General features: G+C 33.1%; 1 protein-coding gene across 1 annotated transcript; it reads left to right on the forward strand.

The window, feature by feature from the left end:
* Positions 1–3,607: 3,607 nt before the first annotated feature.
* On the forward strand, positions 3,608–89,114 carry LOC130450598 (uncharacterized). The gene is made up of 5 exons (XM_056789067.1): positions 3,608–3,743; positions 4,527–4,741; positions 25,166–25,301; positions 60,034–60,167; positions 88,884–89,114. The coding sequence occupies exons 1-5, from the start codon at positions 3,608–3,610 to the stop codon at positions 89,112–89,114; spliced, it is 852 nt and encodes a 283-aa protein (XP_056645045.1).
* Positions 89,115–144,179: the final 55,065 nt, after the last annotated feature.

Genomic DNA, 144,179 nt, shown 5'->3' on the forward strand with positions numbered 1-144,179 from the left:
TAAACTGAAAAGGTAAAGAAATAGGATGAGATATCTTTAGGAATAACGCTCGTTAAGTCAAAGTACAATGATTTATATTTGAAATTATAAGAAAAACCAAGGTTAAAAAAATTACCCGCGAAACTCAATTATTTCACATTTTCGAAATTTTTGGACACATGCAGCACTCCACTAAAAATAATATATTTCGAAATTTAAATGAGACAGGTCTAATATTTTTGGGATTTGGACAAATAACACTTACAGCTTTCAAAATCTCTGAAAATCTTGACAAAAATTTATATAGGGTGTTCAGAAAATGGTGCCGAATTTCGCTATCTAAAAACTTCGAAAACTTAATGTTTTCAAATGGGAACCACCATTTTCATGTTTTTTAATTGTCACCTGCCGATGGCTAACAACGAATAACAAAAGTTAACGTATCAACAAACAAACAAAAAATGAAAACAGCTTGACGTTGAAGCGTTGCAAAAGTGTTCATCATGTCCTTTTTAGGATTTATTAATGAAGATTATTTCAATTTGCTGGTAATATACGGGGAATGTGATACGATTATTAAACGAGCCTGCGATACTTTTCGTTTGTGATATCCGTATAGACCACGACCCACCCCTGATAGAATCCAATGATAGAGAGAAAAACGGGGGTTACCATTTGAACAAATTGAATTTTCGAAGTTTTTAGAAGCGAAATTCGGCACCATTTTCTGAACACCCTATATGAATTTTTGTCAAGGTTTTCACAGATTTTGAAAGCTGTAAGTGTTATTTGTCCAAATCACAAAAATATTAGACCCGACTCACTTAAACTTATAAATATAATTTTTTTAGTGAAGGGCTGGGCTGCATGTGTCCAAAAGTTTCGAAAATATGAAATAATTAAAAAAATGGTGGACTTTAGGCATACTATGCCTTATATTGAAATTTCATGTAGATTCCAAAAGTTTGGGTCCACTTCCGGTATAAACGGAAGTTTCAGAAAACTGAAATTATTTTAGCTGAAACGCGCATTTCCGAAAACCTATGCAAGCAAATTTTCATAACACTAGTCCCATATGCACATCGATTAAGCTCGTCGTGAAGGATCCTGTACCTCAAACTTAACGACACCTTCAACTTCGATGATACAATTCCGTACTTACAAATTTAATATAAAAAATATTTTGATTGTTATTCACTAACAGTCACGAGAATATTTGAAGGAGCAAAAATTAACAAAATTTTTGACAGTCAGATATTGATCCAATTAATAAACACTACTATAAAAAATACGGTCGGGATAGACTGCCCACAATTTAAAAAAAATTATTCATATTGATCCACCCCGTGTGATGGTAGTTATTTCATGCGTAGATTATAGTAAAACAATACATGTGATACATAACAATCTGGTCTAATAATTTTATGACAGATACTTTATTATCTTAATGTCTTTCCGTGATCACTTCCATCTTCTAACGACAGACCGGAAGGTGGAATTATGCGTGCTACCGACATGAAGATAAAACAAAAAAAGTAATTAAGTGCCGAAACAAACAGATCAATGAAAATTTTAATCGTCAGATGTCCTCAATATGTGAAAGAAAAATTAACTTTCAAAAGGGAAAGTTTAACTGCCATCTTTAAGATCGATATGGATAATAAGATTATTAGTGAGACTACGATCTTGTCTGCTTGTAATGTAGGTATCATTAGGTTTAAAGGGAAAGATTAAATTTGCCTCTGGGTTGTTTGCAAAAGAACCCATTGATTTTATTAGGGTTGCATTAGTAAGTCATTTGAATTACTATATTCAATTTATGATAATGAGATACAGTTAGTTGTAATGAGTTGTTCGTTATAAGAGTTTTGATATAATTCTGTACTCAATTTGGAGATACCATAAGACAAAATGAATTAATTGAGAATTCTACGAAATCATTGTAAATTTATTGAGAAGTTATTGATAATTCCAAATTGGTCTGTATTCTGTACTATTTGGAATTTTTCAAAAGGGACGAAATTCTTTTCGTATTGCTTTTTTCACGATTATTTGTAATCGTAATGTAATGTAATTTCAGAAAAGTTTGGTAATTTTAATAGTTATAAGAAGTAAACGAACTATCATAGAGCCTATTGGGATTGAAGAGAGCCCAACACAGACGGCTCCAAATAGACTCCAAATAGACTAAATCGGTTCCAAGAAACTGTCATTCTGTAACACCTGAAGAATTGTGGAAAGAAGACTTTTGAATGTTACAGATGTTTCTGTATTGAAACAACAAGGAGATGTGTCTAAAGTACGTACTTTACGTACTTTAGACACACATACTACGTACGTAGTAGAAAAAATATTTTACGATTCGTTTCCGCCATTTAACAGTTAAAACTATATTCCTTTCCAAGAAATACCTTCAAATATTTTTGTTCTCGAATTTAATCAATATCCTCAGCTTCTGAATGTTTATAATTAATAAAATTGAATATTTAACACCAATTTCAACTGATTATTGTTTTTATAATAGCTATTGATACATTTTAAAAGCAATAATTCAATTTAAAATAATAGAAAAACCACTAATGTTATGTATAAATAATAGAAATAGTTTATTCGAGTCGAATATATTGAATATAGTTGTAATATCACAATTTAACGCATTATCTATTGATAGAATGATATTTTACCAGACCATAGACTATAAATCATAAGTTATTCACATAAAATATACACTGAGAAATAGATTTCTCTAAGAATTATTGGAATTGGTCCAGACCAACGTACGATTTCTTATGAAGATAGAGCTGTCAGATAGAAATAAAACCTACAAAATAAAAAAATAATACTGACAAAAAATGTATAAATTTGGAGTAGCGCTACGACTAGTAGTGACCTACGATGATACAATAACTTTTGGAATAGAAAACAACAATTTGGGGATATACAAAAGATAAGCTATGAGGAAAATTTACAGACTAGTAGGAGCAGGAGAGGTGAAATAAGAAAATTGTCGAATTATAAAAAATTGTAAAAAAAACATTAAAGAAGACATTCATGTGAAACCCAAAGGTTTGTTGACGGATCAATGGGTAAATGCGGATCTAGGATCTAATAATCATGAATACAACAGAAGTAGAGAAAAAAGTGAAAAATAGACAGTTTTGTAAAGAAAAGGGAAAAAAACTGAAAGGCTGCAGTAAACTGATATTATATAATAGATGAATCAACATGACTCCCTTGGCGTGTGACTATAATTCCTATGGATATACGAGGATGGATCCAGAAGTACCTGGCATGACCTAGAGATAGCGGTAGTTGCTCGAAAGGTTCCCCAATCTATACAGCATATCTTTCGAGTTTAAAGACGCCACGTTGTTTAGTATTTGTTTGGCAACCATCAATAGTGAACTTTTTCAGTGAAGTTGTAGACATGTAAAAAATTGGTCTTTGTTAATTGATGCAATACTTTCATTTGAAAGGCATTATCACTACCAATATAAAAGCTAAACTAGATTCTACTCTGGGTGAGATGACTTCTTCGTTATCAACAGTAAAATATTGGATAGCAGGGTTTGAATAAGACCACACGACCTGCGAAGACCAGAATCACAGTGGTCGACCAATTGAGGTGATGTCTCCAGAAATGTTGAAGAAAATCCACAAAGCGGTACTGGGTGATCGTCGACTAAAAGTGCGTGAGCTAGCAGATGTAGTAGACATTTCAAAACGAGCCGTTTATCACATATTAACTGGAAAATTGGACATGAGTGAGCTGTGCGCAAGATGGGTGTGGCGCAAAAACTATTCCATCTACAAAGAACGTCATGGCGTCGGTTTTTTAGGATGCGCGTGAAATAATTGTCATTGACTCTCTTGTGAAAGGAAAAACTATGAATAGAGTATTATGCGAGCTTATTGCAACTTTGTAAGTGAATAAATCAAGCAAAAACGGACGGAATTATCTAAGAAGTGAGTGTTGTTTCATCAAGACAATGCACCAACTCACACATCGATTGCAATGGCCAAAATTAATGAATTAGAGTTTGAATTGTTATCCTATGCAACCTATTCGCCAGATTTAGCTCCCTCGAATTATTTTCTGGAAAAATGGCTCGGTGGTCAAAGGTTTTCCAGCAATAAAGAGGAGATCCTTCCAATAGAAGGAGAAAAATAGTTCAACGTCACGTCATCCTGACCGTAGTTTATAGTCAAAGTAGCTATAATTCAAGTGAACCACGAACCTCCGAAACGGAAATGGTACATAGAAACGAAGAATGTTCCTCCTGGTTATATGAGTTAACTTCCTAGCTCGCAATTTTTGCAACATTATTCAGAATTTGGTGCGGCTGTTGAAGTGGAAAATATGTGTTTCTACAAAATAGAAAATTAATAATATAGGTGGTATTTCTCCTTTTCAAACTAACAAAACAGATGGGGGAATTATAAAGAAATTGATTCAAATTATTTTGGTATTGATTCATATACTGTCACTAACTCTTTTTTATTCTTATATATGGAAATTATTCATCTTATTTTCCCATTTTTTTCAGGGATACACAGTAGCAATAGCTTAAAAGGGATGCGGCTGAACGTTCCCCGTGCTGTACGAGTGGGTCATTCAGTAACTCTTGGTTGTGAATACGACTTGGAAGGCTCTCCACTTTATTCAGTGAAGTGGTATAGAAACAATGGAGAGTTTTATAGATACGTACCAAAAGAAGAACCACCAACCAGGGTATTTCCTTTACCAGGACTACATGTGGACGTGAGTAATGCTTTTTTCTAATTGGAATAATATTTTTAAAATAGTGAGAAAAACGTGAGGATGGAAATATTTCAGAATAGTCTCATTATCATCAATAATACCGCTAAATTAACTATATGCATAGAAAATAGAAAATTGAAATATTATATCACGTACTTTTCTTCATTATTAAGTTGGAGAGCTGAACATTTTTACACTTTTTCTATACTCTTGCCACCTTTCCGGAAGCTTCCCGATGCCTTTTCCATCAAAATTCCTTGGCTTGCCACGTAACTATTCGCGCATTGTACCCCCGCTTTGCTTTCAAATCGTAGTTCGCCAAGTGTCTTTTCCAATGAAGCATTTCCCATTTCCCAGCCCAATTTATTCAACGTTACTATCGTAAGACCAGTTGTATGCGGTCTGGTGTTTTCTTCCAGCAATATCGCACTAGGATTGGGAAAAAGCGTCGTTTTGATATGTAGACAGTTTTTACCGTGCTTACAGTTAGTTTTTTAGTGAGAACAAGCTTTTTTTCGGTAAAGTTGTCAAAACGCTTTGTGGAACTGTTGCTACGTAGATTAAACCATAATCTAGTAAGATCATATTTGAAATAAATTTTAATAAGTTAAATTCCATTGAAAAATGCTTACAATACCATAAAATTACTATTTCATTGGAAATAGTTGTACATAACAATCTATTGTGTGTGTGTTATTTTTTAGAGCTTTGAAGTCACCTTAAGAATTTGATTGATTATTTTAATTGTATACACCAAATGTCAAATGATGACATTTTTAGGTTAGAACATAACATTATAGCCATATATTATTTAAACAATTTCGCCTCTAAAAATATGACAGATAAAATCAATTTCGAATTTACGAAATGTTCAACGATGCGATTAGTCGATGTAAAAAACCATTTTTAGGTTAGAATATGAAATTACAGATGAAATTATCGGTACTCTCTTAAAAATTTTATAGATAAAATCATTCCTTTTACAATTCATCCATTAATTTACAATTTTACAAGTATTATTCTACTTTCTTTGATTATCAGAAGTGACCAATATCTATATTATCTTCTTGTTAATAAATTAGTTAGGCTGGCTGAATACTATCAAGATTCAGACTAAAAGAAAAGGTATATTTGTGACAATTAACAGCTAATGTACCTGTCAAATTTAATAATATATTCCTTATTTGTGTTCACTTCGGCCAATATTTATCAAGATGTTACTTTTATTTGAGTTTTGTAAGATTTATTGGAAATCTCTGGTAACATTTATTTGGCCTTTGATGATACTTCCAATTATAGTGTTGAACAATTCTCCTGCCTTCAGATGTATCTATGTGGTGCTGATTATGTGTGTATATTGGATCACTGAATGTATTCCACCACCTCTAACATCATTATTGCCCATGGTGCTATTTCCATTGATGGGGATATTGAGTTCCGATAGAGTCGCCGCTAACTACATGAATGATACCAATATGATGTTGATAGGAAGTATAGTTATTGCCATCGCTATGGAAGAAACCAGGCTACACGTGAGAATCGCGTTGAATATCATTAACGTAGTGGGATGCAGTATAAAGAGACTTCATATCGGATTGTGTTTAGTGACAATGTTTATTTCCATGTGGATTGCAAATACAGCTGCGACTGCTCTGATGTTACCAGTAGTAGAAGGTACATTGCAAGCTTTACAACTACAAGGTTTGATATCAATGTGGGAAATTGACGAACAGCTTCCATCTCCCAGTCCCAAGCCAGCAGGTACAGCAACAGCTCCAACAGAACTATCGGAAGACCGAAGACCATCAAATATAACGATGTGTTATTATATTTCAATAGCCTACGCTTCACTAATAGGAGGAACTGGTTGTATTATTGGATCAGGTGCGAATTTAGCTTATAAAGGACTGTACGAGACAAGATTTCCACATAGCCCTGGAGTAGAATTTGCTAAATGGATGATGCTTAACCTTCCTCTAATGTTGATAACCATTTCATTCTCCATATTATGGATACAAATTTGGTATTTGGGATTATTCAGACCTTATTCGAAAGCAGCTAAAGATATTAATTTGGGTGCAGACTCTGAATCCGCAGCAAAAGAAATAATATCCACGCAACTGAATCAATTAGGACCCGTCAGATTTGAGGAAATTGTTGTTGCTTTTTGCTTCGTTTTAGCTGTAGTTCTATGGTTTTTCAGAAGACCTGGTTTCATTCCCGGGTGGCCACATTTGTTCACTGAGCTGAAAGTTGGAGATGCTGTTGTAGCTATCTTTGTATTATTTTTATTCATTCTAATGCCCAATTTCCCAGACTTCATATACCTTAGAAGCTCAGACGAAGCTAAAAGGCCTACATCAAATTCACCAAGTATCGTTTCCTGGAAAGTTATTGAACGCAAGATGCATTGGGGATTACTTTTTGTCCTTGGAGGAGGTTTTGCTATGGCAGAAGGAGCTAAAACGAGCGGAATGACCAAACTGATAGCTGAATCTCTGAAATCTTTTCTGGAAAATGACAAAATAGTTGTTATGATAGTTTGTTGTGGAATGGCGGTCATAATCACACAGTTTCTTTCAAGTAACGTAGCTTGCGTTACTATCGTGACACCAGTAGTGCTGGACATGTCGGTAGTCGCTGGATTACATCCTATGTACTTAGGTATGAGTGTCGCCCTTGCTAGCTGTTACTCCTTTCTGTTGCCAGTATCTACTCCACCGAATGCTCTGATCGCGGGACCTTCCAGGATAAAAGGAATCGAAATGGCTAAGGTGGGATTAGGGCAAATGATCCTAACTCTTGCAGTTCTTCTGATCGTTTACCCCTTCTATGCACCCTTAGTTTGGGATATGGATATTCTACCTGACTGGGTAGAAACGGATAAAGAAGAAAAGCCATAATTTGTAATATTGGTCAATTATATGGAATATCTAAATTTTCTGTTGTTGATGATACCTTATCGAATTTTTGTAATGAAATAAATATTAATTATATAAAATTTATTGTATATAGAAAATGTTTATTGTCATATTTAGATATAATAAACATTTATGCATCGTGAGTTTTATTTCTTTCCTAACCTCAATCATCGTAAATTCTTATGCCTATTTCCCATTGAGAAAGACGAATGGAAAAGTAGATATTGGTTTTGAAGAAAATTTCTACAGGGTGAATTAGTAATCAGTTTCTTGTGGTAATAATTGGAGCACATATATATATATATATATATATATATATATATATATATATATATATATATATATATATATATATATATATATATATACCTAACAATGAAATTAATTGTATATCAAAGGATAAAATAAAAGTTCAATGCTTTCATCTGGAATTTGAGTTATTGGTCGAAAAAAATATGTTTATATAGTTCCTATTCATCTTGGCAATTTCTTAGTCCCTGAAGAACGTTAGAAGGTAAAAGTGAAAATTTCATTAGTCGCTTACCCAAAATAATAGCAAACAAATTATTAGGTGGCGTAAACAAGCTCTGCTGACTTGAATGAAACAACACTGGCAACATTTTCATGAAATTTCCAATTTCCAGAAAGCCGTAATTGAAATTGTTTGTCGACCTAAAGGACTCAAAAATTATTTTCAATTAGTATTGATCATATTACCAATTTTAGTTTGCGTCAAGTTTATTGAATGTACACTCAGTGACTGGAAATAGAAGCAATAATTTATCGACATCAAGAATGAAATTCCAAGGAATATACATGTGCACATCGATAAATTGTTTTTGTTACCTTATTCCAAGCAATTTCGACTCCATGGATTCACTACCCAGAGTCTAAGGAGACTGGTGAAAATTGGACAATATCCTTCACATTATACGAGGTGTGATTATAAAATAATGACATTGTTGTGTAACTATTCATTGTCCTCTTCAATATACAGGGTGTCGCACGACGAGTTAAAAGTATCTCTATATGTGGCAAAATACTTATAGTAGAATAATGAAAATTCCTACGTTCGGGTTTTCGGATACGATTTTTTCAACTAAAATATTTTAAAAGATGACCGATTTCCGGTTCTATCTCAGTTGAAAAGATCGTATCCGAAAACCCAAGCCTAGAAATTTTCCATTTACAGATAGTTTCAACTCGTCGTGGGACACCCTGTATATACCTCTTCTATCCCTACATCGCTCCATGTCAATCTTCAATTGTTCAAAATAGTATAAGAAAGCTTTTCCGGTCAGTTTCTTCAGGATGAGCGCCGCCTTTTCTTGCTCAGCTTCAATAGTCTAAAATCTTGTTTCTTATTTTAACACAGATTTGATTCGTATGACGTTATTACATTTTCTAACAAGTTTGAGTCATTTTTTAATCGCATTTAAAGTGTCAATACAAATATTTCTGTGAGTTTCTTGTTATTCGAATGTGACGATTTGCTGTCAAGATTGAGATTAATTAGAGCATTGGTTTATATATGATGACACACCAGCTCATTTTATTGTCAATTTAAGAGATTTTCAAACCGCCAATAGTCGAATGAGTTGATCAGACGAGGAAATAATCCCTTACCGGACCTCAAAAAATGATTACTTTCTTTGGGGGTATTAAAAGAGTCTGTTTATTTTTCTTCAGTTGATTTCCGAGAAGAATTATCACAGACAAATGAAATTTAATGAAAAATTATCATTAACTACTGGCCAGAGTCGACTTCAATTTACGGCGAAGAATCATTTTGTGCCTAAGAGAAAATGATGATAATTTTCAGCATTTTCTTCAAATTATAAATATTAATGTTTTTTTTACTCTGTTCTACTCTGAGGACTTTTAACTCCTCAGGGATTCAATTTGGTATATAGGTGAATTGCCACAAATCGTCATATTTCAGGCTCCTCTATACACATCTGCTCTGTATTGGTTCTTATGCGGGACACCCCTGTAGAAAGTTCCAGTCGTATGCGTGATTTATGTGTAATTATTACACATAATGCTTGGGAGTTTTTTGAGAAATATTTTATATTTATTATAAGAAATAAATCAAGTGACTTGAGTTATACTTACACGGCTGTTTATTAAAAAAAACTATTAGACAAGTTGTGAGTTAAGCTCACAAGTTGTAAAAAAGAAAACTTATAAGTAACATAAATTGACAGTTTTGTTTCAAACCGAAATGAATCATTAAATCTTATTCTCCCCTTTACAGTCGTAAAGGTGTCCTCGGAACAGAAACAAAAGAAAATTAAAGCAAAAGGACGACGCGGATTCAGCTCCTTTGGAGAATTCATTATTAATCACTATTCTCTCCGCTACCGTTACTTTTTCTCATAATTAAAATTTAATTTTCTTCATTCGTTCGACCACGCAGTTTTATCTCGGAAAAGTTAATAATTTGAGTATTATTGAAATTGTAGAGACCTACATTAAATCTCAATAGATTACAATAATTTTTATTTATTCATAAAAAATTACATAGAAAGTTTTATAATATTAATTTCCCCGGCTGGAGACTCTTCCTCAGGAAGTGGTATTCGGCCTCAGTTATAGTACATATATAGGGTAAACAATACATAGAGGAGAGTGCCCAAAACCCGACCAAAATCTGTTTGTTAAAAAAATATAGAAAATAGTAACAAATTATATTTTAAAATCATCTAATATTTACTTTGGAATGTTAAGCATTATTCAACTTCCACTTTAAAAAAATCCAATTCAAAATTACTACAAAAAAAATTATTTTATGAAACCTTAGACTTTCTCAATTTGTGATATGGTTGCCGAAACCGGACCCCTTGTCAATTAAATTGAACGATGTTAACATTTAATAAAAAAAGGCTGAAAAGCTGGAAACACCTTATGAATTGAATAAAACTTGAACAATCTAAGACTATTCCTGGATACGATTATCCAAATTAATATTTATTGCTAAAAAATCTATGAGAGAAAATGCAGTTGGTTTTTCAACAATAAATCAATTTCGAAGATAGAAATTTTTTCAAAAAAGCTTTTTGTGGGGGTCATCAAGTACTTCAACGTAATATTAATTAAAACTTCTTCCAACAAAGGGTACAGCTCAAAGAGGTTGCATACATTTTTTCGAAAAAGAAAAAAGAAGAAGTCTTATTGTTGTTATAAATCAGTCGACTCTTATGCAAAAGTCTTTCGACAGTGCTCATTTTAAAGGTTCTTCTATGTGCCTTGAAAAAGATCACTGAAGTTTTCTTCAAAAATTTCAAGTTATTTGAGGTTATCAGTTTTCAATTTTGTAGTTCTCCTATACTTCAACGAGCAATCACTCTGTTATAATTGAATTTACAAAGGTCCTCAATAGACGATTCTGCTTTTTTTGTATTAGCTACACTTTCTAGCTTGATAATTTTGCTGATAAAAGAAAACTTTTTAAGTTATTCATGAAAAACTATGAAAAAATATGAGTTTTTTCAATGAAAAATGAGCAGTTTCAATCGTTAATAACTCTAAAACTACCAACTTCATCAAACTTGCTTAGAATTAGTCAATTTATCCATCTACGAGATTATTTTGAGGAAATAAGTTCATTATTATTATTATTATTATTATTATTATTATTATTATTATTATTATTATTATTATTATTATTATTATTATTATTATTATTATTATTATTATTATTATTATTATTATTATTATTAATTATTATTATTATTATTATTATTATTATTATTATTATTATTATTATTATTATCATTATTATCATTATTATTATTATCATTAATTATTATTATTATTATTTTATTGATATTATGAATCTAACATTCATATCAATTTTCAAAAAAATCACCCCTGATTATCAAAATTCCATGGGAAATTGGTACCTATCCTAAAAAGATAAAATGATCCCATGGTGCGGATCTAATAGAAGTGAATTACAAGTAGTATTAAAAAAAGCTGGTACGTGGTTATCAGCTTGAGTTTAAAAATCAACGAACAACAATGCAACATGGAAAATAGTGTATCGTAGCTAATTTTTGTTCCAGTACTACACGGCCCTTAGAGTATATTAACATAATTCATAGAGTATGCTGAAAACCCACTCATATGAAACTGGATTTTTTGACATTCATAGTAGTTTTATGGTAACGGTTTCTCTGAAAAAAATTTTAAAATAAATTTTTTTCACTCTTAGACTTTCCAGAATCATCATATCCAATCAATTTTCAATCAACAACTATGACCTTAACTTTTTTCAGTACCTTATTCTGTCAAAATATTCTATAAAACCAGAGAATGGATTATTTTTTGCAGTTAATTTTCGTCGGTTGTTCTTTATCGGACTAATGTTATTTTCGAAGAAATCCGCTCTGTCATTCGGCTTTGTGTTGTTTTTGCGGTATTGGTTATTAGTGCATTGTGAACTCGGAAGTTATAGAGAGGGATGGCAAATTGAAGCTCCAGCTGGAGAGTGCCAACACACCAGTTAGTTAAGAAAACAATGGTGCCCCGATTCCTTTCAAAAAATAATAATTAATATTCACGAATCGATTAAATGTTTAGTCACGAATTTGATTTAAAATAAAATAGAGCCCGGCTCAATTAATAAAGGTAACAAGAATTATATTTGATGTACATACTTCATAATAGCTGCTCGTTCCACGTAATTCCAAATTGTCTCCATTATTTCCTTTCCTAACTGAGAAGCTGATGAATTGTAGTCTTTGTTTTTAGCTCTAATACCTTCAGAACATCTTCCCATATTTTTTATAATGTTTTGTCTTCCATTCTATTGTTTATTGTTCCAAAATAGTTTTGTCTTCTCAAGTAATATACCAGCTGAGATACTGTGAATACATGCTTACTTTGCATCAATTTCAACTAGTATGTCTCATATGGCTTGTCAGTCTGCTACTATAGCCGTATAGACATTAAGTTTTGTTTGTAGTTGAAAATAAAAATAAAAATTGATGACTATCTAAATGTGATTTGAGAGTTTCTAAACTAGAATTGAGTCAGTAATGGATAATGAACAGTCAGGATATTCTTCTTGTTCATCCAAATAGGGGATTGATTATTAGAAATACTTCCTTTTCCTTATGATATAGCACTGTAATGACGGTCTTACATGCAGGTCTTGAAACCAAGCCCAATTTATATATACAAGGGCAGCACTGACATGTCAAATACGACAGTACTATCATGAAGTTTTATATTTTTGATGGTGACTCAGATCGTGTTGTCCATGTGTACCATGTTTACAAATTTACGGAAAACGTGTCCACCATTGTTGGCTGCGAAATAAGTACTAAATAACAAATTTGAAACATATGCTGAATACAGTGAAATGTTTCAAGCAATTACCGACATCTCTAGGTCAAGCCAGGTACTTTTGAGATTATCCTTGTAAATATATGAACAATTTATCCAATTCCGTACAAAGTAAAAGTATTCATAAATAAGATATTGGAGAAATGGAGATTTGCTTCAAAAATGGCAATTGAATCTCAAAATAAAAAAGCAAAACCATTTTTTTATTTTACTTCAAAGCAACTGATATGTTTTAGTTTATATGTTTGCTCATATTTCAATTCGCTTCAGACATTTCTTTTGCATCCTCTAATTCATCTCTTCTATACAAAGAAAGCGAATTGTGATAAATATGTAACAAAAATTGTTATAATAAAAGTCTAGATAATCTGAGGTGAATTCGAACGTGTCAAAGAAAGACAAGGAGTAGTTTTAGGCGTAGACACGTTCTGTGGCAACGAAGTTGATCGTATTCAAGCGGAGACAGTAGAAAATTTCAGGTCCTGAATAATAATGATTATTAATTAGAAAGCTTACGCTGTTTAATCACTCCCAAAAAGCCATGCTAAAAAGAAATTAATTTTCTTTATCCGCCCAGTTGGTTGTTTTCACCTTTTAATTGACGAATTATTTTTTGGATGCTCTTGCGGCTATGCAATGGCGGAGCAATATACGATAACTTTGTAATAAAATATCGTCATCATTATTTACAGAGGGAATATTTTGATATAAACTGTGATATATTCAATTTAATTGTCTGTTTTGATTATTGTTCATGTTTGTCTTGATTGCGTTTCAACTCTAGATCATATTTTTTCCCGATGTTTATTTTTTAGATTTATTATTTAGATTATTTAGATTTTGCCCATTTTCTGAAATTTCCTCTTCATGAAATCTTATTTTGTTTAAACAATTATTGGGCCAAATGATTAGAATGTAGCAAATGCTTGTAATATACGGTACATTATTCTAAACTTGAGTAAATTCAATTCAATTAAATTCAAGTTTTTGAGTAATAGTTACCGTTGTAAGCTCATATGAGGAAAGTTTTCAAGAAAGTTTTACAAGCACAAACAAAAGTTAACTAGGAAGAAACACAAACAAGCTAAGAAAACATAACTAAAGCTAGAACTGGCTAATCGGCAGAAGATCGCAGTTAACAATGGAAAATAAGATACTCATGTATAAAATCATCCTAAAACCACCAAGATACTGCAAAGTTTTCAATCTAAAATACGTCGCATAATAGCTAATGCTCCATGGTTAATAAGCAACCACACATTACACATAGACTTCGGTATTCCAACCATGAATGAAGACATCAGTGATGAGAAACAAAAACCACAACGAAAACCATCAAAATCCACTAATATCCAAGTTTAAAACTGATCCAATGGAACAGAGAAGATTGAAAGAAGAAGACGAAAAGACCTCATAGAGTGATCTACGGAAAAACATAAGTGGATACCCTCTACCTCAAGTCATTTAGCCAGAAACCATATCGTTTAATTATTACTCTGTATTTTTTTGAGTAGATTGTAAATATGCAATAAAATTTAAAAAAAATATTTACCATCAAATGTCCTTTACTATAGAGTATGATAAAATGGATTATGATAAATATGAAAAACCTAAAGTAATTGGAGCATAGGTCACACTAGCAGATTTCATGTTAAATGCCCTATGTCATAATTTTCATTTCAACTCTACCCAGGTAAATGCCTAGATAGGAAAACAGCTCCATGGTCATTCCAAACACTTGAAATCCTAATGAAATGACAACTTGTTGTCCTCCCAGCTTACGCAACTCCCAAGGATTTAAGAAGGAAGAGGGTGGTTTAGTGGGTGAGAGTCCCACACAAATTCACAGCATTGCACCTGCCCATTGTGAGATGGCATTAGCTTCCACCCCACCTCAAGACAAAAAAAAACACTTGAAATCCGGACAAGAAAATCGACGAGGGTTGTTACTTCAGTTTTGAGATAAAAAAGAAAAAACTCAATCTATAATTGAATATGGCTTTAGTGTTCTTCAAAATATTGTCTATCAATATCAACAATGTGACAACTTCAGAAATGTTAAAGAGAATCTACAAAGTAGTACTGGATGATCATCGACTGAAAGTGTGCGAGCTAGCAGACATAGAAGGCATTTCAAGAAGTGCGGGTACATTGCAAATAAGCTGTGTTTGTTCAAAACGGAAGAAAAACGGGTCATTTCACAGAAATAGAGCCGAATTTCTGCGCGTTTTATCGTATCGGCTCCCACCGGCGCGTTTGAGCGAAAAAATTAAATAGAACGGCCGCATTTGGCTAAGAAAAAAGTTCTGTTTCCTCAAGATTTAATCCCCTCGAATTGTTTCCTGTTCTCAGGCTTAAAAAAATGGTTCGGTGATGAAAGATTTACCAAAGATGAAGAGGTGATGTATGCAGGTATATATATATATATATATATATATATATATATATATATATATATTGAGGAGCTTGACGATTCTTATTATAAAAAGGGTATCGAACTTATTGAATATCGCTGGGGAAAAAGTATGGAGCTAAAAGAAGATTATAAATTAAAAAAATTACATAATACTCGTGAAATCATCATTTTAGTGATGACCAGTTGAGCTGATCTTTTCCACGAAGTTTGGTACGCGATGATATGATAATCAATTTATCAAGAACCTGTACCTAATTTCCAATTCATGGATGTACATTGTTTTTCAACCGAAGTATTGATTTTGATTTGATTCTTATTTTCTAATGAAGTTTCTTCGTCACGATTTCTTACTAATAGTAGCCGAGGAACTATACCTGAACTAAAAAATAATATACGAGACCTGCAATTAGTCACTTTTTTGGAATTCGTTTGGACGAGTCGATTTGGCAAAAGTTAAGTTATGATGTGAGAGACTAGAATTATTTGGTATAATGTAGATAATAACAAAATAAAAAAAATGATAAACTGCTTATACACAGAGAGCATACCGGTCAGTTATAGAAAAAGCTATGAAGCCTAGAAAGGTTTTGTCTTGGTAGGACGTAAATTTTCTTATTTCCATTTCTAGATCTTCTTCATACGTATTGCGTGCTATTTCAATGTAATTTTCATAGGTGATGATGCTGGGGATAACTTCGATTACGATAAGATCATCTGAATAGAGGGAAATAATAATTTTGAGAAAAAAATGTATACCAATTTTATGGATATTTGCAAGGAGAAGTATAAAATACAATTTCTTATATATGCATTGTATACGTCTATATCTGTAGTTCTAATATATGTCACATAAATTTTTTGATGATGTTGATGACAGGAAAATTCTCCACACATCCAACATACGATCGTATGTCGGTGTCAGCAGCTCCTTTATATCAGGAATATTTAATTTTCCACAAGGGCATGATATATTATTTTTTCTTTTTTCCGTCGGAAATGCCTCAGGTTTTGAAATGAAAAATGGAACTCTAACGTCGTTTCTGAAGTAAATAACAATCGATAAATCAAGCTACCGATGAAATGTATTGGCATGCACAAATCGCAAACGGTCATGAAACACTTGACATCTCTATTTATTGAATCCTATGGAAAACGCTTCATTTCGTTTGTCGTTCAATTTGATAGAATATCATGATATGTTTTCAAGCAAAAAGGAACCAGAACTTCCTTTCCAAGTCTTCTATATCTTCTCTGTATATTTGTTCAAGACTCTTCACAAGTTTATAAAGGAGTGTGTGTTTGTTTAATAGCTGAGCATTTTTCCACAACAAATATCTCTCTACGCCGAAATGGTTACCCTGTAGAACACTTGCATTATTTGTTGTCGTGTCTACTGTTTGTCAAGAACTTCATAGACTAATCACTAGAAAGCTGCGGACGCTGGAATACAAAATAACGTACAAAATGTTATTTATATGATTTTATGTTATTTTGTTCATTTTTATTTTTAGATATGACTAGAATTGGACTGCAGATACCTCTTCAGTAACTCAAACCTAATACAGATAAAAAATTGGGTTTTGAACAGGTCGAAATGATAATCATAATAATAATGGCTAACACTCCTAATGGGATTGCGCCGCAAACATGTTCTCTAGATCCTATAGTTGAATGCTACTAGCTAGTCGTTTCTTAGATTACTCTTGACAGAATATTATATGCAACGTTTAATAGAGTGATCCTTCTATAGTTACTGCACTGGTGTGAATATAATTATAATTTGTCTTACTTCCCATTCTTTTGGTACCCTTTCCTTGAACCTTATTTTCCTAATTAGTTGGTATATTTTTTCTTGAAGTTTGCTTCCTCCATGCTATCAACTCTATGCTTAGTTCATCTTTACCTATTGCCCATGTCTTTATGATTTCCTCAACTTCTTCTATATTGTTATTTCTTTTGATAAGGTTACTTGAACATTTTTCTCCTGATTGATTATACGAGAATGTATTGAAAAATTCTTAGCCTACTATAGAACCAAACAAAATTTCAATGGATACATCTATTACAGCGAACCTGCAACGTCTCTAGACCTTTCAAAAAAAATGTTTCTTCTTGCTCTGAAAACCAGACCTCCACAGCTTTTATTACCTCCTTGTTGGAAGAAACTTTACAACCTTTTAAACTTTTTATCAGTTTAGGAAAGAGATGATAGTTGGAGGGAGCCAAATCTGGTGAATAAGGTTGTTCTAGTAAATCAAACCCTAAATCACGAATTTTTTGCATGGTGATACTTGATGTACCTGTATTTAAAACTAAATAACTTCTAATGAGTTATTGTTCATTGCTATGGTAGCGCAATATTTTGTTTATGCAGTTTATGCATGGAACTGGTCTAGGCTAACTAGATATAAATACATCCTAGCACCCTAGTATCCTAGTACAAGCAACATTGTACACATTAGACCTGTAGCTACACGCATGTGCAGAAATGAATAAGATCCTTTCTTTCGTATTTCTTTCGTCTTTTATGGCAAATGATATGGTGAATCTATACTTATGTCAAAATTGCAATAAAATCTGAATGTATCTACCGTCGAAGATCCCCAGATGCTATTAAGGTTTGAGCTCTTATCTTATGTTAACTGCAACAATTTAGGATAAACATTTGCCAGCAAACGAGTTATTTGATACTACTTCAAATTGGCCTACGCAATTCGATTTAAGAAATGATAAATTGTGACCTTTGAGATTGTAGCAAGAGAAGCTGCATATTGTCGTAACGTAAAAATATATTTGTGCCATATGACCATCAGCAAAACGTGAAAGGAAAGTTTAGTTGCTACAAAAACACTTTTTCATGGATTCTCTGTGTAGATGTGGAAGTTTTTTTTGCGAAATATTTTGCTCTACTTCATAACAGTTGAGCACACATAGAAACAAATGTTCAATTACAGTGAAAAATATGGTTTCAGCGAAAAGATCAGTACAAAGACTGATTATGTAATAAATGTGATTGCATAAAATAAAAATGTTTTATTTTGTTAATTAATGATTCTATCAGAAAAATAATAAAATTAGTGTTCCAGGGTTACATTTTATGCAATCAAAATAACTTTTCTTAACATTAATTTCCAATAAAACTTAAATTCATAAACTAGTGTGGTCGGAAATAAATCCAATACAGCAACCTCGTCGTCATACATTCCACGTATTATCACGCTCTAATTAATCTCATCTAAAGAGGAAGCTAACCAATGACCATTTCGACAATGATTAAATCAAACGAGCTTGTCGGATCAAATTGCAAATATGTTCTCGGTTAATTTATGTTTTAGTACACTATTGGTACATCACGGCATAATGAAATAACAGCAAATCAAATGAATTTCGTTCAAGTTAAAATGATGGAAGTTACTTGACAAAATGTTTTAGTTGCACGTAATAAGAAATGAAGAGTTCAAAACATGATGATAACACTAATTCATACCACCATCTGAGAGTTCCTATGAGGATGGTCCCAAAACAAACAAAAATATATTTATTTCTCAACGTATCTCCTGCTGTATTTAATTAAGCCAAAACGTTCAAAGATGGCCGCGAAACTATCGAGTCGCATGATCGTCGACTGCGATCCAGTATCACACCAAACAACATAAGCTGCGTAAAAACTCATTTTGGAGAACCGTACAGTTTATTATCCACGAACACCTTCAATATCGCGAAATAACAGTTCGAAAGTTTTCCAAACTGCAAAAATTCATAATTAAGTTTGTCGCCGCTTGCTGGAGCAATACGGGGCGGAGAAGAGGTTGTTTTTTACCGCGAATCTTACCCAGATGATCATGGAAACAATATAACAATCCCGAAAGCAAGGTGTCGTCTAAAGAATAGAGGAAGGGACGGCAGTTTCATAGATGCTGCATACTACTCTAACCGTCTGAAATCGCACGTGAAATTAGGTTAACGCTCGAAACGGAGGTACAGCGTGAAGTACGATTCACTAGAATTTATAGAATCATTATTATTATCATCTTTATCCAAATTATGATTATTAAACGCTTGCAGATTGCCCAAGTCTGTACGACTATCGTTAACCTCACTCACAAAGCTGATGTTCATACTTAAATTATTTAAGCTTTGCGCATTCACAATTGAGTTATTTTTTTTTTATCTATTCAATGCCTTTTGACTCGAAAATATGCATCACACATGGCTACTAAATAATAAGAAATGTGATAAAATACACACACACTTAATAAACTAGAGATCGGATTAATCAGACCCATAATAAAAAAAAGTATGGTTGCCTAAGGGGTTTTGGGCGAAATACTCGAACCACGCCGTTTTCCCCGTGCAATATTTTGATATATTGTTTACAAATACCTTCTCTTATTTTAGTGCCTTCAAAAAGATTATCATATATCCCAGTTTAATAGGGAAGTAGAGAAATTTTTTTTAACCATGCATTTGATGAATCCACCTTGTAAATCCAATAACAAATCGAGGACTATGAGGTCGCTGAACACTTTCCATTGATGCTGTTCATGCGATATTAATTCCATCACCATAGACATTATTAATTCATGGTTCTCTTAACAATTTATCAATTATGGGTATAGATGAATTCTTATTCTTGTTATGCCATAAAATAGATTAAAAATCATTTTTCGACGACTCAACGGTTAAGCCTCATTTTGGTTTTGTTATAGAGTCGATTAATTGCTTCAGAAAATTTTGGAATATCAGGAGAAAAGTACAAAACACTCTTAAACTGAACACAGTGTTTACACTACCACTACACCAACAAACACGATTACAGTGTCTGACGCGCGTTTCTATAACCAAGTTCTTCAGAGACTGAAGGTAAACTGTTTACCAGTATGAATATCGCCAACGGTTCCAGAAATTCTAACTCAAAACACTCTGGAGTTTAAACTAAGCTGGTTGACATATTTGTTCCGAAATATATAAAAAAAATTTCAATTATTGTAATCTATGTGGCTGAATATTTAACCTGGCAGCAATATGGCACAATAGAAAAAGGCGGAATCGAATAACTATTCATAATAAGGCTCAGAATAAGTTGATAAAACAAAAAACACGACGGTTGATATACTCACGACAGAGGTAGATTCGACAAAAAATTATAAGATGGGATACAAAATTGGATGTCTGTCGATTTAATTATACTTTCTTCTCCACTCGTTGGTTTTCTTCTCCACTACTCTTTGTAATCCTTTGAGAACAGTTATATTATATAAATCTCCGGCACTGATTAATTAGACGATCGATATCTATATCTGTGAGTTTTAAAACAATCTAATGAGAAGCTATTTTTCACAAGGGTTCAGCAAGTTCTTTGTGAGATTCTCTGAGGAAATTCTAGATATACACTGTCAGACATTATAAGAGAAATGACCAGCTTATCCACATTATTTTTTCAATAAATGAGTGAACGTTGTTCGCAAACAAAACATTACTTTATACTCCAACCTTTTAGTAGTCCTCTCGATTATAAAGCCTCTTTGAGTTTCTAATCAGTTAAGTTTTGTTTATGAAAACAAGCAAAGGATTTATTTTCTAACTTCAACACCATACCTAAGCCCTAGCTAATGGACTGTGTGCTTCCGTGAATCTCATACCATTTCCTATTTATACTAGAAAATTCGTTTATAAAGATTGATAATATGAATACTGCATGAAAAATATTTATATGGTAAACAATATGTTTTATATCGTTTTTTACGATTATATCGATAAAAAAACTTATGGTATTCTATTTAGTGAAAAAACTAATTCTCATTTCACTAATATCAATCAATAATTCAATGCATATCTATCAGCATTTGTAATTTTGATTTTTCCAATACGAAGCAGCCTTCCAATTTCAATTTTTAATGGTTACTCAGTGTTAAATAATTATTAGAGACATAACTTTAGTAGGAACTTTTGATTGTCGAATAAATAATTATCGTTTATTCACCCTAGTCGGTTTGAATCAGATATTAACAAATAGTCTACTGTTGGTAACATAATGAAAGATGCCTGTATAACAATCATCCATGTATTGAATAAGGACAGAAATAAACGAAAAAACGTTGTTCTATTGAAGGTTTTCTATGATCTGTGTTTGAGATGTTTGCTCAATTCTATTTGCACGTGTTTTGATTAAGAAAAAGAAGAAGACGTGTTTTGGTAAGGTTAATGTTGAAGTAGTCGCTAGTTGAAGAGAGTTGTGTTGATCTAGAAATTATTGTTTACATTGAAGATCTAAGAATTTCTGAAATTAACATTCTCATAGAAATTGTAGTGGACTTTATCAATATATTGGAAATGAAACTACAATTCTCACACTTGGGAGAAGAACTTACTATTGCAATAAAGGAAACGTTTAATTTAGAAGAGAAGCAGAGGGCAGAAAACTAACATAAAAACAAGATGCTTTTATATGAAAAACAAATAGAACTTAGAAGTGAAGTGAAGTTAGAATTAAATTAAAAAGAAACAATACAAAAGATTACACAAACAATATTTTTAGACGACGCCATCTGAAAGTTGTTCGTTCTGTATTCATTTACATACCGAAAGTTGCGTTTTTTGAGTGTTCCATGTAGTGAAAGTGACAGTTCCCTACTGCAAACCACTTTCGGGACGCTCTAGAGTAGACAACTATAACTTTCTTAAATGTGACTCTAGCCACTTCAATGTTGACAGTTGACAGTTTTACTTCGATGACACAAATACATCTATAAATTGTATCGAAATCACAAACACATCTACAGAGATTCCATTAACATCTAGTAGAGATATACATATTCCATCTGCATCCAATCCAATAAATATTAATAATTGTCCTGGAGATACAATCAACATTACTTTTTGCAAATAATTAATAAATTAATATTGGCATTGCAATTATCATTAAGTACATTATATTGTTCAATAATTAAAATGTTTATAATTCTCTATTATTTATTTTTTTCGAATATTTCGAAAAATGAACTAATCAAATAAAGTTATAATAAATAAACAAACCACTTATGATGTTTGATATTTCAACTTAAGTTTATACTAAACTCTTGACAATAGTGACTGCCCAATAACTTATTTGAGCAATAACTCGATTTATTCGAAGAGTTAATTTATAAAAAGTGAAGAAACCGAGCCTAAGAATAGAATATTTAATAAATTAAATTTGATGGATTCTTCAAGTCGTTTCACGTAAAATTTTACTGAAAAACATTATTTGGGTCGATTGAATGTAGTTCTACTGAAATTTTTCTATAGAAAATTCCTTCTGGTTAATTAGTCTTTATTTGGATTTCCTTTTTATTCCTTTAAATAGAACAAAGTGTCAGTTACAGCAAATAATACTGTATAGCATTAATTCTATGTTTCCATTTCCAAATTGAATTCCTGCTAGATGTCAATTAAAGCTATTCCCTCTTGCTGCTTTCAACTGATGTTTCCGACTTGTTATCTAAGAGAAAATGCTGCAGAAGAAATAAATCGCTACGAGACCATTTTATGACAAATATCACAATTATTTTTGAATATGAGTAAGTGATTGTTAATATATTATGAAGGATCTTGAATTGCTTGCTTCATATTTTGAGGTACTAAGTATGAAGATTAAGCTCAAAATATTTTTCAAAATCTATCTAGGTTTTGAAATAATTTATTAAATTATCAAAAAATAGAAAATGTACACTTCTCTGCATTGAAAAAGCATATTTTGCGTGTACTCAATGCCTCCTCGGCTAACTGAAATTCAGAAAGCTGCCATTATGGCAGATGGCTTGTCTATCAGAAAACTGGTAATTCATCTAGATCTTGATGCGAGTACCGTAGCCAAAGTGATGAAGCGACGGGACCAAGACAGGACCTTGCATCGAAAGGTTGGGCCCAAAGACAATTTCGAATGACGCACAAGGTTTTGATTGGATTAATTTTTAAGAGAACATTCCTTTAAATCTGCTGGATATGCAACAGAATACCGTTCTATAGCATGTGGACGAATTTAAGCGTAGGATTCGAGAAACTGTGCAAGTACTAGGAAAGCATTGCTTTCAAATGAATGCGAGTAACCCAGAGTTGTGTATGCACTTCGCTATCTGTATCGTGATCTGGACTTGTATCTGGATCTGGACGTATTCGCGTTCACGGACCACCAAATCCAAGATTTGGAGCAATATGTTCGACAAATTTTCAAACTGCTAAATAGAGCTTACTTAGACTAAAGAGTGGAACTCTTTGCCGGGACTTCGTTAGAAGATACAAAATATTGACTCTTTGTTCCTTATTTATATTTGAATCCGGCACGTTCAGAGATAGTTGAAGGTTCAATAGTTTACAATTAGAAAAAAATGCACAATCATTTGCTAGTCGAAACCAAATCTATAACATTTTTCTCTTGCATTCTGCAAGGTATTTACTGGAAAGTGTAAATTTGTATTCTAATGCTGAAAATTTTTCACATTGTTTCAAGATTTATATTTTTAAATATTGTATTATATTTTCCGTGTGTATACTCTATATTTGGATTTGATTTTATTTGTGTATGTATTTATGTGTTTGTTTTATAGTTATTTACAAGCACTTCTCTACAAATTGTGAACAACTTTTTGACAATGAAGCATTCTCCTTCGAAAGAAATCCACAAATTTTCTATCAACTTTCGGAACATCCTATATATCTCTATCTTGTTATCTTCACATTATCATGGGAATTTTTGTTCTTTCGAATATTAAAGAGCCGGAAGCTATTATTTGCATTGATTATTTGGATGATTATAAATTGGTATTATGCTTGTGCAGCAAAATCTCGTTGAAATTCATCACGACAAACAAACACAGACTTTCGTAGCTCTATAGTATTTTCAGTGTCTAAGAGGAATTCTACAAATATTTGGTTATACAACTCAGATGTAATTCTATGTGGTAAACGTTGTCAAAAGTTAATTTCACAATTGAGACAAGATTTGTATTGTTCAAAGGCAAACCTATCAGAGTTTTGCTAACGGAATTTTGTCAGTATTTGCTCTCCTTAATAATTTCAAAGAAATTATATAATAGTTTCGGCTCTCACGATACTTTACGTAATTACTATGAAGTTAACCCTTATTTACACGGGTGAGACCTCTCAGTCCATATCAAAATGAAACTACGATGTAGAATCCATTTTTTTTTTATTAACAAAGCTCGTATGTTTCATATTCATGGCAAAGTAGTTTTCTGCAAAATTTGTGACAATTAAAGACGCCCTCTATATCGAACTGTCCTGTTCGGTTATCCGATTGTGTTTTTTTTTTTTTCATTTATATTCAGTTTGTAATAAGACGTAATAAGGGATGTTCAATATTTATATATTTTCAAATACCCCGTAGAGCACATCACAACCCTACATTATTGTAAAGAGGAATTAAGCTGATTCCAAATATGCAATAAAATACAGGGTGTTTAATTTTAAAAAAGGTTACTATATTATATTTACATTGATATATCTGGAAGGACAAGGGAAGCGCTGAACATTATCACACTAATAAATCACCCTATATATTAACTAAAGATATTCTAATAAAAAATGTTTCAATAAAATTTGAATAAATTTGTTGGTGATCAATTATTCAGGGTAAGAAACATGTTAATTAAGACCTATAGCGCTACGACAAAAAACCTTTCCAATTAGCAAATACGTTGTTAACTCGAAGTCAATTAGGATATTTCATTGTTCCAGGTGAGTGTGTCTAACGCACATAACGTGACTCTGATGTCGGTAGGACGAAACATCTCGGGTCTATTTCAGTGCGAAGTGTCCGCTGACGCGCCGCTTTTCCACACCCAAATGATGTCAGCTATGATGACAGTCGCTGGTAAGTTTATAGCATCTTTTCAAATTATTCTTCATGGGCTTAAATCAGGTTAGGTTAGGTTAAGTTAGGTTAGGTTAAGTTAGGTTAGGTTAAGTTAAGTTAGATTAGGTTAAGTTAGGTTAGGTTAAGTTAGGTTAGGTTAGGTTAGGATACGTTAAGTTAGGTTAGGTTAGGTTAGAATATGTTAAGTTAGATTAGGTTAGGTTGAGTCAATCGTTGAAAGCTTATCGTGAAGCATGTATGTATTTCTTTCATTTAATATTATAGGTATATATATATATATATATATATATATATATATATATATATATATATATATATATATATATATATAATCATACTTTTAATTCCGATATAATTGGATAATTATTGACATTCAATATGCATAAGATAATGAGTGTTATGATGGAAAATATGTGTCTCCCCCATCCTTAAAATACTTTCGAAGCACTAAAAAACAACCCTATATGCACGAATGAATTTTTGCAGTATGTTTGGGGTGGAGCCCCAATTCTAAATAATTACCGTTTTCCGTAAATCCGCCGTAAAAACTAAGATTTAAAAAAAATCCATCGAAATCCGATGATTTTTCGATTTTCTATAGCCAAAAAACGAGGGTACAGCGAAATATAAAATTACTGTTGAAGCGAGTTGATCGGCATACTGCTGTTGGTTTAATCCACGTCGAAAATCATAAAATGTTCGCGATTCAATTCCACTTTTTGACTAAAATGAACGTTTCCTGTAATTGTAAACAACTCAAATAGCATTCGTATGACAACGCGTTTTGAGTACGTTCATGATGACAATGTCAGATTTGACATAATCACATGAGGGTTGCCGTCATATTCCAAAGCTTAAGTAGCAACCCTTGTATGTGAAGTTAGTCATATGACTATATTCACACACGGCTGTGAAGTTATTTCATCAGTGAGTTCGAACAAATTACCGTAATGATGAATGGTTTACTTTTGTGATGAATGCTTGAAGTGAAGTGCTCTTAGTATAATATTCGCCACTCATACACACTCAAAAGTAGATATATCTCACTTCAAGTGATATGTATAATTACTTTTTCATAGTAGCCTGAAATCAATTGTATTTAAAGGGGCACAACGTAGAGAGAAACTATATAGAATTGACGAATTTGTATCTACAATATGGACATAAGAATGAAATTACTTAAAACAAGAGATTTGAGAATAAATATAAAATGAAGCAAAATAATCTGAAAAAAAAACGAAGAATAGGGATAATAAGAAGAAATGATCACATTTCACGTCAAAGTCACTGTCAATAATTTTTGTAGTTTGACACATGACTTGTGATGGAACTCGTGAAGTAATGAAAGAAATACGTGGTTGTAAAGTACGGGGTGGTGCAATATAACGTGCAAATCTTTTATGCAGGGTAGAAATTGCGCGAACAGGAGGAGCTTCATATCGTTAGTTAAATACGCTCGTGAAGTTTTAGTCACAATGAGTCAATTCACCGGAAATTACTGTCGTTCTTTCATTGTTACTAGGCGAGTATTCTCCTCTGAATATGGACTATGTCGAATTAGTGAAGCTCTGAGTGCTATATGAATGAAGCGTTAGACAATATTGGGAGTATTATGCAGTCTGTACATAATTGTCTACTTGTAAGAGATCGTCTGCTTTATAGTTATTGCGAAAGAATTTTTTTCTTTGAGCTCTAACTGCATCCGTACAAGCTTCATTTAACGCAAAATTGAAAAAATATGACTATAAAGCACCAGAAACCACTTTATAGGTTCGAAAATTATGGGCAGAAATCTTTGGCAGGGGAATAATTGATCCTTTTTACTTTGAGCGCGGGGTAGAACGTTACTGTTAATATCGAACCTTTTGTAGCGAGGTTGGAAGGATTTTTGGCTCCAGAACTTGAAGCATCTAGATTAGTGAGTTCTAAGACTTAGTTTTAATAGTCAAATGTCAAATAACTTCATGTTGGCTGTCAAACAGATTTTGAAAAGAGGAGATATTCTATAGCCCCCGAGTAGTGCAGATTTAACGACTGTTGACTTTTTTTGTGATGATACCTCAAATACAAAGTCTGCACTAATAACTGTAGCGGTTAGAAGAGTAATGTCGTAGAGACGATAATAATTTGGATGGTGTTATTTTCATGTCCGAAACGTCCAAAGGCACAACAGTCATCTTGGAAGGTTATGACTTCAGTATTTTGGGATGCGCATCGAATATTGTTCATCGAATATCTCCAAATAATCGATAGAGTTGTGGGATGGTTTGGATGCGAAAATTGAGGAAAAACGGCCTCATATGTTGAGGAAAAAGTCACTGTTTCACAAAGATAATGCTCCGATTCACAAGTCGATGGCAACGATGTTTAAATTGAACGAATTACATTTCGAATTGATTCCTCGTCTACCGTATAGTCAAGATCTGGCTCCCTGTGAGTACTGATTTCCAAAAAAGGCTCGCCGGTAAGAAATTCAGCTCAGAATGAGAAGCAATTGTTGAACCTGAAGCTTATTTTGAGGCAAAAGACAAATCCTTCTACAAGCATAGCATCGATAAGTTAGAGAAGCGTTGAAATGATTATATTGCTCTTGTACGACATTACATTGATGAATAAAATCTCAGATACGTCAGGTGGTCATGGCAATAGTTGATGATGGGAGTAGAATAATACTTTATGATATAATTTAAAAAATATTTTTGGAATGAATTGTTAGGTGGATACGAGGATATATTGAAAAATATAAATAGCCTACTATAGAACCAAACAAAATTTCCATGTCAAAATATATTATTACTCAACATATTCTCCTCTTAATTGGATACATTTATTACAGCGAACCTGCAACGTCTCTAGACCTTTCAAAAAAAATGTTTCTTCTTGCTCTGCAAACCAGACCTCCACAGCTTTTATTACCTTCTCGTTGGAAAAAACTTTACGACGTTTCAAACTTTTTTCAGTTGAGAAAAGAGATGATAGTCGGACGGAGCCAAATCTGATGAATAAGGGGGGTGTTTCAGTAATTTTTTGCATGTCAAAATGAGATTTGTGTGCAGGGGTATTGTTCTGCAAAAACAGAACACCTTTAAATAGTTTCCCGCATCTTTTTAATTTTTTCCCGTACAGTGGTCAGTAATCTCCAGTTATTGTTCTACCATTATCCAAAAAATCAATCATGATTACTCCATGGTAATCAGAAAAAACTGAATCAAGAACTTTTCCAGCAGATTTTTGGACACGAAACTTCTTAGGTCTTGGAGAACCAGAGTGTCGCCATTCCATCGATTGTTGTTTCGTTTCTGGATCGTAGAAATGTACCCAAGTCTCATCCATAGTAACAATTCGGCTTAATAATTCTACATCGTTTTCAAATAGAGCACAGATTGAACGCGATGCTTCTACCCTTACACGCGTTTGGTCATCATTCAAACATTTGAGGATCCATTTTGCAGCAATTTTTCTCATGTCCAAATTGACGTGAAGTATATGATGAACGCGTTCTTATGAGATATTCAGTGCTTCAAATATCCGTTTTAACCCAATTCGACGTTCTGATAAAATCATGAACTGCATCGATATTTTCGGGGACTGACACAGATACTGGCCTTCCCAATCGGTCATCATCTTCAATGGAAAATTTACCTCTTTTGAAGCTTGCACTCCAATTTTTCACGGTCGCATACGAAGGACATTGATCACCAAGGGTATTGAAAATATCTTCGTAATTCTGCTCACCTCTTAACCCTTTTAAATACAGGTACTTGATGATGGCTCGATACTACAATTTTCCGATTTTCACAATTTCGGTGGACATCTTTTTTCTGACATTTCTAATAAGTTATCGTTCGTTGCTATGGTAACGCAATATTTTGTTTATGCATGAAACTGGTTTAGGCTAACTAGATATCAATACATCCTCGTAAGGCGCGGAAAAATCATTGAAGAATATGTCATTTTCTATCGTCGATGTTATTTAATCCGATATTAGTATATGGTACGTCTATCCAAATATATATTCTTCCGACCAATGAATACCATATTAATTGTTTGAAATAGCAAGTGCAGGACTTAGTAATAGCATCATCTATTAACCGCATCCTACATTCTTTCATACTTGGCATTTCTAAACGACTCACGTCCTTTGAATTATGTGTGTCGCCTTTTGTTATACTTTTCGTACCCGACCGGAAGAACAATAGGAAACGAGACCACCTAATTATAGTATGCTGCTTGCAGTTTATTCAATTCTCACTTTTAATTCAATTTTTTCCAATTCGAAAAGGATTTTTATTTATCCTACTAAACCAATATGATCGGCGAGATTTTACACGTCTTTTGTGTTTTGGATTTATGTTTTCGATGGAACTGGCGTTCAAGGGTTCTAGTATATCACTAACAACAACAAAAATTCTTATAGGACACTATTCGTCAATATTTTCAAAGGAACTTCATACGACTTGATGTAATGATAGTATTCTAAAACTGTTGAGTGTAATAGTAGAAAATTGAATTAGGAAAAATCACAACCAAAACTTATTAAAATTACTGAATAAATTTGCATTGCATACACGTGTTTATAAGTGATTCAGTAGCTTTACAGATTACGTTCTGAATGATTTCAGTTCGGGTCGCCGTTCCAAATCAAATTTCTATTCAATTTTACTATGCAGTGTTAGTTCATCCGCCACACTCACCAGAACTTGCAACGTGAATCTTAACGTGAGATACACATCAGAAAAAAAAATTCATTCTCTTAAAGCGACACTCTTATCGGCTTGAAGAAGCTGATAAAATAATATTTCTAGTACTAATTCAACAATGAAATTTTCGCTTTGAGCTTTTAAAGACTAGAGGAGAGGTTTTTACTACAATTTCCTTTGAATTTTTTACTTTCAAAAGCTTTTCTGCGGAATCTTTGTATCAATTTCAATTTCTTCAATTCTCTTCATTATTACTAATTTTGTTTTTTAAGTTCTATACGTGAATAAGTAGGTTTTTGATACTTCTCTTTGCTTCTTTAAATTTTATGGATGTGTCTTTTCGCTTTCTACTGCCATTACTATCGTGATTCCATCAGACATAAACTGAATATCTATTAATGGAAAAATAAAATACTTTTTATTTATTTTATGAAAAAAATGTAAGAAATAATTCACTATCCTCATTAATGACAGCGTAGCCTATTTTTTTGTCTTTCAAGATGGTTCGAGGTCTGGCTATTAAATAACGAGACTGTACGCCTAGAAGGCGCCCTAGACGCGTTTCTGTCACTATTATACTATTTGTGCAGTAGCGGTTTGAAACGAACGGATGTTTTTCTCTCCATGTGTGATGAAAACTAAGAGTAACGTATCAATCTCAAATTTCTCGTTAAATTGAAAAAAACTCCGACTGAATGCTATAAATTGTTGCAAGAAGCCTATGGGGACAGTTCCCTATCTCGCGCGCGTGTTTTTGAGTTGTGGAAGCGCTTTAGTGAGTGCCGAGAGAGCACTGAAGATGATCAGCGCCTAGGTCGCCCGGAAACAGTGACCAAAATCAACCAAATTGTGAGTGCACATCGTCGAATGAGTATCCGGATGATTGCCGAGGCTGCAAACGCGGATAAAGAAACGGTTAGAAAATTTTGGTAATTATTTAGTATAGGTTGCATACGCCCGATTGTCTTGAAATTTTAGTATGTTGTGGAGAAAATTATGCTGATTAATTTAATGTATATATAGGGCGCGGAAATTATTCCTACACATACTTTTTCGAGGTTGAAAATTTAAATAGGTCAGGTTAGGTTAGATTAGGTTAGATTAGGTTATGTTTAGGTTAGGTTATGTTAGGTTAGGTTAGGTTAGGTAAAAACGTATGGAAAGTTGTGTGGCGAGGGGAGGGGGAGTATATTGAAGGGGAGCATTCGAATGTAGAATAATTTTTATAATGAAACCCTTTCTCTTAACCACTCTCGTTATTCAATAGTCAAACCTCGTATATTATTGAAATTCGAAAATGTACATTAATTTTAAAATGCTACAGACGATACGGTTACCTAATTTGATTTCCAGCCTGAAAATAAATATGTTCCAGAATATCATTTACTTTTCAATCTGTTTATCCTGTATTTAAAATTCAAATATCACAACGCTCCTTAACATGGACTATTTATTTCTCGTCGAAACACCTTTGAAAAAATTTTACAAAACAAAAATGTGTTTGTGAATAGACGATCATGGTTAATATGTACACTCGTGGGCAGATAAATCCACCCATCAGCGCCAACCGATATACATCTTCTTATAAACTATCTATCTGAAAATGGACACAACAAATGATAAAGCTGCTCAAGCGGTCACCCCATTGCGACAACCTCAGAGTGAACTAGAAGTTTCCAGAGTTTACCGTTCTTACCAAGAAACTGGTAACTGGTAACATCAAAGACGTAGTTCTAGCAAAAAAAGGTCCACATCCGAAAGAGATAACCTATTCATTGCCAGCACATCGCTGAGAAATCGGGCATTAGTGGTGTTTAAGTCCAACAAGAGCTCAGAAAAACGCAAGGAGCTTTTGCGAGTGGCTAGACAGTCGGAAGAAGGCTGAAGGTAGCTAAGTTTGATCCCAAAAAGCAAGTTACTGGCCTGAAATAAACCCAGTCATCCGAACCGTCTACAATTTCCCAGATAATTCATTAACAGGTCTGTCGAATAATGGGGCTCCGTTCTCTTCTCAAATGAAAGCAGAGTGTGCCTATATGGTAGCGATAGAGGACAAGTCTATGGAAGACCTGGTGCAAGACTCGCGTTGGTTTTTGATGAAACTGGCAGTGGAACAAGGGGATTAACGGCGAATCCATACATACAAAAAAATTAAGACGATCCCATCGAACCCTTTTCCAGTTTTATCGGCGAAAATCGTAGTGCAAGACAATGCTCGTCCACATACTGCAGTTTCCGCACGGTAGTATTTACAGTATGTCTAAACCGCGACTATAGATTAGCCAGCACGTAGTACGGACTCAAATCCTATCGATCATTCGTAGAATGAACTTAAGAATAAAGGTCGGGCTAGAAATCCAGCACCAGCCACGAAATCGGACCTCAAAACGGCGCTCACTGAAGAATGGAATAGCGTCGAACAAGATCGAGTAAAGAAAATTATTCGATCAATGAAAAAGTTCTTCTCCAGGCTGACAGTCAAATTATAGGTGACAAGGAAGCCTCCTTTCACATCTAAACAGAATTTTTGCAGGTTTTTTCCTGATGGACTCATTTATAGCAGATCGATAAGCCATTACCAATAAGGAGAGATACTGAATCTCTCTGATGGCTGGAAACTATTTTGTACAGATATCTGCCATTAGCCCTGTTCAATCTCGCAACCATTCAATCTGATTGTGGATGTAATGTGATCATCCTGGTCCTCTTCATTCCTAGCTTGTCATAAATTTCCTGGAACTCATGACTCTTCAAAGTTCTTCCTTGATCGTTGTGAATTTACAAGGGAACACCATATCGTCTGATATTCTTTTGCCAATACTTGTGTAGTGGGGGCCTCGTGATGCGGCATAACATGAATTTTCATCTAATTTATAAAATAGTCCATCACCACTTTCTGTCATTGGAAATGGTCCGGCAATATGTATAGACCTTTAGAAAGGTCTTCCAACATTATGTATTTTTAAATCTGAATGCACATAGCGTGGTCACCACAAAACGAAGGTTAGAAATTTTTGGCTCCAAGGAGAGAGTTAGTCATGTCAGCGACATTCACATATGATGTTACTCTAAGCAAAATTATCGATAGTGGAGCAAAGTTTGTTGAATTTCTGAATAAACTACCCCTAAATGAAAAATATATGGTACCAACGGAAATGAGCACTATGACTGGAGTATCCTCTTCGCGTTTTTAACAGTAGAATGATCAGAAAAATTCCTTTGTCATTATTTAGAAAATGATGTCAATATTGAATAAATAATTAGGAAATTTTATTTTCATACAATTTCAATGAAGAATAATGTCCTGTTAACAGATAAATATTTCAGCTTTTGTTTTATTTTTCACATAAAATTGATTAGATGCATGTTGTTATTATTCTTCATGGAATAATCTGCATGAGGAACAAAATCTATAAAAAATTCAAAAATTGAATGACTCTAAAATATTTATGAAATGATGGGAAATGTGATTCAGCAATATTTTATAAAAATCCAGCAAATCACTGCTCTTATTCTAGATGGAATTTCATTCAATTTGACTTTTTATCTACAATCTTCATTGTCCGGCTTTTCTGATCGGACAAAGCTGTTATTAGGTCGTAATAGACTCCATGTCTGGCCTTTTGTGATGTAAAATTTGCGTTTTAGATCTGGAACAGCTAAAGTCGATGTGTCTCTTGAAAAAAATTACGATTAATAATGTGGGAAAAAGAATTAAGTCATAATCTATTATAGAAAAAGAGATCTTTGAAAGTAGCTGTATCTCTTACTCTAGATATTCAAAATTTTGTTGCTGTCTTATACACTGCCGAGCAAAAAATAGGGTCACTCCGTAATTTTAAGTTATTTGAAAAATTTTAATTTCTTACTGTTATTGCGACAAAACCTGCAGTAGCTTTAGAGGTTGGCCGCGGTCAGCAACGGCAAGTAACGTTAGTTTAAGTTGCTTAAACGGTCACGGCAGTTTCCCTTCAAAATCATCTGCAAGAAGTGAGAAATGTAAACATAAGTTAGTAGACAGATTGGAAGCGACAGCTAGATTAGCTTCTCGAAGAACTATTGTACCGCTGTTTTCCGGAAACTCATTGCTTGGACAATAACGGCTTGGAATCGCGTATTACTTAAGGAGTCAAATAGACGTGTGATCGACGAGGCGAGGGATATGCTCAAGTGTGTATTACCGAGGGATTGCCATTTAGTGGATAATCAGTTATGATATGGGGAGGCACATCTTTTGGGCTAGTAGGTACGTTGATTGCGCACAAGTACCGTGAAATGGCCTTCTCTTAGTCCAAACTTCTAATCCCATTGAACACATTTGGGATGAGATGAGGAGATGTTTACAGAGACATGTGTCGGTCCTCAGAAATTCTAGAGAACTTAGCGATATATTGGTGCAAGAATGGGACAGTCTTCCGCAAAATATGATCCAAAATCTGATCCAAAGCATGCCTCATGTTACAATCGAAAAAAATCGGAGAAACATAAAAATTTGGTATAAACAAACATAACTATTTTATGAAAAATCACACACGCTAACGAATAATTTCACCAAAAAATAATTTCCAAAACGTCGTCGGATCAATGATTCACCCCCTGACACGGATTTTGCATTAAAGTTCAACACTTTTAAGCTATTTTTATGCTGAAAAGTTTGAAAACCGCAAATTTCAGAAACCTATCAATTACTCTGCTCATGTGAATTAATCGTGGACAGGCATTAAGGGGAATGAATATGAAAAAACCCGTTAGCTGATCGCATTCATTCCACTGCTCCTCTATCTTATGACTACGATCCAATTAACTCGATCAGTTTCCGAACAACAACGAACGTGATCCAGGTTAGTTTCCTCACAGTCATATCTTGATTGGGTTAACCCGATCATAGTTTTCGAAAAGTCATCCATTTTGAGAATGTTGATCTAGACCAAAGTCGATAATTTCTGGAGACAAAAAAAAAATAAAGGTGAAAAATTGAACCAAGTTTCTACTTTTTCCTACTTCTACATTTTTTATCACGAAATTTGATGAAAACCTTACTTTCTATGTCCCAAATATACTGTGATTTGGAATATTTATTTTTAACCTTATTTTGACTTAGTATCGAAGAAGCACTATCATTTTCAATCAAAAATTCTCCTGACAAAATATCAGTATTTTTTAAAAATCGGTGAGATTTTTGTTGTTTTGAAATCTCTACATTCTGATGAAGTTAAAAAATATTATCATCACCATGGTAAATTTTCTCACAAAAAGCAAAAGAAAACGAAAGTCGTATCCAAATTTTTTTCAATCCTTTGTACAATTTTCATGTAAACATAAGTAATTAGGATCTAAAATTTCGATAAATATCTAAAAATTGTACATAATAATTGAAATAATTTTCGGATGCGAGTTTTTTCACATTTTTTGCAGTGTTAAAGCAATATTTTTCACACCATCAGAAAATAAAGATTTCAACGAATAAAAAACTTGAATTGAATGAATTGGGATGATTTTTTTATACTAAGTCAGAATGAAGTCAAAAAATAAATATTTCAAATCAAATAAATTACAGTGTAGGGATATAAAAAAGTAAGTTTTCACTAAAGAAGATAAAAATAAGAAGCTAAAAATTTGGTAATTCGAATTTTTCACATAAACTTTGAGGTTATGTGGTAAAATTAATATAAAACTTATAGATCCTTGCATCACCTACAACTTTGATATTTATCTTGTTAATTTTTTTCCATAGGACTAGTAGTTTTGCTGGAAATCGAGATAACACTTTAAAAACTCACCTCCATTCCCTTCCCAACCTCAAATCCCCCAAATTATTTACAGTTTCATTTCCATTATATTTTCCCTCTTTTCCAATAGGATTTATCCTTTTTCTATTTTTTTTTTCACTTTATATGATTTTCTAAGAATTCTACCCTGGTCTACTCCATTTGCACTGCAAAATACTCTATTAGAAACATAAACTTGAAATAAGCTTGAGTCCGTGTGAATACTAGCGCCCTGTATGAGAGTCGGGCATAAAAATAAATTTATTGGATGTATCAGCTTCCTAAACAAATTATATTTTTCAGTTTTCCATCTATCCTAGAGACGGGATCATCTTTCTTTGAAACACTTTGTGTAGCTGTGTCAACACAACGATTTTCTTTAAACATTTTCAATAAGTAACCACCGACCATCTTATTTGTCATTAGCTGCAATAATAATAAGAAACGATCAAACACCCTCGACAAGATGTTGTTTACTACATAGCAGAGCCAGTGACCGGTTAGCGGTTATTAAGATGGACATCACAGCAGATGGAAGAGATAAACAGAATAAAATTTATCACTTTGCTTGGATGTCACGATCTGTCGAGTATTATAGGGAGATAACGAACATATACTTCTGCAAAGAAACCAATTTTTTCCTAGTAGGCAGACCGCAGACCCTCGTCTCATAAATTTTGACGATGAAGAAAGATGACAGAAAAAGGAGTTTGCTATTATTTATTCATAGATTTATGTTCGGATTCTAAGGCGTGTGTATCATCACTAATGTTACTGTTGTGTATGAATTCAATCATATATCAGCCGAATTTAAAAAATCTTATTTTATTATACAGGGTGTTTCAAAAAAAGATGATACTGTCTTTTCCGTAACTCTCATAGATGGTGTAAGTTACACGGTTCGTACCAAGTAATATTGAACATAACTTTTTTAATATTAGATTTATTAAGTAAAATTTCGAGTGTACTTAAACATCATTAAATTTTATATCAAAAAGGTTTTCTTGATAAAACTTGGGACTGAGGGCTTTCGTTTCTTATCATGTTTCACAAAAATTCAGTCTAATCAGTACAGGATCTTGTATTCTGAAGTTAAATAAGTATGGGTACTGAACTATTGGAGGCTTTAATATGGAACAAACGACAATTTTTTGATCATGTATTGCGGTTCTGGGACTAAAACTGTTGCTTTCTGAGGCTTCTAATAGCTGAGTAGCCATAATTATTTAATTTACACGGCAATAACATTTTCTTTGATTTTGCTATCGAAAAATGTCATTCATTGATAGTTATGACGTTGAATCAATAATATTTACATTTATGAAACCCTGTTATTTGTTCAATTAGATATTGTTAATCAAATTATACTCAAATTTTGAATACCCTTACATGTTATTAACCTAAGACGAGTGTTTAGGAAACTCTTGTGCAGCTGTTACACATTATGCAGAAAAGTTTCCTCGAAGAAACTTATCAAGTAAAAATACATTTAGAGAAACTGGAAAAATGAGACATAAAAAAATAAATTCTGGTAGGCCATCAACATTAATGAAGAAAATATGATTTTAAATTTAGTTGATTCAACAGTTAGCGTAAGAAATTTGGCAAGACAAACAAATACGTCTTCTTCAAATACTTGGAGGATGCTTAAAGAGCAACAGCTACATCATTCTACTGGTTAGAGCTAATTTTTGTGAAACATTACAAAACAAGGACAGCTAAACCCAATTTTTTAAAACGTACTCCCATAATGCGACTACTGGTGTGATGGGAATCCTGAAGTCAACCAACACTCATATTTGGACAGCAAAAAATTAATAGGTTATCACATTCTACCTGAAAATTTAAATAGTGATATGTACCTGTATGTATGTATGTATTCCTAGAGTCTGGATCACTTTGTATATATGTTCCTTCTAAACTAAAATTGATGGGGAATTACCAAATATTTCAGGAAATTTATATTATCACAGGACCTTGTATACAAAAGTCCATTATTCTTGAGACACAAAACTTTGCAGTTCATTCAGGATAACCGCTCTTTATTAAGTATATGTATACGTGAAACACAGTTCAGTGTTATGCGATATATAGAATGCAGGGGCACAATCCAGGTTATGATATATCGTTTATCACAGCGGAAGCTGGATAATAATGTAAGGAACGCTGCAACAGTCTTCGCTAATGGTCTATTTTGGAGTTAAGAACGTACCCCAGTTATTTGATTTATTTATGACTGTTGAATATTTTCTCTTAGCACAGAGTGGTCCTATTTAGTCAGCGATTTTTTTAATATAAAATACAGGATGTTTGATTTTACAATGACACACATTGAGAAATAATGAGTTGGCAATTCTAGAAACTACAGTATAATCAAACTGGAAAATGGCAAACAAATACGTTGTCAAATCATTTTTTTTAACAAATTTTGATTGAATTGATAATACAAGTAAAAACATATAGATAAAACTAAAAAAATTTCTCATAATAGTAATAAAAACAACAAGAAAAAGCATTTGTACCTACATTTGTAACGGGTAGCGCAAAAAGAGCGCATGAATTTGAGGTGAGTGGTGGGTGTCGGAGGATCGGAGCGGAGGGGTGGGGGCTAGTTGTTTTGTAGATTAGGGCGTTCAGTTTTAGTAGGAATGGCGCAGTGGACTATGGCGCATCACGTGTTCACTTCAAAAGTAATGAATCTGTTATTACTGATCAACGACCTGTCCGGACAGAGTTCAATGTTCCACTAAATGGCTCGATACTTCATCGCAACACATTACTTCGTTGGGTTGCCTCTATTCGCACAACCGGATCAGTTATGAAGCAGAAGTCGTCTCCACAAAATTTCTACAGAGCTAGGACGTCGATTCTCCAAAGTCTTGGCCACTCCACTGGACGACGCGCTTCAACTCTGAGCTGAAGCTGAAGCGCATCCTGAACGATGATTTAAAATTTCACCCTTACAAAATTATGATCGGACAGAATATTTATGAACGTGATTACGAACAACAGAAATTGTTTTGTGGGAGAATACTTGATGGTTTTGCCACTGATGATGTTGTTCACTACAAACAGTGCATATCGATTTTCCAATGAGTTTGGAAGTGTGTTTACTTGTCCCGATTTTGATATTAACCTATGACTGAGGTTCATGAAGTGCTACGTTTGGTCGGTGCTTCTCTACGATATGGAAGGCTGGACATTGAAGACGACTGCGATTAACAAGTTGGAGGTTTTCGAGATGTGGCTGCACCGCAGAATACTTAAGGTGCCTAAGACGGCTAGATTGAAAAACGAAGAAATTCTGAGACGCATCGGCAAACAACGTGAATTATTTGAATTCATTAACAAAAGATAATCGACGTACCTAGGGCACATTATGCGAAACAAAAAATATCAATTTTTGCACCTACTGATCGAAGGTAAAATTGGAGGAAAGAAAGGGATCGGAAGGAAAAAAATATCTTGACTACAAAACATCATGCAGTGGACAGGACCGCAAGAAAAAGATAAGCGATGGAAAATGTTATCGCGAACATCCATTAGTGGATATTCATTGAAAGAAAGAAGAAAAACTGAACCAAGTCATAAATTGAATAATCTAAAAATTTTATTTTTGTGAATCCATTTTGTATGTAATCAAAATAAAGCAAATTATACTGATTTGAAATTCATGCGTTCTTTTTGCGCCACCATGTATGAAGAACGACGAAAAGTTTTAATATTTGTATATATGGTGGAAGTATAAAGATTTAGTGTACTTCGAAATATTTCCAAATGGTCGAGCTCTCAATACCAAGAAGTTGAAAATGGAATGTGTCAATTTCTTGTATCTTGAACCAATGAATGGTATTACTACGGTCTGAAAGAGCTTGCTGAACATTGGATTGAGACCATAGAGAACGATGCGTTATACTTCGAATATTACATGATAATTTATTAAGCAAAGTAAACATTGGAAATCGACATTATTTATGAGGCACCCTCTATAGTTTTATCCAGAAACTATATTAATTCTAATGAATGGATTATGGGGTGGGTAAAATTCGTACATTTCGTTTAATGTCGAAGAAAATCAAACGTTGAAATCTTCGTCTTCTAATTGGTCAGTATTTGGATATTCTTTGTTGTTTGTCGTAACATTTTGATTTCTACAAAGCTCAACATTCCAAACATGCTCTATAAAAGATATATTTGTTGATACCTGTAAAAATATTAGTGGAAGTTATCCTGAACATCGATTTTCACGATCTGTGGTGCATTGTTATTGACAGATCTCCGCTGTATAATTTCAACAAATGAAGAACAACAGTTTCCGTTTTTCTGTTCAAAGCTCGACGAGTCGCTCAAATAACTAAAAATATTCTAAAAAAGTATATTATATCAAAATATGACAATTTTACTGAAAAATAGCTCCTTTTATTACTCTCTTATTAATTAAAAAAATAAAAATTAACAAAAGTCGTCACTAAGGTAATATTGTAAACTAAAGCAAACACATTAAATTTTGGGAAATACAACAAAAATATTCTAAAAAAGTATATAACTCATATTTTGAAATAGTTATTCACGTTATAAGTGATTTAGTATGGTACGAGATAGATGTTTATGGACGAGGCGACGAAAGAGCCGAGTCAATAATATCTAATCGAGTATCCCAATAATAACTTCACGGACGTATATCGTAATATGTTTTCGGTTTTTAATGAAGAGCAAAATTATATCAAAATATGACAATTTTACTGAAAAATAGCTCCTTCTATCACTCCCTTATTATTCAAAAAAATAAAAATTAACAAAAGTCGTCACTAAGGTAATATTGTAAACTAAAGCAAACATATTGAATTTTGGGAAATACAACAAAAAATTTCCGAAAAAATGACTCATAATTCAAATAACAGTAGTTGCACCATTACAATTAACATTCAAAAATAAAGAATAAAAGTTTAGTTATTGATGTAAATTGATTTTTTATTTGTAATTATTTCAAACGGGATTGGGAGATTTTAAGAGTACTGTAAGAACCGTAAAGTGCCGTTTTCCGAATTCAAATTAGGATTGTAAAGTAGTAGTTTACGTAATAAGTCTCGAAAGTGGTCTTTTGTTGGACGAGTGGGTAAGCCTGCGAGTCTAGTAAAAGACCACTTTCGGGACGTACTACGTACAATATTTTTTTAAAACGGGCATTGTTGTACCATAAACTTCATATTATTCAGTTTACATTTTTATAGCAAAAAATCTTTATTAACTAATTTTAACAACTTTTTTAACAATCGTTAATTTTTGGTTTATAAATATAGGGGAAGGGTGTACAAAATGACATACATTTTATAAAACTAGAAAAATTTAATCAAAAAATTGCAAACATATAATAACCCTTTCGCAACATCTTAGACGAGTCTTTACCTCGATAAAATAAAACACAAATTTTTAGTAAAAAAAATCAAAATGAACAAGAAAAATTCATTTTACCCCACCTGGAGGGCAAAATGACACATCAATATTTTTTAATATATTTTTAGTTTGTACAAAGTTCACAAACAAAACTTTTTGTTTTCTTGTCTACCCCGGCACAGTCGGCATGTGCCCACTTTTGACAGGACCAGCAACGTAGCCACAGTTCACCTTGTTCGGAAAATTTATACACTTCTGTGCAATAAATGCAAGCACAATCGTCTTCATCTTCGTCGGCAGGAAAACCCTCTTTTTCTGTGTCTGACTCGTCAGGCTCTGCAAGGACTTTTCTTGATACCACCTTTTTTCTTTTTTCTCGAATTATCAGTTTTGATTTGCTTTTTTCTTTGGCCTCTTCCAAATTTGGGGTAGAGTTTAAGACAGAAGTTCCCTGACGTTTCCTTGGCTTTCGCTTTCCCTGGCCTGAAACAAATGATCCGATCGGAACTGAAATTCAATCAGCCGGTGTAACCAAAATTGAAACCCCACGTGTTGAATTTTGCAAGTTTTTCTGAGTGGCTGTAGGAATGATGAGGGGAGGTTTTATGGCGGAAGTATTTTTTGAACTAGGTCCAGGTTGACCATTATCATCAGTCAGAACATTAGCAGCTTTTTAGACGGGAGGATCTATGGCGGAAGCATTTTCTGAACTAGGTCCAGGTTGAGCATTATTATCGGTAAGGCCATTTGTAGCCTGTTGGACAGAACCATCGACTACAATATTTGTAGTTTCAGATGCTTGAAACATATAGTCAGGGAACACATCAGGGTTTATTGGGTAGATGCCTGTTTTAGCAAATCCATAAGTGGCATTCTTGACTGTAGCCGCTTTTCCATACGCTTCATTTAGCAGACCACCAATTTGAAACTGTGTCACAACTCGTCTAGGATGAGCTTTGAGCCATCTGGTTATTGCTTGGTCATAATGTCTTGAGTGGCCCAAAAAATGCCACATCGAGAGGTTGCATTCGATGTGTGCAATGAGGTGGCAGACACAAAAGCACAATGCCATTTTCTTTGGCGTACACAAGGGCATCGAGATATTTATGACTTGCATGTCCATCCACGATTAACAAAACCTTTTCAGTGGGAGATGCCTTGACATATTTTTGGAAATGTTGCAGCCACTGTAAAAACACTGGGCCAGTCATCCAGCCGGACTCCTGGGCAATGCATAAAGTTCCTGCAGGTGCATGGTCAGCCAATTCTTTTTTCATATTTTTCCGGGGAAAAATTAGGGCAGGCGGAATAAAGTTTCCAGCGGTGTACATGCAGCAAACAACTGTTACATGAGAACCTCTTTCAGCGCTGGTGATTGCTCCTACTTGCTTCCGACCGGCTGTAGCAAATATTTTCTGCGGGCGCTGCACTGCAGATAGAGCAGATTCATCTGCATTGTATATCCTCATGGGGTCGATATTTTCTTTTTGCATGATCTGGTCGAAGACCTTTAAAAACTGAGCCACTTGAGGCTTATTAAATGCCTGCGCTCTTGCTGCGGATGTAGCTTCGGGTTTACGCAGTATTATATCTCGATTTCTTTTCCGAAATCCTCTTAACCAGTCTTTTCCTGCAGCCTTTTTCTGAATATTAAACTGGTGCTCAAACCCATTTTTTACTGCTAAATTGTAGGCTAACTCCAGTACGTCTTGTCTTGTGAGTCCAAAGAACCTTGATTCTAGTTCGTCTGAAGATTCTATTAAAAACTTATCGATATCCTCTTTATTAATTACTGTAGACTTCTTCGTTTTATACCCTACGGATGTTTTCTTCAAAAACGTTGTTAATTTAAAATATTTGCTTATGTCGATATTTCTTCTGGTACGTAGCATGGCCTTCAGCTTCGAATATAAACTCCACAACGAAGAAGATTTCAGCGTTTCTGATTTTTCTGACAAATATGCCAATAACACATACTCACATATGCTTATTACCTTCTTTTCCAGGCACCATTTTTCAAAAATTTAGTATGTTTGTTCATATCGTGTCCAGGACTTCGATCGTTGCTTGGGTGGTCGCCTTAACAACTTCATCTGGTATAATTTCATCTTCCATTAATTCACAATCAAATGCATCATTTTGAATATCCATTTTATAATAAATGTCAAATGTCAAGTTTTCAACTAAACTTCAAAATATGTTATAGTTATTTTATAGTTTTAACTAATACAAAACTCGGTTACTATAGAAACCAATTTACCACTATCTTAGATTAACTATTTTATTGTTTTTTTCATTAAAGATAAGCCGGAAAGTAAATAAAAATGAGTCCGGAAAAAGCTTTTACCCTGAGTCAAAAAAAAATTTGTTATATTATAATAAATAACCATGAAAGTTCTTATTGAATTCAACAACTACGTTTATGTTACATCCAGTATAATGTAGGCATGACCCAACAATGGGACTAAATGCTTACACACGCTACGTAACAAATTACGTCAAATCGCAGCTTGGCATGGCACAAATCGACCGCAATACGTACTATAAATCACTTCTCGGACACGAAGAAACAACTTAAGTGCGAATATGATTGATATAGTTGTATGGGGCTCAGTATTCCATGTTGTCTTGTGGTCCCGTCTTCTCTGTGGTCAAGCATTCCGTTTGATGTTATTCATTTTTCATGGGAGTCGCACTATACTACCCTGTCCATTCGTGCTCTCGTTTCATGGAGTACCTACGATTTATCAACTTCTTGACCCTTACGTCAGATGATCGCTCTCGCGGGATTAAGATAACCTTTTTTGTAACTAGAAGTATTTTTTAAGATGTCGGTGTTCCGGTTCAATGTGAAAGGGCATTGAAATATTCAATTAAATTCGAAATGTATAATTTTTATGCAGATTTATCACGAGGGAGAGGATAAAAAGCAAGTAAATAAATATTTATTAACGATAAACAGCATAAAATCTATTTAGGTATTTGATAAAATAGAAAACAAATTTGTTCAACTTCTAGTTGTTATCGGATTTTTATACCACTTTCTGAATTGAACTGTATGCTGAATAAGGGCTCTTCCAACCTAAGGGTGTCAAATCTAGGTAAAAAGATGTGATAAGACGATGAAAAACTTAGGAAATTGAGGATAATAAAAATGATATAAGAAGAATTACCAGAAATTTGTGAAAACCATAGTGCCATAATGCTACAACTATAAAGAAACTTTTGTACGTCTATTTAAATTGAAATTTATTTCTTCACCTACAAAAAAATCATTGATAGAGGCGATTCTATAATTCTTTAATTAGTATAAACCTTAAGGGGTCAAATCTGGACTGTTCCTCATCTTTCGCAACAATTTATGTATTGATTTGTCTGTATGGAGTTTGATACGAGGGTTGTAGCTTAAGTGTTGATATACAGGGTGTCCTACGACGAGTTAAAACTATTTGTATATGACAAAATACTTGAAATAATGAAAATTTCTACGTTTGGGTTTTCGGATACGATCTTTTTAACTAAAATATTTTCAAAGATGGCCGGTTCTTCCGAGTTATGTAAATTTGCTTTCAATACATGTGCTTTCTTTGCTGCAATATATCCAGATAGACCACGATAGAAATCGCACATTGTTTGAGAATACTTAACAATTTGAAGATATTCGATTCATTTTAAGCAAAAATTAATCGAATTGAACCATTTGTGACAATAATAAGATATGCTACAACATTTTATGGATTGATGGAATTTCGAATTTTTAGCTCACAATCTTCTCTAGGTGTTAATACTTCTGAGTAAACCTCTTGTTTCATGTGACCCCATTTAAAAAAATTTGTTAACCACCTGTCATCAAATTGCTCTTCTAAAAATGTATGTATTTATGACGATTGAATTGTAAGCAGGAGCACCGTCATGAATAAAAAAGTTTGTTTAATTCGTCTGGTGGCAAGCGGTCTAAATAATTTTGTTTTAAATTTCTTAACATATCATCTTTCACCTAAAAATTAAAAAATATTAAAGCAGTGTTTTTTACATCATTAATTGATTGTGTTTTCTAACTATTCAAATTCCCATAGTAAAAATGAAGTGTATATTATTTGATTATTTCTAATAGTAAAAAAGACATTGAACTATCTAAAAAGCACTTTTTTGGTTAAATGAAGATTATTTTGACTCCAATAATGGGAATTGTGTCTATTGAATAGTCCATTTTTCGTGAATTCCGATTCGTCACACCAAATTATGTTTTTTAAAAAATTTTCGTCTTTCTGACAAATTGTAAGAATAGGGATGCATTTTATGTTTTTGTAAAATACGGTTAATCGACGATTTTCTTACTGCAAGATCTCTTACAGCAACACCCCTGAACGCATTAAAATAGAAAAAACCGGGTGATTCTATTTGAAAAAATTGAGAAATTTGATATTTATGAAGTTAAACTTTGAGCACTTTTTATACAAACCCTGTATGAAATGAAAAATGTTTCATCATGATTCAAATACGTCTGACTTTGCTTGAAGTAACCGAACAGAAACCAGAAATTTCATATTTATAAAGGTATCTCGTAAAGAAATAATTAATAAGAGTCTGCAACGGTCAAAGTTTTTACAAAAAATTAATAACTCAAAAAGTATGCATTTTTCGAAAAAAGTTTTACTTAGAGTTTTCGTAGACTTTAAAATATATCAATATTCAGGGTGTTCTATTTAAAATAACATAGTTACAGTCGACTTCCGGTAGAACCGGAAGTTGACCGTTTTTGAAAATATTTTAGTTAAAAAGATCGTACTCAAAAACCAAACGCAAAAATTTTTATGATTTTATTATGAGTATTTTGCCATATTCAGATAGTCGTAACTCGTCGTGGGACACCCCGTATAGCAACACTATGTCAAATCTGACATCTGAATTTTTAATGGTGAACGTACTCAGAACGTGTTATCATACAAGTGCTATTTGAGCTGAGATACTTGGTCAGAAAATGGAATTAAATCGCAAACATTTTCATATGATGATTTTCTATTATTTTCGAGGTGAATCAAAGCAACATCAGTATGCCGATCAACTCGCTTCGCCTTTTGGTGATGAAGCACCAACTTGAGCCACAGTGTTTCGCTGGTTTTCCAAATGCAATCGCGGTCGCACAAACATCGATTTTGACAAAAAAATGTTCATTTCGATTGGTGCAAAGAAATGCTGAAAGAAGACGCCTATAATATATTATTTGACCAATTATGAATCAATGAAATCGAAACTGAATCGACTGTATAGTTTTTTCAAGATGAGCCAAATCCAATAAAAGTTGTTCGCGAACGAAGCAGTCCGAAGCTAATGAATGCCTGTTTTTTCGGAATAACTGGACATGTTTCTCCATCGTAAACTTCCACGATTCAACTATGAATCAAATCACAGCTCACACTTCTTTATTTTTCTTCGCTTGCCACTATTATTACTATTATCGATCGTTGGCACTCACATTGACTAATTTAATACAGCACGGTAAAGCTGAGTAGTTAACTTTCCGAACCATTGGAGAGGAATTTTCAATCACAATGTTGTGCTCTGACTTTCTGCTTCTACATTATATTGCTTTGCATCACCAAGTGAAGAATATCGTATTTTACAGTGTTGCGCATCATATCACCAAAGTATTCTAACTAACACCTGGAATATTCCTGAAGTTTTGTTCATGTGCTCAAGATTCTCGTTATTCACCATTCTATTGACACAGCTTAAACCAATATCTCAAACGCTTCCAAACGTCTGAGCAGACTTTTTTTGAGCGTCTATACCTCCAAGCCGTAAAGTACAGAAAATTCATAACATCTTACCATCCTCATACGCAGATCATGGTTGCAAAGATTTTTTTTTTATTTTTATGAATCTCGCTTTCGCTTTTGATATTCTTGCTCGAATCTCCAAGCTAGGATCCTCATCTATTGTTTCCTCCGGAAGTATAATAACTCCGGAGAAGTTCGATAATTTTTCTACTTTTTCTACTCGATCTATTTGTGCATTATCAACCATCAATTCTCTTTTTTCACATTTTTTTGTTTAGTTATGATCTTATAATTAGTGCTCTTGGTATTAATCTTTGGTCCGTAATTTTGGAAGGCTATAACAAGATGGTTTTTGAACCTCTTAAAACGGGATGGTTATAAAATTAAAATGCAATGAATATATAATTTACCCTTGCCTTACGACTCTTTTTATTTCAACCTCATTGGAACTTTGGTCAAGTAAGGTTAGATTAGGAATCGTGTAGATGATGCCTTACATCTGATGCCAGTATAGATTAGCAATAATACGTATAATTTTATCATCTAGAGGTGACTTTTTCAGAGTTTCTAGCATCTTATCATGTCTTATTCTATAAAATACTTTTCGAAACTTGACAGCACATATATAAACAACGTGGTTCATATTTCTACATCTTTGAGTTGTAAACAATGCTTCAAGCGTACCCAATCTATTTCGGAAACGGGTGTTTTTTTCATACTGTTATAGATTATTGAAAATATTGCTCATAAGGTTGCTTGAAGTTCTAAATGACCTGGTTGAATATCTTTACTTTTATACCAGTTTCACCAAGCAGCTTGATTATTTCTGGGTGAACTCTATCTATTCCTGCTTTTCCGTTACTTTTCCGATACTAGACCCAGTTGTTGCTTTGCATTCTTTTCTCAACGTTCAAGCTGCTTTTCGATGTCGAGTATTTTGTGTCCCTTTTTTATGGTCAATAATATTGATTGTTCATGTTGAACTTGAGCTTCTAATGTCAGATGAAAAAATTGTAATTGCTTTTTGCGCAATCTTGTGCACCCCATACTACCCTGAAATCGCTCTTTATTATTCTTTGATATTTTTTTCTCTTTCAATGAAAAAAGTGTTTCGTCCGTCATTGACATTTGTTTTCTATTAGTTTTACTTCCTGAAGATTTTTGCTTTGTTCCAAACAACTTACAATTCATTCTGATCTTTAAATAGTACAATGGTACAAATTTAGTGACCATGGAACTAGATTCTTTTAGACTTGTTTCAATTTTACTTGAATTAGAGACTAATTCTATTGACGTCTTACGTCCTAAACCGTCCAGAATCTTCCAATTTTCACCCGAACATCCTGAGAAAACAAAATTTAAAGAATGTAAAGCTCTTTTATCTTTCATAATAAAAAATGTTCAGTATCTTAATGCTTATAATTTGTGATTGTTCGGCAAACAACAAATATTCTATTCAATCAACAATTTTTTTCGAAACTATTTGATTGTCGTGTCCTGAAGCGATATTGATGTACACGAAACAAGGTCACTTGTAATTGAATCGAATAAAAAATGAAAACGTTATCTGTTTTGTTGTATGTATAAAATAATCCAATTTACCTCTACGGGTTATGTGATGAAATTATTCGAAAATCCCAATGACATTATATTTTACATACAAATTGGATGCATCACTTCGCGTTCATTCGAAATAATAATCTTTTTACTTTATGTTATTCTCTAAATTTCTTAATTTTAATGTCTTTTAATAGTTTTTATTTTTATAATCAAGCAAATAAAGCAAACATGAAACAAGAGTGAGAAAAATAACAAGAGATACAAACAAGTCAGAAACTATTTATAGTGAATCAGAGATTATTTCTCAACTAGAAAAAAAGTTAAATCATAAGAAATGACTGCTAAAAATCATACAAAGATAGAAAATATTCGCAAGAAATATTGAATTGAATATTGATTGAAAAGAAGGAAGAACAAGATAATGAGGATATGTTTAATAGTCAGATTAAAGAGAATATGGAGAACGTGGCAATAAAACACCAAAGTGGACAAACTTTAATATATTTTCCGAGTTTTCGAATACTTATGTATTTATCGTCTAGGACTGAAATTATGGTCAAATATAATATAAGAAATATGTATACATATTTTTATATATTTACTAGATTTCTTCAACCATTTGAGTGAATTTATTTATTTTTCTCTTTAATTTTTTGGTTTCGTTGTTTCCATGAAATAATGACAACTTCGATGAAATATAACATTTTTATATTAGACAACTAAGCATTTTCAAAACAATAATTAATATATGATGATTAAAATATTTGTAGAATAGATAAAAACATATTAGTAGATATTTAAAAAACATTATTAAAAACTTACGAGTAGTATTAGAATCAATGTATTTACCTCGAAATTTCAATATAACGATATTATACCAGGTAGATTGAAATAAACTAATTGATCAATTTATGGTAAATTTGACTGAGATTTTTTATATCTTGTCTATCATTAACAGAACATTTATCTTGGTTTATGTATATCATTTCTTCGATTAATAATTTTTGGTCGCTCGTGTCGAACTAAGATTTTCGTTTTTTTAAAATCAAATTCATGATTTTTTTTTCATGGTTCTGTAGAACAGTTGATGCATTTTTGGTGTGTTTGTGACCATTTATTCTGTTCTCCAAGTATTGTGTAGTCATTCCTAGATAATTTTTAGAACAATTCAGAAATAGTATGGAATATATAATATTTAATTTCTTGGTGTCATAGTTTTGTTTTTTGTTGTAGTGAGTAGTGGTGATATTGTGTTGTGTGATCTATGACCTATATTGATGTTATGTTTCGATAAAATGTATTCAAATATTTGTGTAGTTGGATTTATATTGTTCTTATTGTATAATTTATATGTGCGTTGTCGGATGATTCTATTAATTTGATTTTCTGAGTATTGATTATTCCTCAAAGTATTTTTGAGTTTTTCTATTACTTCACGGTAATATTCTGGAGAAGTTAATTTTAATGCTCTATCTGTTAAACCTATAATGATGCTGTTTTTTGTGATTTAGCATGACATGAGCTATAATTAAGATATCTTCCAGACCATGTTTCTTTTGTATAATATTCAATTTTTATTTTATTATTGATTTGTCATGTGTAATAAATTTATTTTGTTGTTATTTTAAATTTCTAAATTGGATTGGATACTTGGGTTAACTTTATCAAAGTTATGAAGAAATGTATTGTATTTGTTACTAGGAATTACCGCTGAACAATCGTCAACGTATCTTTTGAAAAACACTACATCAATATCCGGATCATCCAGTATCTTGTCTTCTACATATTCCATAACAATTCGCGCTTTTCCTTGGTCTTCCTCTTTTTCTTGCTCCTCCTTGTCCTATATTATTTTTTTGTTACTCTAAAATCTAGCTTTTTCTGTATGTGACACAGCCACTCTATTCTTTCGAGTCCTATTATTTTGCTTAGTTCTGCTTCTCCAAATAGATTCCTTATTTCATTATTTATTCTCATCAGTCCCTCCTTTATAACGCATAGTGTCCTTCTAGGTATTTTTATTATTTATTGCGTAACTCTGGTTTACTTTTTTGACGTCAAACTTTACACTGACACTTCTAATAAGTTATTGTTCGTTACTATGGTAACGCAATATTTTGTTTATGCATTGATCTGGTCTAGGCTAACTAGATATCAAAACATCCTTGTACATACCCCATTAAATAATTTTCTGTAATAAGTGCTTTGTCCCTGATATTTACGATATTATCCAAGATATAATGTTACTTGAATTTATCCACAATAATTTCAAAGATACTGACCTGATATAATTTTCGTCGTTAAAGCCTAATTAGTTTTCATTGAAATATTAATTTTCTTTGATAGCGACTGAACATTGAAATTTATTCACCGGAAATCAATAATCTATCAAATTTCCTTACGAGGTATTAGTGTTCTGAACTCCTGTCTAATCGCTATCTCTTGTTTCAACTTTATCGAAAACTCCCAGCCACTAATCTCATTATGTTACCAACAGGAAACCCAATTTATATGATAGATAACTTGGTGCTTACTTAATATGTATAGATTCCAACATGTTTATGCAGTGGCGCGGAAGATGTCAAAAAGAAGTCAGAAAGTCAATTTATTGACTCTATTTAAACTAAACTTTATCTCTTTACATACAAGACACTACTATAGGCGACTTAATAAAAAAACAATACACAAAGCAACAAAAAATGAAGAAGAAAACTACGAAAGTGATACAAATAACAAGGTAATAGGATGTGATAAAATGATAAAAAGTTTATGAAGTCAAGGAAAATAATAAAAACTACAGAAAATATGGAAAGAAGAGAAATTTCAAAAAAACATAAAACATCGAACCCAACTCCTAATAACATCTTGAAGCTTAAACACGTAACTTCAAAACTCAAACATATATCATCACCTTCTTGATTCATAGAGCTTCGTGATTATGAGTCTAATTGGTGTGGAGATAGAGAGCTTCAAGCTACCAAGTAATGATTATCTATATAAAAATGTCTAAACAGAGTGTCTCGCCCAAGAACCAGCACAGAGATGCTCATAGTTGCATCTCTGAGACCTCAAGAACTAGGACCCAAAATTTCGAAAAAAATAAATGTTTTCAAATACTAAATCTGGTTCACTGTATAAGACTGTTAATGGTATTAAGTTATGGTAAGTAGAAGGTGATCAAATCATTTTGAAAGGTTACTTGAGGGTGATCTAACCTCAAAATTTCACAGAAGCTTTTCATCTACTAGTTGATTTGTACAATTTAATTTTCATACTATGAACAATTCAATTCTAAAATTTTCATAAAACTGTTATTTTTAAGAGAGAATCGAATAACCATAGACATTTTTTCAACAATTATTCAAAAAGTTATGAAAAAGTATAGAGTTCGCTATGAATTTATAAATCAAATTTGATCATTTGCGAGATGAAGAACTATTTGGATACCATTGAGGATCAAGGGCATATAAGCACTAGAACTTCATCTAGAAAGAGTGACATATCAAGATCATCCATATCATGCAAGTGCAAGAATTGTTACTTCAAGACTTGATTTAGCATATTTATATCAATTTCTTTTACGTCAGAATATCCATTTTCAAATATTTTTACTAATAAGGCTGGCTTTACTTGTAAATCCTCATGAAATTTTCAACGTGAGCTTAAGATTAATTTTTGTGTCGGCCTTATTGGTGATTATTTGATCGGACCAGTTATTATACTAAACACGGCTAGCTGACGAAACCTATTCTCCAAAATACTCTTCCATATTTATTTGACGATTTGCCATTAATATTGAAATATTATTTTAATGTCAACATAAGAAACTTTTCATGAAACCAATATCCAAATATTGGATTGGATGAGGAACTAATAATTGTCCTCAAGGTTGGCCTCCCTGTTCAACGAACCTCAATAAATGTGATTATTTTCTTAAGAACAGAAGAAGAAGGAGCATATCACTTGTTCGCTAAATTAAAATTTTTCACTCATTAAAAAAATTTTAGTAATTCAATTACTGGAAGAGCTGAGGTGCAAGTTCTCAATTTTGATGTATAAATTCCTAGCCAACTCTTGACTAACTACTCTGGGATGCAGCTTGGTATGGAATCGTCATATTTTGCTATGTATACATGTATCTAAAATTGTGGTGACAATCAACGGCAGTTTTCTATTATAATAGGAGACTCGCCGATTCTCGTAATGTTTCTAAAGAACCATAGTTCATTGTGAATGATCTAGAAGAAATAAGGCTTCTTCATTGAGCATAATCTATATTTCACATGATTACTTTGTGAATGTAGCCAAAAATTTACCAAATTCTATAACTCCTTCTCATGTTCCGCTTTCATATTTTCTTGATGCTAATGCTAACTTACACAGTTTCTTCTTTATGCCCGTAGTTTTAGCAGACCTTCCCAGAACAATTGATGACATCAAAAATAAATACTCATCTGGAACTGATGAACGATCAAAAATGTTTTCGAGTCTGCCCGATTACACATTAAATCACTTTTCCCAATTGCCTTAAGACGCCTATAATTATACCTCTGCATAAAGGAGATAAAAATCAAGCATCGAATTATCGCCCAATTGCACACCTTCCCACGTTATCTAAGATCTTAGAAAGATTGGCCAAAAAAAGACTTTTATTATTCTTTTTTAAATATAAAATACTTACTACTCATCAATGTGGGTTTTTAAGAAACAAATGATGCTATATTCTCCCTCCTAAATAATGTCTACTCTAGCCTACAGACATCACTCCACAGCAACTTTTTGTGATTTGTCTAAGGCTTTCGATTGTGTTAATCAAAATATTTTTATTAACAAATTGCAGCACTAAGGTACGAAGTCAGCTTGTAAGGGTTGATACACCGATGTCTTCTTGCAAGTCAATAGAATGTGGAGTGCCTCAAGGTTCAGTACTAGGCTCCATTGTGTTTCTTCTGTTTATAAACGACATCGACTATCTAGACATCAGTGGTGAATTATATCTATTTGCAGAAAACATAACACTCTTGGAGCAGCCCTGATCTGACGGCACATCGTAGGACCATATCTAGTGACCTAATCACCATTAAATCATGGTGCAACTCTAATATCGGTCTCAACGTTTTATCATCTAAAAATACATTGCAGTCTTTTTATTATATAACACGCTGAGATCAGTTTCCAAAGAAATTATCCATCTCTTTAACAGTCTGTCGTCGCTTCTCCCTTCCCTTCTGGGGTATGTGTGGTGCGACTCAATTTGAGCGAATCTTCAAGCTACAAAAGAGAGCTGTTAGATATTGTTAGATTAAAAATTCTGACTCTCCCTTCTTCATTCATCTTCGAGAATCCGTTCAAAATTAGTCGAGGGCTCAATATTTTACAATGCAAAAAAATGCATAATCACTTGCTAATTGAAATCAAATTAATTCCGGACCTGCTGCATACTGGTTTAATTTTTGCTATGGACTTTCATACTAATTATTATCTATTACTATTACTTATAATTTTGTTACTCATTGTGGTTTTTTCTGTATATTGAGGTTTTATTTTATTTGTTTTATCTTTATTTAGGTATTTGTTTTTAGTTTGTTTTTAAGTTTTTTACAAGCTTTTGCTTACAAATTATAACAATTTTTTCACAATAAAGCATTTCTCTCTCTCTTTCTCTCTGCTCCAAATGTCCAGTAATATAGTGCACATTCAAAATTCGAATTCCTCAAAACAGTACGTTACTATGAGTCTTTAGATTAGCAAATTTATTTTTTTAATTCAGATATACTTAACCCTGTTGAAATTTGAATTGTTAAACCACTGGATACAGGTCGCCTCTAGATATTTAAGTGATTTAGATTCATTTATAACTCAAATAGAGCATGGGGATGTATGTAATCACTTCAATTTTATAATATATTCAGGTATAGTTTAGAAATTAGGGCTTTCATTCAGAAAAATATATTATTCCACCTGTTCTGTTCTTTCCCTTAATTTATGTCAGTTCCTGTTTGCTATATAGGGAATATCAAGCAATAACGATGTCTGTTATACATCTAGCTAGATAATATGAGACCATATTATTATTGTGTATTGATATACTTTTGAATTATATTTGTTTTCTCCTGATGAACTTCCAGTATAGTCCTATTGAAAATTTCCTACTGTACAAAAACCGAATATTTGTTGTCACTACATTCTTTTATTTTCTTTGCTTTGCTTCATTGTTTGACTGTTTGTGAGTGAACCTGCAAATTTTGATTTGAAGTTTAAGGTACTTAGAATAAGCAAAAAAACGCTTTAAATAATAATCAAACTGAAAAGCATCGGTTGCATTCTATAACATTTTTTAAACCAACTTTACATTTTGTAAGCAGTCTGATTCTCAGTCCGGAGGCTGTCCGAATTATTTAACCGATTCTTCATCAATTTTGTTAATAAGTTCGTAATGGCTGTCTAGGGTAAGATAGTGATACGAAACCATCGATTGTACTATTGAAAATTATCGATACTTTGTTATGCTATCATTTACTATCTAACCTAACATTCTCGTCATTCTTAGTTCTTAGACAAGAGAAAAGTCATCAGGCATCAAGATCTTTCTTTGATGACTACTTACATGAAAATGGATAAATTCCTAAAAACTACTCACAGCAGTTCAAGTAAGAGCAAAACAAAGACACATTTTACCCACACTATGAACTGTTAAAATTAAAGTTTCGACTTACTTCGATCTCAATCAATTGTCACTTGTCACATTTTAAACTGATTTTCATATAGAAGACACCTAAAATCGAGAAAATTATCACGAAAAACATATAAAAAAGTCTAAGAAATAAAAAGTTCAGGAAAGTTATTTATGTTTCGTTTAACTTTGAAAATCCATCATCTGTATTAATCTGTCAAGTGATCTTCGTCATAGTATTCCTTAGAACTAAAAAAGCAACCTTTTTGTCTGTAAATACATAAAAAGCCTCAAATAAAACAACATTTTCTAAGATGTATGTCCAAGTGAGCCGGTGCATCGCGTCTGTTTTCTTAAATTGGACGTCGAGTCGGTACAAGTGAATGTTCATAAATCTTTCCGGAGAGAATGTGCACGGAAAGATAATTGGATAGGAGCGACGTGAATTTATTTCCGTATTTAACGCTATCAGAAGAGATTTGTTGAATTTGTTTTAACGTTCTCGACGGGCTATTTCGATGATAGTCATTGAAAGTTGTGACGGTGTTGATGCGAAAGATAATAAATTTCAACAAGCAAATACCGCTTTCTTGATACTTCATGGTCGGTATTAAGAGGGTAGAATTGATTTATTTACTTTCGACGAAAAATGGTTAAAGACCTATTTGGAAAATTCTGCTTTAAACAGTCCTAATCGAGTTAATAGAGTTCGCTAGCACTTCTTCTCTATTTAATCGAGTTATCTCTTATTTCCTGCAATCCTTTTATTTTTGTTTTAATATTTCAATCCTACTGACTCATAAAAACTACGACAAATGATGATAATTATTTATTATATAAGGGAAAATAATATAGTATTTTTCATGTGCCTATAATACACAATTTTTTTCGGGGTCGAATGATTGAATATTGAAAAATCATATTATAATATTCATGTCATTCAATTTGTTGGCTATGTTGAAATCAAAAAGCTGTCAATTTAATTTTGAGATTTAATTTGAAAAAAGGAGCTTAGTAATTGTTTAGAAATTACGTTCAATACTATAAAGTACCGGAATTAGCCAAAGCAGCGTCAATAAAATTATTGCCAGCTAAATCGCAGAAAAATTACGAAACCACTAATTACAATTCTAAAACAGAAAGGGAAAGGTTACAAGCCCAAGAAAGCTGAGATATGACGAGTACACAAATTGGTGATTTTTTAAATAATGCTCCGAATGAATTATATCTAATGGTCAAGGTTGTTGTTTTGGAATTGCAAGAGCTCGTCGAATTTGTGAACTCAACCAGGTAGCATGAGATGATATTGAAGATTCAGGATCGTTATTAATTGTGAAGCTTGAGGAAACAAAGAATGATGTGAACAGGAGATTTGTAGTTACTGAAAAATATGTTTTACCAAATGTATCTAATTCTTGGTCCAGCAGCTACAGAGGTTCGCCGCAGATGCCAATTTTCTGCAATGTGAAATGTTAACTCAGATACAGGTCATTCATTTCGAAGATTGCTAAACTATTAGATGAACGTGGGGAAGATTTGTTGAAACTAAAGAAACAAGACGGTTGGAAATTACCAACGATCTCTGAAGTTGTTGATGTTGATGAATCGGTACCACACAAGACAGAAATAGCTAATAAAGTGTTGAGGACGTGTGAAATAACACCTCATTTGCGACCAAGTACATTAACAGGAGTTGTGATGACAGGAAGAAATATAATTTATTTCAACACAAGAAAACTTGATGGCGGCCATCTGAGGGGTACGTCTAAGGATGCTCGATACCCGCGCAGAGCCATGTATGGAGTACAGCGACTGAGAGGAAGATCGTACCTGGTTGAAGACGTTGAGGTGGAACTATTCCAGCTAGGGATTCGACGCTGGAGGTACCATACTCAGGACAGAAAGGATTGGTAGTCGATTGTTGAGAATTGAGAAGGCCCTAGTTCTCAAAGGACCGTAGTGCCGATCATAGAAGAAGAATATACAGGTCATTCATTTCGAAGATCGTTTTCTAAACTATCAGATGAATGTGGGGAAGATTTGATGAAACTAAAGAAACAAGGCGGTTGGAAGTCATCAACGATTTATGAAGTTGTTGATGTTTATGAATCGGTACTACACAAGAGAGAAATAGCTAATAAAGTGTTGAGGTAGTGCGGTAGTGCTGAAATAACACCGGATTTACATCATGGGGAGTTGTGATAGCAGGAAGAAATATAATTTATTTCAACACAAGATAATTCGACTATTGTACAGAATAGTTGAAAAAACGTATGATTCACGCCGTGCATATTTAATAATTATACTTTTGATATAAACGTTATTGTGACTGTATTGTATAATGAAAAATCTAAAATTAAACATCTACCTACCGGGAAAAAGTGACCTATCAACAGAGATAAAATGTCATTATTTTTACCGTCACAGAAAATAGTTTTTATTTCTTATTATGAAACTGTAGTGGCAAGAGGTCAAGGAATAAAACATTATTTAATACAAAAAATAGATTTTCCTATTCTTCAGGCTGCCTCTTGTGATAGAGGACTACTATAAAAGTAACAGCAGCATATTGGCCACCAAACCATCCTGTAAATAAAAACTCATTCAGTCATAGTCTGTTGAAGAGTTACATAGACCTTGCATTTATCAAAGTCAACATTTGTTTTTTCTTATACATAAGGGGGGTTGTTATAAGGTTGTTATAAGTTCAAGTTTATTGCATTTTAACACAAATAACCGAAGAAGCTTCATTTAACGCTATAAGTACATTAGATAAACAATATTTGCTGTCATTACAAAATAAGTTTTCAGAAAAAGTAAACCTGAGCCCATACCAAGCCACGGTACAATCCCTGTATTCAGACAAAACACACCCAGCGCCTCCTAAAATCTATATTTGTGTAGGAATCCTCGTATTGGTCTTTCATATCTTGGAGAAATCGTTGGAATAATAGCAAAGCGATATTTCGGACATCCGGAACTAGTTGCAACATTTCCAGAGGCCAGAAAATTAATGGAACTTGGATTCCAAAGTTTCTTGCACCACCATATTTATGGTTTTAATGTTCGAAGGTATCTGTATAACCAGTTTGAAGAACTGTAGATTGGGAGAGATGGATCAATGAAGTGACCACCTACGTAACCTAATTTCACCCCCTTATATATTTCTGTGAGGACATACAAAAAATCGGGTCCACGTTAACCGACCAGATAATTAGAAAGACATTTGGAAAGATTTAGACAAGAAATGCCTGGTATATCTCCGAAAATGATCGAAAGCTCTGAAAATGAGGTCTACCATCTACCAGCACAGTGGTCCTGATGCACTGAAAATCTGGCCAAGAGTCCAAATAGTCAAGTGCTCAGTTATGTCGCAAATAACTTTAAATAAAATTAGCTGCTCATATTTATCACTTTCAAAGATATAGATTTTTATGCGACGGATATTTATATGCGATTATTCCATTGTTTATTTATTCCTTCCGCCATATGGCAAGAGCTAAATGGTGAAAATCTTAGGAAATTACTACAGAAACGAAGGAGAGCATTATTACCGGAAATTTTATTATTTTTGGGTAGAAAATATCTGTGGATCAATTATGTTGTCCTCGGAGAAAAAAGTTCAGCTGAATTCACAACAATTGATAGCGACGATAGCATATAACTTTTATTTAAATAAACACACACAAATTATAATAAATCATTATTATTTCAATATATTTCTGAAATAATATAATATATCAGTTTTTAACAATAGAAACTTACACTGTGGACCACGTTTTGATGTCATTGAGCCCTCTGTGCATCGTCTTGACCAATATCAGATAGTTAACAGGACACAGTAGTGAATACAATTCCTGTAGAAGTTGATCTGGTTTAATAGACTGACAAGTTAAGTTTAAAGTTATTACTAAAATTTTTTCGTGTTTTCTCTCATGTAACCCCTCCTTCTATTCAAATAAAATAATGATGACGTAATAACTTTGACAAATTTTATTTTTTTGTACTCATGTCGAAATAAAATAGTGTTTGATGTGCTTTTGGATTACCTAGAAGAGTGGAGTAAAAAACGAGTAGTGCGTTGGGTATCTAGATATCTTGTCTATGCACGTTCCAAAACGCCGAAAACCATGTGTGACGAAAAACAGGAGCAACGTATCAATCTCAAATTTCTCGTTAAATTCAAAAAAACTCCGACTGAGTGCTATAAATTGTTGGAAGAGGGCTATTCTCTATCGCGTGTGCGTGTTTTTGAGTGGTGTAAGCGCTTTAGTGAGGGCTGAGAGAGCACTGAAGATGACCAGCGCCCAGGTCGTCGAATGAGCATCTGGATGCTTGCCGAGGCTGTAACCGCCTATAAAGAAACGGTTAGAAAAATTTTACACGAGGAATTGCACATGACAAAAGTCTGTGCGAAGTTGGGGCCAAAAAATCTGACTCCTGACCAAAAGCTCTTGCGTCAACGGGTTTGCTCAGATTTCCTTGAAACTAAAAAAAGATCTGCTTTGAAAGAGACCCGATTTGAGTCGCTCCTAAAGGCACTCACCAAAGAAGACTTCCAGTACTGCTTCAATCAATGGAAAAACGGTATGGAAAGGAGTGTGGCTAGGGGAGGGGAGTATATTGGAGAGGATTATTCGAATGTATTTATAATTTTTCTAATAAAACCCTTTTTCTCAACCAGTCTCGTTATTTAATAGCCATACCTCGCATTTGACGAATGCTTTTAATGGTTTTAAGATTTAAGATTTAACAGATTTAACTCCATGAGATTACTCATTTTTGGGATCGATTATAAGAAAACGTCGTAGATTTTTTTCGTAGAACAGAAACTTAATCTAATTTTTTTTTCAGTTGTTCCTGTGGGTGTGCCAACAGTTAGTGTAGATAAAGCAGGTTTAGAACATGGAAGACCCTTAATAGCAGATTGCCATGCCCCTCCATCATACCCTGCCACAAACATCACTCTCTACGTCAATGACGAAAGGGTGGGTATTCAACATATAATTTTTAAATTGTCTATACATAAATGCCATGTTATTTATTACAAAATATTTACAATTCTGTGACGTTGAATACCATGAAAAAGCCGTCGAAAGTTGGAAAGTTTTAATGACCAATACGCTGTATTGTATCGATATGATTTCTTTGAAAATATGTCATTTTGCACTGTGGAAATACTTCATATAATTTGAGATATTAGAAATATTTTCGAATAATGTACAATTGATTTAAACTTTTAACATTGATTTGGATGAAACATAATGCGGCGTATTCAGAATATATTTGAGCAATTAAAATGAACATAATGTTTGCTAACCTAACCTAACAACTTTCGTTTGAGAATGACTCATTGCCAATCACGTAAAAAAGCAATCAACTGATTTTTTTGTGGTACGAATAGAAAATTCTATTACCAAATATTAATCTATAAACCTAAAATTATATAAAATAGTTTGATAAAAGCCCATGACTACTTTTGCAAGTCATCCTCTAAACGAATAAACGGCGATGACGAAAATACATCATTGTGGATTTAAAAATCATTTTTTTGACGTAAAACATCAAACTTAGACATGTTCTTTTGAAAAAAGAAATTTATATAGATATAAATTATAAAAAGAGCAGACGGCCTATCCTAAAGGGACAAAGTGGATATTTTTTTATGTTATCCTTTATAGTTTATTGCGGTCTAATATAAAACAGTATTGGACTATTGGGAATACAGATATTTCTTAAAAACTGCCATCTGTACAACATAATAGGTGAAGAATGTGTGTGAAATATTGAACACAATATTTTTATATATATCCACAGATAAATTTGTGGGCGTGCGAAAACTCGTGATTTTAATACCCGCTATAAAATTTTAACTTCTGTTACAATGTGCCAACTCGTGATTATAATGAAACTCGGGATCTCAATTATCAAATGAAAAACAAATATAAAATATATAGTCAGAGTGTATTTCACCTTAACTTGCCCCTTTTCTGTAAATTCTGTTTTGTAAATTTAAAATCATTAATCACAATTTGTTTCCCTGCTGATTTAAATAAACATCTACTACCAATGCCATTTTTAACTTGTCACAAACACCCATACCACGGTCTCAATTTGAAGAACGAAGAAAGAAGCAACCAATTTATTATTTTAATTTGACAAAGGGTGGTGGCAAAATTGGGGGGTAGAATTTTAACCAATTGTAAGTATGCATTATCATGTTACATGGAATTTTACAAATTACTGCCTCAGCAAATTTTAACAATTCATTTCTCCATCTACCTTTTCATTTACCTGAAATATCCTCGTCTCAAGTTGGCGCATCCTTATCTCGATGTATTAAAAATCGTCGGTAGCGTACCCAAATTTGTGACGATCCCATTATGACATTAAGACAAATATTCGTTATTTTATGTAACTCAATTTTCTACAGTCACAAATGAAATCATAAATAGTGAATTTGATTGATGATAGGAGGGAATTTGATACGATGAGATACCTAAAAACTCATCTATTTCCTTCTAACAAAATTGTTTTCCTCGCTTATTTTTTGTTGGCCATAAAGCCTGGACGGAAACAGGGATCTATACCACTTAAGTGTATATATATATATATATATATATATATATATATATATATATATATATATATATATTACAACGTTGCCCGACTTTTTCCGATATCTAACCGCCATCTGTCTCTATCCTGCCATATATTCTTTGTTAGTTCACTTTCCTGTATTTCCTTATCTGTGCCCTCTCTCAAGCTTCTTCGTCTTCTTTTTCTTTTTTTCCCTTGTGATGTCCACTTTAAGACCTATTCAGGTCCTCTCTGACATGCTTTGTACATGACCAAACCAGATTAGTTGTTTGGTTTTGATGTCATCGATTAATATGTATCCAACTACCATTCTGTCATTCCTCATCCTGTCCCTCTTGGATTTGCCCTCTGCTCTTCTCCAGAAGTCGTCATTAGCATTTGTTCCGTTGATTATTTTATTTACCATCACTCATGAGCTTTCCCCATACAAAAAACTCATTCTCCGATCGATTCTTTCAGCCTGTAGAAACCGAATCACACTTCGCAATTCCCACTTAGCAGATAATAGCGGAGATGTTTACGTGGCTGTAGCACAACGCCGACTGACGCCTGAATGTAATCAATGGCGGAGTGTGTAGTGAAAGAACTTCGCAGTCGTCTACAGTTCATGCTCGCTTTCTTCTGCCCGCGAAGCGTCTGCACGGAGCGATTGAAAAAAACGGCTCTCGTATTCATATTACTCGCTGTTTTTTATTTCTGTTCTATCATCCATGTCGATGTCTTATGCTGTTACTCGATGCATATACATTCAGTTTTTCCTACATCTACTTCGAGACCCCATTTTCTTTACTCTTCTATAAGATTTCGTGTCATGTAGCTCAAATCGTCACGATTCTGTGCTATTACACTTTGTATGGCTGAGAAGCAAATCGTGTATGCTGTAGTGTTCCCTTCCTCTGCATTTCCGCTTCCACATCTTGAGTGCCTGTTCCTAATAGATCTTGATTAACGTTGGCGATAGGCAAAAGCGTTTCATGGATCGCTCTATAAGTCATATGGTACGATCCTTTCTACCCTGGTATATCGATGGGTAAATGCGATCAGCTGACGGATTTTCATTTGTCTACGATTTTTGTTCACTTTTAATAGTTGTTGAATCTTGTTCTCGGTTAAAATCCGCCAGCAGCTCATGGATGATGTACATGAAAAATAAAAAAAATTATTTTTATTATATTTATTATTATATTAATTATCAGATAATTTGATGCATATTTTTAACGAAAAACCACACAAATTTTATTGAGGGATGAATCAGTTTTTGGGGTTGTTGCGTCTAAGTGAAGAATGCTTGAGCACAGGTCAAAGGAAGAATGGATGCTAGATCCATATGTAATTCCGAATGTATACCACGGCGGAAGCTCGGTAATGTAAAAGTAAAGTGCGACTGGAGACCTGGTAAACATTGAAGAGATGTTGAAGAAAGAAGATATATACTGATCAGCAGAAAATCTATCTTCCAGTATAACAACGATCACAAGATTTCCTCGAAACTGTGCAAAGAGTATTTGGAAGAATTAGAAAGAAAGAATGTATTGAAAGTAATGATTTGGCCGTCACAGTCGCTTAACCTCAACCCGATTGATTTGTTGTGAAACCAATTGGACAGGAAAGTCATAAAACAGTGTCCCATTCACATCTTTAGAATATCCTGAAAATGAATAGAACGAAATGGACGACGATTTTCTATCGAATTTGTTGCGAGAATGCCAAAATTGTGCATCGAACTAATAAAAGTAGAAGGGGGTTACATCATTGGATCAAATATTTAAATGTACAGACTGTACTTTTATTATTACTATATTCTTATCTATATATATTCTTAATATCAAAATCGATGAAATTGTTTTCATTTGTTATGTATAGGGTGAGCAAAAACATTTAACCGGTAGAGTTCGCTAGAAGTTAGTTTATAGTACATCACAAAACTGGCAAGTACAACGAATTCGCACGCAGGTCCGAGGATACATTAGAGGTATTCAGAATACGTTCGGAATTAGTTATCTATGCTCCACGAATACGGGATATCAAATATCGAATGTGTTTCATTAGCACCGCGAACGAACAATTCCAAACTGCGCATGAGTCTGATGGAAGAACATGTTCAGGATCTCCACTACGAACAGTGCCAATTACATAATAAACGTTCGCAAGTGTAATTAAATTTTACCGATTTTTGACTACTATAAAAATAAGCGTTTTTATTACGTGAATGAGCTTTCTTTATAAAAAATTGGTTGATGTCTACTTTTATCCGTTGAAGTTGTATGAATATCCGGAAGTACTCCTCATGAAATCCTTTATCGAATATGAGATGATTTTTCTGAATGGAACATTTGAATCTCATGTTTGTATGTAATATATCTCGATTCCGAGTAGGAATATGGTGGCTTTGTAAAGGATGTGCAAGGCGAATGCCAATACTTTCGTTTTATATATTTAAAAGCAGCTTGGAAAAGGAAAAAATAAAAGTGACAAAATAGACAAACGAAAGTATAATAGAAGTTATAATCCATGTTTTGTGTCAAAATAGAAAATATTTGTGCTAGTTTTATATTTTTCTCTATTTCAGATATAGAAGCTTAATTTGACAAGATCGCTGGTTATAAACTGTTAACAGAATAAATTAGTGAAATGGAAGTACGATTAATTTCCAACATAACGTAACCAGAACTTGGTCTCGCTAATAAAATTTTTCGAAATTCTGTGAATATATTTCATTCAAAAATAAAAATAATAATAATTACATGTGGTAAGTCAATGAAATCGCTATCTTCATTTGTCGTCCAATTTTGCTGACGAGTTCTCCCCATTTCCTTCTATTTTCGACTATTCTCGTAGCATCTTTCCATGTCATGTTAATCTGTAGCAGTTCTTTATCGTTAGTTCTTCTACATGTTCGCCACTTTCTCTTGTACTTGTTGCATGTATGGATTTGGGGTCTCGTTATCACTGCACCCCAAAGGATCTATTGTGTCCGCCTTTCTTGCTACGATACTAGAAAATCCAGTATTTACAGCTGATCCATCAATCCCACTCTGATTTTAAAAAGTCTAGAATGTGTGATGGTTGTAATTGCCAGATCTAGTGTCGTTAGGTGTTTGCTGATTCATTCAGCAGTTTCCCAGAAGTGTCTTTGCCTATATCAGCCTTTGTAGGTTGTCCCAATAATTGATTTTGCTTCTATCTACCTTTTTTGTCAGTGCTTTTTTCATTGTTCTGTAGCTGATACCACAGAAGCATTTGGGTCCCATGAAGGACTTGTCTGTCTCCGCTTCACCGAGCTTATCAGCTATTCCATTTCCCTTCGCTCCGATGTGTCTCGGAATCCATTGTAGGGTAACTTTATTTTTCTTGCCTTGCTAGTTTCATTTTCTAGGCAATCAGAAACGAGTTTGAATTTATGATACTTAAGTTTAGAGCTCTAATATATCGGACTATCGGACAGGATGTGAAAGTTCCTCTCTAGATTGAACTGAAAACATTTTTCAATAGCATATATTTCTGCTTGGAGAATGCTTGGTGAGCTGCTCAGGCTTTCAGAGTGTTTGGTTCTGGGCTCAATTTCGTCTACTCTTTCTGATCTATCCGTATACCATTTAATGGCATTTCTGTTCATTTCTCGTATGGTGTTTTCGTCCCACTTGCTTTTACAGTTTATTATGGAGGTGAAGTTATTCTCAAAGGTAAATTTTTTCGATACAACGTCCTGAGGCATATCCCAGAGTTTTCTTTGACGCTTCTGCTTGTTGTATTATAATTTAATGCTTGTCTCATTATGTTTGTAGCTGATTTCCATATACAAAATTTCCAATACAAAAGAAAGCAATTCGAGCTTTGAGCGATCCAGAGTTAACCAGACTTAACTTGGAAAGAAAGGTCGCCGACCTGACTCTGTTTTACCGATACTACCACGACAGATGATCTTCCGAGTTGTCTAACATAATTCCACCTAGAGCAGTATTTGCTCCATAGGCAGAACGTCAATATATCGGGATCCCATCCTTTGGAAAAGTGCAAGCCCGTGGAAAAATCTACCTAGGCATGCTTTTTGTAAGCCCTACCACCAACATAAGTTCAAGATCATCATCAAAACATAAATAGTAAAATTGCTCGACTTGATCTTTTTCTTCTAAATAGATGGCGCTTTCTGTATCGGCTTTGCTGTGTCGTAATATCTTTATTCGTTTTTCTGTTTATGTGATTTCTATTTGCAGTTGATTACTGACCTTTCATCCTCTGTTTTCCTCATTATCTAATGTATTGCAATATTAAGCAGGGCTGGTGGAAGAGCATATCCCTGTCTCACTCCCTTTTCGCTTTAAATATACTGGAAGAATTGTTCTTCCGATTGTATCCTGGCTGTGCGATCGTTATAAAAAATTTATGTTATTCTGGTGTCCTTATCTGATAATGTTTTAAGATGTTCTACATCACTCCTCCGTTTATAGAGTCAAATGCTTTCAAGAAGTCTATAAAGTTTAACCAGATATCTCAATTTTATTCTTGAATTTTATTCGCTCAAATATTATTGTGAGGGATGCAATATAGTCAATGAAAACTACTATAAATTTCGTTTTTTTATCCATATTATCACTAATTACAAATTATTAGACTTTAAAAGTCACGACAGATTATAGCAAATCAATATCCTTTCTAGGCATTCTCCAGAGCCGAAACTTCTATTTGAATCCAAAGACGTAGAGTAGTCCATAAGTTTGGTTATGTCCATCGTAAATTTTGAATAAACGTGCAACAGCGCATGTATTAGCTAATTAACAATTAGCCGTCCTCATACGGCGCGGTGGTTCAAACTACGTCCCTCAATCACCCAACTTCATCATGGTCTAACTTAATTACCTCAAGTTTAGACAACAGTGAGCCCCTACATAATTGTTCTCTTCGTGTCTTTGGGGCTTATCACGGTAAATTTCAGGAGAGTATTTTTCATTTTCTTCTGGAGAAGGAATTTTTATTTATACATTGTATCTTAATAGGTAAATCAGATTTGACTTTCTACACAGTTTTACATTGTGATGGGCTCATGTTTAGAGATACTGAAACTAAGAATTCATACAAAAGGTTGAGAAAAAGGGGTAGAAAAAGGATCAAAAAAAGGTTTTCAAAATATTATTTGAACCCCATTCATCGCTTTTTATATTTGATGTTTCTATATAAGTAATAATTGGAAAGTAGTCTTGAATTTTAGACGTGTTCAAGTTAGTGAATCAGAATTAAGATGTCAACTATTTGAAGACAAAAAATTCATTTTTAAAATTAGACTAGATGATAAAAAAAGCTGCTATTATTAAAGAAACTGGTGGTGTTATCAGAATCCATCATAATAATCTACCTTATCAAATACACCTGCGATATTCTGGCGACAACTTATCATATGAAAAAATTATTGACCAAGATATTGAGTAATTTGTCGCTGGATTAATTACTATGAGATGAAGCTCTTATTTATTCAGGAGAAGATGATGATAGTAAAATCTTAGACTATTAAGGCCGGAGCCCACAGCAACACGCCACGCCACGCCATCTTACACCCCGTGTCGAATATGTGTGCATATGTTTTTCTATTTAATTCAATTGTTTGCGTATACACTCGGTGTAAACGGAAAAACCTCCCAATTTTCCTTCAAGTGTCGTCGCGTAAATCACATTAATCATCAATTTACTTACCCTCAAACGCGCTCTTCTGTAGAGATTTGGTTGCTTTATGGTTCGAAGCATGGTTCTTCGGGTATTTCGCTATGAAACAATGAATGCAACGGCTCATGGCGCGGAATTGATAATGGCAAAGAGAAGCACGAAGTCTAACCATAACAACTAGGCGCCCTTGACTTGCAATTTCTGGTCCTTCAGTCCTTTAGTTTACAGTACTTCGAATCCTAGTTTCATTACGCTTTTGTCGGGAAAGGTTCGATTGTCTCGGCCGCGGCATTAATTGGTAGCTTCTCATTGGCAAATTTCCAATCATACTTAACCATAGATGTCCATGCCACGCTTTCAACTGGTTTTTGCTTTCATTAATTTCTTAATAATTATTTCACACTGTGTGATGCGTGTTTCGATAACCAAGTTATCATTTTCAGAGACTGAAGATGGAAAGTATGAATATCATCAATCGTCTCAGAAATTCCAATTTAGTTCTAATTTTTTAACTATATGTTTATTATAAATCATATTATTACAAATTATTTCACAGTTTTATCATTTTACTAGCTGACACGGCGAACTCTGTTCGGCCTTGAAGGATAAATAAGCCGATTTTCGAATTTATTCAGTTTTTTTATTAGAAAATGAAAAAAAATAATCATTCATTATTGTTTCTGTATTTTAGTACATAGGTTGCTCTTCACTTAAGTACCTTGTGATACATGACATTTTTTGTTTTATTATCAGGCGCAAAAACAAACAACGCAGATGGTTTTCCGACCCGTGAACATGCTACATACGAGTATAATTGACCATGGGGAAAACATGAATGTTCTAGATTCAAACAACAGACTTTTAAGGTTTGGCCTTGTGATTTGTTTATGGTCATGGCAAATGTAAAACGGATCGGAAATTGAAGTCTTTTAAATTCAAACGGTATATCGGTTGGGATCATCGTAATCCTCGGAATGAGAACTTCCTCACCTTTGTATTTTCCTTTCAGTATCGTCGCGTAAATTACATTTTTCATCAATTTTCCAACTACCAAACGTGTACCGTGGCACAGTTTTGGTTGGTTTATATTTCGAAGCATAATTACTACGGAGTCAACCTTTAGGCGTAAATTGTGTGGTGGTAAGCTAAGCACATCCAAGGAGTTTAAAAATTCAATTGGATAGTTGGTGGCTTCATTTTCATTTGTGACGCAGTCAATAGATTTGAATGAATGCATTGTTCCAATGATCTTATTTTGAATTATGTAGTTCAGGTCATCTACATCTTTATTCTCACTCAACCATTCATTATTTTTGTAGTTAGAAATGATTTTTGGAAATACATTGTTGATAAGTTCGTCTTTTGATGAGACAAGATCACAAGAATTATTTGGAAATGATATCAATCCGCTCGATTCATCGACAGGTACTCGACCACTACCGATAGTCAGCAATTGCTTAGAGAAATCATCAGCAGATGTATCATTAAACAACGCAACTCTCATGTTTGTTGTCAGCTGCAGTTTCTTCACATAGCGCCATAGATTCGACGATTTGAGGCAAGCGTTTATATCGTCGGCAGTCGTAGATCTTGGAATTACTGGTAGTGTTTGGCAGAAATCTCCAGACAGTAAAATCATTGCTCCTCCCCTACATCTCGAGTCATTGCGTAAATCTTTCAATGTTCGGTTAAGTGCTTCTAATGCACGTTTATGTGTCATTGTGCATTCGTCTCAGATGATAATTTTCGATGCCGATAAAACTTTGGCCATTGCTGAGTTTTTTGGCTCTTCAATAGTTTGAAGATTTAACGGTAAATTTAATGCTGAATGAGCCGGCATCCTTCTAACAATGAGGCTGCTATTCCAGAAGAAGCAACTGCAACCGCTATCTTGGATCTCGCACGAACAGTGGCTAAAACTACTGACATGTCTTACCTGTTCCACGAGGTGCATCTAGGAAATATATCGATTGCCTTCATTAAAGTATCATAAACTTTCTTTTGTTGGGAATTCAACAGGGGTACATTCGTTTGAACTACTAAATCTAATTCCTGGTGATCATATTTATGTTTCCGTTCCAATTCTTAACTTGATTAATAAACTACCGCACATGAAGTAACACATATCTTCGATCAACAGTAAAGCACGATTATGTATCTCCTCATTCATCTCAACACCGTGATTTCTGGAACTGACACGAATTTGATATAAAATATCTTCTGACATATTATCCTTGTATTTGTGGCAAAGGTTACATGGGTTTGATGGGAAGCATGTGGAAATTATTATAACGAATAATATGCGTATGTGACTTGGAGATCTAGAGATAATGGCTTCAGCGATTGTCGAATCCCAATGGGTATCGTTTTCTAATAAGTTCAGTTCTTCACATGCAGCACAATATGCTGGGAATATTACACCATTAACAGTCCGTAGTGTCTCAAATGACGTTGGTCCACGCACATTTCTCAGCAACAACGGCAAATAGATTCATTCATCATTCATTCTATGAACTGTATACATACGACCAAGAGGTTTGTCGGGAAGATTCGATCGTCTTGGTCGCGGTATTAGTAATTAAACTTCACTTTACTTCAATTCACCTAAATATTTATTTCAAAACTCAAATTTTTAACCATTCATTCATAGACAAAATTACTTAGCTGTTTGAGATGCGCGTTTTGTTATTCCAAGTCTGATGCGTTTTTGTTCTACCACCTTTTATAGATCACTTCAGTTTTTATTTAAATAGGCAATGGCGCCATCATTACATTATGATTGTTATTTATTTAATAGAAATAGTTTTGATATTGATTTCTTACAAAAATCAAATTATCATCCATACGTCCATTACATAGCTGTCATTTGTGTTTTGTTATTCCAAGTCTGATTCTTTTTTGTTATACCAAGTTTTATAGTGACTGACGTTTTATGTCAAGTCACACGGGAACTCTGTCGAACGGAATAAAAAGTATCCTATGACCGTCTCCTGGCTCTAAGCTACCTCCTCACCAATTTTCAGCTATATCGGTACAAGCCGTTCTTGAGTTATAAATAGTGTAACTAACACAACTTTCTTTTAGATATATATATATATATATATATATATATATATATATATATATATATATATATATATATATATATAAAAAAAAATATATGCTTACCCATTAGTTTAAATAAAGTTCTTATATTTTTATACCGTCTAAGAACAGTAGGCGGCTAAGTGCTACTATAGTCGTTGGTCCTTAACAAGTTTACAAAGATCTGAATTCATCTACATTTTCAAAGTGGCAAAATTCATAAAATCGATGTTCCTAGTAAATGGTTCACACTAGTTTCTTTCATTTCTCTAGTTTCTTCTTCCAATTCCTGCCTGTTTATGTTCATTGTTATTTTCCTATGTCATATCATTGAAACTCATTTCCAATTCTAATTTTCTCAATTTCATCTACGTTTTTCTCATATTCTCATACCAAACTTTATTATCTTTCATAAGTATTCGCTGTTACATCAGGTTTCTCTTTGATGGAGCTTTTATTTCTATAATACGAGAAGTGTCAATTAAATACGATTCTGGAGGAACTGCGGATGCTAGGAACGCTGTTAGGCAGGATTTGGCACTGCTGGCGTATCCTGTCTGCCTCGAAGAGCTGTATCCAATATTAAATCTTGTCTTAGTGGCCTTAAAGATGAAGAATCTATTTCATTTTCCGATTAGAATTATGCTCTGTGATTCGTTTTTTGTGTACAAAAATCGTTCCTCCAGTTGACATTGATTCTCAACTGTCTGACTTGTATGGGCAAATAAGTGTAACTTGTGCGCAAATGGTGCAGAAAATTCAAAAACGGACATACAATTTTGGATGAGATACTGTTTCGCAACCCCTAACAGTCACTATATTTTTCCTGAATTGAAGAAATACTTTCACAACCAATGAAGAGCTGAAAGAAGAGACTCGCAGCGCGGCAGCAGATTTCTAAAACTCGAATTGATATGAACGGCAATTATGTCAAAAAATAGAGGGAAGTCCAAGTTTTCCAAACATGTATTATTCAAACATGTTTTTTATTGTGAAAAGCCTCGTATTTATATTGGATCTGCTAGTTTACATGTCTGATTATCAAAACGAATTTTATTCGAAGTATACAAACCTCAATTTACTTTAAATATACCTTTCTCCATAATTTTTATCATTAAAATTTTATGAGGTACACGCTGAAACCATTTAATTTTACATCCCCTCGTTTGAACTAACCCGCAACAAAAAGACCGCATTTCATATGTCGTACGTAATATATGAGGACGTGGAGGTGTGTGTTTGAGGAACACAAATAAGTACGCCAACCTCTAACTGTTAATGTGTGCGAACAAACATCTAAGCCCAAGTTGTACGTTGCGGTTAACATGACGCACCGCCAAATCTTGATAACACTTTCATACACCGTTGATCAAATATAATTTAATTAATTTAATATGTCTACTATACTTAATATTGTACGTGAAAAATCCTAAGGATATGTCTACGATAAGAAGATCTCTCCATAAAACACAAAAACATCGATTTATTGTTTCTGCTTGAGGCGAGAAATACTTTCAATTATAGAACCGCTTTTTTCACATAACCTAACACATTTTCACATAACCAAAAGTTTTTGGTTTTTTATTCTCATCCTTTACAAAAAACATCTTTTTGGTGAAATCTTACCTTTCTATGTTCCGAACAAATTATAATATCGAAAAAGTTTCCTAACTTTCGATCGAAAATTCTCGCCTCAAAATATCGGCTTTTTGAAAAAAGTGCGTGGATTTTTTGTTGGTTGTCAAGTTTTTTCAGAAAATGTAACGAAAAAATTCGAGTCCAAAAAAAAATAATATCTCTACCAAAAAACTTGATATGCTCTTAGTATTAATCAAAACGGTATATGTATATGAAGAAATATTTTACGATATTAATCATATACTGTTATGAAATAAACCTTAATTGAAAAATCTTGTACCCGCATTCCATAATGCAATCACCTACCTATGAAATATACAACAAGGTAAAAACATCCCTCTAAAGAATTCCAATATCGAAAATCACCACTTCAAAGGGAAGTTATGAACACTCCAACTATGAATAGGTGGATAAACGTAGCAGATAACTTGCAAAATGAGGTTTTTATGGATTTTTAACTCGGAAATTGAATGCACAATTGGTAATTTTTAATTTTGTGAAAAAATTCAATTCATAGTATTTTCTAAGCAATTACCTTCGTGGAACTTTATCTCAACTGAAGTCTTAGTCTCTAAATTATGTAAAAACAAATTTGAGACTCTGAGAAACGTAATATTTTATTTTAGATTGCTGTTGATCAATAATTTGTTTTCAAAACTACAGTTTTCTATATGGATCGTCTTTCAAAAATTCCAGAAATGAAATGTATGTGGTCCAAGAATTTAAGCTCCTGACGACTAACTAATTTTAATATCATTAGGTATCTGTCTAATATGGAAATTACCATTTTCTTTACTTTGTTTTTCTACATCACTTACTATACCAAAATATATATCGATACATTTATATAGGGTGAGCCATGAAGAACATTACATACTCTATTTACATATTTACATATATTTATATATTTACATATAGCCAATTAAAATTTATGGTGGATTTCACAAATCAATAAAGAATAGGATTTGACACTTCTTAATGGCCTATTGATATCCTGGGGCTCTAAATATGGTAGAAGTATGTGTATGACTCGTGGACCGTTAGTAGTTCCAAAGGGGCAAAATATAATAAAAACAAATTTTTCATTTTGATGGACACTTTCTCCGCTTGTTTCAAAATATTATACACGGTGTTCAAAAATTATCTTTACAACTTCAAAAAGTACGCTGTAACATGTCACCTGTGATTGTATTTCCAACTGAGGAAGAGCAACACACCACACATTAACTTTTGGGCTGTCTCGTTGAAGCTCGACTACTGCATGTGGGGTTTCAGAACCCCAAATGAAATCTTCATCATGCTAAATACGTTGTAAGATGTCTACGGCTAATTCCACATGTTTTTGTCGATCTGTTGGTAACAGTGCCTTCAGCAACTGTACCTTATAGACATATAGACGCAACTGTTATATTTTCTGGACTTATGCTGGGTCGTCCGGCTCCACTTTTTTGCTATAATGATCCAGTGCTCATGAAGCTTGTTTGCCATGCACTGATGGAGGGTCTAGATGGTGGGTCTCTTTGGAATTTTCTCCTGAAGTTCCGTTGAACCTGTGTATCTGATTTCGACTCTATAAACCATGACACGCATTGAGCTTTCTGTTGTGGTGTCCACATCTTCACTTATAGCTGTTCAGCCTATTGGAAAAAACTTTATTAGTTGTAGTAATACATGCAAATAACAGAATATGAATATTTTGTGTATGTTCATAGTTATGAATTTTTGAAGTTGTAGAGATAATTTATATTGTATTGTATTGTATTACCATATGTCAGACATATTTCCTCGTGGCTTGAAACTCGGAAAACTTGAGTGCTTGAATGAATGGAAATAAATCTATTCATGTTACCCACACTCAACGGAGAGGGAGCCTGTCTAACTGTAGTGAAGAACGGGCATCATCTGCTGTGAAAAGGTATAGCAAAATACCTTGGAATTCATCTGGACTGACGACTAACCTAGAAAGCAAAAGTAGTGGTTGTTTGGTCAAAGATCTCAACTATCATTCAACAACAAGCCGCTACTATACATTGGAGCTCATCTGGAGTTATGGTATACAAATATAGGGCATTGCATTCAAATTAAAAAATAGCGATTCTAAAAAAATTTCTGTCAATAGTAATCAGTATTCTTGTAAACTATTTCTGGTATGTTCTCAATAACGTACCCTCTCCGCTCATTTTAGAGGCGCCATTCGAAGATTTTTGGAAGGTCATACTTATAAATCCACGTCTCTTCACTAGTAATGATGCATTTGGTGAATGTAAGGTTTTTAAACATCTCTTTTGCAACCTATACTCGATGTTATTTAAGTTTTCTGGTACGACCTCCATACCCAAAACTTCAACCAAAATGTGTTAAGTCGATCCACAAGAGATGTTGATTGAAGGTTTTGGAACCCTCAATTTTCCATAGCTCGAATTCCATTGGGAACAAGAAAATTTCAAACTTTTTTTCCATAGTCAATATCGTCATTAAAACTTTTCGCATCGTAAATAGCTGACAAACAGTAGTGAGATTTGACGCTCAAACTTAACATCAATATTAAAAAAGGTTGTTGGGAAAGAATCTATTTACGCGTACAGTTTTAATGTACTAGTCTGGGTCAAATTTGATCACACCATGTATATTAAATGTCAAAATACCATCAAATGGTATACGTTTGGCTATAATGCAGCAGACAGAACTGGAATAGGAGTGTAGTATTTCATGCATCGAATTAAAAAAATCTGATAAAATAGCCTTTGTCATAAATTTTAACAAATAGCAAATAACAACAACAAATAACGTGTACATTAGGCCTCAGTGTATGTTCTGTTTGTAATAATCCGCAAATTTACTTTGATGATGACCCTGATTATGAAAAATAGTGAAGGACCTTTATCCGATACAATTATTGTTAATTTACCAACGTAATGGAAGCAAGTCAGATTTGCCTAATTAATTGAATAATTTGATCCGGTGTTAATTATCGGTGGTCTGTAATTACAAACACATTATCAGCTGCACGAATGTAATTTTGTTTCGACAGAACGGCAGTGACTAACCGCTCGACCATACTGTTCATGCTTTGATTCGATATGTAGATAGAACATCTTTTGAGTCAACTACTGAAGAATTATTCGGCATGAAAAAACATTTCAAAATGAAGTACAAGTCACTAAAAGTATCATCTCATTGTAGAGGTGAATATAATGGAATTCTATTTCACAGCGGACTCAACACCTCAGTAATGCGCATCTATAGCAACTCGTTAATAATTCTCCATTCTTGGAAGCGTCCACTAGATGCATAACACGTTTTCAGCTGTGTTTCCACGTCATATATCAATCCTGGAAGTTCATTTCCATTTTCAAGATTTTCTTCAGTGCGTTCGCTGCTTTAGTTTCAACTGTTATTAAATCAAGCGACATTCTAGATCTGGATGCTGACGAAGCTAAGCAACTAACCAATCACAGCTTTCTCAACGCCATCTTTTTGTTACATCAACGTATAAACCCTTGTATGTATGTATGTATTTGGGGTCTCGTATACACTGGGACCTAAAGGATCTATTGTGATTCCATTTACTGGGGAACCCAGTGTGTACAGTTGATCCATAAATCCCACTCTCCTAAAAATGTGGAATGGCTTTAATTGCTAGAGATCTTCGTCTTCTTTCATACGCAGATGTAGTGCTCGGGAGCTCCTTAATATTTCACACTTCGAGAAAATGTGGATAGAGATGCAACAAAATCTGCACGCCGCATTATCTGTTAGGTCCAGCGTCTTCAGGTGTTTGTTGAGGCGACAGTGCCCCGATAGAACTCCTATAAGTATTCGTAGATTGTTCTTACTTAGATTTATACATTCAGCATATCCATTCTGGTTATAGTTTCCCAGAAGAGTCTTTACCTGTCTCAGCCCCTGTAGGTTGTCCCAATTGCTATCTACCTTCTTTTCCATTGCTTTTCCATTGTTTTGTAGCTGATACCACAGAAGGGTTCGAGTCCCATGAAGAACGTATAAACCTTTTCTGATCTTATAACCTCTTGTGGTGCACAATATCTTCCTGATCAAAGAAATCAGTCAATATTGTGTTCCGTGATGATTCAGCGTTGTTCTAATTTTCCGTCTTTTTTTACTATGAACAAATACTGAAAACAAACAAACTGCGCTCTTCAAAACATTTCGTGAAGATGACCAGACACTCGTACGGTTCAACTGAGAGATATGAATAAGTTCAATACTTTTGAAATAACCGTCGGCGTCGTATGCACTACGTAAAATATTATCATCGAATACTATTTTACAATGAAATTCTTGTTCGTAAAACTAAGAATTATTATTTGAATATCATTAAAATAAAAAAAAAATCAAAGACGCGAGGTATAATGCCAATTATTCAATAGTAAAAATGTTATTACAGATGTTCTCACTTTATAGAACCATAATCGGCTTACAAACTACACCCATCATCAAGAATTGTACTACAAGTGAAGATAATTTCAGTAAAATTTAATCCAAAGATAAATTTGTTGCTCCAAAGTTTTATTTGTAAATTTGAAAAAATAGTGTATAATTTACATAGCACTTTTTGATGAAAGTTAGAGCTAAATAATATTTGGCAGAAAGAGACCATCTTTTTCCTTGTTTTTTTTACAGATACATTATAGTTAATATCTTATAATAATAAAATTATACTGGGGTTTAGCTTTTTAACTACAAATCTATGACAATTTTCTGGAAAATTCTAAAAGTGTGATTTATGGCATTTCTCCAATTCTCGGTACTAATGTTTGAATCATCTTTCATTATCAGTTCCATAACGGAGGGGAATTTTTAGGGTGAAGTTTTATTAGTTCATGACAGTCACAGTAGTACGGATGTAATCTTAAAACAGTTTCATCATTGTTGTTTGCGATTTCGTCTACAGTATATTCTTTGGCAATTAATTTTGTTTCCAAAATCTCTATGAGTTGCTTCTTTGTCCTTTCAAAATTTAAATCATGTTCAAGTAGAAACTCCTGTTGTTTTGGAACTTTGTCTCAAGCGATACAAAGCGCTATCTAAGAAAATGACACTGTTAGCATGTAGTCTCTCTCTTCTAGCCGTTTTCTATCCTTTGGATATAGGCCTCTCTCATATTTTTCCAGTTTTCCCTGTTCTGTGCCACTTGGTACCAGTTAAGTCCGGCTGTTCTCTTGATATCATCATACCATCTTTGTTGTGGTCTGCCGGTGCTTCTTTTCTCCCCCCAAGGTCTCCATCTTGTTATTTTTCCGCTCCAGTTGGTGTTATTTCGAGCAACATGTCCGGCCCAGTTCCATTTAAGACTACCTATTCGCCTCACTATGTCCTCGATTTTGGTTCTATTTCTTATCCACTCATTGGTTTTATGGTCTTTAAGCGTTATTCCTATCATTTTCCGTTCTATTGATCTTTGATGTACCTTTAATTTATTCAAGATTTTCTTTGTTAGGACCCATGTTTCACATCCGTAGGTTGTTACTGGGAGAATGCATTCCATGTAAACCTTGGTTTTTAGTTTGAGGGGTAGGTTGGAGTTGAAGACGTGTCGCATCTTCCCGTAGGCCGCCCATCCTAGATGTATTCTGTGGTTAATTTCAAGTTCTTGATTGGTTTTACCCAATGTTAATTCTTGACCTAGGTAGATATAAGAGTTCACTTTCTTTATCTGTTGTCCTCGCACATTTATACTCTCTTTGTTTGTCCGTTGGTTTGTCATGAATTTGGTTTTAGAAATGTTCATTTCTAGGCCTACTTTTCTTGCTTCTTGTTGTAGTTCTATAAGCATGTATTCTAATTCTTCACTGTTTGGGGCAAAAATGGCAATGTCATCGGCAAATCTTAGGTTACTTAGTTTTTCTCCCGATATATCAATTCCTCTGTCTTCCCAGTGTAGGCTCTTAAAAACGTCTTCTAGCACCAGTGTAAACAATTTGGGTGACACAATGTCTCCTTGTCTAACGCCTCTTTTAATTATGATTTCCTCAGTGTCTTCATATAGCCTTACTTTCATTTTTGAGTTGTCGTTTAGTGTCTGTATAATGTCAATATATCGTTGGTCTATTCTTGCATTTTTCATTGACCTGATAATTGCCCAAAATTCAACTGTGTCGAAGGCCTTTCTAAAATCTATGAAGGCAATCCATAATGGGATGTTATATTCCGTTACTTTTTCGTTCAGTGTCCTTACGGTGTGGAGATGTTCTATTGTACTCATGCCTTTTCTGAAGCCCGCCTGCTCATAGGGTTGGTATGCGTCGAGTTTGAATTCAAGGCGGTTTGCTATTATTCTCATAAAAAGCTTGTAGATCTGTGATAGCAGGCTGATTGGTCTATAGTTTTCTAGGTTGCTTGGATCACCTTTCTTATATATCAGTATGACTATCGCGGTGTTCCAATCCTGTGGTATTCTTCCCTCGGTTAGGCATGTATTAAATAATTATTTAAGCTCTCTTATCAGTAGGCTTCCACCTTCCTTCAACATTTCCGGTATGATGTTATCGTCACCTGCCGCCTTTCCGTTTTTTAGTTGATTTAAAGCTTTTACAATTTCTTCCTCTTCAATCTCAGGTAGATCCTCGGAGCCAACGTTACATATCCTGTTTTTATGGTCACTGTTTGCTTTTCTAACATACTCATTGTCTATTTTGGACTCGTACAGACCTGTGTAGAACTTCTCTGTTACCTTGAGTATCTCTCTTCGATCTTCTGTTATGTTACCTTGTCCGTCTCTCAATTTGATCATTTCTTTTTTATGTGCGTTTTCTTTTTTAAAGATGTTCAGACCTCTGTTTTGCTGTATCAACTCCTCTATTCGATTTTCTTGATACTTTCGTATGTCCTGCTTGGCCATTTTCCTTGCTGTTTTGTTTAGTTCGGCATACTCTACTGTATTCCTTTTGTTGTCTTTAATGAGCTCTCTCCTTCTTTCCAGTAGCTGTTTGGTTTGTGTTGTAAACTTTTCTATTCTTTTAGTTTTTGATGATACTAAACTTGTAGTTGTTTCTTTCAGTTCTTTTACCAGTCTATTGTTTGTTTCGTCCAAGCTCTCGTGTGATGATGTTGTTTCCTTTGTTAGTCGTTCTGTCAATCTTTTGCTATATATTGACTTGTTGTCTCTTATTTCTTAACATGCTTTCATAATAATACATCATTCATCCAACCTTGTTTACCACCGCAATGTAATATGAATATGTATTTACCTCTGGAATGGGTGCTTTCGTTTCAAATTTCCAATTATAACCTGTCCAGGTTTTAAAGACAGTATCGTGATTGTCAAACCATGTTCCATCCAAGTATTAGATTTGTCTTTTTTCCTTACGATACTCCCGAATTTTTGTTATTCGAGGATGTATTGATATCTAGGTAGCCTAGACCAGTGCCATGCATAAACATTATATTGCGTTACCATAGCAACGAACAATAACTTATTAGAAGTGTCATTGTAAAGTTTGACGTCAAAAAAGTAAACCAGAGTTACGCAATAAATTAAAAGAGGTAAATTTTTCATTGAACATGATGACCGATCGGGAAGGCCAGTTTCTGTCTCAGTCTCCGGAAATATCATGCAGTTCATGACATGATTTTATCAGACCGTCAAATTGGGCTAAAATGGATGTCTGAAGCACTGAATATTTCACACGAACGCGTTCATCATATACTTCACGTCAATTTGGACATGAGAAAAATTGCTACAAAATGGATCCTCAAATGTGTGAATGTTTACCAAAATTTGAAAGCAATGTAGAATTCTTAAACCGAATTGTTACTATGGATGAGACTTGGGTACATTTTCACGAATCCAAACAAAGCAAGTTTCGTGTCCAAAAATCTGCTGGAAACGTTCTTGCTTCAGTTTTTTGGTTCTATAGTAGTATAGTAGGCTAAGAATTTTTCGGATTTTTTTTTGGAACGGATTCAAATTTAAAAAAAAGGTTCACAGGCCCCGTAACGAGAATGATAAAAAAGATCTAAACAATTTATACTCAGTCTTATTTTATGAATATCAAAGCAACTACGAATACTTTCATTGATGGCTGGTACTTATTTTTGAGATATAGGAACTAAAAATATTTTTTCAATAAAAACAGATATCTCATTTTGGTATTCATATTATAGGTGATATATTGATTAACATTAATACGCAATATGAAGTCATATTTTGATAAAGACTGAAACAGGTTGAAACATCAAGTCTTTACTTGATATAAAAATTTTTTTTCAACCAGAAGAGACGTAAAATTGAGCCGATTAGCAACAAAAACATTTAAAGGATCTCAGAAATAAGTAGGTAGAATATATAAACTTATATTCTAACTTGAAATCTAAAATAGCATTCAAGTATTTTCTCTTTGTGTTTATGAAAGCGATTTTATGAAAGAGTTATTATTATATATGATAATACTATTCTTTAAACGCCTAAATCTCATTATATGCCACATTTTTATCATAACCGACACACCAAATTACGAAAATATCAAATTCAATACTGTTGAACTTTTACATCAGCTAGTTTCAATGTTTATAATGGAGAAGTAATCATATTGGTAGCAGTAGGTACTGTATTCAACAGACCAAGACTAAATTCCATATTTTTCAAACTATATAATGGTATTTTCGATCTACCACTACCAACAGTGTTGGTTAGCACACAATATATCTAGTACCCTTTTCAGTTTGTGTGTCATCAATGCGATTTTCCACAGCCGAAGCTTCAGTTATACGTTAGAGAATTTCACGTTCCAATTACTAAGCCGCAGAGCTAGAATTGTAGCACTATTGCTATATCAAACGAATGTAGATATAAACGCTATTTTGTATTAGAGATACACAATAAGAACAGAAATTCAATTTAAACCTCAATATTACCGGGAATGATGTAATTAGCATAATATTTCATCTCTGTATAGCCTAAATATCAAATACTTTCATGAGCAAAACGGCGCCACCCCTGCAATCGGAAATCCTTGGCAAAAAAAAGAACATGTATTTTTTTAGTGAGATCCTAAAGCTTATCTTATTAGCTTCAAAATGATATAAAATATTGTAATGTTTCTCACAGTCCATGTTATGATGTATAACTACCCTTTTTATGTTTTTTACAATGGTACTAATTAGGGGTAACTGACCCTTATAAAAGGTTATATTTCTGACCAGTTAACCCTCTCCTCAAACAAACAAGAATTCTACCTGAAAATTGGCAAAACAAATGATAAAGCTGCACAAGCGGTCACCTTATTACCACAATGCCAGAGTCAGAGCGAAGTGGCCAATTCACTGATCATGAGTCAATCTGCTGTTTTCAGAGTTTACCGTCGTTACCAAAAGACTGGTAACTTGCAACAAACATGTTCAAGTCCAACAATAGCTTAGAGACACACGAGTGGCTGGACAGTGAGAAGAAGACTTAAGGCAGTTGACTTTGAGCCAAAAAGGCCAGCAACTGGCTCCAATTAACCACAACTCACCAAGTTCAAGATTTGCCAAAGAACACGTTAATTAGACCGACGACCTCTGGGTCTCTTTTCTCTTCTTAGATGAAAGTAGAGTGCCTTCTTGGTAGCGATAGGAAAAGGACAAGTATATAGAAGACGTAGATAAAGATTCACGTAGTTCATTTTATTCATTTTATTACTCTGAAACTAATATTTCCATTTAATTTAACGCCGATGTCTCGTATTAGTTCTACTTATGAAACGTCATATTTTTTCTCCAATTCCTCCATGAACCGAACTAAACCGAGTAGAAGACACTTTAAAAAGTTGGTAACTGATTTGAAAGGCAAAGCCAAAGAGAAATTCACAAAGGTCAAACGCGTTTAAGCTGTTTCAATTAAATTGAATCTACAGAGCGTAAAATGTTGTCGAAATTGGATATGCGACTTGTAAACATGCCTATTCGGAATTAATTCTAAGAACTTAAAAACAAAACGTACACAGCGAACCATTAATCAACGACAAGTCACTACCAGCCTGAGTTCTTCTGCTACTCCTCAAGAGCCAAGTCAGTAACTTATTGCTGGAGTTTAGTTTTAGGTACTTTCAATAGACCTGGAAAACTTTCCAAAACCACACAAATCGCATAACAAAATATAGTATCCAAAATTTATCTACAATATAAGGGTTGGCGACATATGAATGGATTTCGTGATGATGTCGTTACCACTGACATAATAAAATCAATTTCTTAAGGCTGAAACTTCACGAAATTTTGTTTTCTTTTATGTAAATCAAAATTATAATGGTCAGTCAACGTCCTACGGGGACACATTTGGTCAGTCAGCTGTAATGTACGTAACGAGGTTTATAAAACTTCAATTCGTTTATTAAGCGTGAAATTTTTTTATAACTAGTATTGACTATATTATTATATTTATTTTAATAAGGCACTTTCGTGTCGCAGTTGGGCCCAAAAATGTGAGAAATAAAATTCGTTCGAATACAATAGTGCACTTAATGAACGCAGGTATATACACAGGTAAGAACTCATTGACTTTCAAACATTTGTAACTCATATTTTTATTTATTTCATTAAGAATTCGAAATTGTACAAAGCTATATATATCATCTGAATTTTCCATATCATTAATCTCACTATCGTGATCTGGCACGTCAAGCTCAGATGTTTCAGACTGGCAATCTAAAAAATACTTATTTTCGTGATTGTTTACTTCAGATAAAGATATTTGCATACCTGTATTTTCTTGTAAAGGTTGAATAATAATATCCTGTACAAGTTCTGGTAATTTTTCGACTTTGAACCAATCAAACTCATATTTTTCATCAACTAATTTCCAGCCATAGTCAGTAGGAAATAGCTCCGCTGGAATTTGACGGTGAGCATTACGACAAATATTTGCAATGAAGCTCGCTCTTAAGATCTGCTGCATCAATTCTGATTAGCGTGGTGGCATACTCGACCTATCTACATTCTTTATTTTAATTTTAAACGAATACATTTCACTGACATTGATCATCCTTTGATGATTTCCATTCCCAGCTTCTATCCATATTGTCGATGAACTTGATAAATTTTCCATGTTTCCTAACAAAATAATGAGAATATCTGTGTCCGAGCACCTAATTAAAATGTACGATTTTACAAACAATTATTTTCGTACTAGCCTCCTCATGTGCTTCGCAGGTTAAATTGTCAAATTGTTGTTAAAAAGTTTAATTGGACGATTTTAACGCCAAAATATGGTATTAATTGATCACTATCCCAGTGATTTCTTATTCACTGACTGACGGGCGTTGTTCTACGGAATGGTTGACTGACCATTTTATTTATTAATAATATAGTCAGTAGTAGTTATAAAAAAAAGTCACGCTTAATAAACGAATTGCAGCCTTATAAACCTAGCTACGTACATTACAGCTGACTGACCAGCTGTGTCCCCGTAGGACGTTGACTGACTATCATAATTTTGATTTACATAACAGAAAACAAAATTTCGTAAAGTTCAGCCTTAAGAAATTGATTTTATTTTGTCAGTGGTCACGATATGTTTGACCGCGCACCTGAGGCACCTGTTCTAATATCCGCTTGACTGACCGCAGCATTGTATTATATATTATGATTATAATCACCTGAGAAAAAAACAGACTTAATAAATTCAAAGACTTTTTTTGGCTCTGCCTCTGCATCTATAAGATAGGTTAGGTTAGTACAGGCAACCTCGATCTAGATTAGACCTGTAGTGCTCCAGCATTTAACGTCGTTTCTCCATCATGACAGTGCACTGGCAGAGAAGATGCTGGTTTCCGTTACACTTTTCGCAATAGTTGCCCCAATTTCTTGAATCTTGTGCCAGCAGTATAATGTCCAGTGATTTCTCTAATAGTCTTCTGGATTGAGTGGTTCGTGAATCTTATTATCTTTTTACCTCTGGATATTGTGTAATATCTTGACCATATATCATGATATATAATGGTATTTGATCCTTATTCCTGTGTCAATATCATCTTTCAACAATTTGAGTAGCACTGTTACCGTCTCTTCAGCATACTCTCCACTTCATAGTGTCTAGATTCTCAACAGAGGCTTAGTTCTAGTGGCAGTGTTATGAATCTAGAAGAGTGCCTAGTGACATCTCATATCCACTAATTTTGTTGTTTTTGATGTTTTTAAGGTTGCCTGGCTAACTGCTCAGATTGTTCTATTTCTGTTTGATTCACCACTTTATCTTATCAGTATAGCAATGCGTACATTTCTGATATTACATCCAGTTTTTAGTCTGTAACTTTTATTACCTAGCCATTTGTAAAGATTGACATTTCATTATCCTTTATGATGAGTTTTCATTTTCCTTTGAAGTTCGTTTTTGTGTTCTCATCTAATAGATCCCTTATTCTCTTTCTTCCTATTTTACCTATTTCCTGCAATTGTATGTCTATGTTTAGCTTTCTCACCGGAAAGCGCTTTTTAAGGCTACGAATTTTATGAACAAATTCTATAGGCTGCAGTTTTAGAATTGCTTCTAGTGGTACTTCTCATAGTTGCGGAATTTCCAGAGCTGCTATCCCCTGCATTTTTATGATATTCTTTTTCTTTGTTTCTTTTTTCATCATACTACTGACCCTTATGCTTAATGATTGCTGTATACAACCAATATATTACCTTCGTTCTTAAATATGAGTAAAATTGGGAATGTATTATGCAAAGTTTCATTATTTCTATTGAACGAAATATAATATTTACTCATCTGCTATTTTTCCAACAATAAATAATCCTTCAAACATGTAGGACTAAACAATTCATCATTGTGCGGGAATAATTTTTGTTTTTATCTAAATCAATAGCCGGAAATTAAGCTCAACATGATCAAACCTTAACAGACATTGTATCTAATAAGCATTATAGGATTTATTACCCTTCGATATCATTATCTCTTGTATAAATTGATCCTTTCCCTTAAGATGTGAAATTTGAATGAAACAATAACAGAGATCAAATTAGAATTCAGTTATTATAAAAAAATAAATCGCTCTTTTTTACTTTCTCATCTTAAATAGGTGTAAAAAACTAAATATTATGACAAAGAAGTAGATAATCTTCGAAATAAGTAAGCCCTAATAGATACAAATATATTTTTTATATATGAAGTTTACGAAATCAACTGATTATTTTCAAAATCATTACAAAACGAAATACACTCGTGAGTAAAAAAATCGACCCAAATCGCCCACTCGTGGGCAATAGATCTAACAAAAAATCTGTTCTTCTATTCTTTTGGGGTCTCGTATACACTGCGACCTAAAGGATCTATTGTGTTCCCATTTAGTTGGAAACCCAGTGTTTACAACTGATCCTTTAATCCCACTTCTTTTAAAAAGTCTAGAATGTGGGAAGGCTTTAATTGCCAAGGGTTTTTTTATTTCATACGCACCCAGGTATAGTGAAGATAGAGGTTTCGTCCACTGTGCAACAAAATCTGCACGCATTATCTGCTAGATCTGACACTCAACTGCCCGACATATATCAAGAAAGTCCTGGAGCTCCTTAAAGTTACCGAAAATATAATTTTTGTATTGTAATAGATTATGTGACAGTCCTTATGTATCTTTTAATTGTTTTTTTGTGCTAATGACCAGTGCTAACGAGGCATATTTATCTGAAATGAAAAAAAAAGTTTACTTAAAGGTGTTTTGTGTTTATCAAGCTTCCAATGCTTTTGTATCAAATTTCAATATCATCATAATAGTGAGTAAAGTGAGAATTTGTGCTTTGGTATGTTTCAAAGTAAAATATGTAACAATTAAGGTTGTCAAAAATGATATAAACCGACGCCTTTGCTACTGGAAGTGATACCCATAAATTTATCGGCAACTGGAAGGAATGTTTTTAAAAATAGACAATATTTTACACATGAGAATCTGGGCTATCGATCGTTGATGGCAATTTTCAATTCCATTCTCCATCCGTATTCTTTGAACATATTTTTTGAGAGTCAAGAAAGGTATAACAATAAAATTTACTGTTATTGCTCCGCGGAATGGACTTTTTCTATTTTTATGAAAGGATCGTGAAATATTTGAAGTGACTTCGGAGACGTAAGGTCGTTAAAGCTTGATAGAATAATCAAATATTTTTAAGATGGAAATTCTCTGCTGTTCCGCTGAGTTAGCTGAAAAATTTTACCATTGATATTTTCCGATGAAACGCCTCACATTGTCGGCACTTTAAATGTAAAACTAATCCCACAGATTCATGCTCTGTAACCAAAATTGAGTTTTTCGCGGAAATTCATCGGCAATAATTTATCACACTCATTAAGGTATTGAAGACATATTAATTTGAAATGAGTTGAAATTTCTATCAGCAGTAAAAATAAAATATCTTTTTTGTCATCGGATAAATTTCTTTTTGTAACGAAATAATTTTTACATCAGTAATTTTAAGATAAAAACTGAAATGACAATGTCAAATGTCACTTTTTGAGCAAAATTACTGACGGAAAAAATTTTTAGTAAAAAATAAATTTATCCTTAAAAGAGAAGCTCGAATGTTTTTTGGCAAGATAAATTAACGACCGAATATATGAATGAACAACAACATCTATATCGACAAAATTAAATTATTTAAACGAACAGTTACTGAATACTAAATTATTATAAATTGTTTGGTTTGTTGTACTGATTTCAAAATTTTCTTCTCTGATATTCACACATGTAGAATATTCATTTTGATTTTTCTCACTCTAGGCTCGTAAGAAACTAATGAGATTTTCGTGATGTTCAGGATCAATTTGGAGGTAGAGTTTAATAAAAAATGATGTCTCGTTATCTTTATAAGTTGTTGGTGACTTATTCCTGCTTTTGCTAAGTGTAAGTACTAGCACGATATAGATGATTGGGAATTTTATTATTTACGATGAATGAATGAAATACAGGTAAATTATTTATTGATAAATTTTTTGTATAATTCGTTCTAAATGAATGATGTATTGGGATTAGAAATGGCAAATTTGTCAAATTTCATCTGTAGGTGGTATTTATCCGTGGATGATATTAGTCTGTGGATGGTATTTATTCGTGGACAGTTTCCATTCGGCTCATTTCTTTAAAAATGTCCGTGTCTCTTTGGTTGAAATTAGAGTCACAGATTCAGCCGTGGAAGGTGCCAATAGACATAACTTATTAATAATAATTTTAATATAAATTGTTACTTGTTACAAATCCAAATCAGAATCGGAATCAGAATATGAACTATTACAACTAATAGGGTTGGTTGGAATAATGGTGAACTATTTATAAAAAAATAATTTTAAAGAATTATATTTTTCAATTTAATAATGCATAAAAAATTTCAAAGCGCTTGATCCATGATCGTAGCGTGATAAAATATCATAAATGGAGGCAGCCACACAGGTTCTAGTATATTTATGTTCTCTGTAGAGTTCATGCATCTTTCGCATATAAACAATTCACCAACTCGAAATTATATTTCCTCCACCGTGTTCAATAGTTGATATTATACATTGGATTGACGGTCACACCATATGTACCGAAAATCTACAATAGAGAGACAAATATTGAGTTTTATCTCAAAGATTTATAAGTTAGATTCGTCTGACTAACAAAATTTGTCTAATATTTGCATTGCATGGTTGAGGTTATGTCGAATAATATGAAGATTTCAATGTCGATGACAGTCAAAAACCAATAATATGGATAGCAATCTTCGTTATTATACTTTATCAAATCCAAGACAATCCAAAGAATACCAATGTTGTTAAATGTAATAAATCACATTTTGTTGTTATTGACTACCGCCTCGTACACATTTATTTATATACTATTGTTAGAATAATGTGCGAAATACAAAGAAACATTTCCCGTGTCGTGTCAGACGTGACATGAAAAACGAGGATTTACATTTTCCAAAATAAATAGGAAACCGCGCCGGATATAATGACCACAACGACACACCGGGCACTCTATCATCAAGTACATTGTACTAATTGAATTGATACACGAAGAGTGGCTGCCAACATTCAAAATCAACCCTTTTGAGCGACATATGGTGGCAGCATTGTCCATGTTCATGCAAAATAGACTAGATTTAGTCCGCATAAATTTGTCGAAATTTCTGTGCTAGATTACCGCCATGAAAACAAAAACATATCTACAAACTCATTATTTTTTTTAAAAATTCGATATACATTTTCAAATGTGACTAAAATCTAGAATTATTACTCAAACTAATATACTTTCTGAGCAATTCCATCCATATTCATTAATATTCAGCCTGGAGAATAGGATGTACCTTCATATATACTGCGTTCATTCCAGAAAGTTCAGGATGTGGGATAGTTCTAGCTACCTAGGTTATAAGTTATGAGGAATACCGAAATATATCGTTTCAGTGACTGATTTATTTTCCTATCTATCTCATTTTCTAGTGTTTTCTCTATTGTCCTGTAGCTGATACCATAGATTAGCTCAGATCTCACAAAATATTTAAGCAGTTGCCAAACCAGAATTTCCAAACCAATTTAAATCTGATGGCGCTCGGAGCTCTTCGATAATTCCCTTCTAGGTTGAACCAAACGCATGAGGAAAGTATGAAAATGAAATTGAAGAAAATTGAATCTATTTGGAAAAGAAAAGGGCCAGTTACCAACTGGAAAGACAAGAATTATTTTTTTGAAAACCCAAAATGTATTCATGTGATCCCGCATTGGCACTGCAAGTATTAATATAGTTTTTTCATTTCAGGTACCTGCATATACTTCCGAGTGGATAACTTCAGTAGAAGATCAATTAGAAAAGAAAACAGGGAGATTAGAATTATCTGGTGTTGGTGGAAGCTGGGGTACACTGAGGCTTCGTTGCGAAGCTACTCTTTTTAGGTTATATCGTGCCAACAGTCTGGAAGTGGAAGTCCGACCAGATACACCACAACCAGCTTCAGTACTCCTCATGGGACCAAATAGTAGAGGTAAATAGAATTGACTATAACATTTTATATCTACTTCACTTAATTATTCTAAACCTTTGTATTTTCCATTCTTTTTTATCCATTGATTTTCTCTTTTATCTATCGCTATCTTAACTTCCTCAATCCATATTATCTTGGTTCTCCTTTTTTGCTGCTTTTGCTTCGTTTATACTATAATCTGATATCACTAGTAAGATCTGGAGTATATATAGTCAAACAGTGACAGCCTAAAACTCTTTTTCTCTTTTCATAATGGAAAAATGAAAAGTTGTACGGAAAATGTGTTCAGATGATAAATTGGTTGAGAGGACTTGGATATGAAACAAAATAAATTGTGTTTTAAATTTTCGCACTGGTTTAATTTTATTATTAATATCGTCTAGTTAAGTCTACTAAATGCCAAATTTAAATCGATGCTTCCATTAAATGACGTTATTTCAAATCTCATTTTCTCCAAGAATCATTGAGAAAAAAATTTCCATGTCTATTTATTCATACAGGATGTTCTTTTCTAACTGTTAGCTTAGAATATTGTCTTAATTTTGTTGTTAATTGATATCATTTTTGTTAATAGCAGTTCGAAATCATTCTAAATCTAAAGGCTCATATACTAATATAAACAAATTACTAAAAACAATTCTTTATTTTCGACTGCAAAATTTTTATGTCATACCATAACCGGTCAAAAGTTTTGGCCCACCTTATACACAACAAATAAAAACAATACGATCGATTTCATTACTTCGGTGCCCAATATTAGCATTCTCTGTAATATTTCTACAAATAGGAAGTCGTCTATTTGGTTCCATTCGTTTTTCAAGATATTCCAAAGATGTGACTTGCTGCTTTCTGACTTTCATGTTCAAATGATCCCACAACAACTCTATCGACTTGATGTTGGGGCTATTGGAACAGCTTTCAGTACATTTTTCTTTTTCAATTCTTTCAAATACTCTTTGTACAACTACGAGTATTATTTGGGGTCGTTGTCATGCTAGAAAATAAATTTGCTTCCGATCAATCGTTTTACATTTCCGTTTAATATTTTTTATATCCTTCTCACTTGAAAATGCCTTCAATTTTTACCAGGTCTCGAGTTGCATTTCCTTTAAAACATCCTCAAACCATCACCGCGCCTCCGTCTTCGGGATTACACATGATCAAACATCTGTTCTTCCATTTACCTTCTCCTAGACCCAAGAACCTCTAATCTTGACTCATGAATCACTCCATTAAATTCTCTCTCTCATCATGGATCCAATTTTATCTCTAGGCCACTGCAACCTCTTAATTTTATTTTGACGTTTTTTCACTGGCAACCTTCCAAAGGCCAATTTTCCTTAATCTCCTTTTCACTGTAGAAATACTCAAAGGAAGATCACTGGATTCATTGATCTGAGCTGCTAGCTCTGGGCCCATGACTCGTCAATCAATACAATATGTTTATCTTTAGGGGTTGTGATTTTTCGAGGCCACCTTGAACGTTTTCTATCGCAAAAGGTCATGGTGGATGCATATTTTTTTACGTTAGAGTCCACAGTACGTCGAGATATTTTCAATTCGGCAGCAATAGTCCGGTAACTTTTACCTTGACTATAAAGACGTCACTTTCACAGGACACTTGCAAAAACGAAAAAAATTCGTATACGAATTTGACAAAAGACGTCTTGGTTCAAAAAGTATGAATCACAGCTCGTTTTTGCGTCTCAATTGGGATTAAACTACAATCATAAACTCCGGAGAATAAATTCACTGTTAAAGAAATATTAATAGATCAACCAGTGCTTGCAAGTTTTAGCTTCGCAGTCACGGACAAAATAAAATTGCCCTTTTATAAAGATGTATTATATTTAGTACCAAAGCTGAAAAACCTCATAACGTGCGCACGCGAAACTTTTTTATTAGGTTTTTGGAGTCTCAACTAAGAGAGGTGTGATAGCTCAGTACTGAGCAACTTTTTCAAAAATTAAAACTATTCCCAGAAGTTTTTAAAAAAATTGTTCAAAATCAATTGATAATCGGCGAAGTAAATGAAAAAAAAAATTAGAAGCCCATTTTTTGCGTTGTTGGAGGCGGCTCGAGTAGGTGGACATGCGCACATTCTGAGGTTTTTCAGATGAGTTTTCCGGTACTTTCGATCACTTCTTATGAGGTTTTTCCGACCTGCAAAACTTCTTGCGCTATTACATCGCTCTTATTTGAGGCTAAATCCACACGTTACACAAGGTTTCACGCGCGCATGTTATGAGGTTGTTCAGATGAGTTTTTCGTCACTTTCGATCACTTCCTACGAGGGTTGTCAGCTAATTTTTCCGTTCGGAAAAACAGTTTGGTGGCGTATGATGATGTACTAAGTTGGGGCCGTCAGTTTACAAGCTGAAATGGCACGCACCTTATCGACACTATTTTTTGTAGCCAGCTCCCCGTTAATTGAAATTAAATGAATAGACTATGGGGTGGGCAAAAACTTTTGACCAGTAGTGTACATCAAACTGACCCAATTAAAAAATTTTTCAGTCAAATACTATTTGTCGAATGTCTCAATTTGGAACATAATTTCAGCCGTCTTGCATGATTCATTCCTTTCAACCTTTAATTCTCATATTTCTCTCAAAATGTATTAGAAATACTCTGAAAATGACACAAAAGTATATTTTCCTACTAATATCGTTTACAGGAGAACATATAACAATTAGCTTCTAGTAAGAAGAGCAATTTGGAGTAAATCTGGATTTATATAGGCAATTTCATCCACGAATGTGCATGATGAAGCAAAACTATGAATAATATAGTGTTCAATTTAAAAATATCGGAATAATAGAAAGTTAGTTAGTCTCAATTAACGTCAATATCAAATTCATGATAACCAATCGAATCAAATATAAAATATGGAAATTCCAAATACTTTTAGCACCCAAAAAAGTCCCAAAAACTGTGAAATATACGAAGCAGTATCCATATTAGTCTAATAGTTGCACTCAATACATTCCGTATTTTGACCCAATTTCAGGAACTCCTTTTTGAAATAATGAATCCAGCAAAAGATATATCATGCCACGCACCTACAGAATAAATTTGGTAGAAAATTGTTTGCAAAACCTCTGGATCGAACTTTGAAACAATTTTGGTGATTACTTTTTCATTAAAAACTGCTGAGATTTTTTCCGAAATATCTTATAACTTGTCTCTTTCAGGGGCATTTCTTGCATTTTTAGAAATTACGTCTTTGAATGGATTAACCTCTCTGTTGAACTTTCTGTCGACCAGAAATATTTCAAATTATTTTCACCGAACTTTATTTAAATTCTGCGCTGTCTGCACGTTTCATATTGAACGCCCAATTTTTCAATATATCTGCCAGTTTTTCATTCGATTTTTCAGTACAAAGTTTGTAATTTCAATGTTCACAAAACTACGTGAGCTATTTCCGAATATATTATGTCTTTTGTGGTATTTTCTGAGGTCAAATATCCCATTTCTTGGTCCATTTCACTGCTAGAACATTAAGCAAAGTGCTAATTGTTGGAAAAGTCTAAAATTGTGTTTTTTAGCAATAATATTGATGTTTTGACAAGAGGCGATTATACATTAAAGTATAAAGAATATAGTCACAGATATCCTTGGATCCATAATCTCGCCACACAATTTTTATTTGAACTTTGAAATACAAAGTGTCTCAAAAAATTTTGCTTATTGCGTAAACACAGTTCTCCGGATCGGAGCAAAAAGTTTGTTAATCGCTAGCCTGGCTCTTGGGAACATGCGTTGTGCGTGCGTGAATTTTACAAATAGTGTCACTCGGTGTGTTCGCTACGAACCTGACTTGTCTATTCAGAAGAGTGCATAGACCTTAATTATTTCGCATTCTACACAAATATTCCGGGCTGCATGTATGTTTGAACACTTCTCAACATAATATTTTCCATGAGATTGCAAAGATATACAAAGTAGCTAAGAATATATTAGAGGAGGCAATTTTTTGAATAACTGATACAGGAAATCTCCTCTAGATTAAAACTAAACACACCCAGCGCTCCTAAAACATTCACTTTCCAGTAAATAACAATCAAAACATAGCTAGATGCTTCTGCGGGCGTTAATAACGAAGCAAATTGATTATTATCATATACAAATTAATTTCACTTACAGAAACAGCTCATTCATCACAAACAATTCAACACCCTGTATATCATTAACGTAAAGACTTATCATACATGTTTATGGTAACTTTTTATCTTAAAATGGAGTGACGAAGCGCCCTCTACAATATTTTAGATCACTAAAGAAACACTCTGTAGAATTTGCAAGTAATTGATCACTTATTACCTGATATTTTAGTTTGGATAGGAGATTATTTAAATTATTTGTCCTATGAGCAAAATGAGTTATGAGTTATGAAGAGTATTTCATTGAAAACTAACCAACCTATAAACTCAAAGCCCCTCTTTTATGAAGAAGAAATAGAAAAATACATAAAGAATAATATAAAAGAAGACGTCTTGTTATGGTGGATACTTTCATTGAAATTCTCGCATATATTTTCATTATTGTGGGTGATTTATAATAAGAATCAATTAATTTTCAGGTGAGAAACGTGCGACGCCATCAACTTTGCTTTTCAGCTTCCTTCTGTATTTAATAGCAGTAAGAAGCGGGACATGCTAGTCCCATCGAATTAGGCTTTTATTCTATCGAAATTTTTTATTCAATTTAACTGGAAAATCACAGTTTTTGTAGTATAAATGTTCATTGTATAATTCCTAGATCAAATTTCCTCAGAAACAGACCAAATAACAGATTTTACAATTTACGTATCTCTATTTGCTCTATTTTCACACCTCCGTTAATAGTTTATCAATTAAACCAAAAAAAATTAGTAATAAGTTATCACGTTATATACAGTATGCTCCAAAATAAGTTTTAATTATAAGCGAAAGCGATTCTTTTGCTTGTTGGCATCAGTGAGTTAAGCACACAATGTTTCCGCCCTCGTCTGTCAGAAAGCGCTAGTAGTAAAGAAATATGTTCTTACTATGGAGTACAAGCTGCGTAATAATCACATTTGTGAAGAAAGAAGTACAAGACGACCAAAACCTAGTGAATAGAACGTTGAAGAGTTCGTGAGTAGTTGAAGATTAACCCAAAGAAATCTGTTCGATGAGCTGGAGTGTTTCGGGAGACGTTTATATCAACTTTCACATCGTTTGCAGTTGTTCCAATAGTCTAAGAACATGGTTACACTACTGGACCTTTTTTCTAATTCCGGGATTACAGGATTGTGTACTGGGGATAAGCCCGCGACTACGAACATGAACTAAAAATGTGATCAAAGCACCCCATGCTTAGTAACATTAATTTTCTCATCAGTAGTTTTACTTATATAGTTTGATGAAACTGGTAAACACTGTTGATTTTTATTTGTTTTGATGTACCCTAATAACAAATAAATATTATTTTGATTCAGTCAAATCCAGTCTTCTTGTGACACCTATATATTCTTTTCTGACTTCATTTACGTGTTCGAATAACTCAATTTAGGCGATTGCATCTAACTGAGTTACGTTTGTTACATTGTAAATATTCCACGAAAGTGTTTTAATAACCAGACAGTTTTTGTTGTGTGTGCGGAGAATTAACTTTTACATCTCAGCGTCGAAAATTTACACCATTAATTGAAAGGTGCTATTCAGACTCTTTTCATTTTCCTGTGCGCCACCAAGATAAATCCTGAGCTCCACATACAGGGTGTCCCACGACGAGTAAAACCTATCTGTATATAACCAAAACACTCACAGTAAAATCATGAAAATTTCTACGTTTGGGCTTTCAGATACGATCTTTTTAACTAAAATATTTTCAAAGACGGTCGACTGTAACTTTGTTATTATAAATAGTATAGTAGTATTAGTATATTTGCTAAAAGCAACCGAATAGAAACTATTTCCATATCTTTCAGGGTATCCTCGTAAAAAAAGAATTTATAAGGGTCTGCAACGGTCAAATTTTTTACAAAAAAATTAATAACTCAAAAAGTATGCATTTTTAGAAATAAGATTTTAGATAAAAGTTTACTAAAGTTTTACGTAGATTTCAAAAATGTATTGATGTACAGGGTATTCTATTCAAAATAACAAAGTTACAGTCGACTTCTGGTTCTATCGGAAGTCGGCCATCTTGGAAAATATTTTAGTTATTCTAAAAGAATATCTAAGAACCCAAACCCAAACGTAGAAATTTTCATGATTTTACTATAAGTATTTTGCCTTATACAGATAGTTTTAACACTCTAATTGGGTTGAGCTAAACAGAAATCTAAAGATTTCCCTTTTGATATACCAACGATTTGGACGGGACCAAAAGATCATGTAAGTGCTTTTGTTTTATTCAAACAAAAGGCGTCATAACCAAGTCCAAACACACTTTCCAGTACCCAAACTTATCATCGGCTAACAGACCAATCCTATATAGTGCCGAATTACCTGTCCCAAAGACTCTATCAAGTAGAAAGTCTGGATTCTGTTCCTTGTCCAGAATCTGTTCTTAGTCAATCTGATAAGGTATCCGAATTCATGATTTAAACTATTTAGTACGTGATTTGAATTTGTCTAAAAAACAAGCTGAGCTTTTGGGGTGTACATTAAACAACTGGAATTGACTTTCTCGTGCTAGTAATATTTCTTATTTTTGACATCGTAATGATGAAATGAAACTTTATGTTTATAAAGCAAATGATTAAGTCTATTGTAATAACATTCCTGTAGTGATTAATTTATTGAATTTAAATATGATCCTCCGAAAATTGGTGGTTGGAAGCAGTGTTGCTATGCAACGGAAACAAATGTCCTTCAATGCTGGTTGCCCATGGTTCTGATGTGAAAAAGTCTTTAGAGAAGATTTTAGAGTCATCGCTTACTCCAGGGCAGAAGAATGTTAAAAATGATTCTCTAGTGAGCCCTGATAACATACTTCTACCACGGTGGTATATAAAGGTCGACCTGATGAAAAATAGTGTAAAAGCTATGCCTAAAGATAGCGGTGGATTCTTTTACCTGAAATTTCCCAAACTCAGCAAGACAAAAATTGAAGAAGGAGTATATATTAGTCCACAAATAATGAAGGAGACAAACTTTGAAGGAAAGCTGAATGATCTGGAAAAAGTCGCCAGGAAATGTTTTGTGAATGCTGTCTAAAATTTCCTAGAAAACATTTTAAAGATTTAATCAATGAGCTTATAAGCTCATACAAAACTTTGGGATGTAATATATCTTTGTGCTGTGAGTGACGAACAAGGCGAAAGATTTCATCAGGACATTTCCTTAACAGAGAAGCGCTATCAAGGGAAAAAATGTCCACGAATACTAGCAAGTCACTCTGGAGACTTGAAAGGGACCTCCCAGAAGCCAAACATTCACGAAAATCGAAGCTATTTATTGTACATATTCTAAGAGTGATTTTTGTACTTTCCATAAAACTATACGTGTAGATGTCACAAAGAAACCTAATGTGTCAATTTTTTTCCATTGATATACAGAGTGACTTTTATATATGGAACCCCTCAATTATCTCGAAAACTACTTGTAAGATTTTCATAAATTTTTGTACCCAAAGGTCTTGTGATAAGGCCGATATTATGGTGGCATCTACATTGTTGTCAAATCTTCCTTTTTCCGAAAAAGTAATAAAGTTTGTTATATGTAATGGATCACCATAGGTGTTTTTAGAATTTCTCAAGAAATACTGATTATTTTTGATGTGATATTCTCTTTACCTAAATACCATAATTTCGGAGTTATAGCTACATTTACAGTATCTCCACCAAAGTTACAATAAATATTGTACATTTAGATGGCTACTATTGAATGAACTCGTTTAATCGTGCTAAAACAAATCTCGTGACAAGATCTACTGTCAATAAGTTGGTAAAAAGTTCAAAGAAACTGGTGCAGTTAAATGTTTATTCAAATTATGGCACAGAAAACCTACAACAATTGATTACAAATCTTTAAATGTATGTGTTATGTTAGAAGTAGATCCACGTTTGTGAAGTAGAAAAATTCCAGTAAAGGCGATTAAAGCATTTACTCAAAATGTTGTCAATTTACTTCAATACAACAAGCCATGCGATGTTCAAAACTTTGCAATACATCCCTGACTGCTCAATTCTTCTTATCTCTGTGGTAATCTTTTAATTCCTGATTATTGGCAGGTTTTGTTTTATCAACTATGTTTTTCAATTGACCCCACCGGAAATAGTCAAAGGATTAATGTCGGGTGATCGCGGAGGCCATTCGATAAAACCACGAAGAAGTTTTTTTTAAATGTAATTGAAAATACTTACTCGAATTTGGAAATATCCGAGTCAACTCAGGTATAATACTATTTTCCTATAAATCAAAATACGCCTATTATTCCAATTCAGTTTTTCGGGATATTGGGTGTGGGATTCACGCATCCAATGAGGATTGTTACGTGACCAGCATCTACAATTATGCTGATTTACATTTCCAGTTATACAAAAAGTGGCCTCGTCGCCTTACTTAAACAATTTGGATCGTTTTGATTGTAACAGTTTTCCATCATTAGATCTGCAAACTTTCCACGTATATCGAAATCGTCATCTGACAACTATTGAACCAACGTTACTTTGTATGGATGGAATTTATTATCGCGTAAAATTTTTATTACGAAATTGTTTGCGAAATATCAAGTTCCCTGGATATTTATTTAGTACTCAAGTGTGGATCGTCTTCTAACAGAACATAAACATCTAAAGATTTGTTTTCAGTTGATGCACTTTTTTACTAATTTACCGACAATAGATCTTGTTGGGATTTCTTTTAGGATATATATCATTAAAGATATTACATTTCTTTTTGACTTCTACTCCTCACTGTATCCTAATATCATTAAAATATCAGTTCGTTCTTTTTCAGATAAACGATCCATTTCAATAAAATTCAACAATAATAATTTATTGAAACGTCAAATTTGTTATTGTGGAAGTCATAGCCATCTAAATGTATTATTTTAACTCCGGCAAATTTAACGCAAATGTAGCTATTATGGCAAGAAAAACAAAAAATTAAGAAAAATCATGAAATTCATAGCTGTTTCTGAGGACTTCTTATTGTTTTATGTATCCGTTGACGTGACTACAAAACATAAATTCTTGGTCAAAAATACAAAAACTGTATTTTTTCAAATTAGGGAAAAGTGAAAGTGGAACTTTATTGGACTATTTAAAAATATATGTTAAAACTCAATAAACGAGAGTGGAAAAGGATACGAAAGCAGGTCTTGTTATTTACGGTTTTATCTTGAAAACAGTCGCAATGTATTGCGTGGTTTTCCCGTTTTATCATCCTAGGCCAATCACGAAATAGATTTCATAGCTGGAAAATTCATTTTATCGTATAAAAATTTTGTTATTCGTATTCTAACAAAATATACACAACAAACCAATCAAGATTAACGGAAGATATTTTGTTTTTATGAAAAATAATAAATCCGCTCAGGATTCAAGCAATAAAAAAGTCAGTATTGCTTCGACAAATTGACCAAATCTTTGAAAAGCAGCATCAAAACCATTAACAGTCTTTACCGATCAACTCACACTAAATATACAAGGTGTCTCAAAAGATAGTTCACATGAAAAAAACAATTTTAAAAAAAGTTTATTGAAAAAATTCTTGTTTCATACTTGTATTTGATTATTTGACATAATCCCACAGAAAAAAGTGTTGAATCATGATTGCGTGGAGGCCAACATATCCTGGAATCAATTCGCCAGGAAAATTTTCATGAACTAGAGAAAGGGACCTATTGGGTACAGAAGTCGTCTAATATCTGCATAGAACGCTCTGAAATCACTGTAACTGTGCGTCCCCTTTCATCTTCAAAAAAGTATATCAATCAGCTTCACTTTACGATTATACGACATAATTTTGTCCACTTTTTTGTTTATTTTCTTCGGAGACAATCTCTTCGGGTCGTCCATCCATATGCATCGTCCCTGGTGCTCGTTTCGACTCGTTTAATCTTAGCAAACTAATCCTCAACGATTGATTATCCTGCGACAAAATATTTATCAAGCTAAGTTTTGGCTTCAATGATATTTTTTGACACGAAATTTTATCCATTTTTCCATCTAACTAGTGTTTCAATTTGAATACTATAATTCTCAGGAATGAGTTTAGAAGCTTCAACCTCGTTCCTTTTAATATTATTTGTAATTATCCATTGACGAAATAGATGCCATTTTGAACATTTACAATATTAATATTTATTTGATACTACTTAGTTATTTAAAGGTGTTTGATATGATAATTAGTTGTACTACCTGCGAAATTAATATAAAACTGCTCATATGTTTTGAAGTACACTGTATGACATGGAAAAATTTTATTTCATTGAAACTAGAATGAAGATTTTTTATATCTTATGAGTACCTAATTGAAAAGTCTGGCATTAACGCCACACTCTGTATGTAATGAATTTCTATTGCTGATTGGCCTAGAATTAATGTTTACTCCATTTGATTGTTTTTCTTAGCTCTTAGGTAGGAAAATAAACAATTTTGTAAGTGAAAGTTAAAATAATACTGTATTCAATATCTACATTCTACATTATGAAAAATGGTAAAAATAGAAGATACACATTGCAGTAGAGGCTGAAATTGTTCGGTAATTGACATTAAAAAGACTGTAGCATTTAACATAATTCCGAAAAATCAATCATTAGAATCTCAAGAATTCAATGAAGAACATCCAGGAGAAGGAAAATGCGCACTCGTACCATCAGTGGCCATACGAGATTGACAGGTACACTATAACTTTTTGAAGTTCCCATCCTGGACCAGCGTTATAATTTCACGGAATAACTATTCTTCGTTTGATTTGCGTTTGCTCTGTTCATTCGTTGTTCTGTGGCCTCTTCGACCAAACTGTTCCGTTTCTTCGTCCGTAACATTTTTCTGTGTACCTCGGTGGAAAAAGTAGGATGTAACCGTACCCAGACAGTATTTTGGTCAAGTAATAATTCCTTTATCCAGCCTTTAACTTTTGATAAGAAGTGAGCAGTCTGTCTATCTCGTTAATGCTTCTGCTGCCATTGGTCGATGACTCTTTGTTTGTTCGTGATTCAGACTTTGCCGATGATTTTATTGGCCATTCCTTTTACATTACGTTACATATTGTCTTGTATACTATCTTGCATTCGAGTGCTAGCAGATTGCTAATACTGCTGGTACTGATACTAAGTGGTGTTCACTATAAAAGCGTTGCATAACTGCGTTGCAATCTGGCTATTCTTCTGCTTAGTCTCTCCCCATATCTCTGCGTCGTATAGAAGTATCTAATAGCGACTGTGTGGTTATTGCTCTTACTCATTCACGAGTCTAATGTGAATAATCCTAAATATTGCATGAATCCTTTCATTTCGATGTAGAACTGATCGATATTCTTCGCTTGGATATTATCAAACTTTGCCCTCTGTTTCTTGGTCAAGAAGATCATATCGGTCTTTTCTGCTGCTAGCGATAGTCCATGGTCATCGAGCCATCTTCTCAGAATCCGCATGGCGCTGATTAACTCCATTAAGAATATTTAAATCAATATATTTATCAACAATTTCAATAGGACCAAATATCTAATAAATTTCGTTTCTACTGCAGATTTTTTTTTATATTGGTAGATACAATTTTATATTTAATGCATTTCATTATGAAATGCATTTTCATATTCAATGAATTTTCCCCTAAATTTTTATAATTTACTTAATTAAAATAACACGAACCTCATATGTAAAATGAATTATCACAATTTCGATAATTAATAATAATTAGTTGGTGGAAATCAAAAAATTATATCACTACTATACACTAATTGTACAGGGTGTCTCCGAACTATCGAGATTGGGAATGTATGGTTTGGTCAGAGCAATATATATTGGCAATTAGTATCAAGTAACAATATCAAGGAAGTTCATCTAGATACTAGTTTTTGATCAAAAAGAAGATAACTCATCTTAAATTATACGATTTGGCAGTACAATCATCTTGTTACCAAAAATTGACACTTCAAAGTGCATTCATTGAAATCAAAGATAGAAAACCTACGAATTAATTGCCTAACATAGTTCATGACATTCCTTGTTTAAATATTGATAAAAAATCCACTGGTCACTCATCAATCGGATAACCTCTCACAAAAATGATAGCAAATAATATACAGAAAGGTGTTCGCTTGCTTCTCACGTTTTCTATGAAGATCATTTTATGGATAACTGAAAGAAGTTACAAAAAAGTCTGTTTAAAACACAACATGAATATTACCCAAAATTATCAATGTATTAATAGAAAAAATGATTTAAATAACCTCAGTGTAATCTATGAATATCTTTTAGATAGAAGACAAGTTCTATAAAAAAAACAATGTCATCAGTAACCAAAGAAATTAACTTCACTCAAAACGAGCTAATCTATTTTAACTTATATTTAATGTCGTTCATAATCTAACCAATAAATATTCAACTTCATTTATAATGACCTAACCTAATCTGATCTATGAAAATTAATTGTCATTTATAATAAAATCAATGAAAAGCAACCAGAATCAATAAACTTAATATTTATATCACGCGACAATTGGAATATTGATTATGGAATCCCATGAATTTAATATTTTTTTTAGAAGAAAGACACCAAAATTCTCAATTATTTAATGGGAAATATTACTGCACAATAGAGTTATGTCAGTTGTAGTTGCATTTATTTACAAAAGGCATATAAAAAATGCAATATTAAATTACAAGAAAATTGACAGAAAATTTCATAGTTTCGCATAACTGAAATTGATTTTGAATTTGAATGATAAATCTAAACATCAATTTCGACTGTTTATAGCAGCTAAATTTTATACATGTTTATGTGATTAGTTCTCGACTATCAAAACTTCGTAGGACACCCTTTCTTTGAAAACAAAGCTATTTTAGTACTGCATAATCAGTGATTCTGATTAATGACATCTGACATCAATCATCAATCGTTAACCGTTCCACACTGTACAAAATGTGCTCACATTCTTTGGACTAAACCTATACCTTCCGACTCTATTTCCATTAGAATGTCCAACCCATTAATTTATTTTCACTAGTGGATTCATTGTTTAACGTTGTAAATAATACCAAGTTAGTGATCGATGATTTATCAGCCTACACGTCATTAATTTAAAAAATAATTCAAAATACGCATTCCCATTTGAACATTCCAAAAATAAATGAGTATCCTCTGAATACATATAATTTAAATAAAAATTATTAGTTAATTATTTAAATAATAATTAACTAATAATTATAACTATTGTATAATTAATCTCTACCTCAATATCTTTATACCATTATCTACATTTTTAACTCATATTGGAAGTGTGATCAAATACAAAGATCGTATTAGCGTGAAACATGAATCTAGAACTCAAAAAATGTTGAAATATGTCTCTATAATAATGAAGTAACTTTTAAGACTGGTTACAATTGGTATTACCAGTTTAACAGTGGAAAATAGTGATTTATAAACGACCTTTGGAAGAAAACACAGATGAAACTGTACCAAGTGGCAACAAGGAAGTTGCCGAGAGTCATGATAGAAAAATAAACATAGAAAAAAACGGTGCTTATGCCTATACATTTTGACGATCAACATTTAATCAGTCTAATTATCACCGTTCAAAAGAAAAGAAGAAGAGGCACTATTGAGAAGCACTGTAGAAAAGTATCTACCTAAATATATGAAAGTGAAACCTGGATAATGAACCAAATGATATAGATTAGTAGTAACAAAGATGAAACAACTAAGGAAAATAGCGGGGAAAACAAATATGACAGGATAAGAAACCGATAATAATGAATAATGAAAAAAATGATAGAGGCGTAAAGATAGACCCAGGGAAACAAGTAGTACAGAAAGAGAAAGAAAGGGAAAATCAATATGGCAAATGAATGAAGTAGTAAAGGATCGAAATAATTGTTATAATATAGAAACGTTTTGATACTATTCCTGGAAATCAACAAACCAGAAACGTTTCTACTTATAGACTCAATATTGGGAAAAGTGGATTGACAGACAAAGACATCGCTTTGTAAATTAATCAGAATCATATGTTACCTTCTTAAAGACTATTACTTTCTGAATAAAATAATTCAGAACGTTTTTTGATCACACCTCCGAATAAAGTTTCAAATGGCAATTATCTAGATTAGGTTACACCCCTCCGATTTCGTTAAAATTTTAAATTTTAGTATGTTATAATGAAGATTATATATATATATATATATATATATATATATATATATATATATATGTAGGGCGCGGAAATCATCCCTTCACATAGTTTTTCAAATTTGAAGTTTCAGAAAAATAAAAATAATTTATACGTCATAGTTTAGCTTCGCATATCTTCTTTACCTAATGATGACATCATGTATCATAAAATTTGCAAAGAATTTAGTCTAATTTGTTCACATACGACTATCGTTAGTAAATCTATCAATATTTGTTTTTTTTTATTCGTGTTTGACCATGAAAAAGATCAAATTCTATGAATTTTTGTGTATTGCTGTTTATTGATTCTATTCTATCAATCTTAGTTAAAACTAGTGGTTAGGTTAGGTTAGGTTAGGTTACACATGCGAAGCTAAACTATGATGTATAAATTATTTTTCTTTTTCTGAAACTTTAAAATTGAAAATCTATGCGAAGGGATGATTTTCGCGCCCTACATATACATATCAAATTTTTCAGCATAATTTTCTCTATACCATAGTAAAATCTTAACAAAATCGGAGGGGTGTAACCTAATCAAATTGCTTCTTTCTGCTTTTTATTGGTATTTCAATTCTCTAGCTACCTAGTTGTCTAGTGTTTATCTGTATCTATTATCCTATATTTCTCTCAAAGCCTCTGCTTTTTTAAAGAAATTCCACTGTATTTTTTCCAATAATGGAAAATGTATAATAGTGAAAATAATATAAAGACTGATGAGTATTCAATTTATTTTCAAATTCCCCAAATATTAATAGCTACGTGTGGGTTGTATAATTATCCAAATGATGACAATGTATGATTGTTATGTAAATACAATGTGAAGATATAATAGGATGTACATTTATGGAATAAATTTTGTTTGTAAACATTGTAAATTATTTCAATCCAAAAAACTACCACACCACTATCCTTTACTATTAACGTACTGATTGGTTCTTCAATTCTGGTTTAGAGTAATCAAGTATAAATATTACAAAAGAAAAAATAAAAACTTTTGATGAAAATGGTCTTTTTCTTGTTACACTACAGAACTATAAAATCGCTAGAAACTAAATAAACAACAGGATAAAACAACTATTAAAGGAGAACTGGGAAATATTCTCGGTCGAAATGGAGGGAGATCTATATGGTGGCCGAAGGAAGATATGGAATATGCACAAAACAGAAGGAAACAGGTGACGGAGGAAGTACAGGTGAATGAGATAACACAGGAGACAAGGATTAGATATTTCGAAAACATGTATGGTGCGCCCAATGACAATGCATCGACTATTGAAATCACGTCAAATGACGACAACAGTGAACCCGAGATAACGATGGAGGGAGTTCAGGAAACAAAAAAACTGAAAAACCGGAAGACGCCTGGCATTGCTAATATAAACAATGAACTTATCAAGTACGGAGGATCAGAGCTACAAAAAGAACTCACACGACTATTCCAGAATATTACAACCTCTGGCACTATCACAGATGAATGGAAATCGAGTATATCTCTACCAATACACAAAAAAGGAGAAAAGAGAGATCAGAATGATTGTAGAAATATAACTTTGCTCTGTTCGGTTCATAAACTTTTTACCAAGATGTTGGCAAATAGAATAAGGAATAAGGTACCAACTTCAGAAGAAAACAAGGATTCAGTGGACGCAATGTTCATAATTGATGAAAAATCGATAGAATTGAATACACCCATGTTTGTTTGTTTTGCTGACTTCACCAAAACATTTGATATAATACGCCTGGGAAACGTGATTAGGACTCTTGAGAAAAACAACATAGACTATAAGTACCAACGAAACATCAAAGAAAAGAACTTTATACCGGAACCAAAACAAGAATCAAAACTAATTTGCTTGTTTTGCTCGAGATCTTGAAGGCATACCAACTAATAAATATTTCAAAATCAAGCTACCTTGTTCAGTTTTGGTTTTCAGATGATAAAATAATCCGTGAAAGTCCTTAATATCCTCCATTGTGAGCACTGAACAGTTAACTGCTTTGGTGCATATAAGATTTAAACTGCGAATATGTATGGCTTACCTTTCAAATTTACTAATATTTTACAGCATCTGTCACCAAAAATTTAATAATACGTATTGCGTTTTATTCACTTATCAACAAGTTAACAAGCCACACCATACAAGTACCGAATTTTTATTGGTAGCCTGGATAATGCAAGTTTCGGAAGGATACAGGCAAAGGATAAGTTATGGAATATTGCGATTTTACGGAACAAAGATGGTCCCAAAAGTACGTGGCCTGACCTAGGGATGGCGTTAGTTACTTGAAAAATGCCACAGTAGTAAAACGTACACAATCTCTATGTTTCAAGTTTGATGACTCCACCAGGGCTTCAATTTAGAGGTTTCCCCCCAAAATTTATAAGGAAAATGTGGGATGGGATGTTTTAAGGGGTGTTATACATTTAGGGGTATTTTTAGGGATTTTTATAACTAAGTTTCGTTACAGAATATCTATTGAAATCTTACAAAATATGGTACGGTCCACACTACAACGGAATGGTGGATTATGCACACCATTTCAATCATCCGCAAAAATTATTCAATGTCAATATGTATGATTTGAAATAAATCAGAATCTGAGGATTGTAAAGAATTTGTAAATATAGATTCTACTTTGGGTGAGACTGCTCCGTTATCGACAGTAAAATATTCGGTAGCAGAGTTTAAAACTGGGCCATACGACCTGCGAAGACCAACATCACAGTGGTCGATCAAACGAGATTACGACTTCAGAAAATCGACAAAGCGGTACTGGATGATCGTCGACTGAAAGTGTGCGAGCTAGCACACATTGTAGGTATTTCAAAAAGTGCAGTACATTGCATATTAATTGGAAATTTGGACATGAGAGACGGATATGAGTCTATCGGAAACCTCTTAACTCCGAAGTAATCTATCGCAGCTATTCCGATATCTTCATCAGGTGTTTCATAAAATCTTCTATTTGGCTGTCTTTTTCTATATCTTGAGTATACTTTTATACCCTAATTCCATACCTTATTTTCGAAATATTTAAAATGCTTTTGATCAGTTATTAAAAACGAGTGATTCAAAAAAATCCGCAACAGCGATCATATATCATCAGAACTGGTGTTCTGCGAGAAAACAATATATTTTTTGTTAAATTTTATAAATGGAAATGAAAAATATTTTGGAAAATAAAACAAAATTTGCCGTCCTTTGAAATCTGCTGCAGTAAACTACAAGTCTACCGGTAAATCCACAACAGGGAATCAGAAATATGCCACGGCGTTGTAGAGCACTGATTAGAGCACTGGCCACAACATAGGTTACTTAATTAAATTTGTTTAGTTTTAACACGTTCACGGCGGCCGTCGAAGTATTGATAGTAATGCTTCTCACCAAATGACGGCCGTCTGCAACCGACCACTGTTAGTGCTGTTTCAATTCATTTTGTATGTTTATAACTAAATGGCAACAACTCTAAACTTTCTTTTCACATTTTCAAATAGTTCTACTTTACCCGTCACTGGATTTTTTCATTTATCTATGGAGAAGTAAGTTTTACAATCTATTTTTTTATCTTATTTATACTGAAGCTGTAGATTCCGAAAATTTTGAAAATAGCAAAATTTGAATTTGGACCATTTAAATTGATACGATTTTAACTGGATTAATAATTTATTGTACCTTAGGAGAACGATTAATATTGAAAAGGTAAGTAAAAATAAATCATAATGGCGGCCGTCGAAAACCCTTCAAAAGACACTAAATTAATTAAAATAATTATTTTCCGATTTCTGAATTACTATAACTAACATTTATACTTTTATATCATTCTCTGTGTATTATTTATTCAAATACATAAAACAGTTTTGTAAAGTCATTTTTTTATATCTTTCAATTTAATATTAATGTTTTTATTAGAATAATCGAATTACACCATCAATCTAATCACCAAAAAAACTAAGACAAGATTAATTCATGGCCTACATTTGTAGTTCTAATTTGCAACAGAAAAAGTTCAAGTAATTGATTAAGTGTCCAGTGGACGAACAGAAGGCGGCCGATAAATGGAGCCGGCAAATGATATTTCTCACGATAAAGTCCTGGGATTCTTGCGAATCTGTCACTTCAGGATCTACCTTGGACATTCTAGGATACCCCTATTATTATTGAGATACTCGCGCGTTGAATAGTATCCTAACCAAATAAAAGCGATCACACGATGGTTGATTCGAAATAAAACATTTAACTGTTTTGAAAAGTAAATTAGTACGAAATTTTATCTACCTAATGTTTTTATTAGATTAATATAGTATAAAAGTGGTGCCTTTAATATTACGCAATTCAGGGGGAGCCTTTTTCCATTTTTGTAAGCTTATTGCCTTTCAAAAACAAATATTTAATTTTTTGTTTCCATTTTACAAATACCGATTCACTATTCACTTATACGATTGCTCAACCAATGTTCTACGTCCAAAATTGCAGGAACTTTTCAATACACTGGAAACCATGTTAGTGCAGTCATTGAAGCGTTATTCCTTCGAATTTTTATACTGTGAATCGATTTGCATGATCTTCAAAACCTTAACTTCAAAAGTGAAAATAATCTGACCTCCGCACCCACCCTGAGGTTGGATACCGCCCCTTCTCGGTCGTGTGATTTTTTTTCAAAATAACCTTGACTATCGATAGAAGGCCTAATTTTGAGAAAAATCAAGTTTGTGGCAATTGAAAATTGGGAATTTTTTCACGTTTTTCATCGGTTTCTTATCTATATATCTATATCTATATATCCATATATCTATATATATCTCCAAAAATATGCATTTTAACGAAACTTTTATGATGAAAAAAATTGTATCGGGTAAAAAACTGAACAAATCGGTTGTTTGTAAAGTGTTCTAAGTGCAATATTAAGCGAGATTAAAGATCAAAGACTTTTTATATTTTGTCTGAAATTTAATCGATGTATCCAATACCATCTAGCGACCAACAGATACATTCTATGCATTGTAATGAAATGGGATTTTGTAGTGCTTGAAATAAGCTTTAAAATGAGCACTATTAAAAATCTTTTGTACGTAAAATGAGTGAGCTGTAATGCAAATGAGAGAAACATCTAATGGTTTTTTCTCTTAAATCAAAGGGTTTCATAAGTGCCGTTTCCACCAAAATTAAAATTAAATAGTATTCCGGTTAGAATTAACTTTAGTATAAAGAGTTTGATGGATTCTAGCAGTTTGGCTGTTTTAGAACACACATTTTTCAAAAAAAAATCACTATTTTAAGAAAAAATAATTTTCGAATTTTTTAAAAAACCACCTTGTCATAATATCTCAAAAATGATGAAAGATACGTATAAAAGTATACTGATGAAAAATGTACGTCTGTTTTTCTGACAAAAAGTTTGTTTTTTTATCTGTCACAAAAATTGACGGAAATATGATTGTTTAAAAAGGGCGCTGCAGCGCAATCACAGTCTCTGTCGAGGCCTTAGACCCTTCACCGTTTTAAAATAACAGGTTTTTCACTATATATTCTACTGAAAAAAGTTATCACTCTTTTAGTTGTGATAGCATCAAAATTGAAGGAATTATGGTCCAAAAACTAATTCTATCTTTTTCTATTTAGTAAACTGAAAATTTCGGAATGTGAATATTTGGAGCAAAGTGAAAGTACACAGTAATAGAGACTCAAAACTATTGTCTTATTTTTTTAAACAATTTTTTATCAAGGGGTTATTTTTAAGAGTCGTAAGAGGGTTAAAAATTCGATAATTAAGATAGAGAACATAAAATATTATTTACTATATACTTAAATATTTTTATGTCATACCAAAGTAATTTTTGTGATTTTTTCAATTTAGGGGTTATTTTCAAGGGTTGTAAAATTTTTAAGGGGTTGAAAATGATTTTATTATGAGATAATTGTGTTAGAAACTGCTTTAAAATTCCACCCTTTAATATTAAACACGGTTTCTAGCGATAAAGTTTCAATTTTTCCTTTAAGGGATTGTTTATACTCTTCAAAAATAATAGGTGGAGCTCCGATCATTTTCACTTTTGAAGGTAAGGGCTAGATGAGCCTAATTCCATGCAAATCGCTTTACAGAAAAAAAATTTTTCGCTCCAATGACTGCACTATGCCTGATGGGTCTTTCTGTTTCCTCAGTATCATCCGTTTCGTCGTTCTCTTGGTGTCGTGATCTTCTATCGATTCTATTATGTCATTATCAGTACAATATTCAGTTACGATCAAGTCTTCGCCTACGGTTAAACAATCCGTAAAGCCACCTGGCATTGATGTCTGGTAAATCATCCGTCTGGTTCCTTTGACGTTTTTCCGGCAAATCCAACTTTGATAAAATAATTTTTAAATTATTTTCCGTAACATGCTATTGCCAAACCTTGGCTAAAGCTGTTATGCCAACACATAGGTCAATATCCTTTCAAGAAATTGTATATTTTTTTATGCGTTAATTATCCTTCTCGGAGTTTGTTTGCCTTAAATTTATTAATGACGCCTTGATCCATCTGTTGTAATTTTGATTGTGTTGGGTGAAAAGAATTCTACGAAGAAAACAACTTTTCTATGTCGTCTTATCATCTTCTTGTCAAAGTTCTTTATTCACTTCTAGAATACATGATTTTACTCCTGTAAAGCATCTCGGTTGTTTACTTTTTCCTATTACTAAAATTTTTAGTTTTGTCATGTCATAGCACAAACTATAACATTTACTCGTTCCTTGCCATTTTTGCCGCCAAAACACTTATGGTCTTTTAGAGCTAAAAACTTATTTGGAAGGCATTTACAAAAAGAATCCACATATTAATCATGTCATCAAGTTGATAATCTTTAAAAATAAATTGCAATTTCCATTGATAACAAGCAGTTTCTGAAACACTGGCACTTTCCTCTGATACTTCCTTCTCTGTTATTCCGTTGTGTTTTTAAAATTTGTCCAACTACCCTGAACTTGCTTGAAAGTCTTGAATATCTAATATTTTGGCATATGAAATAACTTTGTCTGTTATAAGAGATCCTGAGAGAGGCAAATTTTGATTTTGCGCCATTATTACACACTATGGAACTGCCTCATATACTGAATTAAAGTTGCACTTCTTTAATTTATTTCTTGCTTCTCCTCCAGCTTCCTTACACTCTAAAATTACAATCCTATTTTTTTACCATTGAGAGAATGCTTGGGAGGAATTTCATACTTCTGTATGCTTTTAAAATGTTAATTTTATCTGCTACATTCAAAATCTTCAATTTAGACATCGCGAAATCTCTGTTCTTAATACAACTCTGTCTGTAGCTGGCGGATTCTTCTATGGTGCCTCCATTTATCACCATGACTATAATTTTAATAATAAAAATCATATTTTTTTTCGGAGCATTTTAACTCGTTATATGGAAGATTTTGTTCGTTATCTGGAAATATTTTATAAAGGAATAGAAGTTCGTTACTAATAAAAATAAGAAAAATCATATCATTATCAATAACCATTAAAATTTCTCTTTATAGCATCTAGCCTCAATCTCAAATCATTAACTCAATTTTATCAAGCACTGAGAGTTGTAATCGATGTGGGAATGGGATAATTATCTGGGTTCTTTTAACCACGACGGCGTTCTAAAAATGCAGATGTTCCCCTTATTAGCTACACTGAAAAACTAAAAATAATTTAGCTGCAAATTTTGAATATGAACTTCAAATATTGTTGGATGTACAAAATGTCTTGTTAAAAATAGTATAGCTAAAACTAAATCTAGATACGTAGTGCGATCCATTAATTCTTAACCTAATATAGAATGAGAAACGTCCTAAATAAAAAAAATATCATCTTTCAATGTATTTATTTCCACACACTTTTTAGAAAGAAAGCTTCTATGCCAGTATAAAGGTATATATGATATCAAAATTTACGTAAAACGTGTCTTACTTCACGAACAAAAATAGTCGGACGGAACCAGATCTGGACTAAATGGTGGGAGTTCAATCTCTGTGGGTCCTCATTCGTGTACAGTGGCCTTGACAAGCGAAACAGTATAGACTGGACTATTCTCATGGAGCACACCTCAGCTGATTTTGCCACGACCGTTTTCGATCATTCTTTTGACACAACTTCCTAAGTAAGTACCAGTAAAGTCAATCAAAAGGAAACCTCTTCAGCCCCACTTTTAGACTGCTTTTCGTGACCTTTCGTCACTCGTTATAATTGATAGTTTCACACTTTCTTGGTCCTCGCGTCAAAGCTCTAAAAATTGCTCACAACATTCTTCTCGACGTTTCTTTTGCACAGCGCTGACAATTCTAAGCATCCACCTTACACCAATTTTTGTCATATTTAAATGCTCATGTAGAATTCTTAAAACACCAATCTGTGCTGAAATTTCTTTTGTTTTTAGGTATTGGTCACTTAGAACAGTTCCTTCCATTAATGTTTTCTGGAGTACGACTTTCCGCACGTAGTCGTCTACTAATGATTCTCGTCCCCAGTGAAACAACTTGTACCAAATTTTATTTATTCAAAATAATGGTTATTGGGAACTAGTTGTATCAAGTGCACTACTGTACTAAATAGGTGGAACTTAATTTTATAAATATCTCAAACTTAATTTAACCAAGGAAAGATTTTGGTAATACCTTGAACAATTTTAGACTCTTCTAAATATGGATGCTCTATAAGAGATATTTAGTGACGAGAAATTTAATATACTTGTGGTTTATAGGATTAATGAAAATACCTTCCCTAATCCTGTTCATGTAGTTTTCATTTAGTTATTATAGAGTGGGCTTCGAAAGGAAATCGATGGTGATTGAGCCACCTTACTTCACTAAACACCGCACAATTAATATTTTGAAAAAGTAATAAAACATTTGAGTAAAACTGATCCAAATATACCAGAAAGACTCAATGCGTAATGCATGTCTAGCTCTTACAAAACTGAAATGAATTTTGATTGCGGTGTATGCAGGAAAAAAATTGGAGGAATTACATTTAGGACTTAATCTTTACATATATGTTTCAAACTGGAGAATTTAGTGATTAAAAATGGAGACTCGAATATAAATCAAACGAAATACTGAATTGTTTGCCAGATGAATTTATTTGCCTGAAAAAATTTCTTTCAGCATTTTAATCGTCCTATAAGTTTGAACAAGATTTTTATATTAAAACCAGCAACAAAAGGGGATTGTGAAATGTTCAATGGAACTAGACAATAATAAGAAATGGAAATACTTTCACATTATTCACCCCATGAATTGGGACTAAAGCTCCGTGTAAGCCTTGGCCTCCTCGACGATTTGCCTCCAAACTGCTCTGGTCCCCAACCTCACAAATTCATCGTTTATAAGTCTTCGTAAACTTGATCTGATCTGATACAAGGTCTGCTTCTTCTACTGTTGTATATTTTGATATTCATGATTCCCTTAGGTATTTACTTATTATTAAATGTGGTCAAACCACCTCAATCTCTGGGCTTTAATGAATAGGACGATGTTATCATTGCCTAGCATTTCATCGATTTCTTTATTATTTCAAATCCTCCAGTCTACTTCGTTCATTCTAACTCCTTCTTTTGATTTTTGAATTTCTTTTCAGGAGCTTCCGCCTCACAAAATAAGCTTGGTTTGGCTTGAATTTTTATATTTTTCATGATATATTCAAATCTATTGACACCTTTGAAAGTTTCATCAATTATTATTAAATCTTTCACTCTCCTACAATTAAGACACATTATCCTGCATTGGAGATAAGTATTGACAACGAAAATAGATTCTATAATTCGGTTACAGACATTTTGAAAAAGAGCTATACTTAAATAAATTGGTTAACCATCACACTAACTTTTTATTTTGTTATTTCTATTTTGATATTTTCAATATTTTTTCTAAAGTTTATTATCTGTTTTTCTATATTCAATTCTATATCAATTGGTACCAATATGAATTTTGATTCCCAATAATCATTTTGTTCATTAAGTAATCATACAAACAGAATGCCTCAATATTTGAAGTATAGCCCATCGTATTCTATGGTTTTATCCCAACTTTCAGTGATCCTTTGGAAAAACCATTTTTTTTACTTAGCTGCACTGCATTTTCAACATCTCTTTGGGATTCAAATTTTTCCCACAATAGAATCACCCCATGGATTTGAATAAATAGTAATCTGACGATGTAAGGTCCATACTAAATGCTAGATGTGATAGGAGCTCAAAGCCTCCAAATTCTCCGACCTAATTTCTCCTAACTTCCGCAGTATGTGCTTTAACTAAACCTTGATATTTTTCCAATGAAACCTCATACATTTACATCATCTGTCCACTTTATACCTCACCACTGATAGCTCGACCATCTGAAATTATTTCGAAGCACACTAAACCTTCATAATTCCCCTACAAACACAACAGGACTTTCCGCTCGAATGGAACTGTGTTTGCAACGGGTTCTGGTAATTGTCCCTCGCCTAACCACTCGACGTTGCGCCTGAATCTCAGTTAATTCGACCACTTTTATAAATCCCACATAAATGACGGTGTATGATATCTTTAGGAGGTCCAAGGAAGTCCAAAAATCGACAAGTGCTAGTACTAGATTGAAATTCTACTGCTTTCCTTATAATCCCAATATTCCTTGTAGGTGGATGATCTGAGGGTCCTATTTCCACTATTATAACGGTTGTACCAATGCTGTACTGTTCCCTCATTAACTGTGTCATAACCTCCAATTTCACATATTTTCCTACCTGCCATGGCTGCTTTAAATTGTGTTCCCAATATTGTCTAACAACAAACGAATTTCATATTTATACTTTAAACTATTTATCACAAGAAGAGCTACTTAAGATGTTTTTGAAATATGGCAACACTTCGTCTTGGTCGTCTTGGGGGATACTGTGAGATTAAGGTATACTTGGACATTAATTCCATTTGCCTATATTCAATATTGCATGAACATTTGGCTATTAAAAAAATTTGTTCGTGCTGGATACCGCATAATTTGACAATCGCTCAAAAAAAGCTCGAGTCGGTCCAAGGGAATGTTGAAAAACTGCAAACTGCTCCAAAGACGTTTATAAGTTCGTGACAGATCCATGTATCTATGCATCTGAATCAGAAGCTAAACAAAAATCGACCGTATGAATCTTTCAAGATGAGCCAAATCCAACAAAAGTTGTTCGCGCAGGAAGTACTTCGAAGCAAATGGTGACTTGTTTTTTCGCAATAACTGGACAACCATAGCACCGTAGTGCTCAAAATAATCTGGGAAATAACAGCTGAAGACGAATCATCCTCCACCACGAAAATGCGAGCTTTCACACATCAGTTTAAACAAAAACTGAACAGTCAATACATCGAATTGATGGGTCATCATCAGCCGTACAGTCCTTGTATGGCACCCTATGATTTCTTCTTACATTTAATTCTATTTCTCTTATAAGAGCAACAATTTTCTTATTTAATACACTTTCGATATGTGTACAGAGTTTTTTATTTAACAGGATAAGTTCAAAAAAGAAAATGTGAATTGTAGAGGCGGTCGGCAATACAGAAAGTCGTATCTGTCAAACCTTTTCGAATATGGTTAAACTCAAACTTTCGAGACATACGATTCTCTCGAGATACTGCCACTCTTGCTGAATATACATACAAATTGCTTTAATGGTTTTATGCCCGCAAATTTGTTTTAGACACAACAACGGACTAAAAAATATTGAATTGAGTAAACTTCCTGCCGACCAGTGGGTTGCGGAAGTTTAATCTGTGTTTTTATCTAAGTAATTGGAGTTTTAATTCAATTTCCCGCTAGCTTTAAGTCCATAGAAATTTTCGGCCATTACTTAAATTAAAAAGATCTAATTTGCATTTCGAAATTTATAAATAGAACCAATTAATTTCACCCAAGGAGCTCAGCAAGGTAAATAAATAAGTTGGGATTTTTTTTTTCAGTTCGTAGTGATTGATTGGACCGAGATCAATAAAAATTTTGGTTAGAAGTTCTGTCAAATTAAGGTAGTATTATATAACGGAAAAATTTTAATACAAAAGTCATTTAGTTGTCTAAGTTACATTTTTTCAAATAAAAAACCTTTTATTTCATTGCACATTTGAAATCAACGGGGTAAGTTCAATACCCTATATAATGTAAGAGAAATTCAAGAATGAAGATCTAGTGCAGCCAAAGCATTCGAATAGTAGTGAAAACTTTGTAAAATTATTTATTTGTTAATATTCGTTGAATCTGATACAGGGTGATTCAAAATACATTCCCTATACCTAAAAGTATTAGTCCTTGAGATATTTTAATTTTTCTGTGCAAAACAATGATTACATATATCTAATCATTTAATAATTAATTGTGAGTTGGCTTTGATTTAGGTATTTTTCAAAAGCTCACATTTTATTTTTAGTACTATACGAGGATAGTTCCAGAAGTACCTGGCTCATCAAAGCAAACACAAAAATTTTGGAAAAAAAACTTAACATGTTATCCAAAATCCTTTAGTTGAGCAAACTACCCATAACTCTTGCAAAAGACCTTTGAATTGTCTTTACAATAAATTAGTATTCGAAAAATTCTAATTCGTTTATGCAGTGGAGGAAAAAATACGAAGGCGCGCGAGTTAAAGCAAACGTTGCACTGTCAGCTGAATGATGAAAACATAATAAACATAGAACAAGTTAAAAGTTATGTATATCTTGGGAAGACGAAGGGAAGAAAACAATTTGGAGTACTGAATGCGATAATAAGTTCCAAAAACATCTCCAGAAAGGCGAAGTTATATCTGTACAAAACACTAATAAGACCTACGTAGACGGAACGTGAACTCTTAATAAAGCAGAGGAAGCAAAACTTATTTGTGGGAAAGAAAAATACTCAGGAGGATACTAGGGTGTTAAAAGAGAAATAATGATGGCTGAGGAGAACAAAGGAGAAATACGGAATTTATTAAAAGAATCAGAATTAAGAACAATATTCAGATTCAAAAGAATAGAGTGGCTGGGTTAAATACAGAGATTGCCAGATTTTAGAGCAACAAAAAAAATGATGGAACTTTGAATTGTCTTTACAATAAATTATGATTCGAAAAATTCTAGTTCATGTTTCTTCATTCTTCTTCTTCATTCGCCCATATGTATATTTCGTCATATGGTTTCGTCGTTCAAACATGCTGCTATTCTTAAGGCTTTAGTTGTTTGCTCTCTTACTTCGTTCTCTACGTCTCCAAATCCTGAAATCTCGATTCCTAGGTATTTGAATTTAATTATTTGATGAATTATCTAAGACTAGGTTACATATTATCGAAGTTTGAGATGTGGTCGTACACTTCGTTTTGAACGCAGATATTATCATATTGAAAGATTTAGCTGTGCAGTTAAACACATGTAAAAACCTTTGAAACCTTTGATCATCCTCATTTTTTGCGACTAGAACAGCATCATCAGCGTAACATAATATTGTAATATTTCGGTTTCCCATCTGGTAGACCCTTAGCTTTCTTACTTTCTTGATTATTTCATCTATAATGATATTGAAAAGCAAGGCAATCCCTTTGGGTACTGCTATTTGCTCCGTTAGCACTCCGTTCACATTGGCTTGAATTTTGTTGTCCATGTATATATTTTCAATGGTTTTTATCAAGTCATAAGGGATTTGTTTATCGTATAGTAGATGTACTACGACTTCTAGTTGTACTCGATCAAAGGCTTTTTGTAGATCTATAAAGCACATGAATGCTAGTCTGTTGTACTTAATCGATTTTTCTGTGATCTGCCTGATGACGAAGATCGCATCTGTGCACGACCTTCCCAATCTAACTCCCTGTTTCTCATCTATTAACGTGATAAGACTGTTTATTTTGTTTGTGATTACTTTTGTTGTAAGTCATATATTTATTCATTTTAATTATAGGTACTCAATTATATCTTACCATTTTTAAATTTGAGATCGTTATATGAATTATTCATTAATTATCATATCCATAATTGTAAGAACAAACTAAGACGTAGTTTTCTGACCCACTGACTATGATCTAAATATAACTAGATAATTTCGTTTGAACTTTTCGACCGCGCCAAAGTGAAATTCATCAGATAAACCAGATCTTGACTTCAGACTGGAAGTTCGTCTGCAACTTCATCTCAGAGAACGAAGGACCACAAATCAGCATCAATTGCTCCGAATTTCGAAATTAGAACACTTCAACGAGGTGGAGTGTGTTCTAATCTTGCAAAGACGTGACAAAGTTTATTTACAAGGGTAAAAATACTTTTACAACCGAACATATTCACAATATTGCCGGTTCGTTTTATTTCGATTTGGTATAGCGATTGCCACTCAGCTGGTTGCTGATTTTATAAAATCCTTCACTTGTCAAGTAATTTCTTTAAAATTTGGTGTAGTTCTTTCACGGTCTCTACACCATAATGAGTCATTCATTGTAACAAATATTGCAAAAAAATTGTTTTTATGTTATCTATACTCTGTTAAAATTTTGGAGATGTCTTTTCTTGTTAGCTTGTATGAATATGTGCAGTAAAATTTCTTATGTTCACTTTGGCAAGCATATTATGTACCACATGGTATCATCTAACTATTTGTTCATTAGCCAAACGTTGATCGTCACGAGATAATGACATTTTTGTCTCAGTCATTCAATAAACAGTTAACATTGAAGTGAAAGTTATCAGCTGCCTTCCGAAGTACCTACTGGCAATTCCATTCCTGGGAACCCTGAGGAAAAATACATCGGCTATGGATCAAGAATTTCTGCCAATTCCCAATTCGGCTTCCGAAAAGAGTTGCCGATGGTTTCATACGCAATGAAGAAATAATAATGCACCAGGCACCAAAAAGCTATAAATAATTATGGCTTAAAATACATCCGAAGGAATTGACACTGTCAACAAATTATGCGCCGGTTACTCGGCGAAAAGAGTAAAAAAATGGCCGATGGTAATTTTTATCATATAATGGGATCAAAAAAAAGATATTGTTCAAATCAGAATTAGCAGTAGGAGCTCCTGATTGAAGAGAGGAACAATCAATATTTTTAAAATAATGTTTACTCCCTGTATAAAATTCGGTAAACATCTAACAAACCATCAGTCCACGTGGACTCATCATATCCATTGTTTACCAATGAAATCATCGAATCTTAAACATAAATGGATTTCTATTGGCCGAAGCTATCGGAAGCCGTATATATATATTTTCTTTGAAAAATTCCTGCTAGACAATCTGCGTTAAGCAGTGGCGGGGCTAGATGATATTTATTTAATTCATAAATTTCTTTAAATAAATAGAAATATGGCGTTCTTTAGACCATGGGCGAATGAAAACAATGAAATTGCACAGTGTAGTGAGAATTAAGGTATGAATTTAATAATAAAGATTTAGATATAGAAACACAGCAAGGTATTTTAAATATAATCGAATGTTTAAAAAAGGAAAATATTCAGCAATCTGATAATGCTAATGATAATAAATTTTGCATTTATCAATTAGTTACGAAAGGGGTTGCTGTGGATCATTCGCAAAACCGAAAAACGTATAAAGAAAAACTGAAATTGACATAGTTACTCAAGATTTTATACGTAGGACAATTTCTAGTCTATATAAGAAGAGAACAGTGTTGCCACATTAGAAGTAATGCAGCAAAAGGTAGCAGATCGATCATCCACAATACAATTATACCAATTTTGCATCAAGTTTTGTCAGCATGTGGTTTTAAACACAAAAAACTGAATAAATAGATGGCAATAACCGAATTGTCAAGGATAGTCCGACAAAATTATTTGCGTCAAATAAAAGAGTATCGAATGGGGTACAAAAAAAGCTCAGTTTACGTCTGGTACCCTGTATAAACCAAACTCCCTTATAGGCAGGTACATTTTACTCGTCTTTTTACGCTTTATAATTTAATATTCAGTTGTAGCGAGTTAACGAGGTATAATAATGATTTTTCGGCGTATAATACCGCCCAATTTATTATGATTCGATTGCCTTTTAATGAATACTTTCTTGCATAAAATATACATACTTTTTAAAAGTATCTATATATAAAAATAATAAATTTATAAAATGAGGTAGATCAAACAAAATTGTCGGCAAGGGTTTTTATATGAGTTTTTATAATCTGCAATTTATATTGGAAAAACTATACCACTATTTGATCAATTAATTCGTAAATTTTTCAGTTGATGAAGTATTATCAACAGGAGTGAGTAAACATGCAAAATTTCAAGTTCATTGGTTAACGGGAAATTAGTTACATATAGATATAAAAATGGGTACATACCGTACAAACATACATGTGGTGAAAATTGTAATAAATATCACGAAATAACTAGTCAAATATCTTTTGCTAGCTGGTTTTTTTTTAATTTCCAGCCAACTAAACAATGAAATTAGATTGACAATTTATTAAGGTATCGATGAACACAAAGTGAAATTAGATGAACCTGATTTCTTTGACAGTTATATCTGACACAATGTTGAATAATAAATTTAAAAAAAAAAGGATGTACTAATTTCACGATGACACCGCTTTCATTATGATAGTCACAACACAGTTTCAAAAAAATATAATATAAACTGTTATGTATAATAATATTGTTATATTTTTTTTTTCAATCTCATATGTTTTCAATAGTGTCGATAACGTCGATAAACCAACGCAATCAAGTTCTTTTGCTGCCACATCATTGGAAACAAACTTTATAACGTCACCTCTATCTAATCGAAAAAGTTACAAAAGAGTGGTTTACCGCTTTCTACCCATAAAAAACAAATATATGCTAGGGTTTCTGAACGTTATCCCTTTGATGGATCCTGCCGCCTCTGTAGCATTTCATCAAGGTGTGCAGGGTCAGCTCTCTTTCACGTTACATCACAAAATGGGTATAATTAACTTAGTCGTGTCAAACAGAGCCGAACGCTCCTTCTCCTGATAATCGTTACTACTTTAGTGTGTGATAGTTTTATCGTTCTGACGCCACACAGAAAAGTTTAATCGATGTATTGAACATAGATTGTGTTTAGTAAGTATTTCGGTAGGTGCATCCAATTTATGGTCATGGAAAATACAAAGAATACTCAAATTATGCATCAAAACTAATAGTAGTAATTCTATTTTTTTCAAAAATCGTAGTTACCTCAATATGTGTGTGGCTATTAAATAACGAAACTGGTGATATAATTATAAGCGAGTAGAATCCTATACTTTATCCACGACTACCAAATATTTTTATTGAAGTGTATTTGTTGGAAAATTTTGTAGCATTATTAGAAAAACTATTATTCTATTCTAGCAAATCTTCTATACAATATTTTATTGTACATTTAAGCATAGTACATAGTTATTGAAAATTATAATAATGATATCTTCATAATAATTAACACAAAAATCTATGTATTAGTTTGACAAATATTGGGTATATAATATTACAATATTATGGTGTTTATTTATACGAGAATGTATTGATATCTAGTTAGCCTAGACCAGTTCCATGCATAAACAAAATATTGCGTTACCATAAGTGGTAGTGTCAGTGTAAACTTTGACGTCAAAAAAGTAAATCAGAGTTACGCAATAAATCAAAAGAGATAAATTTTTCATTGAAGATGATGACCGATCGGGAAGGCCAGTTTTTGTGTCAGTCCTCGAAAATATCGATGCAGTTCATGACATGATTTTATCAGACCGTCTAAAACGGGCTAAAACGGATATCTGAAGCACCGAATATTTCACACGAACGCGTTCATCATATAGTTCACGTCAATTTGGACATGAGAAAAAATGCTGCAAAATGGATCCCCAAATGTTTGAATGTTGACCAAAAGCGTGCAAGGGTAGAAGCATCGCGTTCGCTCTGTGCTCGATTTGAAAACGATGTAGACTTCCTTAACCGAATTGTTACTATGGATGAGACTTGGGTACATTTCTACGATCCAGACAAAGCAACAATGGATGGAATGACGACACTCTGATTCTACAAGACCTAAGAAGTTTCTTGTCCAAAAATCTGCTGGAAAAGTTCTTGCTTCAGTTTTTTGGGATTGTCATGGAGGAATAAAACAATAACGGGAGAATACTATTCGACATTACTGACCACTCTACGGGAAAAAAATTAAAGAGAAAAGACGCGGAAAGCTATCTAAAGGTGTTTTGTTTTTGCAGGACAACGCCCCTGCACACAAACCTCATGATGCCATGCAAAAAATTCGTTATTTAGGGTTTGAATTTTCAGAACAACCCCCTTATTCACCAGATTTGGCTCCGTCCGACTATCATCTCTTTCTTCAAGTGAAAAAAAGTTTAGAAGGTCGTAAATTTTGTTCCAACGAGGAGGTAATAAAAGCTAAAAAAATTCATGTTCCATATTATTTACTTTCCTTAACTTTTTCGGCAATAAACTTGATAAAGCAAATTCAGCAGCTTCTCTAATTTCTGGTGGTGTTGAAAAGAAGTCAGTTTCATTCTCAATATCCATTTTTACATATTTTACATAACAAATTATAAAACTGAGATACCTGAATACACAATAATGTTGACAGTTTTGAGCCAAATTTATTTTGTTCAGTTTATAAATTGTTTCACAAACTATGGCACGTTAAGAAACAGATAAACGTCAAACACATTCATGTCGCTGATAACTCAGTGTTACTGTTCAATGCCTTCAAAATATTTTTTGACACCTTTCTGTCCTAATTCCTCTCAACAGCCTATCAAAAAAGTGTTAGAAGAACAGGAAGTGGAAATCTCCATTCTAAAATGAACCGAAGCGATGCTTCAACATCATATGGTACTACAGTAAAGGGCTGTCCGCAGAGCGAAGTCACTGTGGTCATTGGTACTGGACAAAATCCACACTAGACTTAGAAACGTTGGCTTTACTATTCTAGGATACGTGGATGATCTAGTAATGGTAGGGAGGGGCAAGCATGAAGGTTTAATGTATGCCAGGATGCAAACGTTCCTAAACACAATCAAGTCCCGGTTTCGAATAGGGTCTAAAAAAATTTATTTATGTGTACAGAGCTAAAATTAAAAATATTTAGTAATTTTACATAAAATTGTAAAATCCGATTTTTCTAACAAAACATAATAATATTGCTAAATCAAGAAAGGATTTGACAGAAGTGATTAATGGGATGATGGATGAAACATTTCATTTTGATATTATGTTTATTCACTATATATAACCCTACCCTATCCCTATATCGCTTTATACGAATCTTCCATTATTCAAAACAGAGCAGGAAGTCTTTTTCGGTCAATTCCTCCAGATCGCGCGCCACTTTCTCTTTCACAGCCTCAACAGATTCAATTCCCTTCAATACAAATTTGATTCTTCACACTTTAACCTTTTCTAATAAGTTAGAGTTATTTTTAATCGCATCCAAAGTTTCAATACAAATATTTTCGGGAACTTCTTGTTCAAATATGACCCGAAAGTGAATCATCTTCTCGCCCAAAAAATATGAGCCCAACAAATATTCATCCATACATTATAAGTTTCAGATGCAGTTTTTCCACGTGAAATTTCTCAACCGTCCGTTACTCCATTTTTAAGCCGATAATTTTTAAGGAAAAACAAAAAAAACAGCCCTTATACAAACTAAGACCATGGCTACACTGGTTTGTCTACAGATACCAAAACAAGGAATGAACGAATATCACCACTCTTTTTTCTTTTTCCTTTCTATCTTTTGAATACATTAACTGTTCAATCGATTAATTAGAAATTCAGTTTCCTTCCTGTGAGTATTATCTTCACTCATGAACAACAAAAGCGACTTAGTCGACACCACTGCAATCGCAAGTCACGTTCCAACAAACTGAACATGAAATTGTATTTTTCTTAGTGGAATTTTAATACTAATTATCTAACAATATGTTATGATCGGTAACCACCCACTACTATCCAATATCCATCAAACGTCAACCGACACACGTCTCCGTTAATAACAAAAAAAATTCTATCTGAAAATGGCTACAACAAGTGATAAAGCCGTTCAATCGGTCACCATATCGCAACAAGTCTATAGTCAGTAAGAAGTGGCCAGTGCGCTGTACATAACTCAGTCTGCTGTTTCCAGAGCTTACCGTCGTTATCAGGAGACTGGTAACTTTCATCGACAACGTGTCTTCGGAAGAAAAAGATGCACATCTGAGAGAGATAACCAATTTATTGTCATCATATCGCTGATAAATCAGACCCGCACTGGTGTTCATGTCCTACAAGAGTTTAGAGAAACGCGAGGAGTGGCTGTGAGTGGCTAGAAAGTCAGAAGTCTTAGATCAGCTAACCTTGAGCCAAAAATTCCAGCTACTGGCCCCTAGCTCACCGCCGTCTACGATTTGCCAGAGAACACGTTAATTAGAATGAGGAGCAGCGCGACTCTGCGAAAGCAGAGTATTCCGACATGGAAGCAATAGAAGATGACTAGACCAATCATTATAAAGCTTGTACTCATGGAATTGAGTCCAAGCTAAGTCATTAGTTATAAAAACAGTACAGAACTATCCAATTCAATTGAAGTAAATAAGAGATTCTAAGGAAATCCTGGATTAGAGTCGTTTCACCGATTCCTAGGTCGAATATGTTAAAACCGCTAGGATTGTTCATAGTACATTCTTCCCTAGGGATTCTCGCCCGACAAATAGGTATGTGGTTTTTAAGTCTCGGAGGAAACTTAGATGGAATAAACGTGAAAACAACGTTACACTACATTTCCATATATGCATTAGATATGTAAATTTTATATTTTATATATTTTAGTTGGCGTTCTACTAAAAGAATTCACTTGCTTAATCGGCTTATCACTCTCGTGCTATATCTTTGTAAGGTGTTCTTGGGGATATGTGTCTTCATTTTATTTGATTTGAATACGATATACGTGGATGATGAACCATTTTTGTTCGGTGGATCATTAGCGACCTCTTGTTCATCAATATAACTACTTACAGATTTTTTTAGAAAGAAACCACTGGACTATTAGAGGAAGGCGAAACTTTGGACATAGATGATTCTCAAATTCTTCCAGATGGCATATACATAAAACTTTACTGAACATAATGGCGAAAATAAAGACTATGCAAGACGAAAAACAAAGTAAAAACATGTTGTGCAAAAAATTTTCACAAAGAATATCCTTGTTTACGTTTTTCATTAGATTTTAAAAACTTTTTTATAGCGACGAAGTTGATATGGATAATGGATAAGGTAAAAAAATAATAATAAATACAAAGACAAAATGAAATAAAAGTAGTCAAACTACATGCAATGAACATGTGTAACACATATATGGGAGATGCTCAATTAGCTCGTTCTCAAGGATATGACGCATTTTCGGCGCGAGATTTCCCAATATCTCTTAAAGAAATATGGAATTAAACTAACCAAAAATTCCTGGACCTAAAAGGAGGGCTTCTGGGTACTGTACAACTTCGAAAGGATCCCACTGGATAATCTGCCAACAAACAAGAAGAAGACACTCTATGTGTAGTAATAAAACCACTAATAACAACGAATGATTTTTTAGATCACTGTCAATCGTTTTTTTACATATCTGGGAATTAATTGGTTAATAAAGAAATTATCTAAATACATGATCAAGAGCAACGCTGCGACACTAATTAAAAACATGACCACCAAATGAAAACTCATTCTAAAAAGCTACAAGGCAGTCAATGAGTTACTTGGCGAGAGTGCGCTAGAGCTGACTGAGGAGCAATGAAATTGTCTACAGTCTTCCCAAGCTTGGAGCCACTAACAGGTCCCAAACTTGCACTACTGGCAGATTAAGAGAAATAGAAACTGTACTGATATGGCTTTAGATAAGCCAAAATCTTCATAGGTAATAAAACCCTTCAGACTGGGTAACTAAGTAGTAGTAATAGTAACTCATTTCACCTCGTAATAAAATAGCTCTTCCATTTATTAAACTACAGGTTCATCCATTTGATTTATCATTTATATGTTTACTCGACTTGTATGTGAACACTTCACCCTTCAGATCTACCCTAAAGTGCTGTGAAATTTTCCAAGTAATTTACCTTGGTGGTTATTTACTTTATACTCTGTCATTTTCATGTAAGTAACTGTTTGAACGTTTTGTTCTATTTTCAAAGCGCAAAGGAACATAGCAAGTCTGATTGCTGTCTTCTAATGCGTAGATAATACACTTAAATTATATATGGTAATGTTAAAAGTAGATATTCAGTTTCGTTTGAAATTTATTAGCTCAATTGAACGAAAAGATGATAAATTATCATTCCATAATATACGAGTGTTGTTTTTCCGTAGTTTTTGCGTTTTATCAGCGATACCTAACCTTTTCAACTCTTTAAACAATCCCATGACTATCCTAGAAAATGTTCGTCATCACTTTTCTGGTCGATGAAACCGCCTACTTCGAAGCAGGTTCGCCATGTGCAATCCACTGTGTTGACTGTTTTAACCTTATTAACCCTTCACACAATCCCATGACTATCCTAAAAAATGGTCGCCGTTAGTTTTCCGGCTGATGAAACCGCCTATTTCGGAACAGATTCGCCCTTTGTTTCGGAAGTTTAGTGATGGACCCTGGTTTTATCTGCATTTACGAATCAATGAAAAAATTCAACTCATTTTGTATTAACTGTATTTGTATTAACTATGTCAATAAGGTCTGAGAATGCGCTTTTGGTCCAAAGTAAGAATCTCTCAACGCATTCGCAAATACGAGGTGTGGTTATTAAATATTGATAATTTGAGTAATTATTTTTTATTTTTATTGCCTTCAATATATATATATATATATATATATATATATATATATATATATATATATATATATATATATACCTTCCTGTATCCCTCGAACTCAAATCTTGTTCCTTTTAATGCCGATTTGACTTTAGAAAAGAGGTAGAATTCGCACGGTGCAAGATCTGACGATAAAGTGGGTGGTCTCACTCTGGGATGTTGTACTTGGCTAAAAACTTATTTACGGACAGTTCGGTATGATACATCAGTTTTGCACACATGTTAAAATCTATATGTGAAATTTGTCTCACACATTCTTTGTTAATTCCTTTAGATTCAGCAATCGCACCAATACTTAGTCGACATTCAGATCGGACCAAATTACCGACTTTTCCGATATTTTTGACGTAGAAGGGCGACCTGGACGGGAATCATCTCCAGCATCTTCTCGGTCATCGGTCATCTCGGATTAAACAACACAAAAACATGTTGCAACAAATATTCTTTACCATACGCTTGTTTCAATAAAGACAACAGCTATAGTGGTTTGTCTACAGACACAGTTGACATCACATTCAAAAGAATAGACGTCAGTTTAAGCAGCTGACAATCGCAGTTTTTTCAAGTTTCATGTGAAATTGCACAACAATCCATTACTCTAGTTTTTTATTGATAATTTTTACGGCAAAACAAAAAAACGAAGACAACGATTATACTGGTTTATACGGTAGACACGCATTCGAAAGAGTAGCAGCGCTAGTCTCATTACTTAATAGCCACACCTCGTATATTTCACAGCTTATATTAATAAGTTCGGATATCTTCATTTTGAGAGTGGGTACTTAATTATGCTAAACATTACGAGAAAACAATTTCAAAAGAAATGTTCATATCTTTGTAAGCTTCACATACACTATTGAAGAAATTTAAAAAACTATCATCAAAACATTGAATCTAAGATTAGACGAAAATTAAATTTGGTTGAATTTTTTTTAAATAATGACAACACTAGAAATTAAATCATAAGACTATTATTTTTTTCTTAGATTTCTATATTTTTTCAAATAATCAAGCTGACTTGAAACGTTTACAGTACCAATGTCTACTCCTTCGAGCCATGGATCGCTGATTCATATCAGACTGGAAGGACCAGATAGTATAGTAGGTAGTGATCAGTATCAATAATCACTATTTTGTTGGAGAAATTGCAATTCAGCTTAATGTAATCAACAAATCTAAAACGAGACAGCGAACGGAGATAAATAGTGGATGAAGAAATTAGGATTGTTACCGCTTTGGGTTTGATAATTTTTTCCCCGTAAATAGCTTTCAAAAGTCAAATCATATAAATTATCTTTGTAATAACGTTCATTAAATTCAGAAGTAGCTAGTTCCATTTTAGCAAGACTTGTAACTTTCTTTTCATTGGCCAAGATTAAAACTTTCGAAACAAGGAAAGTTCTTTACCAGATTTATACTCATTTCATAAGTCGCTTAAAAAATCGATTAAATATTAATTCAATTCAATAAAGTATTCATCTCTTCTCTTTTATAGTTATCAATTCCATATTCATGCCATTAATGAACTAATTGAGCGTATTAGCCAAAATGGCTTAGACCGAAATTTTGAAAGCATCAAAATTAAAGACAATAAACCGTTTTATATAGAAAATAAACTCGCCACTTAAATTGTCAATAAAATCAAAGAGCTTCTACGGTAATGAAAACTATAAAGATTTCTATGAATCCTATTCTGACCAAAATTATTTGCCCCGAAGTACATACTGAAAATATAAATGTTGAAGAATGTCCTTTCGAACAAGTCTTAGCTGACTTAGCAGCAATAAAACTTAAATTTAAAGTTGAATCATCCAAATTTCATGAGGTATTAAGCTGTAAAATATTACTTCAATCATCTGTTAGTCGAATATTATAAAATAGTATAGGGTTATTTAAAGCTAATTACACAATAGTAAAGAGAGAAATGCTTTATTGTCAAAAAAATGTTACAATTTGTAGACAAAAGCTTGTAAAAACTGAAAAACAAACATAAAAATAAATGAATAAAGATACAAATAAAATAAAATTTCAATATACAGAAGAAAATCACAATGAATAACAAAATTATAGGTAATAGTATTGATAATAATGGTATATATGTCCCTAGCAAAAATTAAACCAGTATGTAGCATTCCCGGAAGAACCTTTCCATTAAAAATGCCTTTTTGCCAAATTGTTACGGGAAAAGATGATATCGATTTGATTTCAATTGGCAAGTGATTGTGCATTTTTTGCATTGTAAAATATTGAGACCTTACCGTAAAGGTCGTGCTCCGCGTTACTAAATGGATAGCCATGCAATGACTTTTCTGACATCGCATAAGCGTTCTTACGAATTAGGCAAACGGATCCAAAGATGCATAAGGAAATTTCAATCCTTTAAAGAAGTTCCTGCAGTGAGCTCTGCTGCTCAGTCCGAGTAAATATCTAACGGCTCTCTTACGCAATTTGAAGATTCACTCAAATTGAGTCGTAACACACAAGGACATTTCTGAGATGCGACTCAAAGAGGGCACAATAAACTGTTAGAGAGATGGATAAGTTCAGTTTTTTGGAAAGTAATCTCAGCGCCAACTAGGAGGCACTTAATTTTTTGTATAAGGCGATAATATGTAACTCTCATTTCAAGGAATTGCCCACAACAAGCCCTAAGAATTTTACAGATTTAACGACGTCAATGGTGGTGTTATTTGAGTACTTGAGATCAGGGTTGCTCCAAGAGAAACTAGTGTCGTCTGCAAATAGACATATTTTACCACAGATGTCTAGATAGTCGATGTCGTTTATAAACAGGTTAAACAAAATAGGGCCCTCACAAGCTCACTTCTGTTAGTAAGGTATGACTCAAACCATCCAAGAGGTTTTCCCCTGAAACCATAGTACTTTGTTAATTAAAATATTATGATTCACTTAATCGAAAGCCTCAGAAAAATCACAAAAAGTTGTTGCAGTGGAGTGATGGCTGTTTAGACTAGAGTGGACATTATTTAAATATGATCTCAGATAACGTGGAAAGAAGTGCAATTGGGCGATAATTCGACGCTTGTTTTTTATCTCCTCCTTTGTGCAGAGGTATAATTATAGTCGACTCAAGGCAATTGGGCCATTTTGAAATGAAACGTTAATCAAAGTGGTAAAATGATTTAATGTGCAATAGAGCAAACTCAAAAACATTTTTCGCAATTCGTTGCAATGTCTATTTGGCAGATACTGTATTGGTGCAAATGACAAATACAACTATCGATAATTCTTATTTATTTTTACCAAGAGTTGCATTAAAAATTTTATGGTTGATTTGAATATGCTCGTTTGATTTTAGATTTTGCAGAGCTTTCAAAAGTCCAGAATGCAACGAAACACATGAGAGTAAGTTAGGTGTGGGTATTGCTTTGAGTGTACTCGTTAAAAACTTTTCCCTGCCGCGAAAATCCTTTTAGTCGTTACGTATCTTTGTTATATTTGTTTTACTGAAAAATGCGGCAGCTCCAGACTCTATTTCTTGAAATTTCACTTAGGCCAGTTCCTACCGTCGATAAATTTGAATACGATAAAACACGGTAAATGATTAACACGTCCACTTTATTATTATATGGAAATAATAGAACATATGAGGATACAAATTTATTATTGATATCATGTTAATTTAATTCTTCATAACTCAAGTACAACCAAACCTTTTTGGCTGGAAATTGGTGGTTCAAAATCAGAAGGACATAGCTATCCCGTTTAAAATGAATTTCAAAATACGGCTTAAACTTTCAATTCAAGAGTAAACAAGATTTTACAGGTAACAGTTGAACAGATATTTTCCTGCCAATTGTCACAAATAGAATCAACATTTTTGTTGTTTGTTTGTTGAATTATTTGAGAAAGTTGTAGAAACAAGTAGGAAGTAGTACTTTTGGTTAACCTTGTAAAAAAATACTAATAATGTTTTCGATAGAAGCACAGCAAATTGATAAAATAAGTGGGACAATTTAAAGATTTGCTTTAAAGATTTAAAGGACGAAAACTTCTTGTTTTCTCAGCGTGTCTACAATGTTGATAATTTCGTTAAATATAAAGTGTAAATCTTGAATTATTTCACAAAAACCCTTTATTATATTGTAAAAATGTGAACAATTTCATGTTTCATGTTCAATTGAAGTTTAAACTACCCCCAAATCGCCGGTAAAGTTTAGACCTCAGCGTATGATGCCGTCCAATTTATAATTATTCGATTGCCTTCTAACGAATACTTTCTCGCATAAAATATACATATTTTAAAAAGTATATATAAAGATAATAAATTTATAAAATGAGGTATCTACGCCTATACGATCAAACAAAATTGTCAGCAAGAGCTTTATAATCTGCAATTGATTTTGGAAGAACTATATGCTCCAATAGACGTAATTGCGATTATTCCACCAGTAAAAAAGAGGATTCAGAAGTATAGTGAAAAATATAGTGAGCGCATCAAAGTGCATCATGATGTACTCACCAACCAACTAAAAATAGTTCCAAGATGAGAAGATTGAAGCACTATAGGCCAACAGACAACAGACAACTCTTAATTACTAAACTAAAACTAAAAATCTTCGATTATATAAGGATACGTTCACTGGAACATTCCCTTTTATGTTTCTTCAAACATACATATCAAATACTTATTGTCCTTTCCCTTATGGGAATATAAAAAAATGAAAATCGGCTAAGCAGAACCGGACATACAGGCAATTTTTCACAAGAAGTTTCCCACTTTCCTTCACCTAGTGTTTGGAGACTGAAACTTGTGGAATGAGGAAGGCGCAGAACCTATAGAATAATTCAATTATTGACCTAACTACACTTGTATATATTCAAGGGGGCATTTGTATGTATAATTCAAACCACACGTTCACTGTTTTGTTTTGTATAGAGATAACACTTTTATTATTTCTAAAGGTTTAAAACTACGTTAATACTATTTTTTAATTTTCAATATAACTAGAGCATAAAGAATAAATAAAAAGGGAAAATAAGATTGAATAGACAATTTAAATCATACTTGATAGTTGATGTGATCCGAAAGTTAATGAGTACGCCATATTTTACAGTTGCCTGCCTGTTGAGAGGCTGCAGTGAAATATTAGGCGGGCAACAACTACATTGGATTTTAGTTTATGTGCAAATTATGCAAAGAGTAGCGTGCACATTAATGGGCACCATCTCATTTGAATAGGAAACCGTATTTCATAATTACGGTGCTGCCATTGAAGTGCAAATTCAATATTATCCGCTCAATATGTATTTCAATAGAAATATAAACTCACACGCCAATATTTTACATTGTAGAGTAAAATCTGTAATGCATTGACAATATTGAGAATGTAATTTCAACGTAAACTCCAATCAACATTAGTAATTGGGAGCAGTATCAGAGCATATAATAACTCAGCAAGCAAACCGATAAAATATGTTGATCAAAAATTTTAGAAAAGGTTTTTCCCAATTTCTATTGTAGCTAAAATTATAATTCTTTGTTTCATACATAAAAAAATTACATGCGCTGAAGAAGAATTGGGGATTTGAATAATAATGGATCCAAGAAAAATCCGATTCAGCTAACAACCAATCTGGAAAAACTGTTATGGGGTCATTCGTCTACACTGGATGTGTGACTCCTTGTTGGAATGAGGTTTCATCATTTACTGCATTTTGACGAAGTTGGGGAACGAAGAATGATCTTAACGTTTCCGTATAACGCTCAGTGTTCAAGGTAAGAGGTTAACTCCTTTCATATTCGAAAAAACGAACCTATGACTTCCGATGGGGATATGGCACGCCAAACTGTTACCTTGGGTGAGAGTAGAGGGATGAATTATCCATCACAACACAGCTATTCGGTGGTATATTGGGCATTAATTTATTTTGAAACCAATCTTCGAAAGCTACGGCGGTTACCTGCTGAAAAAGTCTCTCTCACCCTCCAACCATCAGTCGTTTGGGGCGAGCATTCCAAATACCAGTCTAATGTAAAATTTTTAATTTTGTACTTTTTTTGTTTGAATACGTATATACGTTTTAATTTGAGAGTTGTTTCTAATATGTAAATTCATTCAACTAGTTACGAGCCGAGAATTTACACTTAATATTAACTGTTAAAGATGTTATTTTCAGTTTTAGTTTCGTCTAGCTCTAGTAGTAAAAACACCTTTTTCGTAATTAAAATATGAGTTTTAATTTTAAATCAAAATATTATGAATCATTAACATAAATATGCTGAAAAATTGAAAACAATGAAAAAAACTGAACGTCATTAAAATCGATATATCAGCTGAAAGTACAATTCGCCGAAGATTGTGTTTTTTCGAAAAATATTTTCATTTAAATCAAATAATTTTCATGCGAGAAAAAAATAAAAAACAGAAAAATCAGTTTTTCGTCATTTTCTCGCAAAGTTTGGGGTTACGTCGAAAAATATACGCAATAAAAGGTTCAGATTTTTTTAATATCTACAACTTTTGTATGAAACACTGTTTTCTAGAAGGTCTCGTTTTGAGATAAATAAGGAAAAACTGTTTTCATCGCCCCATTTCACTACTTCCCATCATCTCAAGTTCGAAAGTTTTTTTTCATTGTTTATAACCTCAACTGTATATGCCGGTTAGCAGTTGTCTGCTACTAATTTTTTAATATCAAAAAGGTAACAACCCCATCCTACTAGTAATAATACAAAATGTAACAACTATAATAAGTAGGTCCTCAAATTATTTGTAGCTCACGTCTTGTTTAAAGTTTTTATAACTATTACACCAACAAAATATTGTTGGCGCATCACGGCCCCAGTCTATAGTTAAAATTTCAAAAATCACTGAATTTAGTAAGAGCCTATAAAAAATTTATTTAGAAGAAATTTAGTCATTCCGACCAGATTGAAATATCTCTTCTTATAGTCGTTTGTCGCCTCTCTTTCTCAAATAATCACTTTCGATTAATTTGTTTAATTTCTTGTGAAATGGAATTTTTTATCAACTTCCAGCTATTTCAGTTTAATTATAAAACGATAAGATTTTCTTTCAAATTAGAAGAGAAACTGCATTAAGATGTTAATTTAAAAGAAAGTTACAGATTAATTTTGGTCAGCTGTAAAATGTAAAAGCCAAAGATTTCCCCCTTATTATGTCTGGTGTAATTAAATTCTTGTTTCTAGAGCTCACTTTAAAGCACAGATTGTCGATGGAAAAGGCCCAATATGATATATCAGAAAATATTTTCGATTACAATAACAATAACAGAAGGCCAAGATCGTCACCAACCATTATAATCCCTTAAAGGATCGACAAAATTAACAACGACTCATTGGTTTACAGAACTTGGATGGGGAACATTTCCTACCACCCAAATCATTACTTTTAGTACATTCTCCCTTTCCAATTCTTCCAAATACTCTTTGCACTTCGAGAAACGCTTGGCATCGTTGTCATGGTAGGAGATAAATTTTACTGCAAATCAGGCACGAGCAAGAATGTAATACATATTTTTTCATAGACTTTTCTCTTTAAAACTTTTCAATTTTAACCAGGTCTCCAATCGTTCTTCCTCTAAAACATCCCAAATCATCACCAAGCCTCCGCCGAATTTTACAGTCGGGATTACACAAGTATCTAATATCCGTTTTTCATTTGACCTGCGCACAAACACTCTTCCCCTAGACCCAAAAACATTAAACATTGATTTATTACTCCATAAAACTCCCTCCTATTCTTCATGCGTTAAATTTTTATCCTCTTTAGCCCACTGCAACCACTTATTGTTATTTTCTCGTCTTAAAAGAGGATTCTTCTTGCAAAAAAGGCAGTTTCTCTCAATCTCCTTTTCCCTGTAGCAAGTAATCAAAGGCAGATCCCTAGATTCATTGATCTCAGCTGCTATATCTGACCCCGTAAGTAGTTCATCACTTTTACTGATCAAAACAATACGTTCAACTTCAGTGATTGTGGTTTTTCGAGGCTGCTCTGAACGCTTGCTATTGCCGAAGCTCCTGGTGATGAATTTTTTTTCACATTTTAATCCACGTTACATCGATTTTAAAGGTACGTTTACTTTTAGATAGACTCTTGAAGACTTGTGATTAAAGCACGAGTTTCTATCGATAGTTCCTTGAAACTTACAAGTCAGAATTTTCGAAAACGAAATCAATTCGTATACGAATTTCACAAAAAAATATCTTGGTCCAAAAAGTATAAATCACAGCACGTTCTTGCGTCTTACAGTGCTAATTGGGACTAAACTACAATCATAAACACCAAAGAAATAATTCACAGTTGAAGAATAATAAAAAATCATCTGGTACCTGCAACTTGTCGCTTTCTTCTATTTTTAGTTTGTATAACACGGTTCCCAGACCTGCGCTTGATAATATGAAGAAGACATTTTTCAAAGTGTATTATTTTGAAATTTAATGAACGGATTATGTGGAGAGCAAAAACTTTTGATCGGTAGTGTACATCACATGATTTTTTCTTTTGTATGTTTCATAGAAGTAAACAATTTAAAAAAAATCTTACTTGTCCATTTGATGATATGAGATATCGAGTTTAGTTTTGAAGTGTTGCTTTTGTCTACTTTTAAAATAAGATGGAGAGCTCGATAATAAGTTTGAAGTTTTAATGACCAAATTTTCAGATTTCTTTCTTTACTTGCTTAAAACTTAAGGATCTGTCATGTTTTTTATCGATGAAATCTTCATATACATAATCAGATATTTTATCAGAATTATATGTTTTTTATTTCCAATTATCATGGAGACGATTCGAAATTACCTCAAATTACCATCTTATAACACGTGTTTTGAAGGCAGAAAAAGATAATTTGCTGTAAAATACAAATTTCGTGATTAATTGTTCAATTCCAATTTTTTAAAATCAATAACTCATATTGGGTCGACCTTAGTGCCTGTTTTTATACGTTATCTATACTAACCAATCATTTTGCTTACCGCTAGCAATAAAAATTCATTCACGAAAATAGTCTTTCTATCTAGCAAATACAATAGACAAACACTATAAAAAATTGGGTAGTTTTATTCGACTCCTCGATGTGATTTAGTACATACTATTTGTTCGAGAAGATAACATGGTTTGTATAAATATATTCATAGGTTTTTTTGACATAGAACGTTGACCATATAAATCTGCGAAATGATAGATGTTTGGTGTTTTCACAATACATGTTAGGTGTGATGTATATATTTGTTTTTCTAATAGTATATTACATAACGAGTTTGGAAAGTGATACATATCTTACTAGATACTGCTGAAACGTAACGAGTGCGAAATACACTTTCCAACAAGTTGTGTACATTTTTCCTACGACCACGTAAAAAATTCTTCTAAAAAATTTATTTTTTAAATAAGAAATAAGTCAATTTAACAATATCACACATGTGTTGAAAAGTATATAAATACGTGTACTGAAAAGTTTTCCTTCGCTATGGAGAATAAATTTTCATTCAACTACTTTATACATTACCCAGTAATAGTAGTAACACTTGATTTTAACGTTTAAATTATCTTGCTGAAACTAGTATGTATTTGAACACAAATCACAACAAACTTTCATTTTCTATTGTAAACACTAACATAACCTCAAAAAATCATATTGTCTGCTTAAATTTGACCTTTTGCCTTTCGGCACCTAGCCAGATTCATATTGTATTCGCGTATTCCCTCTAGCATTCGAGACCATATATAACATAAGAAAAAGAAGCATTTCAATACATGTATGTTTTGTTATACATGTGTGAAATAAACTACTTTCTTAGGTAAAAATGAGTGTGCAATCTATCATTTTCATAAGTGGTCGTAGGAAAATTTTTTTCGTGTCGATTTGTCTTTATTTTTTATCCCTTTTCAGTAGTAATAACCCAAAGACATTGATAATTGTTTGAAAAATGTTTATAACAGATTTCGAAAGCTTCTTACCTATAAGCTTGAGAAAGTTGTTATAAAATTTATCAATGTTCCAGGGTTATTTTATAATCTTTTTGCTAATTATAGAAAAAATACAGTGTGAAACCAATTTATTTTAAAGTTGCAATTAACAAAAGAACATTTAGAAAAGATAAGTGAAGATTTAGACGTGTTAGTTTTTAAAACTGATGAAGATGTTGAGAGAATTTAAGATTTTTAACTTAACCGTTTCAATAAAAGGGTAAATAATGACTTCGAAGTGTCAAATAAAGTAGAAATAATATTTTACCCCTCCTGTAAAAATTTTAAAAATAGGGTCATTTTCGAGAAAGGGACATATATGGTGTTTTTAGATGGGACACACATGTCCCACTAGTGTTGAAATGACGATATAAAATACAGTAAAAAATTCTATTCACTAGTTCAAAGAAATATTTATTAGATGACACCCCTTTACAATATTTATGATGCAACTAACAACTACAACCTAACAACCTAACCAATAAGGAACAAAAAAAATTCAGTACCCCTATCTGATACAATTGTATCTAGAATACCGTAACGTAAAAGGAAATTATTAACAAGCATTTGCCACTGTGTAAGCTTCTTTTTCTTTCAGCGGATAACCCTCTACAAATGTAATTAATTCGCAGTGTATAGTTAACAGTATTTTTTATTCTCAACATTCTCTTGGAGTGGATTAAATCTATAAAAACTTTTTGAAATCCTGACGAAGCGGTTGTAGTTATGGACAGTTCTTTGTTTGAGATGGAATATTTATATCGTTGATAATCGTCACATCTTTTAACAAAACTTTCTTCATCTTTACTTAAACTTGGACAAAATATATTTTTTTATATTATTGTACATTCTATTTACACCAGCGTGTCTCTCTGTAGGAAGAATATGAAGAGTTTGAATGTCAGTTAGAATAATTTCTATGGTTTCACGATCTATGATATTTTCTATATCTTTTATAATAGCTATTTTCAATATCTGCATTTTTTGTATGGGTATTCCCAATACTTGTGTTGTTAATAATTTGATTATGAGGTTCTTCGTTAATTTTCAATTCAAGTAGGGTTTTATTGAGTGGTGATTGTTGTGACCAGTAATTTTCATAAGCTCTTTCTCTTTATACAAAAACTGTAGATTATTTCGCATATTGTAGTTAACCTATCAAATTAGTTTTTTTTTTATTTTTTGGAACATTCGTTTTTCGTCTCATCACACATCACACCTTATTTTGCAATTTTGTAGTGTAGTCCGAGAAGTATGTATCAAAAAAATGGTTTTCTGGATAGCATCTCTTCTGGTCATTCCTCGGTTAAAAAACACTTTTTGAGCATCTGATGATACATGTTGCCGTCTCTTTTCATCTGTTTGGCCTCTCTCTATACTAGGCTCTAGTAGGACGTTTATCGAAACTGCGAATCGACTTGTCGATGATTGAACTTGAAGCCATGGTTGCCACATACTCTATTGTTCACAAAACTTATATTTAAAAATAATTTAGTCCTCAATACACCTTGTACAGTTTAGAAGGTGTAAAAATATATTATTTCGCTATATGCAACAATGTAAATATTCCACTTAAAATTACTATGATTAATGGTTGTTTGATGAGGTACATCCATTTCAAAATTCAATCGGTTTGCTATAAAATAAAAATTATAGTATTAAAATTCGTAATCTTATGAAATAACCATATCGATTATACATTTGTCTGCATGTTTACCTAAAACTCAATGACTTTCTCAGTATAAACGTTTTCCCAAAGTTTAATGGAGTTACGATAATATAATACGAACTATACTAATAAAAGGATTATGTCGTCAAAATGTGAGTTTAATGAACCTTTTCATTAAATTTAGAAGTTCGCGGGATATATTACGATGTATTTCTATTTTATATCCAAATTTTCGAATCAATTTCTCAAAAAATCTTATCTATTCGTTTTATTGTGATTGTACACTTCGAAGTATCTTTTTAGAAATAAAACTAACGTTGTATGCCTCAAATATTTTCCAGATTGAATTTGGTTTTCGAATTTCACACGTTTTGTTGAAAAAATAAACTTTTACTAGCACTAACGGCAGTACCAAAGGTGGGTCAAAAGTATATATATATATATATATATATATATATATATATATATATATATATATATATATATAATATATATATAGGGCGCGAAAATCATCCCTTCAGGTAATAAAATAAGCGATGATTCTACAGTTTTTACATGTATTTTATTTATTGCCGACAACCACAAGTATGTAGGTTAAGTTAGGTTAGGTTTCAACAATTAATTTAAATATTACAATCACTGAAAAATCATTACAATTATTTGATTCTTCAAACGGAAAAAAGTACCTGAAGGGATTACTTTCGCGCCCTATATATATATATATATATATATATATATATATATATATATATATATATATATATATATATATATATATAATATATATACATACATACATATTCTTGAACAGCGTAATTTTCTTTATAACATACTAAAATTTTAACGAAATCGGAGTGTAACCTAATCTAGATAATAACCAAAAACAACACTCTTATATACATATGTACACTACCTGTCACAAGTTTTTGCCCATCCCACAAATCTGAATTTGCCAGAACGAAAACAATTCACATACGAACTTCACAAAAAGATGTCTTGGTCCAAAAAGCATGTTCTTAAGTCTCACAGGGCTAACTAGGACTAACAAATCAGCTGTTAAAAAATATAAATATGCGCTCGTATAAATTGAACAAATAACGAACACTATTATTCTTTAGTTGCTAGACACTGTTTCGATCTTGGGTTAACAATATGGAAAAGAAATCTGTATTGTTTCGAACTCATCTCCGCCCTGGAGCCAGTCCTGCTTTGATGTATTGAAATTCTAAAATTAGGCGAAGGCGCCGCCTTCAATGAAATACCTGGAAATACCTGAAAACTCGTTTGATAATTGTTTTCATATGAGTTTTTACTTCTTATAGCAAGCGTTATATTTATATTGTTTCTTTTGAATAATTTTTAGGAATGTCTATTTATTTATTGGTTTTTTTCTTTATTTTTCTATAACTGTTAGGATTCGTTTGTGATATATATATATATATATATATATATATATATATATATATATATATAAGGAGTTTAGTTCCATAATAAATAGTCGTCGTGGACAGAGCGAATTAGCAAAGTAATTCAAGAATTTGAATAAACTATTCAAGTTAGTTAAGTGAATTATATCATAAGTTAGTTAAGTGTAGTGTAAATTATTTAAATAAATTAAGAACGTAAGAAACAGTGTCTGTTAATTCACTCCACAAATAGAAATCGTATAATTAAATAAGAAAAACATTACAGAATTATTTTGAAATATAATTAATGAATTATGGGGTGAAAACCTATTGACCAGCAGTGTACATGTATTTTTTTAATTAAGCTATTACAATTTTTTACTATTTTCAAACTCTGGTAACATCGTTTAAATCTCTTTAAATGACTCAATTTATTTATATGTATGTACAAACGGACATCACCCTTATACAATTACTGAAACGTGAAATAGGTGTGAAGGTAAGACAGTTTGGCACATCACCCTTTCAGGGAACTTTCGTTAAATAGGGAACGAAAACACCGAAGTAAACAAGCTCAGAGTTCAGAGCTCCGTACGCGTCTCGATTCAACAGGATTTAAGGATTCTTGAAGCCAAAGAGATCGCAAAAGATCTCCCTATTGTCGTACGGCTTTCTACAGAATACAAAATGTGAGATTACTCATTAGACCAAGCAAGAGATATTCAAAAAATGTATTCAGTAATGGTTTATTGGATAAGATGTTTTTCACACAAAAAAGTATTAAAAAGAATCATCGTTAATGAAGGTAGGTAGGATAACAACAGAAAAAGCTATAAAATTATTTTGATACAGAGTATTTTTATTATAATTCAAAATATTCGCTAATCAAATAACTCAAAACACTATCTCTAAAGCATATAAAGTAGTCATTGAGTGACAAATCCAGGCTGTAAGGAGACAATATTTTATGGACAAAATAGATTGTGGTTTTATTACGTTCTGTCAATAAACTAAAAAACTTTTAGCAGCTAAATGATCGTATAGCTTGCTGGTCTTGGTCTTCATAGACCTGCCTTATCAGCTAAACCATCCAACCCATTTGACGCTTGGTTCACTAGATAGGTTTTACTAGACTACACACAATTTTATTTATTATATGTCCCTAAAAAAATCAAAAGTTTGATTGTGTTATCAAACATGCATTACGACAATTATGTTAATCAAAACACGAAAAAACATGCTTAGATTTCATGGAGGAATTGGAATTAAGTCTTACCAAGGAACAATTGGAATACAATACTTGTTAAAAGAGTTGCGTTCAATAATTTTTTAAGCATTAGGAACAGAAATGAACAACAACCAATGCAAGAAGCTCCTGCGTTCCACCATTTGCTCAGGTTGTCATAAGACAGTCTGCATAACCTATTCAATAAAAGGAGTCACCTGCACTTTATGCAAACAATAGTAGATATTACTGAAATATGGCTACTAACATCTAATCACGATTACACTGTCTGACGGGCGTTTCGATACACAAGTTCTCGTCTTCAGAGACTGAAGGTAAACTGTTTACTGTTTACTCAGTTTACTTGGTCAGAAATTCCAATTATCAGTGTTGGTGTAGTGGTGGTGTAAAGAGTGTATTCAGTGCCAGACTTGAGATTAGTTTATTAGTTGCGTTGCGGTGTGAGGTTAAATCGAAAGCAGAGTTATTTATGTTCTCCAATATCATAACTTATTAAAAATATATTTCATAAACAAAGTGTTCTATGAACCCATACAAATATTCAAATTGCCAAGAAAATGTTCATTTACTTTAGATCTGTTAAAAAAATTAGGGTCATTTGTGAGATAAGAAACACCTCACATCTTATTCTAAAATCTAAATAGAGAAACAGAATTGAAATTGAATCTAGGGTAATTTGTTTATACAATCAATGTGATTTCTGCCATTGTTTGTCTTTCAATAATTTACTTATGTTTGGCGACAAATCTGACGTTGACACTATGTGCGGTATTTATTTTTTACCTAATTAAGATCTAAAAAAATCTTTTTGCATACATATGTTGATTCAAAACTACTTAAAAACTGTAACGCTAGGTCAGTTAATGCTGGAAATTCTCCTTTTGGCACCAATTTCCAAAAATCTGCAAAATCTTCTGAAAAATTTTGTGCTTTCGAAGACAATTTGTTTTTTTTTTTCAACGTATCATGAATTTGCAGTTCAACAAGTTCTAATTGAATATTGGCAGGATAAGTAACTATTCCTGCCCAACTTATTGCGAAAGGATTTCTACAAATTTGTACATTTCGTTTTTTACTCTCAAATGACTGTGATAAGCATTTAATTTTAGATTGGTACTTAGAGTAATTAACAGAAACAATATTGAACTTCTCTTTCTAATGTTTAAGTATGGGGAAGGGAGCTAATTGAAAAGAGATTCAATTTTGCTTTGAATCCGCTTATCAAATTAAACATAGTCGGAAGTGAACACTCTTTACCCTGTAATTTGAGATTCAAAATATTGAGGTAATTCGTAATGTCAACAAGAAATGCAAGATCACTCAACCAGGATATATTCTTCAGTAAATCAACTTCGGTTGGAAAAGCCCCTATCTGCTCTAAAAATTGCGACACCTGTTCTCGCAAGCTGAAGATATATCAACATGCTGTCCCTTGAAAGCCATTGCACAGCACAACATAGTTGTAGCCCGAATTAACGTCTGTTAAGAACTTTTGCACGTATGTAATTTATGCAGTGTACTACTGGATCCATAATGTGCGCCGCGGGATTTTTGATTTTGGTGCGTATTTTTAAACCACACTTGCGCGGACCACTCAAGATTTCTTCTGGGCCTGAGGTTGAGCGGCCTGGCTATAGACGAAATGGCCACTGTTTTAAGACTACGTCCTTACTACTGTGTTTTAAGTTCAATCGAATGAATATGGTCTCAACTTAAAAGACAGACAGAACTAATAACAATTCGCCGAAAAATAATACTGAAGAATACTCAAATATTAGCACCGAGAACTGGAGAAATCCCACGTGAAAAGAGTTGAAACCAAATATATGCAACATGTAGGTACCAGTTTTAAATATAATATATTTAAGTTAAAAAATGAAAAACGTAAAGAACATTTGAAATGATTAGTTATCTCTCAGCTTCGTGTTTTTTTAATTAATTTCAAAATAGTTATTAAATATTTTGTAAAGAAGTACCATAAAGAATAGTTGATCAAATCTAGAAACTAATTAAAACTAAAAATTAATAGTTATAATACCAAAATTTACTTATTTCGAATATAGCTGCGTAACATATGCAATAAAAATTTGTATTTTTATGAAACATTTTCAAAGTACATTGCATTTTTTTAGTCCTGTAAGCCTATTAACTTATTGTTCTAGAGATGTTGCAGAAAATACCACGAATTTTTATTAAATTTTAGACGGATTATGGAAAAATGGAACATTGGGTCAGTTCAAGAACAATGTTACTTTCAATTCCTGGTTGTATCCATATTTTCACGGAGAGGCGGCCTCGGGGCCAAACTCTGCCCGGGACCACCAAAAGTCTCTTGGTGGCCCTGATTTGATGACCGTTATTATACTTATGTTCTTGTGAATAGACGATAGAAGTTTAAGGTTAAGAAATTCCGACATTTCACAAAAGCGTTTTATTAAAACTAAATTCGAATAAATACACTTTTTGTCCAATTAATAATTTGTATAACGAATTCCATAATATAGAAATTCAAACTTGTACTTTTATTTTTTTTTCTATTTTACTTTATACCATTAATGTTTAAATGAGTCATTATTATCTTATTTATAAAACGTCACTGGTACATCGAAAAATTAATAGTCAACTACACTAAAAGGTATACTTACAACAAAATGAACCGTTCCTGAATATTTTCATCTCCTATTTGATTTGGTTTGCCCCGTTGATTGCCTGGTCTATAGAAATTAAAAGAATCAAACGACCTTGGTGAATTCTGAGACTTATATCCATTCAATAGAATCTCGAGAATGGGCTTCTGGGAGCAACTATGGAATATTACAACCACAAACAAAATTATTTCAAGTCGTTCCCGAGGTATTAAGGTTACTATGTGATCGTAGAAGTTAACACTATTAATTACTTTTTCATACCACAACTATCCATGTATAATTATTTTATTAACACATAAAATATGCAAAAATCGCCAATCATAATGATTTATTTTATTAAAAAACCAAGTAAGATGTCTTAAGTTGTCTGTTAAGACGTATATCTTTAAGGGTTGTATCTTCTTTTATTTTATTATAGTATAGTATTTCTGAAGTCAATTGAATCAGTTTAATTACACATTTGCAGTTTTAAAGTACATTATGTTGGGAGGACTGTTACAGAAATTACTAGGTGTACTTCAAACATACACTACCAGTCAAAAACTTTTGCCTGCTCTATAGTTTGCGTAATACATAACAAATAAAAACAATACAATTTATTATGATATTTCTACTATAAAAAACATTATATAGATAAGAATATAGTAATAATAAAACAACAGTCTGTAGTTGTTATACATGCGCCCGATGGTTATGTTCTTTAGTCCACTGGAACCTCTTAAGTCTTAATAAAAGTTTCTTCACTGCCGCCCTTCTAAAAAGGCCAGTTTCTCTCAATCTCTCTCAATTTCTTTTGCCAAAGCTTCTGATGGATGCCTCGACGGTACGACGAGGTATTTTCAATTCTGCGGCAATGGTATGGTTAATTTTGCTTAGACTATAAATGAACGAGTTTCAACCGATAGCTCCTTGGTGTTACTCATTTTAAAACAATTCGTATACGAACTTCACAAGAAAATGACTTGATCCAAAAAGTATGAATTACAGTACATTCTTACGTCTCACAGGGGC

Source organism: Diorhabda sublineata, chromosome X (assembly GCF_026230105.1).
Source record: "Diorhabda sublineata isolate icDioSubl1.1 chromosome X, icDioSubl1.1, whole genome shotgun sequence".
NCBI lineage: Eukaryota > Metazoa > Arthropoda > Insecta > Coleoptera > Chrysomelidae > Diorhabda > Diorhabda sublineata.

Excerpts from the sequence above, each read along its gene's own strand:
- LOC130450598 (XM_056789067.1), top strand. The coding sequence starts at position 3,608 with ATGTCTCCAGAAATGTTGAAGAAAATCCACAAAGCGGTACTGGGTGAT. Across the intron at positions 4,742-25,165 it reads TACCAGGACTACATGTGGAC|GTGAGTGTGTCTAACGCACA; the intron begins GTGAGTAATGCT and ends TCATTGTTCCAG. Across the intron at positions 60,168-88,883 it reads TCTACGTCAATGACGAAAGG|GTACCTGCATATACTTCCGA; the intron begins GTGGGTATTCAA and ends TTTTCATTTCAG.